Source organism: Sphaeramia orbicularis, chromosome 4, assembly GCF_902148855.1.
Source record: "Sphaeramia orbicularis chromosome 4, fSphaOr1.1, whole genome shotgun sequence".
Taxonomy (NCBI): Eukaryota; Metazoa; Chordata; class Actinopteri; order Kurtiformes; family Apogonidae; genus Sphaeramia; species Sphaeramia orbicularis.
This window is the reverse complement of record NC_043960.1, coordinates 31,233,869-31,362,910: the sequence shown is the minus strand read 5'-3', so window position 1 is coordinate 31,362,910 and position 129,042 is coordinate 31,233,869. Positions and strand designations below refer to the sequence as shown.

The following is a 129,042-nucleotide window of genomic DNA, read 5'->3' as shown; positions in this document are numbered from 1 at the left end:
CATGTGTAAAATTTAAATGTTTTCTTCAGTTTCAGCATAGTGTTACATACTTTTGCAACTGGTATTGGTGTTAGACAGCAGCCACTTCTCGCTACACACAAGATAAAGCAAACTGGACTGTGTTATTTATTTTATTCAATTATTTATTTATTATGTGTAGCTGTTAAACTAACAACAACCCTCCTGTTCTTTTCCTAACACAGTTGATGAACATGATCCACAAATTTAATATAGTGGTTATCATTTGTACATTACTTTGGGCACAAATATGATAATCCCACTCATTAGGATGACGCATTTGTTTGGCCGTTGACTCTTGTTTGCATGTAATAGATGATTAAGCATTACCCTCAAGAAGCTGTAATGCAGTTGGAGATAGAATTGTAGTTTTAATAAGGACTGTTTGTATCATAATTTGATTTCCTTATGTTTAGACTCGGCATTAGCAACCGTTGAATTGCCTTAGTGTAGCCCGCCCAGAGCTGAGATGAAGACCAGAAACACATATTTACCTCTGATAATAACCTCAGCATGGTGAAGACCTCACTTCAGCAAAGGCTACTTATTTGCCTTGGGCAGTATACATAAGTGGAACTTTTTATATCCCTTACTAAGCTGTTTTCTTTTTATTATATTTGCAATGTATGTGCCAAATATTTCACATATGTGCCCAGTTTTCTGTTACGTTTTCAGGCAACTTCTACTGTAAAATGGTTACGATTGTGTGTTATGATTCTTCACATGCGGTACAGTATTGTTGTAGTCAAGACCATGTCAAAAGAGACCAAGTAATGACCAAAACCAGTGTATTAAGACCTAGAAAACATGAAGACCAGACCAGATACACTGCAAGGGCATTATGGCAACAATAGTATAGACAACAATATGAGTGATTTAGTGTGATTTAGTGTTTATTTTCTTAATACTGAATAACAGTCATCATATCAGAGTTATGTGCAGTATTTCTACACTCCCATTTGCATTTACAACAAAGAATTCTCATGTTATGTCAAAGCAGAGAATTTATTCACAGATACTGGCCAACATGTCCCATTGAAAATATATGTGACCTCTAGAGGGAGTCGTGAGTGATTCTGCCTCTCCAATGGCCATGAAAACTAGCCCCAAGGATAAATTGAGGATCAGAACCAGTAAAAAAACACATCAGCGTGTCAAGGAGACCACAAAGTCAAAACTAATCTTTGTGCAGCTACTGACAACACAAACAGCAGGAAAAAGTGGAGGTGAGTTGTAGTTTTGCTGTGGCTGTTTTCTATCCAAAAACAGAGCTAAACTAACAGAGCTATAATGAAAACTATCTACCACCATTTTGTTTTATTTTTTTTTAGCTGTGAGTGACTTCCACCTGCAGTTTGAAATTTCAATACTACATATAACCCTTTTGAGATGATTTAATCATTGATTAGATGTATATTTACATATGAAGTATCTAATATGAGATTCAGTGTGTTTTTAAACTCTGTTGAAAATAACACTCAAGTATGTCATTGCCCACATCAGGGAGTTGTACCACAATGTGTAGTTTTCACTGATGTAGTGTATACACAATAGCTTTATGTAGCTAGGCTATCTCACACTCATATGTCATCACACTTTCTCACTGGCTCAATCTCCCAAAAACTAAATCAAGTAGGCTGTGCATTGAACAAGGCACCAAATAGTTGGCAAAGTAAATATATCTAGATGTCTACCATGAATAGCTATGTTTGCTTTGAGTGATGAGATTAGAGATTTTAAAGATTTTTGGTATATTCAACACATTCAATAGTTTGACAAGGCCCTAAATGTCTCAGTGACTGTTACCTTTATAGAAGTCAGACCCTGTGTTTCTTTCTTCTAGCTGCAGATCAAATCACTGTGGTATAGATGGCAAATTTTATTACAGAACATTTGAATAATGTCTCCTCCAGACAGACAAAGCATCCTTTCCACAAATTTCCAATGTAAAATAAGTTGGGTTTTTTTGTTTGTTTGTTTGTTTGTTTTTAAGAGGACATTTTACATCAAATCACAGTAATGATGTTAAGTAAATAAGACAATGTTCTGGCAGTGATGTCCCTGCAGTTGTGGTCTGGACTGGTCTTGAAGAGTCCTCTTTGAAATAAGGTGTAATAAATATATCAAGTAGAAGAGTGATTTCAAGCACTGCAACACTACAGTACAGTATAACGTGTGTGTTGGTGTGTATGTGTAGACCCCAAATGTTGGAAAAAGCTGTATAGTTTATATAATGCTGGTTATTGAGTACTGCAGTATTTAGCGAGTGCTGGGTTAATGCTGCGTTCACATTGTGGCAGTACGTCGTCAAAAATGTATGGTCTTTGTTACCAGTAGAAGAAACAGTAAATGCCTACTGTGCCTGCAGATAAACATGAATGAGAATGGATGCATCCACAAACATGGGTCCACCTGCTCGCTGCATGGCCACATCAGTAACAAAGCACTGACAGCTGTTCTACAGGCTGAAATTTTGTCTGTTTTGTTGGCAATGTAGCCATCTATTCTAGTAATCATGTGTGATAGTAAACACAAATTTTCTCTGCCACGTGGCATTTTGTTGGCCACAATGTGAATGCAAAACCATTGTTTTATTGTGTAGCATATTTGGTGATAAGTGCTTGCTTGTTGTTTGTCCATTTTTCTGTGCAGCCCAAATATTACAGTGTTCTTACTCCCTTCTGCCAACAGATGAAGGGGGTGCAATAAGGTATTCAGAGAGGTGCTATACTTTACAATAACTCTTGCATTTCCATGTTGGGATAAAAAAAAAAAAAAAAAGTTGTTAATGTCACGCATACAAACCTTTGGCCTCTTTGCAGACTTTATTCTTTCAGGATGCACAATTTGTAAGTTTGTATTCTGCCAAATGGGCCGTGACTGTTACGATTGTTCTGTCCAATAACTCATTCTTGTGTCACTCTCTATTATCAGGCAATAGTATCTAAAACACAAAGCATCCACAGATATGAGACAGCTTTTGCATCATTAAATCAGTATTTTTCTTTGAGTTACACGTAAATGATGAGGTCAAGAGTTATTGTGAACATGGCTCAAGATGGTTCCTGGAAGTTTATGATCTAATCACAGGCACTGCAGGTTGTGGTTGTATACTAAGGGTTGACAGATATGTTGGGTTTTTTTCCAGAAATATAACATATTAATTGCCATAAATCACAGACACAGATATTTGGATCTGATATACATTTGCAAACTAAAAACAAACCGCAGACTTTGTTGAAATGCCTTTGTGCTGACTTTAATGATTGAAGTCAATAATATTTCAGCCACATATTGTTCGTTTTCCCATTGAACTTAAGGCATCATAAACATGTACAATAAAATAAATCTGTTTTGTTTTCTCATTTCATTATTGATTGGCTATTACTTGTGACCTGTACGTTGTGACCAGAGACAGACTGGGGATAAAAACAATAAGCATTCATCAATGTAGAAATTCTTGGCCAATAACAATGGTTTAAATAACAATTTGATATCTATATTTATTTTGTTTTCATGTTGTTTTTCTAAAATGTCTAGCATGCTAACCATGAGCATGCTAACCACTAGCATGCTAACTGCTAGTGTACTAGTGGCTAGCAGGCTAATGCAGTTTACATCTGTGAACTTGACTTAAATTGATGATTATTTTGTGTCCACTCTTTTTTGCCATCAGTGATACACATAGTTGACATCACTTCCTTAGTAGCATATTGAACTCAGCACTACTAAACCTGATCTGAATGGACAATAGGACGCTGAGGCTTGGCTGGTGCAGATAAACATCAGCCAATGACATCCATGAATATCATGTTATTTGGAAATACCAGTAGATATCGTCTATAATACTGATGTTTGGCCAACTGATTGGTGCATCCCTGGGATATTAAGACTCTAATTGTGAAAAAACTGATTATCAGATCCAATAATCAGCTAAGCCTATTAATTGGTATTGTACTTAAATTATTCACATATGGCAAAGATCCAGTTTTAACTGGAACATTTTTAATGTTGTATTTGCACGTGTAGCTTAGCAAACCTTGAACATTTTTTTAATCATCTCCTGTGGTTTTTAGTCATCCTCTTGCTCAAGTGATGTGCTGTGACATCACTGCTGAGTGTAGATTAAAGTGCGAGAGAACACTTATAAACCACACTTGCCAAGACTAATAAGTTTGGTTCAGAGTTGAAACTGTCTGCCAGAGGAAATCCCTTCTACATAAAAAAGGTGCTTTGTGTACACTTCAGGGGGATCTTTTTGTGGAAGTGGCATGTAAAATTGATCATTTTGGTGTCCTACCCTGAAAAACATTATCTATAAATGAGATGTTTACATTAACATTGGGGATTGGTCACCTCCACAGTCAACCATGTTCCTGCAGGATCTCAAAATGAGTTTCTCTTCCTTTTCTTCAGCTTCAGTTGAATTTATTTATACAGTAAAAGACATTTCATCCAAAATGCAGCCCAGAGCAACATCAATAGAACACACACATGAAATACACTGTATAAAAAGGCACAACAGGGGAATAAAATAGAAAAATAAATAAATGAGAATTGATAAATACAAGCTCATCAAAGTTAAAAATGAGTAAAACAAGTCTAACAAATGAAAAAGTATCTTAATCAAAAGCCAGGCTTCAGAGATACAGTATGTCTTGAGGTTTCTTTTAATAATCTCCACAGAAGTGACTTCCCTCAGATCCCCAGGCAGAGACTAGGCGACAGAGCCTAAAAGCTGACTCCCCATATGTTTTAGTTAAAATTCTAGGAGGCCAGCAGTAGAGGATCTGAGGGATCTTATAACATGTCTAAAAGATACTGATACGAGGCCATTCAATGATTTTAAAACTACAAAAAGGATCTTGCAGTGAGTTTAAAATAGGAATTTCACAGCAACCATCACTGTGTTTGAGTGTGGACCAGTTAATATCCCCTTAACTACAGACCCAGAACAAACACTGGTACTAATGAGAGGCTCTTGCATTATTTTGTGTTTGTAGTGTCCATTGTTGACTCTCCAAGCCACTTGAAAAGGGGAGGGTGAGGTGAGGGGTGTGTTTGGTGTTTGGAAAATGCCACCTCGCTACCAGATGCCAGTGATTCCTCCTCAGTGCACCTTTAAATAGTCGACTAGCATGTAAGCCCTACTTCAGTCCAAAGATTCATGACAAAACAACACTGGGTGAGGATGTTTAAGCCTGTAGTGTTATAGATTTTGTATTTCTCTCAACTTTAATCTGTTGTAACTCGCCAAAATTGTTGCATTTTCATTGTATGTGTGGTTATCATGTAATGCCAACTCTTATATACAGGGCAGCTCTAGGAATACAGAAGAGAAATTTATATGTTGTTTTATCAATGCAAGAGATACAGCTGCAGCCGAGTGACTCTGCAATGTCCTCATTCATGTTTTAAGATCGTTGTTGCCAAACTCTATACAACCTTGTCTTGTTGTGTTGATTTAGATGTTTGAGCACTGATGATTGGCTTTTGCAAGTGACTACAAGTTTTCAGCTCATGTCTTCATGAATCTTTGGATTGAACTGGGTCTAACAAACTTAAGGGATTTACATTTTGTGATTCCAATGAGGCCTAAAATTTCCTGGCATGATGGTAGATTTGAACAAACTTACTTGAACATGATACAACACTTTTTAATTGGCTGCTGAATTAGTTTTAAAAAGTTCTCCTCCCTCCCTGTTGTATTTGACATTGCATCATATTTTTCCAACTGGACAGTCCACACTCACTGTCATCTCTCCAGACACTGGGAAAGCAGAGAGGGTAAACACTGGGATGGAGTAAGGCAGGGATTTGATCCCAGGCCAGCATGAGCATGTGTGAGGCTCCAGACTGAACTACTGAACCAGCTCTATGCAGCACGTCATCTGTGCTGAGGATCAGCAGGACTTATGCAGATGGGGCATCTGAGGGACTGAGCCAGTGACAGACATTTAGAAATGAAATATGTCTGACTGTCACTAGTCTGCTATGTAAACCCCTGCAAAAAGCTGTGTGTTTTTGTGATTGGAACGGTTAGTTACTTAAACTGCCAGAATTTAAGAGCATTAGTTAAGTTTCAGTGACACAAAGTACAACAAACACAACCCAAACATTGTATTGTGTCAAGTATTGTGGTGAACAAGCCAAAGAGATTTTTGTTTATTCTCAATACTTGGAAATCATTCTGTTTATTAGGCAGAGTTTCAGTTTCCATGTTTTCAGTGCAGTGCTGTGAAGTTTGTTTTTTGGATGTTATTGGACACTGAGTGAAAAAGAAAAAAAAAATGCCTAAAAGTGTTTTATGATGGACATGTCATTTGCAAGGTTATCCACTCTTGTGTTATTTGTGGTAGAAATCTCACTACGAACTGCAAAGTGTGCTGAAAATTATCTGGAGGAGTATCTCTATCGCTATGAAAGTGGATTTCTACCACAAGCTTTCATTCTGTGAGGTTTGCTACCTACAGTGTTTCAACAGTGGTGAATCATATTTTTGTTGACATGTATTAGCTCCTATCTAATCGTACTGCCTGTACGCAGAATACTGTACACTTTTTCTGCTTTGTGTTGACATATTTGTGGCTTCAGTGTGACATAATCATCTCATTACTCAGTGGTACCTTCAGTGAAAGTGTTGAGATTACAGCGTGGTGTCCTGTGAGTGGGGTTGTTTTGATAATATTGCTCGTTGGCTCCAACATTGTTCATCCATTTCTGATACCCATGCTATTTTCATACCTATGGTTCTTTTTATATCTAAAATGTGCATTACTACTAAGGATAATAAATTATAGAATAAAGTTTTTATCATAAATATCTACCAGTAAAATCCATTATGCCTTATGTGTTTTGTTTAAATGCATTAACTGACAAAACAGATTTATTGTACATCTCTGACCACCTTCTGAGTGTACGTTCAATGATATTATTGCCTCAGATGTTTGTATATAACTGGGGTTTTTTCCACAATAATTTGCAAATAATTAATACACATACTGACAAGCACAATGGGAGCTATTGAAGCTACTACATTTGTAAAATGTTTAAATCAGCAACAGACAAAAGATCCAGTCCCAGGAGAAGTTCTAACCTCAGCTGCAGGCAATTTCAGTTTTCCTGTGTAATTGTGAAAGTAAAAATGTCTCTGCCAACCTAAATGTCTGATCGCATCAGCGCAAAGTCCAACTTGCCAACAATTTGAAGAACTGCTCTTGGTTACAGCTGAAATATTTGATTAACGTGGTGCCCATACAGGTCACTTGATGGAAGTCAGCTGGACCAAAACGCTGAAATCAAATATAACATACATCTAAGGAACAAGGAGACATTGTGCAGAAGTTCTTCTCATGGCTCTAATAGTGTTCCTCTTACAAAAAACATGTCTCAGGAGGAAAAAACAGTCTTTTTCACTAGAGCAAATAGGACATGTTTCTGTCTTCAGATTCAATTGTACATGTCTGAAATCCAATAAGGCTTTTTAAACTGAAGGCTAACAGAATTGTGTGTCCCTTTGAGACAGTTTGGTTTTTCATCCACCAAAAATGATCCACGGAAATAAAATATAAACCTGATTATCAAAACTTAAGATGTTATCCTGATTTTGCTCTACTGTCTACAGAACCAAAACCCAAGATAAAAACATTAAAGTACTGGATATTTCAGAATATTACATTATGTGGAAGTTTTCATACGATGAATGTAAGAGTTCACCCTTGGTGAAACCTTTCCCTAAAGTGGCTCTTGTTCAGTCTTTGAACAATGAGAACAAGTGAAAGCCAAAGCTGTGTGCATATTAATAAACATTAGTATACTTATGACATGTATACATGTGTGAAGTGTTTTCATCCACATGTTAACTCCCCTGAGGTCCCTGAAAACTCAGAGGTAGATAGAGGAAAACTGTTTTCATGCTTGCACAAGTGCAGAGGGCGATAGAGTTTTAGTGTCCTGAACATCAGTGGCATGTGTACGACCTTCGTTTATCCTAACCCTGACTCAGACTCAGCGTTACTGTCTTTCAATCACAGACATGATCAGAACAAAACACCATTCCCCAGGTCTCAGCAGCACAAATGAACAGGATAAAAAAATAGACAATGGGCCAATAATAGATAAAATAGGTAAAAACAATCAAATACAATAAAAACTACTATAGACTACTAACATAAATATAAAATATTGCACAATATGCATTAGCAGTGACAGGTGGCGGTGCATGTACAGCAGCAACATGGGTAAGATGAAGTGGTAAAAGTGACTGTGGCTAGCAGTGTCATGATCTATTTAAAGTGCAAGGTGGACAGTATATGGGGCAGTATATTGGGGAGGGGCAGTTCAGCAGTCTGACTGCATCTGGGTAGAAGCTGTTTTTCAGTCTGGAAGTTTTTGATCAGACGCTGTGCGGCCTCCTGCTGGAGGCCAGGGGGGTGAACAGTTCGTGTGCAGGGTGGGTGGGGTCATGGAGGATGCAGGTGGCTCTCTCCCTGCATCTGGTGGTGTAGATGGCCCTGATGGGTGGTAAGCTGCACCCGATGGTCCTCTGTGCAGACTTTACCACCCACTGCCCCCCCACACACACACACACATACACACACACACACAGTGCAGCCACACAGTGAGGCAGGAGGTCACCAGTCCCCACCACACAGCTGTAGAAGGTCCTGAGGATGTCACCATCTTGCTCTCACTACCACTGAGAGCCACAGATGCCACTGCTCTGCTGCGCAATGCCATTTTTAGAGTGTTAACCATATTTACATCTACAGATTCCTGTAGATGAAAACTTCTGAAAACCTGATGTGTAGGATGTTATTTTTGAAAATGGAGGTGGTGAACTATCGGTTTCTATAAATACTCACCTACATGTACACATGGCCTCAGTCATTTAATGGGTGCCAATGATTAATGTCTGCTAACATTAGCATTTTACCCAACTAATGTTAGTTCCAACAACATCTACCAAACCAGACAGATATGATTTTCCCTAATTTAGGATAATGCTATTAGGTGTTTCACATCTTCAAACCTTGTGTTTCATTTGTCAGTAGTCAGATCCTGGTACAAATCATAGTATTTCACATGTATTCATACAGTCTGTACTACTACACAGATACCATTACATGCCAGCGCAGTCTGTAGTATTTATTACACACAGGCTAGTAGAGATCAGATGGGCTGGCTACCAAGGTAAGCACCCAACTGGTAAGAATGTATTAAAGAAGCAATATGTATTCACATCCTGATCAGTGGATTTCTAAAGATACTTCATATAGTTTATGTATGTAACAATATGCACCACACTAGTAAAGATTCTAAGTGTATTTGGAACACTGTATGGGAATTCCAATGGACTGATGAGGTTGATTAGACAGATAGCTCAGGTAACTGCCAGTGCAGCCACACTGAATGGGTTTCCAGGTCCTTTCATAGATCCACTCAGGAACTCCTGTGGCTGTGGAGTCATTAAAGGTCTGTCTCTGCCGAGCACATACCCACTATGATAAACCAAAACAAAAGTAGCCTTTCATTCATAGATCAGTATTGTGTCACTTTACTGCAAATTGTCAGTTGCTATAGTAAGTTTTGTTCCAGAAACAATGAAGTGTACCAATAGATTTGTACTTTTATAGCAGTTTGTAATGGAACTTTTCCAGAGGTAGTGTATGCAAATAATTCACAGTGACTTCTGCTCAAATCATAGCCCTAATGTGCTCAGCAACTTTTTAATGATCTCTGTGAATTAAGTTGTGACATCCTCTTGGTAACATTTTCATATCCATTAATCTCCATACATCAGTTCTAGTTTTCCCAAAGCGCCACTTACACAGAGTTCTGTTAAACGCTGAACAAGAGGTTGGCGAGGTCAGCACCAGTCAAGACAATGGTGTTCATGTCGGGGAAGAAGTAAATGTGTAATGAACGGTTTAGACAAAGGAATGGTTATCAGGCACAAATCCATCAAATATCTAGTTACAAATTACTTTCTGCTAAAATAAAAATAAATACAACTCACTAGTATTTAATGAAAATATGAGTAACTTGTATTTTGGAATTAGAAAAACACACTGTAATCAATGCCAGTTAATTAATGTCTTCTATCCTGTCCATATCAATGCAGATATTTTTCTAAAGTCTCACTGTTTTTAAAAAAATTCTTCCAATATGACAAAATACAAAATATTTTGGTCCACACGACAATTCAACCAACAACTAAGAAAGTAGTACAAACACTCAGAAACAGTGTTGTTTGTGTTGGACTCAAAACTATAGGAACTGTATAAAACTGAGCAAAGCAAACACCGAGGCTTTAATCTGTTGTGAAGATGAACAAGTTAAGTTCTAAACTTAGGTTAAGTTAAGTGTTCCGGGTTGTCAAAGTGTATTTTTTACATGATGTGGATTTGTCCATAATGTTGGACTGGACTGTCTCCCAGAGGTATCTGTGCTGACCTCCATCTACATCAGGTCATACACTGATTTGCACAGTGGTGGAAAAAGTTTTTGTTCACCTCATGCATTTGTGATATATTGCTTTAAGAATTACTCTTAACTCGTTGAACTCTGCCAAGTATTGTTCCATTCTCCAAACCCACATGCTCCCTTCTGCACATGCTCTGTTCCATCGAGGTCAAAGCTGGATGTTTCAACAAATGAGTGAAACACAGGGCATGACATGTTGAAACTGTTAAGAATTTAATTTTGTTATTTTTTTCTTTCGAACAATAAACATGAAATCATTTGCATTTGTTTATGTCTCTCTGACGCAGCCACACATTTTGAAACACAAAACAGGTTTTTCTGCAAATATTTCATTATAACATTTGAGATTGTGTAAAATGTTACACAAATCAAAAACACATGATGATAATAGACAAAACAGGGTGTGATGCCATCAGATACACACATACACTCACAGCCTGATTTACTAAAGGTTTGGCGTGTAAAAACGTGCACAAACTTGACTACGCACGCAAAAACACGTTGAATCTTATCTACTACCAGGGCACACTGAGGTTTGCGCCTCTCAAATGGGCAAAACAGCTCACGCAACCCACTTAGCGTGTTTGCCCTGATGAATATGCAATACGGGCGTTTCTGCCAGAACGTGCAAAATTATTGGGAGGAGTAAATGCAAATATTTATTTAGTGCGTGCAATGTGATTTACCAAACCTGAAACTGATTGTGGTGGCTGATTTTGCATCCTTATTTACTGCGTCTGAAAGGCAGGTTTTAACTGACACAGCTTCACGCAAATCTGGCTGCGGTTGTTATAGCGAGGAGGCGCATAGACACAACCAAAGGCAACACAGAAAACCAATCTGTTCTTTTCACATCAACATTTTTGGAATGACTTGAGAAAAAAATAATAATTTGAGAAATTTGGCCTCGCACTTTATGGGCCTGCCTCCCATGCCCGGTTCCACCAGTGGTACATCACCATTAGACCATGACTTGACGCCTGAGAGATGTCTCTTTCTCTCTCTCTCTCTCTCCCTCTCTGCAAGGGAGATTGAACGGGACAGGTTCTAGCACTGCACAACACACGCACACACATACACACCCACACACTCATGCACACACACACAAACAGTGCTGTCCACAGGATTATGACTGGACTCCTGAACTGGGTATATAAGTGGATGTTTTTTTTGTTTGTTTTGTTTTGTTTTTTAATCATGCTCATGGACTTAAAAGTTTTCATTCACCATACATTCACCATACAAAGCGACATAAAGAGAGAAGGTATTTATTTCACTAATAACACACTTCACCGCTGATAAACAGCAACAAAGAAATACCTATTTACCCCTCTGTGTGTAAAAAGAACAACTTCATATTTATGAGTGCTGGCATATCCCAGAGCAGTTTTTACAGCGCACTGTTTCCATGACGACAACCAGTACCGCACGCAAAATCCTCATTTAAATAAGGCGGTCTCCTAGACTTTGCGCTAGGGCTGTGCAATTAATCGAAATTCAATTACGATTTCGATTATTACACGCAACGATTACAAAAATTATGTAATCGAGAAAAAACGATTATTAATTTTGAGTTGTTTTAATTCACGCGCACGCAAGCTCCCATGAGCTGCTCTGCCCCGCCCCCTCTAAGCTACTGCTGCCAGCTAGCCGGCAGGTCCACCCCAAGAGGAAAGTTGGACCTAGCGGTCTGGAAAAACGGCAGGAGAATCACAGCAGAAGTGCTTGGTAAACAAAAAAGGCAAGTCAAATTCAATTGTATGGAATCACTTTGGGTTTGATGAAGAAGACGAAGAGCAAAAACACACCACGTGCAAAAAGTGTTTCGTAGTTGTGTCCGCACCGACCGGTAACACAACAAACCTTTTTAACCATCTAAAGTTTAACCACCGCCACCTTTATCATAATCTTTATCTTATGAAAAACTAAAACCCATAAAAACAACTTCGTCCGCAATGCAATCTTCAGTCTCCGAATCTCTTTACGCTGCAACTCCCGTATTAACCTAACCCTAACCCGTATAACCCTAATGTGCGTATTCTTCAGGGTGTCCCATAAGTCTCCATACATAGGAAAAATAAACGTTTCTTGACATAAACCATTTTTATTTATATATGCTCTATATGACTGCCGTTTTGTCGAGAACACATTTCAATGCGTGTCCTCCACTGCTGAAGAACTATAAAGAAGAAATATAAAGGAATACATGTTGGAACCATATGTATTATGTCTCCTATGTATGGAGACTTATGGGACACCCTGGAGATGGCTGACGTATACAGAAGGCCTGAACTGAAACCTCACAGCACGCCACTGAATTTACTATGTTTCATACTACATTGAACATACTTGAATTTATAATTTGCACTTTACGTGAGTTTTTTTTTTTTTATTGCTACAGTTCTATGGCAAGTCTATAGCAGTTTAATTACAGTGCACTATTTGTTTACAAAAGGAAACATACTTGAATTTACAGTACACTTATTTGATTTCAAAGATTTTTTTGTTTCGTACAAAAGTGAAAATACTTTGTTTTAGTGGTTAAAAGCTTTATTTATGTTTAAAGAGTATATTTTACGTTGTTTTGCAAGAAAAAAATAAACAACTTTAAGGTTAACAAATAATCGTTTTTAATAATCGTGATTTCAATTATTGCTAAAATAATCGGGATTTTTTTTTTTTCTATAATCGAGCAGCCCTACTTTGCGCCTGTTGTCATTTGCGCAGGACAATCTTAGTTGATCACCCCTGACACGTAAATCAATGGCACGTGCATATTTTAGCGCAAGCAAGTACATTTGCGCCCATTATTTGCGATCTTAGTAAATCCGGCCCTTTAAAGTATTCCATTGTATGAGTAATTTTCTTTACGAGCCTTGGCTGGTGAGTATTTTAGTCTTAAAATACGAGTGGAAATCAACAGTATACGAATGAGCGTCATACTAGCTGCTATGCTACTTAGCACTGAGCCTCTGCAAGCTCAGTTCATGTGTTCGTCTCATCGAGGGTGATCATAAGAGAAAACGTAGTTGTGTTTTCTCTCATGATCTCACGCAAGACAAAATGCCAGAAATCCTCTTTCGGAACAGTATTTCTCCACCTCCCAGCTCCACCATCTTCCTCCATAGATTGTCTCATCTTTAAGGTAAATAAGTTCATAATAACAGTTTATTTCTTTTGCATTCTCTGTCATTATGCTTTTATAATTGTTATTTTCTTTCTGACTGTTTTTGAGTTGTTTTTTCAGTTTTAAAAACCTTTAATAAAGGACTTTTGGGTGGTTTTGGGTGGCTGGAATGGATTAATTATATTTGAATTCATTTTACTGGGAAAATTGATTTGTAAGATGAATAAATTGTAAAACAAGCTCAGTCATGGAACAAATTAAACTCATACTGCAAGGTTCTACTGTAATGTGATCAGGTTATATATTATACAGTGTATCAGGATAATATCTTTTAATAACATTAAAGATATGAAAAATTAAAAAAATATTAACATAAATAGCTTCTTGTCGGGTTTACAAGAATATCACCATAGAGCTAAATCACATAACTCAGTGTTTCTCAAACTGTGGAGGCATGCCAAGGGAGGCATGGGTGTTTTTTTTCTCTTCAGGTCAGAACATGTTGCAGGTGGAACTAATGTTTATGCGCTGGAGCATCCTGGACTCATGTTAGGGACGTACAACAAACAAATCTACTGCCATGGTGATCTGTCACTAGACTAGACAAAGACTTTAGGTTTAGAGAATGGACAAGGATTGGACTGGAAAAGAAACGTGTTATGTTTCTGTTTTTGCACAGTTTGGACAGTTTGCAGTTTATTGTTCTGAGATGTTTAATGGAAACAGGCTCATTGCAGCCACTGATATTGTTAAAATGTTCATCTTTGTAACCAAAATTTGTTTGTTGTTCTAAAAAAAAGTAACTTTATTGTCATAGTTGTAAGTTTATTTATTTTTTATTTAATGTTTATTTTTTAGAGACATTGCATACAACATTGCCACCAAACAGAAATATGATGCATATGAGACATCTAGCTTCAGCTGTTTAGCAGTCTTTGTCCCTGATAATTGTGATAATTGTACATTTCCTATTTTTTTTTGGAAAAATATTATCTCAGGGAGCAGTCTTGTTGAGTTTATTTGTATTATTCAAGCAAAAATCTAAGTTATTTTAATTTTGCACAACAAATTATTCAAGGAAAAGCAAAACGTTTTGGTACAATATTGATGTTTCTTTCAATAAAAGTTAAAAATTGCATCACTTTTGCAGTGTTGTTGGGGTTGAGAGGGGCCTGGAGATTTTCTCCAAATGGCAGCCCGACAGAAAAAGATTGAGAACCACTGACGTTACTGAACATATGTAAAATAATGCTGACTAATGATGATTATTATTTGTTATTTCAATGGTTCTCATTTTGGGGTAATTATACATTGATGAAAACATACATGTAAATATTCCTTTTTGTTCCCATACTCCCTTACAAACTGAACCTTTAACAGTGTGAAAGGATAAATAGTTTCTGAAACTGTAACTGTTCTATGTAGACATAAAGGCAGAATATAATGAGAATATAATCCCAGCTAAACCATGTAACTGATATATCTGTAAAATAATGCTAAATGATGATGATAATTATGTGTTATTACAATATAAATGACACCATCCTCCTACTGTTAAATCTTCCAAACTTTAAAGTCATGTTAAGAAAGTACGTGTAGATTCTTATCTGCAGATACATGCAGTCTGTATATTTGTCCCCGTTCCAGTATTTCTGTCGGTCCTTTCTGTCAAACAAGCTTCCAGCCCGATCCTCAGCTGCTGCATTAAGGAGTGAGGAGGCGTTGCTGTTCTCTGGAGTGACTTCACATCGTATCCTTGGGCCCAGTCGGCTGGGAGCAGGTGTGGAGGAGGAGGGAAAGGCTGGAGGATGTAGACGTTCAGCCGCTGGAATAATCCCCTTCTTCCCAGTGCTGCTTTCTCACAGTCGATCTAATCACCCCACATTAGACTGGAGATGTGTGAACGGAAGCTCCCAGAAAACACAGTTCTCAGAAACCACAGAGCATGGTAATATTTCACGTGTAAACCCAGTATTTAGAATGTTTACTACTGTGTAATGCTTTGAACCAGTAACAGGTTTTATTTGTGATTCTCTAAACTGTAATTTTCTGCCAGATTAAAGTGGAGGAAACACAGCCTGACACTCTGTCCCACTGAGATGTCACATCATCAGGAGACATCTCTGCCCTCTCAGCAGGGTCCAAACTGCTCTGAGTTCTCCAAAATCAAAGAATAGTGTGAAAACTCCTTTTACATCTACATAAAACAGTTCTTCACATTTTTTTTTTTATCTGTGTGCAGACAAGAAGCTATTGATCCTTTTACACTAAGATACTAACTATGGAATGAAATGGAATATTCGCATGTTTATTTTCATCAATGTGTAATTACCCCAAAATGAGAATTATTGTTTTTGCTCCAGAGAAGAATGTGACTTGCATTACATTAACTAAAAATGAGTAATGTGTTGTTAAAAATTAGTAATTCTGACAACTAATATGTACGTCATAGACAGTGCTGTACATGCTTTTAAAAGGCTCCAGTTTTTCACTCCAGAGGGATTTTTTTTTTTTTCTTTCTTTTTTTTTTAAGGGTAATGGTCACATTTTCAACAATAGCTTAGAATGTACTTCTTCCTCACTATTTACTTATTTCTTGATTTTGTTTTACAGATGGTGCTATCCAGCATTAAGGTGCATTACCATCACATGCTATGTTTGAGTTAAAGCTGTAGAAGCCAAAATCAAGGGAGAAAAAACGCAGATCAAAACCCTAAGGTTTTACCCATACAGAGATCTAAGTATTGTATTGTTGTCATATCCCATCTGCACCTTATCCATACAGTTAGATGTTTTCATCCTCTTTGGACAGACCAGTCTTTTTTTTATATTTATGGCACAACTTTGTCATTATTGTCATATATTAGATTCAGTGGCGGCTGCCTGTCTTTCAGACAGGGGAAGCTCATTGTCGGTTTACATTAAAAAAAATTGTCAAGTTATTTAAACATAAATTCGGCCCTCCGTTCCTTTTTAAGAAAGTGGTCAGTGATCTTATCGTACCAAGTAGGTGTCTTTTCCAGGGACTTGACTGGTGTCCTCTCTATGTCCAGCAGAGCTAGGCTGCTTAGACAGCCTTGGCCCATTGTGTTGCGAGTGTAAGACTTCAGCCTTTTTAAACAAGAGATGCTCCTTTCACTCCGACCTAGCCGACAGTATGATTGATTTAACTATCTACAAAATGATATTAAACTCGAACAAGAAATTAGTAAATTATGTAACTGAAACAAGAAAACACTGAAATTATGTTAAGTTGAAACAAGGAAGTACAATGAGTGTGTTTTATTTACAGTGCAAGAAATGAACGAGTAATTTCGTAGTGGTTTCTCTGGATTTCACAGCAGAATGCGCGACAGTATTAAACTGAACTGTGTCAGTGAAGGAGTAGATCTAAAAATAGCTGTCAATCAAATGGGATTCAGCCTTTTGACTGATCATCCAATCAGCACGTGGGATTCTGGCATCCAGCCCGGCCAAGCTCCGCCCACAGCTCCATTCACCCCCAGCGTCCGGGGGCGGGACAACATCGTGGCATTTATCCAATTACCGTCCAGTTTTGAGGCAATGAAAAAAACTGTTCCACTCAGTCCCATTGAAGCCCATAGACGCCCGGGGTCTACAGACAAATGCACTGAGCAGAGATCGAATGAGAAAACAGCGCAACGGGAATGGATGAGAAGTGAACAACATCGAATCCGTTGATTTGTGATAAAGCTGATTCTGAACGAACTCATCTTTGAGATGAACGTGTTCTAACACATTTGTAGTCAATAAAATGTCAACACAACCATTTAACCATTTAATTTTCAAAATTTTAGGGGAAGCCAGGCTTCCCTTGCAGTCTATGAGAAATCACCACTTACTAGATTTTACACTATACTAGTGGCATTGTACCCGTGGTGCCATTGTAAGATAGCATGATCAGCAGAGCCGTCGGGATGACGTAGGCAAGGTAGGCAGCTGCCTAGGGCCTCCTTGCTGAAGAGGGCCCCTGATGGCCGCATGGTCATTTATCTGTACAACTTATTAAAAACCATCCATTGTAAACAAACCACCACAGTGAGGCAGCACTAACCCTCTCCTGTACTGTTTTGTGACTGGGGCCCCCCAGACTAGAGGGATTCCCCCTATGCAATGACAAACGCTATGAGGGTCAGTGACACCCCCCACTTGCCGTCAGTGGAGGAACAAACGGTCTGTCCACACTGAGCACGGCGGCGCGAGCATTTAAAAATAATATCAATGATGAAGCTCCTACCCTTCAGGGTTTGCAAAAAGACAAAAACCGAAAGAAGAAGAGGAAAAACGCCAACGACACAGCGGTAAGTATTAAGTAAACCACTGTTTTCTCCAAATAGGCTACAACTGTGTGATATGTTTGAAAGTGTGCGAACAAAAGCCCTCACATCAGTGACCAAACACACAGATAGATGTTAGCATGAGAGGGGGAGGATTCAGTTCAAGAACTAATCATATACACACAACACAACTGTGTTCTGTTGGAAGAATTTAAGGAGAGAAGAAACACAACTTCTCCATCGCCCTTTTCTACTGTTGTACAGCGTTCCAAAACTTCTTTACAGCTAAATAATTTGGATGTGGAGGACCGAAGTACGACAGCATTAACAGTATTTAGTCATGAAAAGCCAAAGCTAAGCCTACTGAAGTGTTTTCACTTACTCTGGACGGTTGTCTGCTCCTGCTGCGGTCACCAACACAACTTTATTCCAAACTAAATCGTCTGCTCCTATGAATCCCATCCAGTTTGGCCAAATAATCCATCCAGTTCAATGGACATTTTCGGTTAGCTAGCAATTTCCATTGGTGATCTGTCCATCCCATTAGGAGAAAAATGTCCCTTTTCCATTGCGTTTGTCCGTCTCATCAGTACATCTGTTCCTCCTGTGTCAGCTGGTTTAGGCACAGAAGAGGACTAAAGTAGGCCTGCAACACAAGTTTGTATTTTCAAGCCAACATTTGTTCAGTCCCTCACATCAGCTCTGTGCCCTCACTGCGGAACTGAGTTCTGTTCACGTTCAAGGAGGCACAAGTAAACTATACATGAGGCGTTCAGGGACAATTAGAATAATTAGGAAATTACAACACTTTTCAAAATCGTCAAATATTCAGAATATTCAAATACAACATCAAAAAAATGAATGGCGGTGTCTGTGAACCATGTCTGTGAACCATGTAATCACAATCCTACATTTTAAACTCTGTAATTATCTATATTTCCCACACTTGCCCATCAGCACATCACAACACTTTGCACCATGTGCTCAGGTAGTTTTGCCGATGAGGTCTGACGTTACATTTTGGTGCATTATGGGAAGTGAAGTTCATCTCCTGCAAAGTTACTATCAAATCCTCCACACTTTAATCATATACTTCTAGAATAAGGACAAAAGTAAGTCTACTCACCAAATGTCTTTTTTTTTTTTTTCTTTTCTAGGCGCTTTGCTTAAATTTCTGTCAGCGCCAACTGATAGTGACAATTTGTGTCAGTCCCATCAACAACACCTAATTGGAGACACTGTGTCCTTTACTACACTCTGGTGGATACTCTGTGTTGTGTAATACAGAGTAATTCATGACTCATTAAATGCACCAGAAAACAGGAAATCGCATCTGGATTTTATTTTTCTTCTTCGGTGATTTGACCACCACATCTTCGCGTATTAGGGGCCTCACTTTACTTTCTTGCCTAGGGCCCCCAGATATCTTGAAATGGCCCTGATGATAAGTAGAAGTTCTCTGCCAACACTATCCATTTGTAAAGTACCATTTAATCATGCATTGTGCAGGTAATAATTTGAGGCAACATGTGAGGCATGAAGGGAAGAGCATGTATTTGTTTGGCCTGTCAAGCATGATTAAATTCATACAGCGGTAGTGAACTGCAGCCTTCACATTGTAGCATCGTCTGGTAAGAGTAGAAATTTCATGAACGGCAGCATAACCACCAGTGTTGGGCAAATTACTTCTAAAAAGAAATTAGTTATAGTTAGTAATGACTTGTCCAAAAAAGTAATTGAATTAGTAACGGAATGACTGCTTCATAACTGTAATTAGTTACCAGGGAAAGTAATTATTGTGTGACTTTTTTGAAAAACCTTCAAATATGTAAAAGCAAACAGATTTTTGAGCGTGTTTCACGGCCCGTTGCATCGAGTAGAACAGCAGACAGGTACTGAATACCATAACTGTGGTGAGACTGGGGTCCACCAGGGCCTGGCTGGGGTCCACCAGGGCCCAGGTTTTCCACCACATGAATGCATATGTGCATTTATAGGAAGAAGATGCTCCTCCAGGTAATCCCACATATCCACTTTTTTCAGTCACTCCTCCTTGATACAGCAGTAAATGTCATCAGTCCAGTCAGTTAGACTGTCACTGATAACTCCTCCCCTAAATTAGCTGCGCACGTAGCTACATTCAAGTGAATGTGGTGTGCTGCGGACAACTCAAACTCGCAGATGTCATAGTCGTTCAGGTGAAGGCAGCGTGGACAATTCAGACTCTTGTGGTGCACAGGTGAAGCATGAAGGCAGTGTGGGCAATCTGAATATAAGAACGGCACGTAAACGAACGGCTCGCAATGAATCAGTTATCGTTCACTGAAAAGAGCCGTTCAAAAGTGTCGACTTGTCCGCGAACGTCACATCTCTTGTGCCTGGCTGAGCGAGCCAGGACGGATAAAGTCGCCCAGAATACCTGACAACATTTGAACACAGACATAAAACTGTGCGTAGTAGATAGTTGGGTAATGTTTCTATTCATTTGGCGAGTTTGGCAGTGATCGGGCCTGTGAAGGCTGAGGAAGACCCATACAAACGCCCTCCTGTGCTGCAACATCGGGACACGTGACACGCGTCGGACAGGCACCAGACACAGAACGTCCATTATACACAGAACATCCATTATAGTAGGATTATATTGTTTCTTTTTACTTTATTTTCTTAGATTTCTTTGGTTGTATAAAAATGCCTTTAAATTGCCCCTTGAGTACAAGTAAAGTTTTTTAATTGTATTGAATGAATGGTAACGCTGTCACAGAAATACATCAAAAACAAAGAAGAAGATAAGCAGCATGTGCTTAGACAAATACAAGAAGAAGAAGACGTGTGGTGGTGTGGGTTAAGGGAGGTGTGGGGCAATGGTGTCATCTTTTCAGAAACGATGACATATGTGTCATAAACGTAGAAATACAACGGTGGTGTTTTGAGATGTGTTCACTCCCGGACCTAGTTTCAAAAATGAGCATATTCAGGCTCCCAGAACACTAAAGCACTCATACGATAAGAAAAAAACAAAAAAAAACTTTGGCAGATATTCCTGACCTCATCTCCATGGTGACAGCCCATAAATATAAACACAGATGACTAGACATCTTGTCATACCATTATGAAGGACTGAAGCCACTTTTCATCCAAGTCTACATCTAACTGAGTCTGATCAGCTGTCAGTCACATATTTATTTCTCTTACCTGTCTGAACACACCTGTGACCAGCTCAAGTCTGCATCATGGGGTAGATTTCCTACAGCCTGAAAACACAGATCAGCAGTAGACGTTGAAGTCTCATGTTCCCTCAGACCTCTTCATTTCCATAACGCTGAAAGGTAATTATGGAATTTCACCCAATGACATAAAAAGCTATCAGGCGCTGCCGTTTAGGTATCCTCTTTAGGGACAAACTAAATATTAGCTCTGACAAGGCAATTTTTGTGTTTTTAACAATCAGTGTAGGACAAGGTGAGACTCTGTAATTTCACCAGTAGATGCCACTAAATATTCCACACTGAAACTATAAACGTGTAAGATTTGTGTGTGTTTGTGACATTAATATCAGAGTCTTTTGCCTGTGTTTTAAAAGCAAACGCCTCAAAGTTTGGTCAAAGCAGCTGATGAAAGTTGAACCTTGAATCACAACACTCACACCCAGAGTCTGTTTCATCATGCACACAACGCTTAGATAAGAAATCCAATTAAGCCGATGCTACGCAGTCTTATTTCCTATTTCTGCAATCATCCCGTACATGTCTATAAACAATACGCCATTGAAACTGTAATGCATTTTTGTCATAGATATGCAAATGCAGTATTATTAAAGGGTGGAGTGGTAACAAGGGGAGAGATTGATCAACTGTGATCACAACTGGAGTTCAAACAGGAACAGACACCGCAGATTTCACTCTATGAAACCTCTTGAAAAGGTTTTAGAAGAAAATAATAGGGCTTTGATGACGCCTGTAGGAATGGTTTGTACTGTGACAGATAATTAACACATGTAAGTCCAACACAGAAAATAGAGGACAGTGAGGTCACATCTGTGCCCTAGACTCTTCAAGTTGGGATTTACAAAGTGATCAAACGCATTATTTCTTTGTCTCGCGTATCAATGAAAGCTGCCTCTTCAGCATCTGGGTACCTGCAGCGTCCTGACCCTCAGTCACTACATGATGTGCTCATTCACTGCACCCAGAAGTTGCTAAGTTTTTAACAAATCACTGCTCCTGCAATGGAAGTTTTGACATTATTATGTCCTAATGGACATTGTGGACAGCATTAGTGACAGGAATGTCATTATAGGAGGAAGTTCCAGACAGAAAACAATATACAAATGACAAATATTCAACTTTTATTTCTTTAAATTCATTTTTTCAAAGGTTCAACATGTAAGAATCCATAACTACTTTTTTGTATATTATAAATCAAGTGGCCTAAGAGGACAGGAGACTTCTTCATCTACTCCAACTGTGATGCCCAGATTTGTGTCCTATCACAGGTGTTTTAAGACAGACAGGAGAGTTAACAGTCTGACATACTGCAATTATACTTCTTATGTAAATACAGTAGAACCTTGCAGTATGAGTTTAACTCGTTCCATGGCCGAGCTCATTTTGCATTTTACTTGTTTTACAAAAAAATTTTTGCTATTGAAATTTGTTTGAATTGGTTTTGTTTTCTTATAACCTGTTTCATTTGTAAAGACTAAGTAGGATTATTTTGTTTTGTTGCATATTCAAGCTAAACTAAACTAATCCAGACTAAAATAAAATAAAATAAAATAAAGTAAAAAACTAAACTAAAATTAATTGAAATATAGTCAATCCATTCCAGCCCCCCAAAACCACCCAAAAACCACCCAATATAATAATGATCATATATTTACCTCTGCCAAGGAGGTTATGTTTTTACCAGCATTGGTTTTTCTGTCTGTCTGTCTGTCTGTCTGTCTGTCTGTCTGTCTGTCTGTCTGTCTGTCTGTCTGTGTGCAAGACAACTCAAAAAGTTATGGACGGATTTGGATGAAAATTTCTGGAAATGTTGATACTGGCACAAGGAACAAATGATTAAATTTTGGTGGCAAGCGGGGTGGGGGGGGTGGGGGGGGGCACTGATCTGCCTTGGTGGAGGTCTGTGCTCTCTAGTGCTTTTCTAGTTTATTTATTTCTTTTATTTATTTAACCAGGTAAATTAGTTGAGGACTGATTCATATGTAATCTACATCATAATCCACTACATATGTGCAAAATATAGACCAATATATATATATACAATATATAATCTGCTACAATTTATACAACCTTCCTTATAATTTATACTATATATGATCTCAATTATGTTCTTATATAACCTATAAACTGTATTACTTTATATAAATATAATATATAAAATATATAGTATTTACATGTATTCCACTCCATATTAGCTAAGCTATACTACATTCTATCCCACCTTAAATGTGCTGCCCCAATATTCACCAGTATCATTAGAGTTAACGTCCACACTCTTTCATAAACATCTTCACCAAAAGTTTTTTGTAAATTTGAAAAAAAAAAAAAAAAAGTATTAATGTTTATACATTATTTCAACTCCTTCTCCAAACCCTTCCACAAATGTATTCCACATATTGTTATGTGAAGAACTCTAAAATGAAAAATCCAAGTTCTCGATCAAATACAATCAAATCTAAAGACCAAAAGCTCCAAAAGAACACAAGTGTAAGTATTGTAATCCTGCTGATGACCACTGAGAGGGGCTCCAAAAAACCACTGACTCCTATGGACTTCTCTCTAAAAATACAGTCAGTGATTTTTTTCTAGGACTCATATTGATCGCATCTGTTTTATTTGGACCTCATTCTAAGGGATCTGTTGGCACATCTTTAAAATTTTCCTCCATTAATCAGATCTCAGGACAAATAAAAGGCTGTTACATCTGCTGTGTTGAACTTTGATTACAGATCAGTTTAATAGCTCACACAATAACTGAGTCATGAGTTCCACTAACCAGACTATACAATTACTTTGTTACCAAATGATGGATGAAATTTACCATTTAATAACACTGAAAACTAGTGCTTAGTATTTGCTCACACCTGACCCCTCAGGCTCTGCCCATTTTTGTCCGAATTTGGTCACATCTGGCACCGAAAAGCTAACATGGTTACAGCCAAATCCCAAACTACTGGTATCAGAAGGGCATTTCACAAACCAGTGGGCGATGTCCCAGTTCCAATCTATAGGTCCACACTATTATTACAGATGTACATTCAACTACATGTCATACATTCCCATACATTCCTATGGAAATCCATTTTTGCCATATGACAATTATCAAAATAATCAATCAAAATAATGATAAAGTATATAAAAATGTTAATCTAATATCACAGCATAAGGTCATTTTCAGTTTGACTCATAGAGCTGTTTTGATTTTCTACTTCTCATCACAGTGGTAGAACTATGATTCCACATATTTCCTGCATCAAACTACTTTGATATAAACATTAACTTTAGCCTCAGAGTTAACATTAATCATATTAATTGATTTTGTTTTTTCTCTTTAGTAATGCTTGTCAATGGACAGAAAGTCTTTTAACAGTGGATGTGGAGAAATGGATGTTTGGTCAATTAGATCTGAAAGATTGGTATTTACGTGATTAAAAAGCAAATTAAAAAGCAATTGTCTACAATGTGAAAAAAAAAAAAAGCCAAATAACCCAATATATATTGGATGCTTGTAACAGAGCCTATATTGACTTTTTGAGATAACTCATTGTATCTGCTTAACAAAGTGTAAAGATTTATGGTGATAGATAATGGGTTCATCAAACACTTTTGGAGACAGACTGAGATAATAAGCTAAATGTAATTCACCTACTGAAATGTAATTGAACTGAACATAAAGCAGTGAGGCTTTAAGAGCTGAATGCCAGCAATCTACTGTTCTCAGAAGCATTTTGGAACAAATCCACAAAAAAAATCCGACTTCAATGGGGTTTGTCAATGAGATTGAATGCCTTTTCACAGCAACCAGCAGGATTACACCCTCCCATCACGATAGCAAAGCTGTGCAGAGCGTGGGACTGTTGCGCAGTAGTAATCATCTTGTTTCTTTTCACAAATGTCCGCCAGGAATGTTGAAAACCATCTGTAACTAAAGCAACACAGACATTAATTTACGCAGTGGTAGTGTCGATCTTCAGTCAGCCACGAGAACCTTGACACAAACACACCAAGACACTGGATGGATGACTAAGTTTATCTCTAAAACTGTGTTCAATGTGCCATTTAATGCCACCATGAGAAAAGAATGTGAGCAATCTGTGTGCCCTGTGTGTTTAAGCCAAAAATCACTGACTTAAGTGACTTAAGCCTTGAGTTTGAGTATTATTTCACAGCCAGACATTAAGATTTCTTATTTCTTTCCTGCCGATGAATGTTGAATCTTAACATTGGGTAAAAGGGCAATCATGTCTAGGAAATATGCTGGACATGCTCAAGACAATTCATATTTATGTGTTGACATATGCAGCAGAGCAGTCATGCCTGAAACAGTTGAATGATTCTGGTTTTATGCGCTTTAACAATCATGGAAGCGTGTCATTATAAATGTTTCATATAATCTCACTGATGTAAAGACATATTTCTCCATATGCCCTGTTTTTAATACACACACATATTGAACTTTAAGATTTATTGTGTTTCAGTGGTTACAGTTACCAACCTTTAATCCTCACTAGATGATGGTTGTCTCTAAAATGGCATTTTATAATACACTGTGTTTTTTACTTCTCAGATTCATTAAGAACAGACCTTTCATTAGGTCAGTGCTCAATATTAGAGTGATCAAAGAAAGAAATGTTTATTTGGGTCTGTATCACATTACTTTGTCTTGTAACAGAAAACTCAGTTTTTTTTTTTCTCAAAAGACTTTAAAGTGAATCCTCTTAAGCTCCTTCACTCCCCTTCTTAATTACAGAGGGTAGAACACATTTAATCCCTTCTTGATGAATAAGAGCATTAGTTGGATAGAAGAGACTCCTTAAAGGAAATCGAATGAATTTTCATTGAACCGATGTAATTAATTAGTTTATATGGTCAGAGGAATAAAAGCGCTCCTCTAAACTGCAGTTCAGCGTGTCAAACAATAGACACACTGCTGCTTCACCTGTTTGCATGGCAGCTCTGATTTGGTGAATATATACTACATGTATGTTATCTTATCATATATACATCAGAGGTGATTGCTTTGAGACAGCAAGGGAAGCTGAACTTCCCCTAACATTTCAGGAAATTAATGGGTAGAATTGCTCTGTTGAATTTACAATAAAGATATGAATTACATTTACATTAAAACTGCACAAGCTATGGCTGTGTCGTTCTGGTCAGCTTTGCTTTCTGACGCAAATTCCCCGATACATCCTCGTATCAGTAGCCTACCGTTGAATTCCCCATCGAGCATCAGTGGGTTGTGTATGAGGCAGCACTGAGCTGTTGTTTGCAGGGAAGCGTGGTGGTCACTGAATAAATGCATAAAATCACCCCACTCAAAACCCTCCCACGGACGTTCAGTGTCTCTGGGGGTGAATGGGTCAGTAGGCGGGCCAAGACGCTGGACTCTGGATGTTGGATTGGATAAACTGTTTGAAAGAGTAGGTATTGGTCCAAAAGGTTGAACCCGTTTTGACTGACAGCGATGATGAAACACACCGACATTGAAGCAGGTTGGAGCTCAGTCTCATGTGGATATCAGCAGAAGAGAGGTCGTTTGACAAAGTGCCGTGACTACATCAGCTGAAGAGAAAGGGGGTCAAGTCATACACCTGCAGGTGTGTGTTACTGTAGTTTTATGGTATAGATCTGGGATCACCAACCTTAATTTAGCAACATTTATTTACATAGCTAATTTTCATACATACACATATTTTGTATGATACTTTTGTAAGATTGTGTTTTTTATTTATTATTTTATTTATTTATATTTCTTTGTTTTAACATTTACAATACTTAAAAAGTGTTAATATGAAACTATTATTTTACTTTTATTAAGAAAATCAAAAGTAGAAAAAAAAACAAATACAAGCATTTGCATGCTGTATTCCTAAATATTTTAACACTGTCAAAAATTATGAAATGGAATGATCCCGCATATTTTTATAGAACTGTGTTGGTGATGAAGCATGAAGATGAAGCATGATAGCCTCAATTAAGCATCCCCTTTATTTTTAACTGCTTGCTATAATATGACAAGTTTTATGATGGAGCATAAGATGAGCTTCCCCTGTTTTAAAGACCAGCATGCACATCAACCACAGACTGTATAGAAGAAGCTGACAGAAGAACCATGACGTCACCTGTTATTTTGATGTCAGTAGGTTCTGGTTTGGCTGTCATCATATTGGATATTTGGCGCTGGAACTGATCATATTTGGACAAAAGGGGTGGAGCTGTAAGAGCACAAGGGAGGTTTCTGCTTGGACTCTTCATTAACGTGGATGCTTCAGTTTGTCAGAGCAGGAATGGGAAACCTTTGTGATTACTGACAGTGATTCTGCCAATTAGTGTCTCTTACACTCTTTTTCCAAAAAGCAACAGATATTTGGTGAAGCTGGTTTCAGTTATGTCGCCTGCGTTCCAATTATGTGCAGAGCCCAGAACAACTGTCACAGTGTAATCAGTAACACCTATGTTTTTTTTGTTGCAACAGCTCTACTGTGTAAAACTCCAACCAATCATGTCGGTTATGTGCATCAGTGACATTACACTGTCTGCTCCACCTGTCTCATTGTTGTTAAGTTGTCTGGATTTGATGAACCCTGTCATTTGGGAACCTGATCAGTTTGAGTCAGATAGCAAATCAGTGCTGAAGACAGACAACATGAACTGAGCTGCTTCAAATATAGCGGAGGTGAATTATGACATACACAGGGTAAGGTATGATTTTTTCCACAAATGGAGGAAAATTTTTGCCCTTTAATGTATGAAGCCATGAGACCATCAGATCCTGAGTACAAGCCTTCAGTATTTGCCAGTGGGACAGACTGTTGTCTTGAGCACAAGTTGTTTATTCAGGCCAACATGTGCCAAAGTGCAGAAACTGTCCATCCAACAACAGCAAGCACGGTTTAGACCCGGATCTGAAGCCCCTCTGTTCACATGCCCTTCTGTTCAAACTACTAATCAAGCATTTTTGAGGTAGCTTTAGGTTTAAGGGTTGATTTCTCCTTAAACTAATGTTTGTCTTTCCATATTAACCCATAAAGACCCAGTGGTACTTCTGTGGCAGCTCCTAAATGAATTTCTCTCTCTATTTAATGTTTCTTAAGTGCTTTATCCCCATTTATTATAATATTATCTTCTGTACTTTTGCATTTTTTCAGTGTAAATCAGGTATTTTCCTGTATGTAATTTACTGATCATGTAGATGTTCATTAAAGGTCAGAGTAAATTCAAAGGTTATTATATCAAAGCAGAGACAACTGTAGAAAAAGTGACTTTTCCAGCAAAAATATCTTTAACTGAACATAAACCCAGTGTGTCCATCCGCTGTCATTGATCAAACTCCATGGATTGTACTGGTGAATCAGTGTTGTAGAAGATGACTGTGTTTCCATAGTAACTACGGAGCCTCTGAACATCCAAATGGGTCATGTCTGATGACCACGAAAAGATGACAAACTGCATTTTACCTGAAATATTTCAACATATTGATAGGTTTAGTGGTTCAGAAGTTATTCAACATTTTTGATCAGTAGATGATTTTGGTCACCAGTAGTCTTTTGGGTCTTTATGGGTTAAAACTGCTGCAAATAACTGGGCTCATATGTGTGTATGTGGAAGAGAAAGGCATTATATTATTATATCATGATGATGTTGCAGGTTTCAATGATCAACTCGAACTTCTACCTCTCTATTAAATAATGCTGAATGGTCAAACAGCAGTGAAAGTTCCTCCCTTACTGCAGTTCTCTGTTTTATTAATAAAACCTGGTCTTGCTCGGAGTCGTCGCTTTCTGAAACAAGACTTGAATATTCAGTGCACTGTCTTTGGAGAAACACCTGGGTCAGTGACCACAATAAAAATGCTCAGTGATTTGTTTGTGGGACATATTTTACTGAATGCATGGCCAAACCTAACACCAGATAAGCGGCTCACAGCACTGCTGGATTAGCTCCAGCTCCAACAAAATGTCAGCAGTTATGCAAAGGAGCAAAGCAAACAAGGCAAAAGCTGGTCAGTAGGAGCCATCTTGATTTGTTTTTTACAGGCTTGAGTGCAGAGAGACCCTGACACTGTGCAAGGGAGCTGGATGAGCGTGTCTAAGATAACGATTAAAAAAGTTCACACAAACCTAACTCTTTTAGTCCAGAGTTTTAGACTTTTCATTTTGATCTGAATAAAAGTTTCAGGTATGTTACCTTTACTTTGTCCAACAAGGATTAGGGAAGCCTTATCTGAGAAACAGAGGTAATCTGGCCCTAATCAAACTGAAATTATTTTCATAGAGGGAAAAAAAACATTTTGGGCTGGTTTGGAATTTGGTACCAATTACATGGAGTTAAAGAGTGTTATTGTTTATTATTAAAAGAGAAAAAACTGAGAAAGGTCAAATGAGGCACTGTAACAAACAGTGAGAGGAGTGATTCAGTCTTCAAAAGAAATACGGTCTGACTAGTAAATGTTAACAAAGTCAAATCAATGAAACAAACACAAAGATGATTATACTTTTCCTGAGAGGATGAGAGACAGGGTGTTCTATTGAGTGCCGTGTTTGAAGTTGGTGATGTTGTTATTAGTGACATGATAATCTTGTTGCATAGGTTGAAGTTTGGTAGAAAGTTAGCTCAGTGTCAGGTGTAAACATAAGTTGTACTTTTAATTTGGCAGGCAGGGAGATCAAATGAGAAAGAATCACAGCAGGATAGCCATTGCTCTGCCAATGGCTCTCACTCAGGGTGCAACTTTACAAATTACAAAAATACAGAAAAAATAAACAAAAAGTCCAATAAGCATTGCCATACACATATTAAGTCAAAACTAGTACTAACACAATAACCCCGCTGAATTTTTGAGCATAAAAATAACACATTTACAACATAGTACCCACTACCCATAATGCACTGCGGCAAACATGCCACAATATGAAGGCGTTCACGCATTTTTCTCAATTCAAAAGGCTTACCACTGAATCCACAAAACTGTCATCAAACACATGCCCATTTACAATCAATAGCCCTGTTTTCAAAAACATATTTCCCTGGTGTTTAATATTATTCCTAGTAAGCACTAACACATGTCTGGTAGCATCAACAGGTAGGGTGGACTTAAGACCTAAGACCAAATAATCCCTCAGTCATTTTCAGTGGAAAACAGTGATATATTACTCAACTTGGACTCTATTACAGCATTTGTGATGACATTAAATGCTGTAGTACAGTGATTTTACAAAGCTTGATACTTACTTTGCAGGGGAGAAACCATGATCATGTAGGTGCTTCAACCAGGGCGAAGCTCGGCCGTTGTACTCTGGATGTGCTGAGCCCTGTGAATTCCCCAAATGTGGAAATGTTGGCTGTGTTATTTCTGGTGGTGGGGGCCTGTGGTCACATTCTGCCCTGATCTATGTATACTGTGACAAAATTCATCCTTTCCTTTTTCGTAGTCCTCATGGGGGTCACAGGGGGGTACCAGAGCCCATCCTGGCACCAACAGGTGAAGGTGTGGTTCACTCTGGACACATTAGCAATTCATTGCAGAGATAGGCTACAGCTACGTTCAGACTGCAGGCAAATGTGGCCCAAATGAGATATTGTTGTCCATATGTGACCAGTATCCGATCTGTTAAAGACAGTTTGAACAGCACAAATTCAATTTTTTCAAATCCTGCCCAGGCCACTTTCATATGTGGTCCTAAACCTGATATGTATCTGATATTTTGCAATGTGACTTCAGTCTGAACAGCCAGGTCACATTTATCTGACTTTTACATCACTGAAATGTGACAAACATCACAATTCTGCGCCCCAGGAGGAGAAGTGGCGGGAAACATATATTTACTTCTGTAAACACAGTGCGTGCCTGCGTGGTCACGTATTACGTCAGGACCTCTTTTGTGCATGCGGTGTAATGCTTTCAGCACAGACCCAGAACCCAAATGCAGAACGCAGAGACGGATGTAAAAGTTTACAGGGTTTATTGAATACAATTAGTATGATAATGATAAAGAACAGGATCTTGAGGACAGCGGGCAAGGAAGTCCTCGTCTGAACCGTCCACCGGGTTTCGGACACGAACCCACGGTTCGGCACCGGGTTTACTGCCGGATCGCCGACTAGGGGAAAGCAGAGGGAGGTCAGGGACGGAAACAGGTCATGCACAGGAAGGCAATCAGACAGGCGACAGGACATAGGGAAAAGGCAAAACTCACGTACTGAATAATCAGGCGAAGGCGTCAAAAAACCAGGAAGGCAGATAGAGGCTGACAACAACCGACAGGGAGCAGGCAAAAGACAGGCAAAACGGATGACAAAAAACAGGTCGAACACGGTAAGGCAAACGAACAAACAGGATCAGAACGCTGGTAAGTAATCTACAAGAGAGAACAAACTGGCGTCTGATCAGGGGAAAAGGCAGGGTATAAATACACAAAAGGGAGGGAAGACAACGAGACACAGGTGGAACAAATTAGGGCGGAGTCAGGAAATCAGGGTAAGGGTGAACACCAAACAGGAAGGGAAGTAAAGACAGCAGACAAGACACATGAGGAAAACTTAACAAAATAAAACAGGAAATGACAGACAAACATAGAAGACAGACAACCCCAGACTAACGTCCGGTAACCGGCTTCACATGCGGGTCACTTCAGGGTCACATTCAGTTCATACTCCAAACTGATAGAAGTTGTGTTTAATGTGTAATATGAACAAGTACACAAAAAAATCATATTTCACCAAAAATTCCAAATTGTGCATTAAGACCTACTGTCTGAACGTAGGCTATGTGGCCCACATCTGACATTTTTGCTTATATGTACCCAATATCTGATTATTTATAACAGTCTGAACAGCATTTTATCTGACTTTTACGTCACTGAAATGTAACAGACATCACAATTCTGCCCCTGGAGGAGGCGGGACCTGGACAGATCCATATTTACTTCCATAAACACAGTGTGCTTCATGTGACATTATGTCGTATTCTGAGCATACAGGTCGCTTCAGGACTGTGGAATGTTCATACGAGTCTGATGGCAATGTGAACAACCATGCAAAAACATCAGATTTCAGCAAAAAATCTGAATTGAGCAATAAGACCTGCAGAGCGAATGTAGTCATATACAGATGACCAACTGTTCACTCTCACCCCTACAGGTGATGTACAGTGACCAATGAAACTAAGAGTATGCCTTTTGGTCTGCACTGGAATTGAGTCCATGAAATTTTTGCTTTAAGGCAACAGTACTAACCACAGCACCACCATGCCACTCCTGTGACAAAGTAAAAAGAGTTATGCTATACGTTTTTGTTGAAGTGATGGAAATAATGGGCAAGTCTTTAAACCTGTACCAAATGCAGCAGTTTTTAAGCACACAGTATTAGAATGACTCCATTTGGTGCAGATAAACCACAATTAGCATTTGAGCCCCCAGTAAGGAATTACTCAAACTCTTGGAATGCATTAAATACATTAATGATGTATAACAATATAGAGTTGAGGGTGAAACCATTTTAATTAATTGGCTGCTAATTAATGCTGTGAACTGGAGCACAGCTCTGTAATGCGACACGGACAACACAAACAGATTAACAACTGTAACACCCTGGGAGTTCCACGGTTAAAGCTGTACTGCTCTTCTGGGTGCAGTGTTTTAAAGTGAAGCATTAGATGTACAGTTTACATACATCGATCTGTGCAGTCAGATTTTAGCTGGTTCAGAGGCCGACTCAATAAAGGCAACAACAGCACAAAAGTCAGATTTACTCTGTCGCTGACAATAAACTGAGCATGTGAAAGGACCTCACGCTCCTGCAGCCACAGAGAAAACACTGTCAAGTGAATTAAATGGAGAAATTCACTTACAGCACTGTACCGCCACTGTCACTGTTTATTTCTGTTGAGTTCCTGCTGAGTTCCAACGTTTTCCACCAGGGTGGTCCACAGTGATTAAAAAATGCATCGACCAAAGAAGATGGAGACCTCCAGAGGTTTAAAGACACATATCAAACATTATTTTCATAAAGCAAGAAAAATACACACCAAAGACCTCAAAGATAAATGAGCTGTCTATGAAAAAATATATAGCAAATTGGCATAACATCTATATTTATAAACTGGTAAAGAACACAAAAAACCATGAATGAAACATTTACATTACATACATGCATGTCATAAAATTACATCACAGCAATATCTACATTTGCTGAGTGTAATTTATGTTACTGTCTCATAACCAGTGGTACAGCTTGCCATTAGGCAAGGCAGGCAGCTGCTTGGGGCCCCTAAGCCAGCAGGGGCCCCCAAAGGACCAACAGACTCGACACAAATAGTCTAAAGAATAAGTTCACTACACAGCGGCAGTGAGAAGGTGCAGTAACAACTAGCTGCCTCAAATTCTCTGAAGGGGCCCCCTGAGTCCAAATTGCCCCTCCCCCACCTGTATGTATGTCTATATATTTATTTATTTATTTTTTGCTTGGGGCCCCAGGGGACCCTTTCTGCACCACTGCTCATAACCAACTGGAACTGAAAATTAGGATGAATTTCCAAAAAGAATTTTTCCACTTTTTTCTTTTACTTTTTGACCTTCAAGCCAAGTGTACATGTAAATGAAAACCCCACCAACAAAAATGTGTTCATGTTGAGATGATGTTAGTGCTTATTTTGAAACGCTTCAGAAAAGCCACTTAAAACTGAAGAAATTTAAATGCTACTTGTTTCATAAGAATACTGTACATTTACTAACAAAAATGGCCTTTCAAGCAATGAATGGGATGTTATAATCTTAACATCTGATTATTGAAATGCTGTGGTAAAAGGGCAAGACAGAATTTGTCAGTGTAGGCAAGCGTATTTAGACAAATAAAAATCAGGGAAAAAATATAAACTTTATATTTTAAGCAACCTTTGAGTATATATTTCTCATTTTTTAGGTGTGCTTGAATGCATCATGACCTCCCTGTCAGCTGGTGACTGTATGTGACTGACAGAATGCTGGGAAATAAGACTTGAATTTGGGGAAATTTATTCACATATTACAATGTCATTTTTGTCATTTCATTCAACCATAACTATCACTCCTTAGGCAACTCAAAGGGCAAGATTTTTCACATGGAAAACAAAAGGTTTCCAAATATAAATAATGGCAATCAGACAAAAGCAGATGATATCAACAAACATCACAAACTTTATTGTCAATGTCAGTTTCTGAGCAAATATCCTGTTCAGGTCGCTGGGCTGTTCAATAAATACTGGTAACAGAGTCACCTGGACAAGGTAAGAGGAGGTTGTCCATCCCATATGAGCATTTACATGATTACATCTCTACATTTAAATACGGTTAACTGAATTAAATCAATGAGTTTACGTGAGATCACTATGTACACAGTACAGGAAATAACATACCATGCATAAGTAATCTCTTGTATCATAATTAATTTATTCTTTTTTTATTTAAATGTTCAATTAGATTTGCCCATGTGCTACATAAAGTTTGTGTAGGAGTGTTATATGTTGTTTATTTGTTGATGTTAACTAACCACATCTCTAAGTTAACAATTACTGTGGTTACCTCAATGGGCTGAAATGGGCTTGAGTTCCAAAAACTACAGTCCCTTCAATGGCATTTTGAGGTGGTCACAAAAGTTAGTCATTCTCCACTGATCCCCATCTTACACGAGTACACAAAGTTTTTTTTCCATTTCTAGTAAATTTCCTCATCCATGACAACTGTTTGAGATTGAATTATGTATGGAGGTGAAGTCTCACCACTGTTTCTTGCTATTGACATCATTCATGTTTTATTCTACATTTAGGTCCTATGGGGATCATTGGAAGGGGCGGGACTTAGGCTCTCTATCAGGGCAATGGCTGTGCATAATTATGGGCGTGGCTGCGTTGAGTGACAGATATGTTGTGGGCTTTGATCGACAGCTAGCCTAACATGTTGATATTTTAAACCTTCTGTTAATTGAATAAAATATATTTTTCCATGACAGACAGATTTACTGCAGCTGTGTTTAAAAATGTAGACAAAGACTATTTGAGGAGTCTGTCATGAAATCATTACAATACCCTAAGCATAACTTAGCTACATTCACTAGCTGAGCTATATTCATAGACTCAGTACTATATTATATGGTTGGTAAGACACTCTGCTAATTAGGGCAGCTAATGCTAATAAGACTTGCAAAGTAACAATACTATATTACAATAGTGTAAGTGTTTTGTTCCTCGTCAGTGGCAGTAGTGTGCAGCACTAACCAAAATGAGCTTAGAAATACAGTTAGCTAACAAATGAGCCAAATGAGCCCAGAACAAAACAAACTCCAACATGAATTTCATGTGAGCACAGAAGCAAACCAAACAAGTGTGTTTGTTATTTTAGATTCAGCTACAGGGCATCTGACAAAAATTATATGACATTATAAAATCCCTTTCACTGGGTTTTAATGGTTCCTTTAACATTTTAACAGAAGTTAGGTAACCTGTGGGAGGCTAATTTGTCTAAAACAAATACATCAACAGCCTAAATGTCTCTAATTACAAATCAGTGTCAGACATGCCTAGAGGTTTTACTGCTGTTGTAAATGGACCACATGGATGTACACAATGATGAAAAGTCGGACATTAGGTTACACTTGTGATCATTTTTGCTGCATATACACATTGAAGCAGTAGCACCATGTACAGGACAAAGAAGAGGGCACTTTTTGTTTTATTCAATAAAGACACATTTCCTTCCCTTGGATTTGTTGAGGACAAAATGTTCAAGTTTTGAAAGAACTGGTAAAACTCAACAGTGCGACAAGGGACCAAGAACAGGCACACAACCATCACACTCTTATTGTCAGGTATTCCAGTTGCAGCCCTGTAATTTAGTTCCCTGCTGGTCTGCACTTTAGTCAAACGCACTTTAGTTTGAAATAATGTGACTGCTGTGCTTTCCATTGTGCCTGTAATCTGACGTGTCAGTCAGGTTACTTCTTAGCAGACGGTGAAGGAGCGGTCGGATGCACTCACACATACACACAGTCTCTTTGGCGCTGCACAGTAGCTGTGGGTTACATGTTCCATCCGAGTCCAATGTGGGTGGCCAGCAGGTAACACATGCCTATCATACAGGTCATGATCATCATGGGGAATCCTAGCCTGTGAGAGGAGGACAGAAGGCAAATGTTCATTGATCTTTTATTTTAGTGACAGATTTGTAAATCAGTGCTGATGAATTTAATGTCTATTCATATTATCCATTGCACAAGAACCAGTAACTATGAATAATGCATTTAAAAGCTCAAATAGTCTCTTTATGAGCCAGCATTTATGAAACCTTTCATTTATCACCATATTTAGTCAACAACCATTTTTTCAGTGATTTACAAATGTCGGCCTCATCAATACTTGGAGTTTAATGCAACAGCAGTGCCATAAAATACATAGAACTTTATGCAAGTTAAACAGGAAAAATAAGGAAAATCAATAAGTAATCAGTTAATATACAATTATTTGCTGAAAGTATTGGTTCTTTAACATTTCAGAAAAACTATGTAATGATGTTTAACATCTTATCAATCCATAGACTGGCAAATTGCAATACCAAATAAAAAGATCCATGAGCCACAAAATGATTGTATGAGTGACAGTTTGAGGAGTTGTGACCAGTGAGGTCTATGTACAACAGGCCAACCGTCTGTTATGGAACAAACACACATGCATCTTTACACTTCTTCTTTAAAATTTCAACCAAAAGTAAAAGTTCAACACATCAGCAGTTTCTCACATCACAGCTAAGAAATCCACTCCACAGAGCCACAAGGTTAACCAAGTGAACTGACACGATTAGTTCACAGTCACACATGTGATCGAAGATTCAGAACCCACTGAGACCACTGTCTGCAGATAAAATATTTTTTTCAGTCTAACAACTTTTGAATTACTGATCCTACCTATATGTTTTAAAAGTCAGAAAAAGTGGAGTTTCTTATTTTTTCCATAGGACTCAAATTTGTCTTATTTGGACATCCAGGGGCTCTGTTGTGATGTGTTTAAATCCTAACATGGCACATCATTGATTAATCATAATCAATTATTTTGAGTCGATAAATGGCTGAATGTTTGGCTTGAAAATCAATACCATCTTTGATCAGCTTTATCAGTTATGGAAAAACGAACTTCCTAAAGGTTCCGTCTGAGTTACACAGCAAAACACTGCATTTTTACAGCAGATTTTTCTTTATTTCTAGTAAATACATGCAATCTCAGAAAATGCAAAAGTAAAACTATGGCTTTAGTCGAGCCACATGAAGCCTGAGGTTCCCTTGAATGAAATGTTTAACACCTGCTGACTGATTCTAAAGGTTACAGAAAAATAAAAAAGGACATGTGCTACTAAAATTGTTGTTGCCATGGTTAGTCACAATAGTTTTGATTGTACACATATTACATGCTAACTTAACAACTTGACATGCAACATGCCAAATGTGAGCAGCAGATGTACACTACCAGTTGAATGATAATGTTGTAAACACATTATCACTACCAAGATAAAAACATAACTGAGCCATATGAAGTGTGTCTGAGGCTAAATCTGTGATGACAGCACTGATTTATTAGTTTATTCCAAAACCAGACACGTAATACTGTCCCAGAAGCTCAGATTAATGAAAGGTAAATCTGACAGCCTGACAACCCCTAAAATGACCCCCTTCCACTTTACAGTCTTGTTTATTCTCTACAATAGAGTTCATGCCCTGTCCCCTGATAAAGCATGTGTTCTGTTGTTCTGATATAATGGATACACTACTGTGTATACACAGCTTTCCTGGTGAATGAGTGACATTTTACTGGTCTTTTATGTTTCTGTCAGTTGTCCGGAGTGTTACTTACAGCACAGAGTACCTTCTGCAGTCAAGAAATGTGGAACTGCAAACCCATTTGTCCCTATTTGTCTGCATGAGACAAATGGAGCCACAGCCTGAAGCCACTTGGTCTTTATGCTGTTCATGAATAAATGTTTGATGAGGCTGTGGGGGCTTCAGTTAATACCACAGCTATAACTATTTAGCATCCATCCTTATTACAGTCCAAATGGTCAATGCAAAAGCACACGCTGCACCATAAAACTCAGTATGAGCAGTATAAGTACCTGATATGACTATTTACTGTATGATTAGCAACCTGGCATATTTTCTCTACATGTTCAAAAGGCAGAGTATGATAATTACTCTGGCTTTAAGAACAAAGGGTCATTATTGTTTTTTCAGTTCTTTTTGTGGATAACCTGCTAACCTTAAGAACAAACATTGAATCCTGAAGCAATTAGTTGTATGCACAAAGCTGCCTTTAATGAATGACTCTTTTTTTATACTACTGTCTTATTCAGAGCAGTTTTCTGTCAGGTCAATACTGTGAATCAGAGGAAAAGTACAGTGATGTGGGAAATACAAGGTCAACAAAGAAAACTTGAACACTTTTTATGTTTGTCCTTATTATAGCCATACACACACGCACACACACACATGTTTAGATATACGGTAATATTTTAGGGGGTTTGCAAAGGTTCAGTGAGGTCTTTCTTCTGTGTAAAGTCTTTTGTGCTATTTCCATCTGTCAAAAGTGACCATATTATGGACCTTGGTGGGTATTTCTCTTTTTCAGAAACTGCTAGAGCCCTATTGCACCTGGCGTGATTCAGTGTCGTGGCCTTCAGGTGAAGGTTTGTCCTTCTGCTAAGTCATTACATGGCCACTCAGAGGAATAGACAAAGATGAACCCAAGAAAATAAAAATGGTCCAACTTAGAAAGCGTCGGCTGGGACTTACTCACAGGGGATCGGTGTTCGTGTCCTGTTTCCAAATTAAGGTAAATGCTTTGTTTGTTGTTGTGATATTTGTAAAGGTTCTTATTACCATCCTTACTGCTATCTAAGTTTTTTGCACGTAAACCTGACCAAACCTTAGCCATGACAAGTGATGCAGTACCGTGGTACCTTAACTTATGCGTTCACCAACTTCAAAGTTTTCCGAGATACGAGCCGTCACTCAGTCGATTTTTTGCTTTGCGTTAAGAGCCAAAATCCGAGTTACGAGTGAGCTTCAGATACACTGCCGCTAGTTGGTGCTGCAAACGCCACAACATCCACCCAACATCGCGTGTCTCACTCATTCGCTTTGCTGTGGAAGCGACTCGGTTGTGTTGTGCTTACGTCTTGTGCTTTTTGTGCAGTTATTTTGCCAAATTTCTTTTTTCTAACCCTGGCTCTGGAGAAAGTGAGTGCAAAGGACAATGCTGAGAAGAAGAAGTGGATGATGTCCATGGAATTAAAGCATGAAATCATAGAAAAACCTGAGTGAGGCTTGTGTGTAGTTGACTTGGCGAGGCGGTACAGATGTGGTACTTCTATGATATGTACCAAAGCTACAGCACCAGCCAAGGGCATTGAAACAATTTCTAAGCTGCAGACTTCTGTCCATGAAAAGATGAAGAAGCTTCTGTTGGTGTGGTTGACAGGAGATACTGTGACGAAGGGTATCATCTACGAGAAAGCAAGAGCCATTTAGGCTGATTTGCTGTAGCAGACCCCAGGCACTTCAACAGACAAGGCATCGGAAGTGTAGTTCAAAGACAGTCAGGGCTGGTTTGCACCGAAAAAGCGCAAAACGAAACAAACTCCTCCAATCTCCTCTGCCTATTTCTTCCACCCTCTACCTCCACCAGTATTTTCCATTAGTCACAATCCTTATTTTCAATCACATTCCAACTCTCTGAGCATTGTATTAATGCATAATGTATAATAAATTGTGATTTATGTTTTGGACATCTTGGATTTGTAGTCAGACATCTTTTCTCAGCCACTATAGTGGTCATGAAGAAAAATAGCATATGACAGAAAAGGAAAAGTAACATCTACAAGAGTAACTAATCTGTAACCTACCACATCTCAGACTCAAAACTAAACACCGCACTGCAACTAAGTCCAAAGGTGGGCAGCTGTGACAGATCTGCTGTGAGGAAACTGTGATATAACCTGGCATTTGCAAAGGTCAGACCCATTCTCTTTTTGGTGACTAAAATTCAGTTTGTTTAATGATGATCATCCCTCCAAAAAATAGCAGTTTCTATGTGGAACTATATTAATCAGACCACAAGCTAGACTGCCCTCCCATTCTTCATTACTCCAATTTTAACACTGATTGTCCTTACATGACTGAAGTGCTGCACATGGTTGGATGTCTACCATGTCCTATATGGACACACGGTTACTCTGGAGGCTAGAGATAAATTTGCTGCCAGACCAAAACAGAAAAGAAGCTGCATGTATATTTATGTGATTCTTTTTTAAAGCAGGAAAGAAGTAATTAAAACAATAGTAATTCCACTACAATATTAAGAGAAGTCATATCGTTAAAACACCATTAAGAGCAGATGTTGCTTACAAAGAGATGGGACTCAGTGATGGACCCACTAAATAAGTCATGACCACATAAAGCAGAACATGACCATAAACCTTCTGCTGCTGTATGTCACATTCATGCTGCTACACATCAGTATGTATTAACAGTGATAATCTGTATATTGAGATTAATAGTGAAATTATAACAGCAAGTTACTGTTAATGCACAGCCAATTATTATGATTATGACGCATGATGACAATAAGGGAAGGTAATGAGCTGTGTGTGTGGTCTTTGGCCAGAATCACACAGAAACACAGCTTTATATTTCAGTTTGCCTCCAGTTGGGGGTCTTTTGTTTTAGCAGGAAACACTCTACTCACACAATAGGTGGATGTGTATATATATTGATGAAATAACTTGTTTGTAATCAAGTCAGAGAGAACCACACATAAAATTAGTGCAATGGACAAATCCTACAGCCACAGACTGTAGGATAGACTAAATTATTATTATCATTATTATTTTTTAATTCAGTTAGCACTGTTGGTGCACATAATTGTGATTGATTTGAGCTTCGCCATATGGACTTACTGTTTAATGAAATCAGTGTGTATCTTGTATGGAAGATAATTTCTCTTTTTTGTAAATCTGATTCTAGGTTAATATTGAAAGCACTGAAAGGAAAGTAACCTAGTTTAAAGTGAACATAATAGTGGAAAAAAAGGTGTGAATTACTGCACTGTAACCTGTGACTCAATAAAAATCTTTTGTTGTTAGAAAAAAAAACATAAAAACAAAGACTGTCCTGTTTTTTGACAGTCACTCAAAATGACATTATGTATGATTGTCTTCATGCGCTGTAACAGCTGATAGTTTACATTATAGCTCTGGCAACAGAAAAAACTGTAAAACCACAAGTCACTGATAATTTCCATACACTTTACATTGTCAGTAGCTGCAAGTAAAGATCCATCTTGACTTCTGCAAACAAAATCAAGCCAAACTCCCCCTCTTCAAAAAAAAAAAATGCTGTGATTTCAGCATCAAACTCCTTTCTTTTCATTTAGAACTGTGTCCAATTGTGAAAACAACAGTGCTTGTAGCTTTTATCCCTTTGTCACTGTCTTTGAATCAAAGTTGTTTCTTAATGGTTCTCATCCCATCTCATCACTTTCCAAAGCTACGGTCGAAGGCCTCCTGCTGTTAGTTTTCCTCACCATGGGAGACCAGAGTGACTCGCTACTCTCTCTAGTGGTCACATAGATCCCCTGGACTGTCAGTGTAAATGTATTCAGTTCATATCTCTACAATCCAATACACTAGCATCTACACCCTCATGGTAATTTTAAGTCATTTTAATACTTGAAAGTAGAAATACTATATGTAAGACAGCAAACCATTCATCCAGCTATTCATAAAAGCATACAAAACAGATATGAAAAGAAACATCATATCACAACTGTACAAAAGTCTCCATTACTTTAACAATCACACAACAAGATACATAAAAGATAAATGGGAGAAAGAGGGAGGCCTAATAATAACGGACGAAGAGTGGCAAAACATCTGCCGATTTCAATGGAAGAGTACAAAATCTCACTTATGGAAAGAATTCTGTTGGAAAAGGGTAAGTCATTTCTTTGTTACCCCTAGTCATAAGTCACACTATACAAATGAGATTCACAATGCTGGAGGAATTGTGGCTGCCACACTGCACATCATTTCCACATATTCTGGAAATGTCCAAAAATTAACAGTTATTGGAAAGAAATACATAAAGCCATAGAAATTATTCTTAATGCCCATCTACCCTTTGATTTCACAATCATATATTTGGGATACATTTCTCCAGAGGTCAAAAACATAAATAGATACTTATTCAGCATATTACTAGCTGCAGGGAAAAAAAGCAATAACTAAACAATGGACGACACAAGAGGAACTGATGATAAATAACTGGATAGATGTAACCATGGGAATTTATAAGATGGAAAGAATAACCTCAACTGTAAATTTGAAGATGGATTCTTTTGTGCAACACTTGGAAGGATGGGTGAGATATGTGAGGCCTTTAAGACCTGATTTTGCTGAGATGACTGCATGTATATGGACCCAAAATCCTCTAACTGAAGGAAATATGTTTGGGTTTTTTTATTATTTATTTTTTATTTATACATTGATTCTTTACTCTGAAGTCCTGTACACCAAGACAATAATGAGCTGCCGTAAATGTTTTTGTTTTTTATGCCTACTCTCTGGATGTATATAGTTTGTGTATCTGTCTTATTCAATGTTTGTAAAATTCTAAATTCTTTCAATAAAAAGAGAATTTTAAAAAAAGAAGAAAAAAAAAAGAAATACTATATGTAGCCCCTTTACATTTTTATGATACAGTAAATTAGGCAGTTTTTCTCCTTCACAGATGGTAGTCACAAAGTTTTAGTTAATGTTCTCAGTAACTTTGGTCCCACCTCAAAGCCCTGGTGTAAGCAACTCTTGGTTCTAACCAGTATGTAAGGGTTTGTTGCGAGAACTACGTCTTTGAGAGTCAAAACACAAATAACTGGTCTGAGATAAGGCACCATCTGTGGACCAGACCCAGAATAATTAAAGAACCAGAGCTAATGTGGTAGCATAGGCTCCTCAGTGACCTGCCAATCTTTTTATTAGACTCCATAAATGCTCAAGTGCCTTTGGCCCACTTCTACCTGTATTCTCCTGCCTGTTTCTTATGTCCTCAGCCTGCTCATTTCCTGGTTCATCAGCTTCACCAATCCAACATCCCGGTTCCAACCCTGTGAGCCTGTAACATCATCTACATCATACTTCCTGCCTCATCAGCCTGCCGCCCTCCATCCTCCATGTCTCTAGGACCAGCCAGCCCTCTTTGTCCTCTCTCTAAGGTCCTTCAACTGTCTGCCCTGCCAGACTTTTTGCTCTCTGCTCTAGATGCCCTGGCTCCTTGATTTCCTCCCAGTTTACTTCAAAATTTGTTTTAGAATCTTGTTTTGTTTCCTCCGTCAGTCCATACAAAAGCACATTATACTTAGTGATCTGTATAAACATTATTTCCATCATTTGAAAAGCTTTTAATGTCTATTTTGTTTCTATTCCTAAAAGTTACAACAATTACCTGCTTTTGGTCGGAACCTATTCTTTCTGTCTTGGCATATATATGGTCCTCTGAATCAGAAGGCATTGCAAAGCCCTATTTTAAGATAAGCTTTAAGAGGACACTTTCTATTGCATCTTTTGGCCCACAGAATTATATCTATATATATCTGCATGTATTCATGACTGACTGCATGTCTATAAATGTGTGTCAATGTATTACACTTCATTGCTACAACTATTACTTCACTCTGATAAAGAAAAAAAGATGCCTGTTTCCATTTAAAATGCATGTGGAAATGTCAAATTAGTACTTGAACTGAGGACTAATGAAGCTGGTCAAGCACTTAAGCTCATTAATGATGATTTCAATGCAGTGTGGTGGTGTATGTAATATGTGACCGAGTCAGAATTCTTAGCAGCAAGTTGAACTGAATTACAAAGGTCAGAATAATTATCACATATTTGTACGTCTGAGGTTTGAGTGGGGGAAACACCAACAAAAAAGAAAATAATGTCAGTTGGTCAAAGCAAACCTTTGCTGTGATTTCTCTCTTACCTGTCCTGGCATCTGTTCCAGCTGCTGATTATCAGATGTTTTTTTTTTTTTTTCAGCAGACTAGAGAGTGTTGCAGCAGAACAGAAAACTTCAGACGACTACACCTCAGTGCTCAGCCTCAGGCTAAAGAATCAATGCCAAACTCTGGAAAAATGCCGGATAGTAATGCCGCATTTGGCAGTGTATCAGATCAGTTCACTAGTTTATATATTGATCTGTTGTGAGAGAATACAGCTCACCCGATACAGGGATGCTTAGCTTATGATCCAGACTGTGTATGTATAAATATATCATATGAAAAAAGGGAACTCTCCCAGTCAAGTCCTTTAAAGCAACCTGCTATGACTGTATCTAGTATTTGAAATACTGCCTGGAATCTGTAGGATTTGATTAAAAGTCATTCTGTTTCATAATTGGTTTATAAACTACCTTAATAATTAGAAGGTAAGTTGTTTTTGCTAATAGCTATCAATGCATATTTATGTTAAGAAAGGTGCACCCCAAGGCTCTATTCTAGGACCACTGTTATTCACAATTCCCAAGAGATTTGTAAAAAAATACAAATCATCTTTATCCAGAGGATGCTGTTATGCAACAACACCTCTGTTTGCAAGGTGGGTAAAAACTTCAAATCAAAATACATTCTGTTGTTTGGAAAGCAGATCAATAATTCCACTGAATGAATATTACAGCTCATAGTGGGTCTGCTTCAGAATGAGTAACTTTATATAAATCCTTTGGTTTCTGAATTGGTGACAGGCTTGTATTCAATTGGTACATATATATTGATGAAAATTTGTACTTTCTGGACAAATAAAGCATGTTATTACACAGAATTACTGAAAACAAATTTTTCAGTCAACCAAATCAACCTCTGAAAAAAAAAATCCATTTTAGTTGAATTTACTGAATAATCTATGAACTATTAGAGTCAAACAAGCTCCGGTCACCTCTACACAGGTAAATCCTTTATTTTTCTGCTGAGTAATAACAATTTCCCCCATGACAGGCACAGCATGAAGGGACAGAGGGCAGATGCAAACATTGCCACAACGAAGCGCAGAGAGGAACAAGGTTCACCTTGTCAAAAAGTTGCCATCGTACCTTGTGATCTTGCACATTGATTTAATTGCATATGATGGAAGCTCTTTGAAAAGTCCTGATGCAATCTCAAAGCCTCTCTTTAGATAAACCCCTGTGACTGGGGAGGCTGTATGCTTGAAAGAAAACAGTGCTGCTCCCTATGACAATGCTTGACCTGCTCAATTCAATAAGTAGTATGACTTGCAAAAAGCACAACTGTATGTTGAACAGCAATGCAGAAAATCTTATTTCTGTTCCTGCTATCCCATATAAATCTACAGATATATTTTCTCTTTTTGTGTAGGCTTTTGTCTCTGACTGCTCTACATGAGAGGTTTCCTGCAAATGAATGTAGCACACCTGCACCATTGTCTGTAGCTTAGAATAATAATTATACCACATAATGCAAGACGAACACAGAACAAAGAAGGCAGAACAAGATGTGGAGACACTGAATAATGGTCTCCTTTCTGTAAATCAGCTTGCATTGGTTGATATGAGGTTTGGAACTTGTTTTACTGTCAGTCGTCTAATAAGATTCAATTGCAGAGCAGAAGCTGCACCATTCATTCAAAATCAAAAGCTGAAAAGTAGTTTAGGGCCCATAATGTTTGACCAGAAGCTTGTAATCATTTGTTTCATTACTGCCTGATCAATTTTTCAAGGCTGCAGCAAGTCATGCCAAGAAAATAACCCCAACTAACAGTGCTTTTGATTTGTCCAGTGTGTTTGTTTAATACACCATGACCTTTTTTCACTTTTACTTGAATAAAGAAGTTGAATTAGTATTTATACTCATACAAGTCTTTGTCTACATACTTCTGGGTGAGTGTGTACTTCTACCACCTCTGACAGTTTAATGACCCTTTAATATTGACAGAGAATGTTTGACAAAAAAAATTACAAATATTTAACTGTTTTACAAAGATGAATGAGAAATGTGAAATAAGAAATAGGCTCCTGACCAGATGAAGGTCTCTAACTAAAATCAAATTCTGTTTTTATTATTTTAATCTGTTCCTGAAAATATAAAACTATAGATGCTACAGATTGATAAAGCATGGTTTAGTTTTAATTTATTTGATTTAGTTCATAGTATTTCTATTTTTACTAAGAAACATACATGAACTGCACATAAATACAAACAACAGCCTAATTTCACACATGATCCATGATGAAGATTCAGTAAAATGTAAGTGCATGGCCAGAAGGGTACATTGTAATAAATATTTTGAAGATCCCCAAAATTTCATTAATCATGATTTGATGTTGTTTAGTTTACATAGTACAGTTGAACTTGTTTTAGGGGCATACAATTAACAAATCCACTGCCATGGTGATCTCTCATTTAAGTCAACAAAGGTTATAGTTTTGGACAAAGTATTTTACTGGGTTGAAAAGAAAAATATGCACAGCTTTTGCAGTTTGGACAGTTTTCACTTTATTGTTCTGAGAATACGTGCAATGCAAAACGGGCTCATTGCAACCTCTAATACTGTTAAAATATTCATCTGTTACCAAAAATATGTTGTTCTAAAAATAAATATAACTTTATCGTTACAGTTATAAAAACGTAATAGGATATTTCAAATTTTTACTTGGAAAAGTATTGTCTCAGGGAGCAGTCTAGTTAAATTTATTTGTATTGTTCCAGCAAAACATTAAGTTGTTTTTAATTTGCACATTAAATTATTCAAAGAAAAGCAAAAAGAATTGCGATAATATTGATGGGTTTTTCAAGAAAATTTATTTATTTTAAATATTGTTACAATTTTGCTGGAGTTGAGGGGGTCACTTGGAAAATTTTTCTTTCTCGAAATGGGAATAGTTTAGGAACCACTGATTTAAAGGAAAAGTAAAATATAACAAAAAAAGTGGTGCCAGACACAACAAACCCTGCCCCTCACACATATTGTAGCTTATTTTGGCATTGATCCAGCTGATGTCATCATGTCTATGCATGTGCTGATGTCAGCATATCAGTTGCCTCTGTATATGTGCCAAGTTTGAAGTAAATTGGAGGAAAATTGATGTTTTTGCAGACATTTGAAATTTCACCTATTATAAGTAAATGGGAGTAGAAAAACTAATTCAAAAATTTGAACTTTGACCAACTTTTCCCAAAATATAACTACATCTATTCTGGGTTGCTGGCAATCTATAAACCCAATTTGGTATTAATTCAACCAACAGTTTTGCTGCTACAGACGTTTGAAATTTCATCCATTATAAGTAAATGAGAAAAAAAAAAAGATTTTAAAAAAATTCATAAAAAATGTAAACTTTGACCTACATTTCCCAAAATGCAATGAGATCTGTTCTGGGTCACTGGCAATCTATAAACCCAATTTGGTATGAATTCAACCAATAGTTTTGCTTCTGGAGTGTTAACAAACAAACAAAGAAACAAACAAACCGAACCAAAAACAATACCCCTTGCCTCCCCTTTGGGGGGTGGGGTAATAAACAATGACTGAACTATAATGAAGTGGTCCCATTCTGTAAACTACTTTGTAACTGAAGTCATAAAACTTATGTCAGGTGTAGCTGGTGTTTTTGCTGTGGTCCTCAGGAAAATGTTCTGAGCAGAGAAGAAGACACATGAAGGAAACCACAGGGACCAGAGACACTGACAGCTGAACTCTTCACAGCCACTCATTCCCCTTTGTGATGGACTATCAAAAAGGCATACACACACTCCTTCCAGGCTCATCTGGGCCGTGGACTTAAGCAGCTGATACAGCACCAGTCAGTGCCAGATGCCTGGAGCTGCTCACAGACGTCGTTCCCACTTACCTGGCTCTGAGAGCAGCTGTGACCCCTACCACAGACATCCAATTACAGACAGAGCATCAGCCCAGAGTAATACTTCTACCCAGTAACTGTAAACACAGCTCCAGTGCCAACAAGGTGAAGGTCCACAGGTTCAACATTCTTATCCACTTCAATAAACTCTTGAGCACAAGCCTTTCCAACACACTCAATAATTTCTTAGTATATACAGAACTGTGCAAAAGTCTCAGGTTACTATTAAGTTTGTTGTTTTAGCAAAGCTCTAATGGCCACTCTCAGTTTCTGTATTAAGATACAACAAGGATATACAGGAAATATACACAACATTAAAAACAAATGTCTCAGGAAAGTGTTCAGTGTGACCTTCCTTTCCGCCTCACATGTCTGTAACCCTTATGTTCAGACAATCTAAGATTTACTGCTTTTATTTTCTACTGTTTTACACCTGGTCTCATTCAACACATTGCAGATGTCTCTTATTGTTTGGTCTACTTTTTGTTATGGGTCAATACTGACCTACACCTGTAGAAGTCTTTTCATTTTGATTGTCTGTGTGTCTTTAATAATGTGCACATATTTTTTCATATTTTCTTTTTATATCTGAAGAAAAGAGACGCTGAAAAAACAAGGAAACAGGTAAAGGTGACATGAGGCTTTTGCACAGTATTGTGACATAACTGATTTGAGGTGCTATTGTACTGAAAACACATTCCTCACTGCTAATCAATGTTACTTTAAATGCCACCAGTAATTTCAGCTGCCTCTAAATGCTAACACATAAGCTCAGTGTTGTACAGTAAAGTAATAATGATATTCAAGGTAGTGGATGGAAAAATGCAATGCCAAATTAATGCTCTCATTAGCTAATATAGTTATTAATGTTTTACTTAGATATGGTCATTAACTGACAGTAAACTTCATGAAGCACTGGTAAGTAGGATTACATTCGTTTTGTTGCATATTTGAAATAAATTGAACTGGACTGAAATATTCTTAACCATGATGTCTGTCAAGTGTCCATTATCCCTGTCAATCAACACAGTGCACATCAAAACCTCTACAAGCTCTAAAATATTAATAAGGGAGCAATTATTTACAAAAATACACTCATTATATGGTCTAAATAAAAATAAATAAGACCAGAATGACTCTTGAAAACAATACATAAATAAGATATCTAAAGAGAATTTATTTTTGCAATCGCTGTGTCTTCAATTTTCAATTACTTGCTGCAGAGTTAAAAGGAAATCAAAACTTCCAATGTACTTCTATTCTCTAAATTCTGCTTCATTTAAAGTCCACCTACAAAGTCGACTCACAATTTCAAGATTAAATAACCTCACAGTCTCATCTCTCATCTCATCCCACTTGTACTAAATAAAGTATAATTCATGCAATCACTATTTCCAAGTGGTTACATATTCAGCCTAATCAGTCTCATATGCAGCATCACTGTCTACATCCACTTCACTAATAAAGAAATAGTAATATATAGCCAAATATTACATGCAATTATATATATAATAAAAGCTAGAAGCACTGTTTTTCTTTTCTCCACTGGACACAGCTCTTACTGAAAAGAATGGAGTTTGATGCTGAAATCACAGAGTTTCTTCTACACAGGTGAGTTTGATTATTTGTCTTATGAAGATATAAGGTTATTAACTTTACTAAGCTCATCATTTGTTGATCCACGGTTCAGACTAAACTGTGACAGTTCTGACTTTGGTTTTCCAAATAATTCCATACAGATCTTTAGTGCCGTTATTGACTACACAAACCAGACAGAAAAGAGAGGTGATTTGTAGTTTTACTGTGGCTGTTTTCCATCTAAAACCAGAGCTAAACTAACAGAACTATAATGTAAACTATCAGCTGATGCTGCATGTGAAGATTATGTGATGCAGTGTTATTCTGACCAACTGTTAAAAGAATCGGCTCTAAGAAAACTTGATGATACCATAATACAGATGTACAGTATGTGAACCATTAGCTTTATACTTTATTCAGTGAATGATACAGTCTGTGGATACATAGTGTTGATTCACTGGTGGTGTTGGTGGTATTAAGTGTGTACTGGTACATGACTTACACTGCGTGGTGAGAGTTTGGCATATCAGTGCAGCATATAAACACATTAACGGGTGTTAATGGCCAGCAAGAAGCACCAACAAAAAGAAAGGGTGAAAACTGCAATCAGAACCATTGAAGCCTGGTTGTAATTTTTGCTTTATAGGAGTGCTATTTTGCTTTTTTAAACAGAATTATGCATTTTAAAACATTACCCTGTGGTCTATATGTTTATGTGTTTATGTTTATGTTTACGCATTTGGCAGACGCTTTTTTCCAAAGCGACTTACAGGGGAAAACCAATTAAATCACTCAATAAATATAAATATAAATATATATATAAACTGTAAATGCTATGCTTGGGTCTGAATTCTTCATTAATTCAATTCCACAGGTCCATCTTCAACCCTATTTCTGAGTAATGACACCAGAAAGGTCGTTTTGAGCGCTGGCCCTTTAAATGCAAATGAGTCACTTCACACTCCACCCCCTCTAGGTTGTTGCCTGTGCTGCTCTGTTCCATTCAACCACTTGTGTTCGTTAATACAACCAAAAACTGAAATCGGGTCAAAGTTTGGACATAATTTCCAGTATGGACTACAACCGCTGCTGTTGACAAACAATTATGTCGTACTCTGAGAAATGTTCGTCTGAAGTCTTGACCTTATATGTGCAAATGTCATGACGTAACTAGTTATGGACGCAACAAATAAAGAAGGATTGAAACGGGTTGTAGAAATCCACTCGATTTTTGCCAAAATGAATATAAAGATAGCTTTGCTGCACTTGGAGGGTTCAAATTCAAACTTTTTGACCTATTAGGGTCCCAGTATACAAATAAATGAACCAAAGACTGATAAAAGTGGGTTTAGCAAAATATGACCCCTTTAAGACTAAGACATACGTAAAGGCTGCTGGGAGTGCTGCATCAATTTTTAAATTGTTTGTAAAATGTTTATTCCATAAATAAATATGCCAGCATTGACAATTCTTGCTCAGTCCCTGAAGTAGGACTGTGATGAACAGGACTGTGACATTTGAAAGGATATGAATTTAATACAGCGCTTTGGGCTTTTCTTGTAAATGTTCTGAGGCAACTTGATACACAATGCTGGCACTCTGTGGTAACATACGATAGACATTAATATCTAAGTGGCCTCTGAGGCAGGGTAGCCTATACAGGATTCAGACAAATGTACGAGGCAGACATTCACCCACAAAGCAATGTTCTTTTGAAAATGTCCATGTGACATGTATTGGTGTTTACTGTGGTGTTAAGGAGAGAGTGTTTACCTGAAGAACTCCACAAAGGAGAAGCCGTAACCGTGTTGCTCAGCGATTCCTGCACATACAACGTTGGCTGAAGCTCCTATCAATGTGCCATTTCCTTAACAGACAAAAAATACATATCAATGGAAGCTGAAGCTTAGATTCTTCCCTGGTAGTAGTTCTCAGAAAAGAAAAATGTTTAATACAATATCAATATAATACCAGTTTGGAGAGCACAAAGTCAGCATATGACAATTCCTTCCATCCAGCGGTATCTCACTCAAGTTTGAGTTTAATATCACAATAATCACATAATTCACTGTGTGAAGAGCATGGGCTAATACACGATTATTTGATGTAGTGAGTATTTTAATTTATATATTTCTTAATATATGATCACAGTCATTATTGCATTTAATCATACAGCTTTGTTGATTTCTTGATTTTCACGTTCTATGGCCTGTTATTTTCTGTATAACATGGCCAAAAGTTTTGTCTCAGCATAAATATGATTTATCCACCTTATAAAATGCCTGTACTTGTTGTTCAGCGTACCTCTGAAACACACAGGAAAAAAACAAAATACGTGTCACTGAAAAAATGTTTGGGTAAGACTATATACGTAGTCAGTTCCAGCCACAGAATCTAAGTTTTAGCAAAAGCAATAAAACATTTTCAATCAGTCATTCAACCAAAGATTTGACTTTTTTGTATTATTGATTTCTTAAGCAAATAGACATGTAATAAACAGGATAACAGGAAAATACACCCCGTTCCTGGTGATTTAACCCTACATTATCCTGCAGGGTATAATTTTTTAATACTGACTGGTTCACTGTGTGTTATCTTGAAGTTATAAATGAAACATTTTAGTTTTCTGTGAGTACATTTGGGAGCTAAGTCAGAAATGCACATTGAATGTCATTTGGTGATTTATTTGATTTCTTTAGTTTGGCTGAGACATGAGTGTTGGCAGGGAGAGGAATGTACTGTTGTCCAATGAGACAGACAGTGGTGTCACTTGGAACTGATCAATCTGTTACAACCTGAAGTGGTTTATTGGCAGTACGAGGCCAAACATTACGATAATAAACATCTCCATTAATTAAATAGAAGGGCACTCTACTTTTGTCAAGGCTCCACCTGGACTTGTATTTCTGTAGAACAAGGACCCATGTGGACTTGGATGAAGACACCAGCCTTGGTTTGTAAAGCCACTCCTAACTCAACTAACTGTTAATTCTAAATTTATATGAATATTTATATAAATACCAAATTTCTTATTTTTCTCTTCATATTGTATTTTTCACTCCTTTGTTGTTTTTCTAACTGGCTTTCTCTAAATAAAGTCTTATCTTACCATCCCTTATCTTATCTTATCTTAGAACCTCCAGAGCTGTAGAAATGAAAGAGTGAAAACTTGATGAGATTAACCCCTCATTATACACCTCAGCTCCACCCTTCTGTCTAAATTTGAGCACTTCTGTTTCCAAAAACCAAGCTGGAGCCAACACTCCAAACTTGAGGCTTCAAAACAGCTACAGGATAACATCATGGAGGTTTCATCCACTATTAATTTAACCAAACCCCTATAAAAAAATTTTAAAAAAAAAATGTTTAAAGAATCCACCTATTTAACTCATAGTTTCATGTAGTTTTTATGGAATCCTGCTGACTACTAAAATAAACCACACCAAAAACAGGCCCTCCTTTATTAAAGTAATAATTGTGTCCTTCTCACATTTCTCAGTATTTTGATGGAATATAAAGTTTTATTGTTTTTAATCTACAGCAGGCAGCCTTTTGACAGTTCTGGTGCGTATCCCTTCTGCCGTTCGATACTGCTCACATCTCAAAAGGTGTCAGTGTGGGGACAGAGCTAGGCAGTGGCAACATCATCCTGCCAATCGATAAGGACCTGTCACAGCGCAGTTGATTAAACTGAAATACTATGACAGCTCTCTCACCTCTCTCTCCATGTCCTTCCCACACAAACAGAGACACAGTCTGTGTAAAGGCCTGTCTGTTGGACTGTTGAAGGGCCTGAATAAGACACTTAAAGAGCCTTGGACCCCATTCTCAAAAAGCACATCTGACCCCCCAGGGAGCGTCCCAGATGCACACAGTGTGGCTGTCACCTGGAGCAGATGATGTGTACTTCTGACAGAGGCCATCTAAAAAGATCCACACCTTTCAGGAATAAACTGTGACATCCCTGGTGTCTGTTAGGAACTCTAAAGGCTTCTTCTGGAGAAAAGAAAACCCCATAACCTGTTTTCACCACATGAATGGAGTGTGAAGGTGGAGGCTTTACTAGTGATATGACTCACCCCCCAGACACGCTCCCATCGCCAGGGCAAAGATGAGAGGTTTCACCGGTAGATTTACATCTGCATCCTGACTCAGGTTGATGAGAACTGGGATCTGGGAACACAGAGAACAAGAGTGATGATGTTAAAAAACAGAGCTCTCAGTGCAACTTTCTATTTTTTTATTCAAATGTCAAAGAATTCTTAGTTTAGGTTCCATCCTAATATAGTGCAAATTTTCAAAAAATGCATCTAACTTTGCAAGTTAAATTTATTTTTTATTTTGTACAATAAGAGATTAACTGAGCTGCTGATTGAGGAGCTGATACAGACATAAGAGGTATTTTAATGAAAAAAAAAAGAAAAAGAAAAAAAAAATTGGCTCAAGTTGGCTTTAGCTTTTTCCTCCTGAACCAAATCATGGGTTTAGATCATCTAACATTGTGTCAAAATCCTTCTGTTCACTAAATCTATTTCTATTGCCTTTATTCACATTTACATTTTACTGACATACAAACTTTATCTCAAAAGGAAAAACCTTGGTTTTATTTGTTTTAATGGCTGCAGCATTTGTTTTTCATTTATCATTCAGTTTTTTATTTCTTTTAAGGTTTTTCTCATCAGTGTTTCTTTTCATCTTAACTTGATTTTTTTTAATGAAATCTGGAAAATTTTTGGAGTGAAAATAGCCTAGATGGAAAAGTATCTACTGTGGACATGCTTTTATTTTCTATGATGTTTAAAGTACAAATAAAGGAATATACATACTTATAAATAGCAATCAATAGCATAGTTTATCTAGTATTATCAGTTTTGTGTAAAATATTGCAGGTATATGCAGCACAGACTGAAAAAGTTTGTTTTTCTCTGAATTTGGTAAGATTTGGCCTTTTCTGTCGTTGGAATAAGAATACTGTTGTTGCTATTTAGGTCTTTATAAACATTGAAAATTGTACTAAAATAAATTTTCGAGATGTTTTATATTCAATTTTAATTGTATTTTCTCATTTCAGCAGTTCTCCCCACAGGAGCTTCATACGTGCTGTATATATCTTTTAATGTGCTTTATATACAACATGCAGTGGCTGCTGATCTAGACCAGATCCCCCCATGATCTTTCTGAGCTTGAGTTTCCTGTGCAGCTTAGCAGAGAATATTTTCCTCACTTCCTGCTGTTATAACCAAATGCTGCAGGACTGAGTAATGTGCATGCTACTTTTACAAACTTTATCAGCAAAGGATATGTACACTGGATACAGCCTCAAAATTAAGTCAAAGTAAACCCTCACTGAGCATATAAAAGCTATGAACAAAGAACAAATACTGTATCCAAATGACTTGTATTTGCTTTGCTGCAATCTTTCAGTCTGCTGTGACAAACAGGACATGCTTTCTTTCTAGCTGTGGGCCGAATTGAAAATCGATGCGGTTTGATGTCCCTTTTTAGGCAGAACGGCACTTGCATGGGCCTGAAAATGTGGAAAACCTATCAGAGAAAAGCACATCTTGAAACCCCCTGGATACGCTGGCGGGAGGCCTGACTAGTCAAGAATCTGAGGGTTTGATTCAACAAGCAACATCTCATTTTGTCAGTAGGAAAAAGTCTTTTCCTTTTCTCACTGTCATTTTAATTAAGCTGACTGGCGCCCCTCGGAAACATTTATATCTCTGCCAATCTATTAATTTCCAGCAAAACAGACAGCTGACAACAGAAGTGGTGAGCAGGCAGCTGCTTTGATATCTGCAACAAAATTAATTGTAAAATATTGTATCCACGGTAGATATTGAAAGATGAGATATTCTTTTGCAACCAGCATACTGTAATGAAAATTACATTTGCCAATGATCTTATGTTTTAATTATAAATCAGACTTTCTCACTGACTTCAAAGCTGCTTCTTCTGAGAGTTTCCTCTGTTCCAATCTTAACATTTTTATTCTGACATCTATTTGTGAAAAATGAAGTGACCTTGTCAAAACTCTTCACAGTCAGGGAAACACAAGTCTAGGAGAACTGAATCATTTTTCATTGCTTTCACACCACATTCATTCAGTGGCCACATTTTCCACGAGGTACAAGCTCTTTCCTCTTTCATTTTCCACATACAGAACATTTCGAGATTCTTCAAACCTTCCAAATACTGACACACTATTCAAATATGTAGAAAATCTTAGCAGCAATTTTCAATAATATGAAATGTTTTGTAAAAAATTATTTCTATTTTTGTGTTTCTTGCTGAAAGCCTACACTGGTGTGTGTTTTTTTTTTTTTTTTTTTTTAACATGTGTTATTGAATGAAATGGAATTATTTTGTTGGGAAATTCAGATCAAGCAAGGCTGGTATTTAGAAAGAAGAGGGCACAAGAGAAAGGTTATGTATTTGTGGCAATAAAACTACTATATGTAAAGCTAAAAGAAGAAAAAATGGGATATTTAAGCAGATTTCTGCAGTTTTAACTGAAACAATGATACATCCTTGAAAAAATATATTTAAGTAAAAAATTGCTCATATAATGAAAAGTTGAGGTTGTCATTCTATATTGTTTCTTTTTATTAGATGCATACACATTTACTTTTTCATTCAGTTTCAGTTGTATCTTCAGATTGAGTCGATTGTTACGACTACATTCATTTTAGAGTAGATTTTAGTTTGTGAAGATGGGTATGCAGTAACGAATTTGTGCTTAGAGTTTTGGGAATTGAAGCATACATTTCAAATGTATCTTATCAGTTGCGTAAATGGTTAAGTTAATTGATGATGCATGGTTTATCAGACTGCTTTGTGAAAAGGTGTACTAAGTGTATTATCACAGATGTAGCCAAATGAGACAACCGTTATCTCATAAACAGAGGAAATGCCATTATTAGTCCCTCATCAGGGATATTCCATTTCTTCACTCAGGAACAGAGGTGTCAGAGTGAGCGGGCTGCCATGTGGTTAGGCATCCCCCAAGCAGTTGGGGGGGGGTTCTTGCTTGAGGGCACCTTGGCAATGCCCTAGCAGTGAACTGGCATCTCTCCAGTTCATATCTATTTAAACCTAAGTGTGAATGCACTACACTAAGTACTACAATCAGTTCCTGTTCAACTCTTTATTGTTTTTTAAGGTTTACTCTTTAAAACCGGATGTGTCATCGCTGACAGACCCTGGGCATATGCAGTTCAGATGGCTATAACTCTTTCACTGTTTGTGCAATTAGAAAAATTCCAACAGTTTCTGAAACCTGAGATGTTGCGCTTTATAGGCTTTATTAGGTCATTATGGTAATTTCACTCATGCCTGTATTAGAAGCTGGAGAAGAAGCCAGTTCAGCAATATTATAACATGCAGTAAACTGTAAATGATTGCTAGATTTTGAAAGATCTGGGGGAAAAAGTGCTCTGGAAAAATTGGCAAACGGACTTAGTCACAACATATTTTCTAACCTTTTTACCATTAAAATAAGAAAAAAAAAGTTCAGGCAGACCATTTTAAGCTTACGGTTTAATGGGTTAATGCAATGTAAGGTTTTGGTAGTAGGGTTAGATAATTAGAATTTAGTGTAACAATGCTTTCTAACAGCTGTAATAAAACAATTTAGTTTGAGTACTGAGTGCATCATGTTGATGGTTTCACTTCTTTAGTATACTGACCTATGTTTGTAGGCAATTTGAAAAAAGTAAAATTCAACCTGAATATTTTTGCTTTATCCTTTTTACATTGAGTCTTTTCTGACAACCCCAATCCCCTGACTCCAACCCTTCCTTTATCTTGGGTATAGGTTTACACAAAATAACTATGTACATTATCAGGTGTCAATTAAAAGGCAACATCTTCTAGTGTCTGTATTTATCATGTGACTAAAACACAATCTAAACTACATACCTTTAAATATAGCTCAAATCTAATTGAACTCTGAGACTAAATGGGGTGGCTGGTGATCTGGTGGATGTTAAGAGTTATTAAAAGTGGTGTCAGGATGAAGGCACGTCAACACAAGTTATACCCACTGTACAAATAGTATAAAACATAACATATTTTCATGTTGACAGGTTTGTTGGATTATTTTCAGAGACACATAATAGATGGAGATCCTCAGTTCATGCTAGTCTGTCTGTCTGAGTATGAATTAAGAGAATATAACATAAAGAATATTGCTGAAGCCTCTCACCATGGTGGCAGTGAAGGGGATGTTGTCAATAAGAGATGAAGCCAGAGCAGAAACCCACATCACCAAGATAATGGCTATGGCTAAACGCTGGTCTTCTGGCACAGCCTGAGAGAGGAGATAATAGAAGTGTTAGATAACTGCTGCTTTCATTGCCACTCACATGCACACACCCCCTTCAGCCCTACACTGATTTGTATCAAACACACCAATTACGTTCATTCCTTGGCGGGGAGACTCTCACTGGGAAGTGAGGATGAAGTTGTTTGAGTGTGTGACCACAGGTGGCGTTGTGTCTAAGCTTTATTTCTACTGTGCACAAAGTGTAGCCAATTCTTGTTGTGTCAAGCATGATGATGTCTGAGGCCCACTGTTATTCTTTCGGTATGCATGGCCAGGTTAAACGAGACGACAAAGCCCCTTCCACCTGTCCTCAGAGAAAGGTTGCTCCCAGCAGGCCGTCCATTGTTTGGGGACACTGAGCAGGTCAGAAACCATGAATAGCGCACTACCTGTCAAGTCTGATTATGAGACGTATAAAGGCACAGGGTCTAGACAAAAGCTGACGTACCTATTACTGTTGCAATTCTCCACTGAGAAACGCTTCGCTTGCATGATACACACAGGCAAGAATATGGGAGAAAATTACCTCAGACCCCTTCAACCACCGACAAGAGTCAGATGTAAACACAATAATTGAATTCAGAGCTGTGGACAATACAGGCTCAATATGCATGAAATCCAATATCATGTCACCTGTGCCGAATTATCATCTGTGCCGGTGGAATGGTGCCCTGAGAGGTGATATTTAACCCTCAAGGTACTGGACTGGAAACTGTTCTGAATTTACCTCAGCCTAACTGAGTCCTTGTCATTCGATTCATGTCACTTTCACATTCATGTGAAAATTTGTGTTTCGTTTACACAACTGGATGGAAAAAAGCACTGGATGCAACAATATTGTCTTTGCCATGGACTGTACAGTATATAAGAAATGGATGAAGTGTCATGGTGTCACCCATGGGTCTTCGAAGCCACTAGTTTGCATTTTGTGTGTCTGCATGTTAGCAGACGTGACTATATTTGAACCAAAGGGGCAGAGCTGTAGCAGCACAAGGGGTGAGAGTCATGTTGTGTAAGAGTCCGCTAACTAGGTGAGCTAATGCTACATGCTAGCTCACTGACTCAGTAAAACAGTATTCTTCATCAGGCTCTGTATAACAAAATCATTTTACAGTCTTCTTAGTGTAACTCAGGGGTTCTCAAACTTTTTCTGTCAAGCCCCCCTTTAGAGGAAGAAAGATTTCTTGGCCCCCAACGACAATGTAACAATGGTTCAAGTATAACTTTTATTGAAAGAAAAGTCAGTGTTATAACCATTATTTTTGCTTTTCTTTGAATAATTTGTTGTGCAAATTAAAAACAACTTAGTTTATTGCTTGAATAATAGAAATAAACTCAACCAAACTTCATGAGACGATATTTTTCCAAATAAAAATGAATAAAATTTTGTTACCAAAAATGAACAAATTTTTGGTAACAAAGATGAATATTTTAACAGTATCACTGGTTACAATGAGTCAGCTTTACATTGCACACATTCTGCAACAATAAACAATAAAGTGCAAACTGTACAAGCAGTGCAAAAACAGAACCGTCACACATTTTTCTTTTCGTCCCAATAAAATACTTGTCTGTTCCCCAAACAAACACTCTGGCTAGTGAATAAGACATCACCATGGCAGTGGATTTGTTTGCTGAACATCCCTAAGATGTTCATTAGTTCCATCTGCTACATGTTTTGACCTGAAGAAAAAAATACACCCAGGAGTGATCTCCCCCAGCCAGCGTCCACGCCTCCCCTGGGGGGCCCACCCCACAGTTTGAGAAACCCATCAGTCACAGCTGGGCAGATGAGTGAGCTGTCGTACAGACCCGTCAATCAGTGCAGACATTAAATCATTCTATTCAACAGATCTAATAACAAGAAAAATGTATACATGAACCTTTATTCAAGGGTACAAATAAAACTAATAAAACCAGAATGACTCCTGAAAAAAAATGTGTTTTTAGACAGAATTTCAATGCAAGTCCATGGGTGGCCTTCAACAGTGTTACAACTTTAAGATACCCATGGTCCTTGGTCCTGGAAGATGTGTTGGTGAGACATTTATGTGGAGAAGCAAGTCATTGTATTGAAATGTCTAAAGCCTCATACACAAAAAAGACACTGGCAACACTGTTCCATTTCAGAGTGTATCTGTAGGAGTGAGGACGACAATGAAAAGTTTCCTTCATTTCAATAACGGTTTTACTATTGAAAAACATGCTCCATCAATGGTTGAATTTTATGATAAAGGCAGTGTTGCCAAGACAAAACAATTTTTAGAAAGATAAGCATTCATAGTTCATTCATTCATTCATTCATTGCAAAAAATGTTTAGCGACAAATTGACATAAGATGAAAACTTCTGCATTGCTGTCATTATTTAGATGGAATAATACAGTAAGTGGAAAATGAACACATAAGAATAACATTGTTGTGATGTTATTATTGCCTTAAGTGAATAGAAAATTGTGAGAAACATTTGAACATTTTTCCACTTTTTTCTCTGTAAGGAAATTCAATGGGTAAAGTGGAGAATCCAAAGAAAAAAACTCACTTTTATAAGCAGGGCAGTCTGTTCTCCAATATAGTCGATTAGCTGTAGTTGGGCTAAAGCCTGAAAAATGAAGAAGGGAAGATTAATCCTGGGATTAAACCAAGGAAACAAAAGCAGTTTGATTTTCTTTTTTTTTTTTTAATCTAGGGACAATTAAAAAAGACAAGGAAACCATCTATCTTTGTTTTAACTATTGACATGAGTAAAACAAAAGGTAACATTCATCTGCAATAGATGGTTCCTTATGGGAGCTGCTTTACAACAGTGACTGTGAAAGATCTGATACATTCAACAAACAGTTTTCTATCAAACATCAATACAAAAGGCTCAGAGGCAGGACACAACAACGCAACCATTGTGCTGACATGATGTTTTCTTTCTTCTTTTTGGCAGAAAGCTCATGGGTAAACAAATGGATAATTACTTTTCAGACTTTAAACTCACTGACTGAAAGACTGAATTTGTGTCATGGCACAGTATCCTGTCAATCCATCTGAAGACAGATCCACTGCTTTTCTATAACTTGTAAAGACATTTGTCCCATGGGAGCCTGGCATTCATACAAATCTCTAACTACTCTGAAAAACAGACAGTCCAAAGCAAAAGTCTATAGTCAGTTCATAACCCAAAATATAAATAGGCTAATCCTCAAATACTAAAATAATAATAATAATTGAGTACCTCCATTAAAACAAAAAGGCCGGCAAAGAACAGTAATGTGGCCCACTCCACCCGATGCAAGATGATCTCGAAGTCCTGGATGTCAGCCAGAACCAGGAGCCACAGTGCACCCAGGATAGCAATCCAACCTGAGAGAGAGAAACACCAGAAACACCAGCTGACATCTGTCTCCCTTTATGGCCACAAAACACTTCCACACATAGAAACACTTCCTTCAGTCATTTATGAGGATAAAGGTATGCAGCACATGGGCATAATTAAGGGACTTTTCACAAAGAAAAAAAAACAAAAAACAAAAAAAACTGAGGAATTAATTCAAAAAGAAAAAAGAACAACTTCTTTAAAGTAAAACACAACTACCTACTAGGTCCACTCCCCTTCAGTTACAGAAAGTAAAAGTTCAACATTCATAATTCTTATTTGTGCATAACCCCCGGAATAATGTCAGAAAAAGATGGAATTTATGAATAAACCAAAGTGATTGTTCTGCCTTTCCAGGGCTTATGTAGCATTTATTAACTAAAAGTTAGTAATTATTATCAGCAAAATGTACTTAAGAACAAAAACTAGCATTCATTGTGCACTAAATGCAGATTCTTTTAATTTCTTCTTCAGACATCATTTGATTTACCAGCTTTAGAGGCAAAGTAACCAAAATAAATTGCAGTCAAAACCTGGTGTTTACTTGGTTATATTCACAATTTCTGTGAACATTTCATCTAATATTTCACAATATTACGAAGTCTTCACGATAAATAATTTAGAAAAAAGAGTACTATATAAAGTAGACAGAGAAAAGTACAATTAAAAAAAACACAAGATGACCCCAAACCATGTTAAGTTAAAAAAGTTAATTCATTTACTTTATGTATGTGTTTTCAGTTTTCATTCATTCATATATAGACATACCAGAATCACTCAGAGGGAGGGAGTGCAGTCCTTAGATATGTACCACCACCACATTTAGAATATTCAGGGAAATGAATGTAACTCACGAATGTATGTGTCAAATCATTCTGGTCTAAATAAAAAGGAATCTAGGCCTGGAAAAGTTTAAAAAAAAAAAAAAAAAGAAAAAAAAAAAGTATAAAAATATACTGTATTCATTTGCAGTGTTGTTACTTTTCTACATGACCCCAATACAATGTAATGAAAAGATTAAGTCCTACTTGTTGGAAATTATGAATACAGTACAGTGATCGATCTGCCTTTGTAGGGTTTATGAAGCATTTATTATCACAAAAAACGCAATTTCAACACGTTCTAGTCTGGAGGACAAAAGTTGGCACCAGCTTGCCGATATTTGCCATTAGAGACTGTTTTTGAAAGAGCGAAGAGTGTGCAACCACTTGGAGAAAATTTGATTAAACAGGTGAGCATCAGTAATTGCCTTGGCCGAGGCCTTTGGGGAAATAATTTCCCAACTGATGGGAATTAGTGAAGAAAGAAGAGCAATGGAAGGACACAAAAAGAGAATGATAGATGAAGAATGGAGGCAGGAGATGGGTGAGAAGGAAAACAGACTCAAAGCACTGTTGTAGCTGTGTAGCATGTTTGCATTTGTAGAAACCTGCTGAGCTGTTCCTGTTCATCTTGGCTAGAGTCCTGCACAGATCTGGCACTTTACAGCAGACATTGACTGATTAATCAGTCAGATCCTGCTGCGCCACAGTTTAAAAATGACAACAGGACAAAGGTAAAGCACCTGAAAAAAAGGTAACAACAAATCTGACTGTCAAAAATCAGAGTAAAAATCTATTCCATACCTCCATCATTGACCTCTTGCCTCATTAGTATATATTTTCTATTTGTCTTCTTTTTTTAAACAAGTACAGATTGTTAAAAAAAAGTGTGTCCAAGTTTGTTTTTAAAGCTTTGATAGAATTACAATTACAAATAGATTTAGAATTAAGAATCTTTATTTGTCAGTATATATTGTACTTGCAGACATGTAAACACAGAAGCTTTTAACCCATCAATAAATGAACATGCAGGAACACACTACACACTGCAGATTCAGAGCAGTGGGCTGCCATGCCAGGCAAACAGGGCTTTAAGTGCCTTGCTCAACGGCATACCATCCAACATTTTCCGGGGTCTGGGAAATCGAACCTATGACCCTTCAATCACAAGCTGGTTCTCCCACATTCCATTTAAAGTTACCCTATATTTTCCACTCCAGGATTTTTACATTGTTCTGAACATACTGCCCATTCTGCATGGCTGTCCACAGTCCAAACCCCCTGGAGGAACTAAAGATTACAGGGGTATGTGGGCTTTGTCTACTCTGTATTTGGGAGGTTTTCAACATTAGATTCATTAGATAAATTTATTCATTCATCTTTTGAACCCGCTTTATCCTCACTAGGGTCGCAGGGGGCGCTGGGGCCTATCCAGCTACTTATGGGCGAAGGCGAGGTACATTCTGGACGAGTCGCCAGTTCATTGCAGGAGTGACATATAGAGACGAACAACCCATCACTCTCACATTCACACCTACGGGCAATTTAGATTAACCAGTTAACCTATCAGTGCATGTCTTTGGATGGTGGGAGGAACCAGGAGAACCCGAAGAGAACCTACACAAACATGGGGAGAACATGCAAACTCCACACAGGAAGGAAAGGTGACAGTGTTATCCACTGCACCACCATGTCACTCTCTTTAGATAAATTATACTTGAAAATGTTATGCCAAAATATTTCAATAAAAAAGCTGGAGGGGTCTTGTTAGTGGAACCTATTACTTATAACTACAACTGAGCTGTGTATCAGGAAAAATGTGTTTTATTAGGTGAACTGAAACTCATACAGAGCTGTCAATCAAATCCTGACACAACAGACATAGAAGCTTCTTTTCGACCTGAAATCTGATTAATAGAGGAAACCTTTAAAGTTGGAGCAGCAGATCACTTATTATCAATGTTGTATAGTAACAAAGTAATAATATTTCATTATGGTACTCAAGTATGTTTTGGGAGAATTTGTACTGTATTAAGTATTTTTTATTTTGTTTACTTTCACTTCTACTTCACTACATTTCCTAATTCAATTGCATACTTCTGCTCCGGCACATTTTTAATGTATAGTATCGTTACTCGTGGAAAAAAATTAATTAAAGGAAATTTTGTGTTTTCACTGCTGAGATTATTGGTGACTGCAACAAAGTCAGGACGCTAATATGTCACTGGGTCTAATCGCGTAGCGTGCAAATGCAAACGACAGTCCATACTCAACCTGTTGTAATCTGATGATGTGAGGGACAGCTGAATAAAGCTGTGCCAAAAAACAAGTTGGTATTATGTAAATTGTTTAGACTTTGGATTTCTTGTTTACAAAGTGGAATGTCAGCTGCATGTTTTGAGGCGCCACATAAGCTTCATAGTTCTTGTTTTGTTTTTTTCAAAATTCTGACATTTCTAATACCAGCAGTAGCCTACTCCTGTTTAGGCTTTTGAATCCTAAACTTTAGAATATACCAAATTCTGACTGCTTTTGGTTGTTATTAACATTTACTTGTAATTTTACTTTCATTACTTGAGTACATTTAATTGTAGATTACTTGATATACTTAAATACAGTAAATACTAGATACCTAAAGACTTTAACTTGAGTAGCATATCAGTTGGTGACTTGAACTTCTACCAAAGTAATTTTTTGGTAGGGTACCTGTACTTTTACTCAAGTGTGACTTTCCAGTACTTTATACAATGCTGCTTATTAGAGACTAAAATGACTCCTGACTGAGTATTTTTTAGTGAGAAGCTCAGTGTAAGTCTATGAGGTTTTTGAACCAAACTCTGTAGCTGTCAGCAGTACTACAACTTCAAGATACTTTCACATTGGCTTCATTTTGGGAAGAAAGTACTATCTCTCTCCTATCTTGATATCATTTTTTCATGATAAGTTGTCATCAGAGGTGACTGGTGGAGTAGTTACTAAAGAAGTTGGGTGGGGTTGATCTATGAGTCGCTGGGGGCATGGGAGGGGTCTCGGCTTTTCTCACACAGAAGTAGGGCTCTAAAGAAACAAATGTTGGGAATCCAGAAAAATGATCCTCAAAGCATTAGCATGTCCCCTCAAAATCTCATGCACATAAAATAAATCTTTGAAAATAGTTCATCATATGCTTCTAAGAGCAAAGTCAACTCTGCTTGTGCCATTAAAACAGGAAAAAACTCCCATCAACCTTTGCAAAGTCCTACAACTCACTGAAGCCCCAGAGGACAAATAGTATATAAGGAGTCCTCTGATTTGCTACATCAGTGTCACTACATTGATATTCCCTGAGAGCAAGCAGTGCACAACAAACCTGAAGAGCTTTCCAATTAAAAAGAGCTTTTTGTCAAGTCTGAGCAGTTTAAGATAGACTCATCTATCATATACAAGACAACAGTGTCTGAGACAGGAAATGTGCTGTGAAGAATATCTGAGAGCAGCTGTCGGTAAATACACATACTGTAGAACAAAGTAAATAAACACCAGACCAAAGCCGCAAGATAAACAGATGCTCCGGCACGTTCTCTTGAACACATGCTAACACCACAAGATTGTTTATGCTTTCATGTGAATTCAGAGTCATTTAGATCAATAAGGTTGGATTTCTAGAACGAGAGGGAACAATACGGTTTATTTTTGGGGCATTTTCACCGTTATGTGATTGACTCAATAGAGACAGACAGGAAATGTGTGTGTGTGTGTATGTGTGTGGGGGGGTGAATCGACAAATCATAATTGAACCTCGGATGCTACAATAAGGCTTTGGAGGAAGTGAAATACTAAAAGACCTTTGACCTTTGACTTTCAATCAAAAAGATATATTTAAATGATTTTTCTATATAAAATAATGCCTTGTAAACACTAGTGGTGACATTTTGTAAAACATATTTTTCTGTATATTTGAGCGTCTTATCCACATGTAAACACCATTTTAGAGAAGAATTGGAAAAATGATGGCATCTCACCCCATTTTGTACATATCTGTTACTGCTTATATGACAAATCTGTGCCTGAAACATCAAATCCAGGTGTGTGAATCAGTGTGTGACCTGCAGTAGATTGAGGTCAGCACAAATACCTTCAGGAGACGGAGCAGCCCAGTGTTATGGACAAATCCACATAATGTAAAGAATATACTTCAACAACCTGAACCAACACTTGAGGTAATATTAGTTAATAAAAGTCTCTGCATCTGCTACATTCAATATTATCCAGTGTCATCCATGTTATGGATTAAAGTCAAAGGACATAAACTTGGCATCAGGGTCTATGCACCTTACATTTTTTATTCTTAACTTACATTAACTCCTTACTCTTTTTTTTTTTTTTAAGTGTTTTTTATTCGAGTCTTTTCTCATCATTTCTGATTCTTCTCATCTCCAAAAGCATTTTGTCAACATGGTTATACTTATTTTAATATCAATTACAAAATCACCATCAACTATTTAATTATTAATTTAATAATAATAAATGATTAAACGAAGGTACAGTACTCAAGATGTAAGAAGTGCAGTGCAATACAAATTAAATAAGGAGTTCAATCATAGGTGTATGAAAAGAGAAATGTTTTTAATTGTATTGACAATGATCCACATTTGGGGTTGTTTCATGTTGCAGCATAACAGATACATAATGCTTGTCCTTTATTATTGTCCTTGTAAATATATGCATTAGTTTTCTACTAAATACTGTGTGTCAATGTGTTATTGAACCACTGAACTGCGGGCAGGACCGTCTTTGCTCAAATCATGTTGTACCATTCATGATCGTATTGATCGGTAAAGGGACTCTCGCCAGAGGAAATTAGGACCAAGGATGGATCCTGGACTTTAGGAAAACAGAAACCTTATCAAAAGTGCAGCTTCTGAATGAGAAAAGCATCATTTGGAGACAAAGTGATGACGAACTTCACCCTACAGCAGTGTCTAAAGATGAACCATAGTTACAACAACCCCCTCCTCTTTAAAAACTAATAGATATTTTATAATAGCCCACCTCAAGCAACTGTAAACACTTCTGCAAAAGACTCTCTACTTCAAAATGAGCATAAATTGTCCAGTGTTGATGGAAATATGGCTGATAACACTTACTGACAACATTCACATTTTATGTGCTTTTATAGATATTCACAGAGTTGTATTGTTCTATGTATTTCCATTTTGTTAGGTTATAACATGTTATTACATGTAATTACATTTCCTAATCTAATTTAGCATTAACTTATTATTATTATTATTTTTTATTATTATTATTATTATTATTATTATTATTATTATTATTATTATTATTAGTGGTAGTAGTAGTAGTAGTAGTAGTAATGCCAGGTTTTCTTGTTTGTATTTATATCTAGAAAATCTCACCAATGATAAACTCTAAAATAAAGACTTTTTTTTTCTTTTTCATGTATTTCTCTTCCCACTGGGGACTTCTTTCAAAGAAAGTCTGGGGTTGAGGGAAAGATTTTTATGTGGGTAATTTTGGTGGAAATGCACAAAGGTTTTTCAAAATTAAAGAAAAAAATTAAGCAGATGATGGATGTTTGGGTCTTTGAGGGTTAAAATCTTTTAGAAGTGTCCGATAGGACCAGCTCCTTAAGCTTCAGGTTATTTTTTAAGTCAGTCTGAGCAGAGGGGACAGCAGATATAAAGGTATTGTCCCCCAGTTCAGTACAGACCTTTAGAACAGACAAAATGAACCCTGAGACTGAAGACTGTAACTACCTGTACATTTCGACTGTAGTACTTTTGAAGATATGATGGAAGCAGACCTGGTGTACTTTAACCTCCTAAGACCCAGCTATGGGTTTTCTGTCCACATTTGTGGACAACAGTTTCAAAACTTATACAAAAAAAAAAGAAAGAAAACTGTCCACCACAAAGGACATTCCATAAAAATTTTAAAAACTGCATCTCAAAAAACTGTTACATCATGATGTTTCCAATATAGGCACTTATTTAATAAAAAAACAAAAAAAGCTTGGCATTTCCTGGGTCTCAGGAGGTTAATGCAGTAGATGAGAACATGCCTGTGTGTGGACAAAGCAGACATAAACTTCTGACACAAGCTTCTCTGAGCCCTACTGCTTTCTAAATGAGCATTTTGCATTTGGGTGCTTCTATGAAACTGGGTTCATTTTGGTATCTGGCACTTTATCAACTTTTTAGTCCCAAAAATAAAAGAAAAATGTAGACATATTTCCTTCAGGATGTACCTAATGATGACCTCAGATAAATAAAATAAATTATACTCTTGCTGTGAGCCATCCCAAAATTAATGAATTTTTAATAAAATATTGGGGCCAAAAATAGGACCAAAATTGGGACATGAAAAGCTACCTAGGTATCAGTGCATTTGATCTGGAAAACATGGTTTGAAATGGTCTTATATACCGCTATAAATAAAGACACTGTGTTACATTTGATGATCCTAGTGGTTTTTCTAATCCAGACATGCGAGTTTTTCATGAATCGGCAGTTTCATTCCAAGTTTCACGTGTAACCCATCGTGTCCACTCACGTTACATACAGAACCTGCCCATTTAAACACAAATAAATTGTGAGTGATTTTGCAACAGCGGCCATTTTTGTGAAACACTGCCATGTATAATTAGTTCAATTCCCAAAATGTACCAGTGAGAGAGTAAAAAAATATTCCAAAAAATAGTATCGTGTAATTTTTATGTCTTTTTTACTCTGTTACACACATATTTTTGAATAGAACATTATATAAAAAAATATATAAAAGTCTGTTTAATCTGAAAAATAGTTTCTCTTTTATCTCAGTAAATATTCATTTTTAAAATAGACCCACAGTGCTTCCAAACTTTCTTCATAACATTAGCCTACATCTGGTTTGAATTTTTAGCCCCCATGTCCTGTTTTAGGGACCAGTTTCATAGAAGCACCTGTTTAGTTTATGTAAAAAAAAAAACCCACATGCTTATAATATATGTATTGGGACATATTCTATGCCTTTGTCAGCTTCTGCATGGGGATGACTAAAGTTTCCTCAAACCACAACTGTACCTCCAATAACCATTAGAGGGTTCAAATGATCAGGCAGTAATCAGACTCAAATTAAATCTTACCGCGTGAAGTTAATGAAATTTTAATGGGGCTCAATTTTTTAAACACGTGTGAGTGAATAGTTGGGGTTTGCTGCTATAGTCAACCCTGACTGAGACCTGCACGCATTAATGAGAGTCATGTTTGGACAGACGCCTATCTCCCCACGGGGACAGAAAACACACTGCTGTGGGGTCATTCCCATTTAATAAATGTCACTGTGAGGTAGCCTGAGCAGTGCCTGTAATTAACTGAGCATGTGTGGTGACTGAGTGGCCTCGGCAGTGAGAGGAGATACAACGACATCTGTATGAAGAAGGCCATCTTCATTTAGGGACAGTGTTAGCGTTAATGAGATACTATTAAGGTCATCCACTCAGTACACATGACATGCAAACACTGTCAGACGCATCAAAAAGACAAGATGTCACCTTCTCCTTATACCTCATGTCCATAGTTGCTAACACGGCGTAAATATAAAAGCAACGCAGATCCATCAGCTGACGGACAAGCAGAGATATTATAGTTCATTAATAGAAATATTTATTTAGTCTCACAGTTTGGGTGTTGATTGTAGCATAGTTTTAGTTTTTGAGTTTAGAAGTGATGAGTAGGATCAGTGCATAAAAAAAACTAGAATTAGAAGAAATAATGACATCAAGTATAATTTAGAAAACCAGTATTTACTCAAGGTGCTGGAGTCAAATGAAAATTAAAAAACAAACAAACTCATATTTGTGTATATTTCTTATCTGGTATTTTGTATTTTATTTTTTGCAAGATATCCTGACTTGCATTAGAATATATTTTATTTTATCTTAGCTCTGTTTAATTTTGTTCATCTTGCTGCGTTCGTCATAGTGTATTACACATCATCTTATTGCAAACTATGTTTATTCTTATTTCTGCCAACAAATTTATCCCTTTTATCACAGGAAGTTTTAGTGTCAGTCCTCATTTTGTTAAGTGTAAGAACCCTGCTAATAATATTTAATCATATTTGTACCGGTGAACAGTAGGACTCCCACTAAAACCACTTCACCATCCACTGTAAAGGTTTTACTCACAAGTAGCGCAAATCATAGCCATTTTTGTTTGTTTGTTTCACTTTGAAAGAAAAATCCTCTTTACTACTCATCTTATTTACTAGGTTTTGATGACTTTTACTTATCCTAAAATTAGTATTAATATTATAGTATATTATAGTATTACCTCCAGGTTCATCATCACCAAGTGAAGTAAATACCTAATTATAACAGACAATGACCAATGTTGGAATGGGTCTCTATGCTTTTACTCAATTTCTGTACAGTCACGGGGCAAAAATTCCCTATTTACCTTTCAGAAGACTGTAATTCAAGTGGACATGAGACTTCGGTATCTATTCCTTCCCTGTGTTTTCTGACTGGGCAGATTTTCTACAATTTTGTTGAATCACAGGTGTTCCCAGATATGTAGGAGGGTTAAATACCTGACTGACAGCTGTATTTACCAATCACTGATCAGATTCCATTAGCTTCAACCTGGACGTAACTATGTCTTCAACACAGCAGCACGAGAAAGAGCCTTCACTTTTGCATCTATCTTTAGATTTTTGATGAGGAGTGAGAAGAATGAATTTCAGGAGGAGTTTTGTTTTGGTCTTTTTTTATTGTTTCTTTGGTTTTCATCTCCTGTAGCTGTACAAATCTGAGGTACTTGGATCTTACTTGAGTATGTCCATTTTATACTTCATACTTTATCTCATAGTTTATGCTTCTACTCTATTATATCTCTAAAGCAAATGTTGCACATTATAGTTCACCACAAACATCTGACAGGTTTAGTTCATTTTCAGATACAGTTGTTCATCTCCTTCCTGTTCAATGAAAACCACATTTCTCCAAACGTGTTGTTTCGTTCCAGTAAACTGAAGGATGAAGTATTTCTTTATGGTTTAAAAAAAACATAAACACTCCTTCTCCAATATGGTCCTTCTCCTCCTTCTTCAGAAAATAAACTCTTAACACACTCTTGAATTCAGTGCAAAATGCCTTGCCGATAACTTCACATAAAGCTGATGTAGAGATACGTGACTCTTAGAGAACAGTGCATTGCTTTAGATTAAAATGGCAAGTAGAAAAGCACTCAGAGAGCGCAGACCTCCACCAAGGCAGATCAGTCGTCCCACCCCCCCCCCAATCACCACCAAAATTTTATCATTTGTTCCTTGTGCCAGTATCATAACTTCCTGAAAATTTCATCAAAATCTGTCCATAACTTTTGAGTTATCTTGCTAACAGACAGACAAACAAACAAACAAACAAACAAATAAACAAACAAACAAACCCTGATGAAAACATAACCTCTGCTGTCCTTGGTGGAGGTAATAATATATAACATAGTACAAAAAATGAGGACAACTTTAAATTGTAAGATGCAGTATAACGCAGCAGTAAAACTAGAAAAGCACTTGGACAGCGCAGACCTCCACCAAGGCAGATCAGCGCCCCCCCCCACCCCGATCACCACCAAAATGTAATCATTTGTTCCTTGTGCCAGTATCAACGTTTCCTGAAAATTTCATCATAATCCGTCCCTAACTTTTTGAGTTATCTTGCTAATAGACAAACAAACAGACAGACAGACATACCCCTATGAAAACATATCCTCCACAGTTCCTTGGCGGAGGTAATAAATATGTCATAATTAATAGTAAAACACTGACCATTTTATCGCACAATGAACACTTTTACTTGTCACACTGTAAGTACATGTTGTTGGGAATGCTTTGATACTTGTACTTAATTACAGTTTTGAATGCATTATTTTAGATCTAATTTAGTATTTCCAGTGTCATAATAACACTTTTATTTAAATAAAGGATCTGAATACTTCTTCCACCATTTTTTATGTAGTGTCAGGATTCTGTTATAGTTGGACCTTTTATGTGATTTATGTTAAAATCATTTTGTAATTTGTGCTTTGTTTTGTCTCTGTGTGACTTGGACAGTTTTTAAAGAAATATGATTCAAAACAAAGCATTTCCTCAAAGTTATTTTTGTTTATCTGAATAATATTCATGGTAGAAATTGCAGTACATGACCAGATGGGATGTGGGGGTCTAAATGCAGCCCAGCTCCCATGTAATTTGTTGGTTGAATTTGCTCGTCAGCCCATTATTTGTCCTCATTTCAGATGCAAGGTCAGAGGAAACTGCGGTTTATAATTACATGATGGAAACTATAACCATGCTGCAGTCTCTGTAAAAACAATACAATAATGAGACAGCGCTGCACTTACCCAGATCAAGATGAATGCTAGGAACGAAGGAGTTCAGGAAGAACATGAAGATCACCACAGAAAGGACAGATATGCACTTCACCAGGAGAACCTTGTCAGTTATTTTATGCTGCAAAAGAGAAAAAAATACACATTTTTTCTGAATGGAGGAAAAAACGATTTTTATCACACGATTGACAGTATTTGTCTTAAGTGAACTTTCAAAGACTCGGCCAACTTCATTATTGAGATAACATCACTGCACCACAGTCACAGTGGCTGAGAAATTTGTCTGAGGTGAAGTATGAAAGCCTACCTTCTTTTGCAATTCTTGAATGTTTTGCTCCCAGTTCTTATCCTCTTGAGATATTTGTCTGTCAGACAAGGACAAGGACTTAATAAACAGGAAACATCCACATTAAGTTCCACACTAATCACTGTCTTTAAAATATAATCTTGAAGCAGCTGCATAAATATGTGAAAAGGTAACACTTAGAATTAGAGTTCATTAATTAACAATGGTGCATTAATGCAGAAATAACAAAACTAATGTGTCTATTGATCCTTTACCAGTGGTGTTTATGTTAACTAATGTACAGGGTGTCCCATAACTCTCCATACATAGGAGACATAATACATTCCATGGTTCTAACATGTATTTCTTTATATTTCTTCTTTATAGTTCTTCAGCAGTGGAGGACACACATTGAAATGTGTTCCCGACAAAATGGCAGTCATATAGAGCATATTATATAAATAAAAATGGTTTATGTCAAGAAACGTTTATTTTTCCTATGTATGGAGACTTATGGGACACCCTGTATATGTTATTGCATTAATTAACAGCTGTTTCAATAATAAGCATAAATAACACAGTTTTGCGTTTTCAACCCTTTAGACAGTGACATGAGAGTAGAGTGTTTTTAACATTTTCCCTCTGGAAGGTGGTTTCACTTTTCTGCGTTTTCAACCCCCAAAAATGCTGTTGCTATCTAAACGAAAAGCACATCTGATAAAATATTTTGTCGTTTTCACCCGAGCACGTTTTGTCGTGTAAACTGGGCCTCAGTGTCTCAACACAGACACTAGAAAAATGGTTTCACTTTCCAAAAACCACATGAAATGACATCTATATTTGGAGTTTTGACTTGGACCAAGAGGAGAGAGTTGCTGAATGTTGTATTCTGGTGTTTTTCAGCCTTATATCAGCTCCTGCAGCTGTAACATCTATTACTGCATTAGTTAAGAGTTTAATGATGCTTATTGATCTCTGTTTGTCTTTCAATAACTTCATTGTAACGATACAGTTGACATGAACACATTAGGGAATTATTTCTTCACACTAGCTGTTAAATAACCGTTGGTAGTGCCAATTACTTTAGTAACTTATGCTGATTAATTTTAGTGTAGAGTATTATTTGTATATACATATGTTGTGTTGTTTTATGTTTACTGGATTGTCTTAGGGTTACAAAACTGACTTCATAGATTTTGGGTTATAATTCCCTTCTAGAACCCTGGGCAAGAAGCCAAAACAGAAATTACTTGACTTTCTATCCTGAATAATTTGTCCTACAACGATTCACACAATATACACTGATATGTTTTTATCTTACACAGAAGCGGCAGGGAATGTGAATTGCATTATGAAAGGCCAAACAGAAAATATGTTTCCGTGTGAAGTGATAAAAGTGTTCTTTACATTGACTGATATTTTCCTGTGTTCAGTGCCTTTTTTCTAACCTTTGGAAGGTTTTCATCATCTTGCGGAGCAGACTTTCCAGGTTGAGGACTTTTTGCATCAGGAGGCATTTCACAGCTGTCTCCTCTCGGCTGGCGGGGTTAATGCGCTGAGCCGTCTGCCTCCACACCAGGATCTCATGCTTGAGTTCTGGAGGAACAGGACAAATATACCAGAAGAGAGGGAAACCTGTTCACTGTATGTTCAACACATGATCTACACAACCAATTTAACCCTGTGTTTATGAATGTAGCATGGGGTTCTTAGCTCTGCTTTTAGACATAAAACAGCCACAGTAAAACCACAGATCACCCTCATTTTCTGTGCAGTTTGTGTTGTCAGTATAGCTGCACTAAAGATCTATTTGGAATCATCCAAACAAGGTCAGAACTGTCACAGTTCAGTCTGAACTGTGGATAAACAAACAGTAAACTTGGCAAGTATGAGAACATAACATTGTTAGTTTATACCTTCATGACCTCAATGATAAAACTCACCCATGTTGAAGAAACATCGCCATTTCAGTTTCAAACTCATACTCTTTTCTATCTACATTTCACATTTTTGCCACTGTCTTTGACTCTGAAAGTTGGTTCTTATTCTCCACCCAACCTTGGTGTTATTTTTCCTCAACAGTGGAGATCAGCAGAGTGACTCACTACTCCCCCTAGTGGTCAAATATCACAGCGACATGTGGCTGTGGATAAATTCTCCTCATATCTCTGTAATAAAAATACGACATCTTATATACTTTTATTTTTTGATCTGTTTAAGTAGAAATACTGCATATAGCTCAGTTAAAAGCCTGTGGGAGTTGTGATGTAAATTCTGATGATAAAATCTTTAATCCACGCTCACTAAAGCCTAGATATTGATAAAACAAAAAATACAAGATCCTTCAGAGATAAATGGCGTTCATATAATCTGGCCACTGGGCTGGATCGTGGCGAACAGCTCTGACATCTGGGGCTAACTCAGAGGATATTAAGTTGTTTGCAGTCAATATGTTGTGAGCCCACACACAGGGACTAATGCAGCCAGGCGATGGGTCCATTGACCGTCTCAGAAACCACCAGTGTGAAGGCAGAGAACCAGCCAGAGGGGGCTGGACGCCTGTGTAGATATCAGTAGGAGCCATCCTTTTCCAAGAAGGTTGCTAGGTGACCTTAATAGGATGTAACTGGTAAAGGAAAAAAAAACATTCCTGTGAGCAAATCTGTGCAATTAAAGTCGCGGCAGGGGCCTTGAGCTGATAGAGCTGCATGGGCTCCTCGGTGGGTCAGGTTTGTGGGAGAAGAGGAAACTCCACAGGGTGAGATTTACAGATGAGCTATCAGGCCGGCATTGAACAGTCGGTGTGATGATCAGCGGTGCCTTCCCTCAACTGCCTGGAGCTCAGTGTGGACATGCGACTCCTAACATTCGGTCTTCCTCGCTTTGTAAACTGGTACGCGTGTGGTGAGGACTGCACAGCCTGGTGGTCTCTGCTTTAATGATCCCCTGCTGCTGAGCTCTCAGAGGGGGGACACTGTTGTATTGTACGTAAACACTGATAAGAGGTGAATGTGTTTCGGGATGAACTGTAAATAATTTCCCACAAATAACCTCGTTTTCCATATTTATCTCCATTATCTACATCTCAGGGGTCTTATGTGCATCAGCGGAGTTGCACTAAATTGATTCTAGGATTAAAGACACTGTTACTATCAGACCCAAACAGACCACAGGATTTTTATTCTTCTAATAACACACTAGAAGACTCTGAAAAGATTGAATGACTACAATATATCACAAAAATAACGTATCATAAGCCAGAGGTTTTTTTTTTTTTTTTTAACAGACTGGGGTTAGCGAGGAAGAGTTTATTGTATTCATTTGAAATCTGGAGTCTCCAGCAAAGAAAGTGAAAACTACTTGCGATACGACTAGATATTTACATGACAAGGGGATGTCACAACTGTTTACATAAGCAAAGCTGACTGCCAGGGTGGAAAAATGATGCTAACAGTACCAAAACCTGCAGTTCCTCAAACTACCACTTGAGGCTGGATCTAAAAGCGAGTCCATCATCACTGATCTCCATGTTAAAACTATAGAGCTGAAATAAATATGTTCGCAGCCTACAGTATTCAAAGATTTTAGTCATGTGACCATACAGAGCACCTAGCAGAGCCTCTGAAAAAAAAAATTAAAGCAAAGATATGTGATAAGTTCTGGACACGTGATGGATATACAGCTCTCACAGCAGTCACTAAAAACAGCAAAACTGTGTTAATGCATAATTCATCTTTAATGCTGCTGCCAAGATGAAACTGAACAAAGTACAAACATATGTATTTTACATTTGGGTGGATTGTTGCTGCTGTTATTTGGTATTTGGTACTCTTCATTGCCAGAGTTAAGGTTGATAGCAATAGGTCATTAATTTTAGCTGCTATAGTAGTAATGGTTAGTTTAACACAATATCCTACAACATAAATCTAGACATGTTTACAGTGGCAAATCAATATTTAACTAAATAAACTCAATTAATAATTGGTGGTAAGTGGATGAAAGCCTGTTTTGTTATCCAGGTTGGCATTACTATGAGTATGTGATGCCATGTGATAACTCTGAATAGACTAAATTATTAATATATAACTAGTTTCCCCTTTCATCACATGTGTTTATGAAGAAAGTATTGTTTTGTTTTTTTTACTCATTGCTGAGTTAAAGTGAGTGATATTTATGATATTGCACTTCAGACAGAAAAGAGTGAACTAGATGAAATTACTAATAACTAATTTCCCATTTCATCATATGTTTATGACACCTGTACCTGTAGCTTAAATTTATATATTAGCATCTCCTAACCTATAATGTTGCTACACTAGCTAATGTTAGCATTCATTTAGTATTGTATCATATGGTAAGTGTAGTAGAATGGTAAAGACAGTGTATGTGTTAGCATTCTGTAGCTGAAATTAAAAGGTGTGGTCATCATAACAGCAAGACAGTAAAATTATATATTCCAGGCTTCAGCAGTCCACAAAATGCCAACTAGTAATGGCCGCTGTCTAATTGTTTTATATAGTGTATGTTTTTAAGTCAGTCTTTACAACCGTCATTACCTCTCTACAGACAGATCACAAATCAAACTGGTTTCTATTGCTTTGTCTCTGCTTAAACATCAAATCTGACATCAGGTCTTAAGTTCTAACAAGAGTTTCACTACCACCTTACACCAAACTGTCAACACAACTGGGTTTCACCTCAACTTTAGCACAACTCTCATTATCATGATTTACTCCAACACTGGAAGCAACAGTGAAATCAGTTCAGTCATTTGGTTGATAATGATTGACAACTTTTTTTTTTCTCTTGCATTGATAATTAACAGTGAAACACATAAAATGGAATGATGAAGAGTACAATTAGCTGAATCACTTGCATTATGTGTGTATATATATATATATATATATTTATTTATTTATTTTATTTTATTTTATTTTTTTAAATCTTTTGACAGAACAGTTTGGCCAAGTTGGGCATTGTGCTGATTTCAGGCTGTTATCTGGAGGGGTGGAGTCATTTGTCACTGCCAGCCCGTGAAAGCCAACAGCTGAACATCAGAGGAAAGGGCTTTTTCCCGGATGAGCCATGTGGTGTCTGGGACACTGGGTGAATCACCAGACTCTCATGGGAGTAGACTGAGTTAAAGAGGCAAAAGGTAAAAACGTTCAGCCCACTAAATGAGCCTGAACTCAGGTGAGAACTACTTCCCAGAGATCACTGCAACCCAGAAATATTACATCAGTGATGACAGGGCCATCCGATGAGTGCAGTATAAATCGGAAAGCTATAAATTATCTGTGATGGTTAAAAAAAACATCCTTCACCTCAGAGTATATATCATATATAGGAGTTAGAGGATTAAAGGTCATAACACTGAGATAATTACATTTCCGTGAGGTCGTTTGATGGAATGAGAAGGATCGTAACTAAAGTGTATGATAGTAAATAATAATAAAATGGCCTATGTTGACTTACTCAACATAACATTGATACTCACCAACTATTTCAATGGACTCTTTGTTATAGAGTTTTTTGTTCCAGTAGAGCATCCGCAAGAAAGGAAATGAGGTCAAAAGTACGAGGCATATTCCAAGGAACATGTAGCCTGTGAAACTGGCAAAATCAATCCCCTGTAAGACACACAATGAGAATCTGTTAGAAAACATTGGCCTCAGGACTGATCTATCACAAGAAAAATATTAAATTAACAAAAGCTAATTTTAAGAAAAGTAGAAGTTTCCTTCCTTTATGCAACCAGAACAGTGGGGTCTGCATTTGCATTTATTACAGTTCCTTCAACACCCAGGCTTTAAATACAACACAAAATGAACCACTGTCTGACAAAAAGTGCATTTAACTTACTGATTAATTAAGTGTTTTTTAGAACTGACATAGTATCACGAAATATAATACTGTGATACTGAAGCACATACATCTAACACCCCTAAAAGTATTTAGAAATTAAACATTAGAGACATAGCAGGTGCATTTAACACCAATATGTATTATATCACTCTAATGCATCAGAAGATTTACATAATTAATATAAAATAACTGATAATTTGGTTATTTCACACCAATGGGCATGAAATATGTAGGTGAGGGTTTTTCAGACAGTACTGTTACATCGTCCTTCCTACATGAGAAGAAAACAACAGCCTATGGACAGGATTATCCTCAAAACATAGAGCATCAGATAGTAGAAAACTGTACTGGAAGTGGTCTAATTGGACTCCTTATATTACGTCATCTTCATAACCCCTCAATTAAAAATTTGATTTTAATCTCATTTTGGTTTGTGACTTATTCATTCTGTCTACACATTTCATCTTCTTGCACAGGCTGATGAATTAAACTACACAAGCACTAATGCAGTGACAAAACTGGTTAATAGTGACCCCTACAGGATTTACCATTTAAAGATACAAATCTAGGGAGGAGGGGTGAAAAAATAAAGCTGCTGCAGGATAAACCAACACATGAATAGAGACAGACATCAGAAAATGTAATATCTGAGTTTAATTAAGATACTTTAGATACTACATGACCTGAAATATCTGACATTTGGTACAAGCATCTAATAAAATGTAATGCTTGTCTTCTACAAATAAGACAAGACATGAGTAATTCACTCCTCTCCATCTCCACTGAAATGCAAAATCATAAACATCACTCTCTTTAACTCAGTCAGAAAAACATTACTTTCTTGCTGCCATCTGCCATGAAAAAAAACAGATGAAGAACAAACTTCTCAGATCAGTCTGCATGCCCGTTCCTTATTCATTATTATTTCCATTACTTATTTCTCTAGTTTTGTTGTCATCATAAAAATATGCCAGAAAGAAAGTAAGGCAGCTTACTTGCAAATAGTTGATTTGCCAAAAAAATCTGAGCCAATCCATGACGCTTCAAGATGCATAGGCAACAGCGTCTTTTTTTAATCTACTTTACTTCTCCATCTGTCTTTACTCTTACTGTATAGTCTAATTAATATGAATAGTGACTGATATACTGCATGTACTTACTGTGTAAAAAGTGTTTCTTGAAAAGCTGTTCTATGCCAAAGAATACACTGATAGGATTTCACAGTTCACTATGAAATGTACCTGGTATCCTGTATCCCACAATGTATTACAGTCATCATATTCCTCTTTGGTTTAATGGCAGGTGGCAATTAATGTTTCATGTGCATTACCACCACCTGCTCTACTAGACTGTGGCCTGGACTGGGGTTTCCGATTTTCCTTGAATATTGATTGAAAGCTCAGGAAATGTGTGTATGCTGCAGGGGAGATGGCCAACTATAAGTATATACAACTATATACAAAAAATTACATAATAATGAAACTGTTTACTGTGATACATTTTTATACAAATGTTGATTTGCTGTTTAAAAAAAGTGCACTCTTGTGGTTTGACTTGTTGAAATGAGCAAACAGACCATCCTCCAGGTCTGTGAGGTGAGGCTAATGCAGAAGTATCAGAAGTAGAAGTCTGCAGTCAGATGAATATCCACTGAGGTCTGGCTCCAAATGAGAGCCAATCTCCACAGACAGCCATGTTTAAAAAGCCAATTTACAACTGAAATAAACATGTTTCAACAAATACATACACAACGGACCTGATCTAAAGGTTTCTTTATATCATACAGTTTAATTTGTTCTCTATGTTGCTATATACCTGCATCTCTACTGCATCTCTATCCATGTGTTGTGAACATCTGGACAGGCTTTAATGTGTCAGCATAAAACCTTCTGTTTAGTAAAATACAGTTTATCCAAGTCAAACAAATCTCTGTAACATATGTCCTGTTGTTGCTGTAATGATATTTTAAACCAATTTAGTAGCAAGACATATAACTGACCACAAAGAATCTAAGTTTATGTGTTTTGCTGTTGAAATGTGTCTCTGCTGCCAACACTGTGACCCTGGTGTGGTCATATTTTAGAGCCAAAGTCAAGGTCTCTTCTGATTGTTTGGAGGAGATTCATTTGGCATGGACAGTCAGAAGAGTTGCGCAATGAAATGATACCAAAAGGCAGAGATTTGTATGCGCCATGCTACCCACTCTGTGACAAATCAAATACAAGGACACTGGGATGAGGGTCAGAATCACCTTAACACACACTTCACAGCTGGGCTGTTCTTTCTATCTCTGGATTTCTCTCGAAAATCCCCTCGACACAAACAAACAAGCATGCAAACAAGCAAACAGGCAGGGAGCCCATGCATGCACACACAAGCTGTGCTTATCAGAGGCCAGACCTGACTGAATGAGCGCACCACTGTGTCCCTGTGGTTCCGTCACCTGGGAAACAGAGCCAAGACAAACTGGACGACGGGCCACGGGAGCCTTGTGTGGTCGGAGCTACTGTACGCTGAAGGAGACATTCTGCTGCACTACAAGGCCAAAATCAATGTCACACACAGATAAGTGATGCCTCAGGAAGAAACTGGAAAAATGTTAGGTCTACTGGAGATGCAGCATCACACCTCTCTGATTAGAAGAATGATTAAGAAAAGAACTGAAATTCATTGTTTTTAAACCAACACTGACCACTCAGTCAAAGACTGCTGTTGTCCAGGTGAGATGACCGTTCACCTTTTCCTCAAAGCATGAAACAAATACAGTTTGGAACATTTTCAGAGATGGAGACCTCATGCAAAGTCTTTGTGGAAGCCTCTTCACTTTCTTTGATAACACAGAAGATGTCATCAGGTCTAAGTGTTTAGAGTCCAATGTGTGTGATATTTAGGGGGATTTAAGATAATCTAATTACAGAAATGGAATATAACATGTTTTCATTAGTGTATAATCACATGACACTAGCTATTACTGTGTTTTTCAATTATATACAGTGAGAGTGGATCCTCTACAACAGTCTGCCATGTTGAGCAGTGATTTTTCAACAGCTACAGACTTCTTTTCACATTTTTTCTTAAGGGTGTAACCCAATGTTAAGGTTCTTATCTTCACTGACTGAAAGTGGAACAGAATTATCGTCCTCTTAACTAAAAAGCCCAGAATGGAAGAAGCAAACACTGACTCCAACAAGGAACATCATTTTTTGAAGGGTGAGGTAATTTCACTAGAAGTCAAAAATTCACACACGCTGAGTCTTAAAAGTCAATGTAATGTTTGATTGCTTGAATTACGTGATTACCCATCATGCCTAGTGTCTACATTACAAGCCTGTTGGGGCAGTGGTATGATCTGGGGTTACTTCAGTTGGTAAGGTAAAGGTTCAGCAATGGTAAGTGCCCAAACATTGCACAAAGCTTATCAAAAAATGCCATAGTGAATAAGGGCTGTAATCAATGCTAAAGGAGATCCGATAAAATGTGACAGTGTTGGACTTTTGTTTTGGCTGGGCTGTGTACATATTACTTTGAATGTGATCCACTCTCATGCTGGTGGGCGACAGACTTATGATCTAACCAACACTTCAACCAAGCATGATGTATGTCATACATCACTGGAATTGATGGGCTACATGGTTCCTCATGTTATTGCATCAGGGGTGACACTTGTCTCCTCCACTAGTTTAATCAGTGTGTAGTCCTCAAGAAAGGGTTCGTCTATGATTCTTGTACAATCCATCTTGTGGCCATGAACACTAGAGACACGAACAGAAGCTCCTCTCAGGGACAGGTGAGTATATTGCAGAAGAGGGACCCAAAAGAGATTAAACGTGCAAAAAACGTATTCCATGAGGAGCTATGCTGTTTCTAATGACCTCCACTTTTAATAGCAGTGACCAGAATGATTTGTGCACTTAAAATAAGAATGTGGAGGTACATTTAAAGAGCCAACTATTACAAATTCATGACCATAACCTGTTGGAGCAACAGTGTGTAAAATTGATCAGGTGCCTTGAAATGGGAAGGACTTACAGTTTCTTTTCGTACTGTTGTGGCATTTGTCATTTCCGTGATTTATGATAGCAGCAGAAAAAATATAAATTGCTTTCACTGCTACTAGATCTCCATTCATCACTCGTACATCAACATAAATAACAGTCAGGACTTAATTTGTCTAAATATAGTAACGTCGATGCAGTACTAAACAGATACTAATACATGTACAACCCAGCAAACACAGATAATTAAAATAACAGCTCAAACTTAAAATACTTATGCAAAATATCCATTGTATATACTATTTTAGGCTATAATATGAATACAAAGACCTCACTGACAGTAAATTCTCATCTTAAAGGACATAGAAGTGAATGAGAGTCGCTGCAGTCAAATATAGTAAACAATGAGAATCAGAATAACTTTCACATTACAAGGACAAAGGCTTTTTATCTGGTGTTGATATAAGTGTATTGTTTAATGATGCTTTAAAGTGGTCCTGCAGCTCCTATGTGTCAGTGTAAAGTTGCTAAGAATAATAACCATCAGCTAAACAAACTGGTGCCTGATATGGCGAGCCCACTGCTCCCAGTATGCATGCATGATCTAGTGATGGGTTAAAGCACAGGTGTCAAACATGCAGCCCGGGGGCCAAAACCGGCCCGCCAAAGGGTCCAATCTGGCCCCTAGGATGAATTTGTGAAATACAAAAATTACATTGAAGATATTAATAATCAAGGATGTGAAAATCATTTTTGGTCAGTTCAGTCTAAAGTGGATCAGACTAGTAAGATATTATCATAATAACCTATAAATTATGAACACTGCAAAACGGTTTAAGTATATAAAACGAGACATTCCAAAAAAAGTTACATTTACACATTTACAGACTATCCTTTTATATAAAATATAAATATCCTGAACAAATATGAACAATCTGAAATGTCTTAAGAGAAGTATGTGGAATTTCATACAATATTCTGCCTGTTACAAAATCTTTAAATTGTGATGCACATGTATAAATTATCAACTTAGGTGTAATATTGTTAACATTGCACTTTTTGTCTTAAGAATTTTCAGGTTGTTCATTTTTACCTCCGCCAAGGAGGTTATGTTTTTGCCAGGGTTTGTTTGTCTGTCTGTCTGTCTGTCTGTTTGTTTGTCTGTCCGTTAGTGTGCAACATAACTCAAAAAGTTATGGACAGATTTTGATGAAATTTTCAGGGCTTGTTGGAAATGGGATAAGGAAGAAATGATTAAATTTTGGTGGTGATCGGGGGTGGGGGGCCCACGGGGGGGGCCACTGATCAGCCTTGGCGGAGGTCTGCGCTCTCCGAGTGCTTCTAGTTGTTCATGTTATGTTCAATTACAGTTCGTAGATGTAAACATTCTCATCATGGAATTTTACTTTTTTCACTCAAAAACATAGAGAAAACTTTGGAGTTGACATTATTTATAAGTTATTATCCTTTTATTTATATAATTTTACTGGTCCGGCCCACTTTAGATCATATTAGGCTGTATGTGGCCCCTGAACTGAAATGAGTTTGATACCCCCGGGTTAAAGGCAGAGGACAAATTTTGGTGTGGTGTATGTTTACGTGTAGGAACCTACTGACAAAAAAAAGATTTTTCATTCTACATTTCTCGATGTGCATTCATTATTCCCATAGCGGTGATGCTGCGTTCATAATTGTTCAAACCTCTAGTCAACCCAGGAGAATTTCTGACAACCACACTCCCAGAACTGTTTATCTAGTCAGAGTAGGTAATAAGGAGGGTCACACCTGGTTGTTTCCTGTCAGTGATATTGGCTTCGTAAAATATTAGTTTTTCTACCATGAAATCCTTCACTACCTGGAGGGCAAAGAAACTAATCAATACAGTCAAAATTACTGATGAGAAAAAGGCTTGATAATTCATCTTTTGATCATGATGCTGAGCTTAATGTTTCCTCATTTCAGAACCATCAGATTCAACTTCTACTACTGCCTCATATTTACTATAACTATCACTCACAAGTGATATTTATGTGAACAAAACTATAACTGCAAATTATGCATGTAAAACTACAAAGAAGTACAGTAACCTCTCTCCCATTTTCTGTTTCCAGTATTTTGTTTGACTGTAAACACACAACTATTGAATATGTTTGTTCCAAAATGAAGCACATGGATATTTCTTCTTGGTGATGATCTCTATAAATTAACAAAAATGCTGTTACACATCTGCTGTAATACATCTGTCATCTTAAACTCACCATCTTTTTTTTGTTTGTTTGTTTGTTTTTTGGGATGTGTAGCTCTCCATGCAGATTCAGGCTTTTCCTTAACCTCATCAAAGTGCTTTTATGGTAAACTTTAACACATTACAGTCTGGACATGAAGCCAAACCTCTGGATCCATTACCCCACCAACCTGCTACCCCTGACTCCACTGGTGCTGTATGTAAGGAGTTGGTTTTTGACATATACAGACAGGGGCGCCACTACCAATAGTGGGCCCCATGAAAGGTAAACATTGGGGGCCTTTCACAAAATTCAGTATCTTGTCAATCTGTCGGAGCGGGGGGGGTGGGGGGTGTTCCATGACAGTAACGTAACTTACGCTGGCCTGAAACATGAAACTTAACGTGCTTTCAACATTCTATGCTTCTATTATACAGCAGATCTTACACGAAACTTTCACAACTTCTAACCTGTATCCACTGGACCCCCTCCACTGCTCTATGGGCCCCCCACAAATGCTCGGCCCCATGAATTTGTCATGTTTACCCCCCTTTACGGCACTCCAGTATACAGATGACAAACTTCTTTAAAGGTACTTTATCAAAACATAGACATGTTTATCATAATTCCCTTTATATTCTTTTTTTTTTTGTTATCTGGGAGCATCACTCTGAATTGAAATCTTTTTACAGATCTCTAACAGACTTTATGCATCTCTACTACTGTTGGCCATCTTGGCTTGATGATGTAAACCAACCAAAAAATACACTGTTGCCCATAAAGTTGGAGTAAAATTGGAGTTAAATTAGCTGTCCATGTAAGGTTAAGATTAAACTCACTCTATTATCCTTGTAGGGAAATTCAGTTTCTGGATTTTACCCACTGTAGTACGCACAGTACCTACACTCAAAAAAATTATTCTTGGCTCTAATAAACATGAAGTAATATTTTAAAGTAAAATGTAACTGAAAAATATGAAATTTAAAGTTTATTTATTCGAAAAAGTCAAACATAATGTGAATATGCTTAGTATAAAGTGAATCTAAACAAATAAAATAAACTTTATTTACTAGATCACATAAAAAGGCTGAGTGTCACAGTCAAACACAGTTCATGTAAAAGTTTGCATTAACTAAAGCAAATCTGACTGAAGGTATTTAATTTATTCATATTGACTCAATATGATAGAAAAAACATTGTAATAAATGCAACTCTTTACATTAAACTTATGTAATAAAATTACATGGAAAATTTACATGTAATTGAAATACATAAAGTCAACATTTTTGGCTTAATAACTTTTTTGAGTGTAGCATTAGCATTAGCAATTAGCTTAGCACATAGCACATTAGGAGCAGTGAGCTGTTACTGAAGGTTTTCAGGGATGAGGAGAGAACAGGCAAACTCAAAACAGAAAGGTTCCAAAGAGTTAAAAGATCAATACTCAAAAAATAAAAACTGGCCAAGTCACAGTCAAAGATCTCAGATTCTGGAATGACGGCTAGAAGAAATCTACTCTGCACTTAATTCTTATCTTTATAACTGATTGAATGAAAGTCTTCTCTCCTGTCAAAAAAAATGGTTCTTGTTTTTCTACCCAAAAGTAAATGAAAAGAACAAAGCAACTTTCTAGCAAAACCTGCTAAATTTTCATTCTAGTGGCAAATTAATTTTATTCCTTAGAAATTTGGTTGTAAAACAAATACCAAAGAAAAAAGTGACATCTACAGTTTGACAGATGTCTGATCTGAATCTGTTTCAGAATGAAGTCATGTCAGTGTCAGTGCTGAACCATCTGTATATACCCTTCATCGTATTTTTAACTGTACTACTGGTCTGATTCATGTGTCAAATTAAAGTGAATCGATCTGTTATATTAGTGCGACTTCATTCAGAGAACGGTGAAAGGGCCTACTTCTCTGCGTAGGTCCTGATTTGACACGATGATAACATTTGGTGGATCTCCGACAGCTGTGGCAGCCCCTCCAATGTTGGTGAAGATTACTTCTGCAATCAGGACATGTCTGGGGTCTAGATTAAGCACCTCACACAACCTGCAAAATCAGATAGAGACACAAAAGCCCTTTAGCCCAGATTAGATCACAACAGGTGGGAGAAATAAATATATGCATGGAAAAAAGGATATTAGATGACAAAGATTGGTCCTTTAACATCAGTGCTGCAAATCAGTGCACACTTTACTGTATTTACTTGTATTGGAGTATTTCCACAGTGTGGTATTAGTAATGCCAACAAAGACCTTAATGAAAAGAAAAGACGCAGGAGTGGGCGGTACACACGCCTAATTTGTAAACACTATACAACAGTAAATTGTAGCTCTCTACATTAGTTCTATTTTTAGGTCACAGATTTCCATTCTAAAATAAACAGTACTGTAAATTTAGCATTTTTTCAAGTGGAGATGAAGAATAAGTCCTTTAAAAATATCTTACAGGGTCCTGACATAGGAACCAATAAGAAAAGTTAAAATATTGATTAAATTACCGATTTTAAGACATAGAAATATATGTTCTTTCCTATTTCCTTTGTCTGAAAACATAAATTTGTGTCTCTTGTGTCTCAATATGTTTAGAGCGATGTAGAAGCAAGGATACTTTATAAGAAAAGGAATATTTTTATTTATCATGAAGCTGTAACACTGGTTTATGTTCTAACACATTTTTATACAACTGGCAAGTTTTATTTATTTATTTATTGAGGAAGGTACAGTCTGATCTAGACTTTGAGCACTGATTGTCCATAACTCATCACATCAGCAATGGTAGAACTGGTCACACAGGGAAGCCACCTGACTGGTTTCACAACACATTTACTGGGAGCAGTTTTCAGAAAGAAATGCAGTAAATTAATCGAAAAAGGCCCAATGGAATTATCACAGCTTATTAGAAATCAAGCAATAGTTAAGGCCCTTATAAGTTTGTATGAGTATTAACAATAGGATCATATACAGGTTTATTTATAAGTTAGAAGACATACATTAGTACTCCTAAAAGATATAAAAACACTCAAAAGTGTTCTATTTACAATTGATATTCACTACTATCAAACTCATTCCGTAAAGTGTGAAGATGATTGTTATAAACATCTGTATTATACTAGTGTATTGTCAAGTATTTCCTTCAGTCACAAGATCTGTCAAAATTACACTGTCTTATAATATCCACATACTACAATAGACCATAGTTTACATTAGTGTTACATTACTGTTAGATTAACTCTGCTAACAGACACAATAAAACTAAAACTACTCAGCTCCATTTTCTATGTGGTTGGTTTTTCCTCTTATGAATCATCCAAACAAGGTCAGAATTGTCATAGTTTAGTGTGGGACTGTGGATCAAAAAAGGTGAACTTTGCAAAGATAATAACATAACCTACAGTATTTAGAGTTTGCACCTTCATGAGAATTATAAACAAAGTCACCTCGGATTTTTTGATTCACTTCACTCAACTCATTACATGTACTGGAAATTCAGGGATTTGTGATGCTGTTTCTCTCTCACCTTGCATTTTAAATTCAATGCAATTTAAAAAAGTAAAACAGTATAGAATAGAAAAAATAGAAGAAGTGATAAAGTGGTATAAAACCTAAACTATGACAGAAAATAAAAGATCTAAATTTTTATTTATTTATTTTGAATATCAATATTTAAAACCAAACACAACAAGGAAAAACATTTTAAATAAGAAAAAAACATGTTCAAAAGGGAGCAAGATGAAGTTCAACTTATATACTCCCACCCCCTTACCCCATCTTTTTCTACTGACCATAAAGTCCCATGTCAGCTCCCCAAAGTAACTTAACAAATCTTACACATCAAAATAAATTCTGACCAAGCCTGCACAAAATGCAAAAGTGCTGTATGTATGCATATCAAAAATAAACTCTTTCCATTTCATTACAGTATAACACATGAAAAATAAACTCTGTGAACCTATTCACAGTAACAGCAGTAGTGCAATACAGTCACGGTGATGAAAGGTGAGGAGGTGTCTGATGGACCAACAGCAGATATGACAATAGTGCAATGTGTAATAAAGTGCAGAAGGCAGCAGCATATGTGTTAAATATTACAGACTGTCAGTCTGCTGAGTCTTTGTGTGCAAAAACAGTTGAGGTTGAGTCCTTGTGTAAATGTGGAGGTAGGTAAAAAAAAAAAAAAAAGGTGAAATTTCAATGTACCTTATAGTGACTGGAGTGAAAAGCATCATTGTGGTCACATTGTCCAGAAAGGCAGAGAGTATGGCAGCAATGAGACACAGGATGATGATCATGGGCCACACTCTTCCTCTGGATAAGTGGTAAGCCTGCAGAGAAAAGCAGTAGGATGGTGAGACACTGAGATATTAAATGTAACACAATCGAGGCACTTCTGATATGTTTCATACTTTCAAGCTGTAAAAATTGACCCTATAATTTTAAAGTAGTCTATGAATTATACAATATGAGGTGGCTGACCTGGAAAATCAGCCTCCAAATGCACCCATTGAATGTGGAATTACCCCCAGGTCTACTTCTGAAGCTGGGAGTCTAAATACTTACTTATACCAGGGATAAGCCCAGGAGAGTGGCTCAGCATTGCCACTTTTTGTATGTAACACTACAATATGTCGGGTTTCTAAGCTCTTCTCTGAGAAGCTATTTTAATTTGGAGTGTCTGCCCTTGTCCAACTCACATTTAAAATTCATGAGCCTGCATGATCCCTATGTACCCAGGTCTGAGTGGCCCTGTGGCTGAAGGACAAAGGTATTCACGCACCTTCACCATTTCTACACAATATTCAGAAGGAAACATGAGTGCATCCGAGCTGTTTTTCTGATGCCAGAAAACCCTGAACATGTACAAAGAAGATGATGGCATGTTTTACCGTAGAGTATCTCTTATGACTCACTGTGTCATCCTCTGTTAATTGTTGTATAGATGTAAAAGCACAATTAGACTGTAGTATAAAATTTAATGCATTATGCAAGATAACTTTTATCATTATTACTGCTGTATTTGACATGGACCGTCCTCATTAATCATCAGAAATATAAGAAACATTTCACAGGATTGTACTGACCTACTTTCCTGAACTTTCCCTTATAATAAAATGAATATGTCATTCTTGTCATCTGATTATAGCGGTGTATTTTGGGTAGAATGTAAAGATAGGCATCAATAGTTGTAAGGTCATCTTAAACTACAAAGTTTTCTCAATTTTTGATAATGCCAGATAGGTCAAAATAAACATTATGTTTTTTCCGTGTCATCAGAAGGTCTGTAAAGCTAATTTCAAAAATAGATCAAACACTGTCATCTCTGAGACAAGAGCAACTATTTTCATAGACCTAAATATTAAACAGCATGTCACTCAGTGTAAACACCCAAATGACAAAGAAATCTGTAATATCTACAATCACCAAAGCAGAAATTGTGCACTTTTTTAAAAACTGATTTGTAATTTGTTATTTAGAAAATTCACCTTAACAGCGCAATAATCAAAGAAGCCAGTTTCGGAAAAAATAGCGACCAACACCATCTGTAAGAAAAAGACCATATTACCAAAGAAAATTGAATAACCCTGCACAGTATAAGAACAATAGTCACAAACAGTAGTTACAGACAACAAAAATAATCATTTAAGATGCTTAAAGGGGAAAAATGGAATTAGGAGTAGTCAGTAAAAAAGATTTTTATGCAAGTTTCCTGATTATATTATGACTCTTATCCTAAAAAAGTGACATAACGACAGTCAAAGCTGCCCACTTTGACAACACTGATATGAACACAATGCAGCACACACACACACACACACACACACACACACACACACACACACACATCCATGGGCTTTATATTAAACTGTATCGCCTGTAAGTTTTAGAATCTTTTTGGAAAGTTATTCTGCTGTATTATAGAAAGAAATAAAAACGTCAGTGGCAGCTGTTGACAGTGGAAGATGTCCAAATGATGCTACCATCTGTGGTTCAGCATCAGCAGGAAAATCAGGTATCTCCAACATCGTTACATTATTTTTGTTTGTATGAACTCAATAACATGTTTCAGATGTGACCATTTAAGATGTTAACACAAGTTAATCTAAAGTGTTTTTTCTCTTCATATCACTTCAGTGGTGCTCATCTGATGTAAACACATCTTATTTCCCCACTTGAAGAGAACATTTATGTTACCACGGAGACAACATTTACATTGTCAGTATTCATTTGCATCCACAGCGACAGATGTTCTTGCTTTTAGACAGTATGTTAATGAACATGTCAAGGACATTCTCAAGATGCCTACCATGCCAAACAGAAGAGCCAGTGTCTCATAATCGATCCACTCCACTACAGTAACCAAACTGGGCCGCTGTGGGAAAAACAAAAATAAATACCTATACACAATGTACATACAGTTTGTTTTTTCTTCAATCCAACATGCATTTACAGTATCTCTAAACAAAGGTTTTATTCCATAACAGACATTTTCACTTAAATAAACAAATTACAGAGGAATAGGTCCACTGTGACATTCCACTATGATGTTTCACAGAGATGATGTGCAGTTATTATTAATGTAGGATACATGTGCTATTCTTCCACAAGTACAATCCTTGAAGCATTTTAAAGTTTATGGGTATTTTGTTTTGTTCAGGTTTTTTTTTTTTTTTTAAGCTCAATAAGTATATTTTTCCATGTAGCTGAGTGCTTCTAAGTCACAGACCATTTTAAAGAACATACCAAAATCTTATTGGCCCCTACCACTAAACTCACCTTTGAAAAAAATACTTTGCATACATTTTTAAAAATCATTTTACATAAATAAAAAATAACAAACATTTGACAGAAGACATAAGACTAAGACATATTCACATAATAATATTCTGAATATATAGACTTTTTTCTTTTTTACTGGAGTGCACAGCAATGAAGAAAAGAAGAAAATCAACTTACGTCACCAATGATAGCGAGTGCAGCTAAGGCTGCCAAAGAGCCCAACATGGCAGCAAGAGTCCGATGCACAATCTAAAGAGAAAAACGGATCACATTATTGTCTGGATTCAGTATTTTTTACAGTGTTCATTCAAAAGATTTAATTTTATTCTTCATTTTAATGCAGGTCTATCCTCTCACTGAAAGTATGTCTCATATTTGCTGTTGTGACCTCATGAGGCAGATTTCATATAATACCAGTATATCCCACTGTTTTATTTCAACCTCTCAATTTTAATTATTAAATATTAAACATTTAAAATTCATGTGTGCTAACAGATGCTTGTTTTTTATTGGGAGCAGATACTTTATTGACATTAGCTAACTCCCTTACTAAGCTAACAGCCGCCTCGGTTGTTTCCATTCATGATAGCAGCCTGTAACTGATTTCTACGTAGAGGACTCAGGCCAGTTGTACAGTGAAAACCTTGATGCTCAGTCCTGAGTACTTTAATGTGTCTTCTCTGATTCTCTGCAAACAGTGGCTTAGAATTTGAATAACATCAACAAACAACAGGTTCCCAGCACAACACAGACTGCAACACAAACTTCATGTTAGCACAAACTAATGTTATACATTGAAACTTATCTAATATAAACTGAAATTCTCAATTATCCAACAATTTTTGAGTAGAAAATAACATGAAGCATTAAGTCAAGTGATTCTATATTGTCTATCATTATCAAATGACAGAAACGTGTCATCCTCCATCACCACAGGCCTCCTCACACTCATGTATCCAACACATCATTTAAACATGAGGCCTTTGTAAATATGGGAGTGCAATCACAATGGAAAGGTGCTCTTTTGACTGTCATACTACTGCAGTAAATTGAAAGAAATTAGGCCACCTTCTACTACTGGAGTGGCTCCTGATGACAGATTGTAAAAGTGATTAAATCATGACAGTTTTGACTTCGAAATTAAAACCTATCCACTCCAATATTTGTCAACCATTACAAAAATAAGTTATTGATGATACCAGTCCACTATAAGAAGAACAGTGTCCTGAATGTATATGGATAAGAGGACTTAAGATGCATTTCTAGCATTCATAAAAATCTACATTCATTCAACTAAACAACAAGGATCACACATAAAGATGAATATATTCTCAAAGGAAAATCTTGTAATATGTTTAGATTGTTATCGACTAATTCAATATGGGAAAAATACATTTTGTTGCTAATTCACTTGTCAGTTTATAAAGACGACTATGTATGACAAGAGCAGCAATAACTGTCTTTAAAGCCTATTCACCTATCTGAACTGCTCAGCACTAAACTGGGTCTTGTCATTCAAGGTGAGGAACACATCAGACACTGCAGACTCTCAAACATTTGTTTGTCTGCCTGCATCTGTTCACATACAGGATGAAAGAGAACAAAAGCATCCATTTTCTCTGCCTCTGTCTTTGTCATTTACAAAAAGAAAACCTTAGTCATAGTCTCTGCCTTTGCTCCTCTGAAGGACACGTCTCTAAAGTGCCCATTAAAAATAAGAAAACTGGTGTCCAATTACCAACACTTTGAGAGATCCTTTCATGTGACCATCGATGTAGCCTATCCAGTACCTTAAATGTGAGTGAAAGTGTGTATTTGTTAAAAGGCATGTGCCACGTTCATGTCAGAATAAAGATTAATGGTGAAAAACAAATTGTCTCTGCAATAGAGTCACAAATGGAGACCTGACAGCTGAAGTAAGATGACATCCTGCTGATGTGTGAATGGCCATGCGCTGTATGCTCTTCTACTTTAGAGACAATCCCCACACTTTCAATTACAGCCTGTGTGAGTGGACCTGTCACTTACAGATATGACACGTGAGTGTGTGTGGACTTAAATGCACTGTCATGTCTCACGCCCTGCTGTTGACTTTTACATCGAAGTATTGGCCTCGACAGCACAGCTTAGTGAGTTCACACCATGTCGAGCTCAGGGAGATTAGCCTGTCTAATTAAAACCAAGCACTGACTGGAAACAAATGAAAATCACACATATTATAACAAGGAAACTAACATCAAAGGAAGCCCATGTAAAGTGCAAAGCTATTAATTTAAGCGATGCAAGTAAATAATAGCTTTTAATCTGTAATATTAATTAATATTTCACACTTAAGAGTCATTATTTGTACATCATTAGCATATATCATCGCTGCATATCGTTGCATACAATTAATGACTTGATAAAGTCATAAATACATGATTAGAAAATTAGCATTGAAATGACATAGTTACAGCCTTTTATAATTAACAATCTCAGCCAATATTAACATTTACTTGCAACAATACCACTTTCTGCCACTAGGGGGCTCTCAATCTAAACAGTCATATAAGAACATAGACTGTATGATATAGACTGAGGACCCATTGGTTTGTGAACTGCTGATGAAGCCAGTAGTTTGCATATTGGCCGTCACCTGTTTGCTTTTTGGAGCTGGAAGTGATCATATTTGGGTTACTGCTAAATGCTGAATGCTAGTCTCCTGACCTAGTAGAATGGTAAACTTCATCAAGCTCTGTGTAACAAGGTCTTAGAGTTAACAAATAAAACAAATCAGACTGGAGTGAGTCCTGGAAAAAAAGATAAGTAGTATTTTTAGGGAGATTTCAATGTACGAAACAATGGCTTTTTGGATCCCAGTGTCTGTCAGTGGTATCACAATTTTACTATACTTCTGCATTGGCCTTTTGGTGCGGAGGTACTTGCCCTTTGCACAAGACTGAGCAGTAGATGATGTGAAGAAACAAAAATTGTTTACAGATGTTTTATATTATTTAGAAATGACCCAAAATTTTCATTGGAGTGTTCAGAATAACCAGCTCTGAAGTTATACCAAAAATGCCAATGTATTGGATTGTAGAGATATGAATATATTCACACTAATGGTCCAGGGAAAATATGTGGCCACTAGAGGGACTAGTGAGTCACTCCACTGGTCTCTCATGGCAAATAAAACAAAGAGCCACCATGGGGTCTTTGATCAAAGCATCAGAACGAAATAAGATGGGATGTAAACCACGAAGAAACAACTTTTAAACATAAAGACAGTGACAAAGTGATAAAAGCTAGAGGCAGTACTGTTGTTTTCACCACTGGACACAGCTCTAAATGAAAAGAATGGAGTTTGATGATGAAATCACAGTGTTTCTTCGACATGGATGAGTTTGATTATGAGGCTTATGAAGGTATGAAGTTATTATATTGATACTTTGCCTGTTTGTTGATCCATGCTTCAAATTAAACTGTGACAGTTTTGACCTGGTTTGGACGATTCAAAACAGATCTTTGGTGCAGTTATTGACAACACAAGCTAAGGAAAATGACATGTAACTTGTGGTTTTACTGTGGCTGTAATGTAAACTATAAGCTGATGCAGCACATGAAGATTATATGACACAGTGTTATTTTGACCAACTTGTAAAATAACCAGCTGTGAGTTTATGTTTGAAGAAGAAAACTTGAGACCATAATACAGATGTATGTAAATAAGTATGACTTTTATGCTTCATTCAGTGAGTGATCCAGTCTGTGGATAGTTGATGATGCCGTTGGTAACGATGTGAAACCTAACAGATCATTTCAGTTTTTAGTTTCATGTGGAAATGTTGCATATTATATCTTTAAGCACAGCACATCCAACCAGTGCTTTCCTATCGATAATATACTGTTTTCTCCATTAAATTTGAATTGCAGTCTTTTATGATGGACAAAACATCTATCTGTTTTCCTTTCAGAGTCTCCCAAGTATGCCTCAGAAATTATCTCATTATCTAATTCTCTAAAATGAAACCCATTGTTTCAAAAATGGTTTTCCAGTAGTAAATTTACCCCTATCATTGTGTTGGAATGAAAGGCCTGGCAGGTAGAAGAGGAGCAGGGCTTAGTGAGAGGTCAGCTGTTTCAACAACGCACATGTGCAGAGAAACAACACTAACACCAGAGTAGGGACAATATCAGTCTATATCAGTGGACACACACCCTTTGCCCATTTTCTGTGATGCCGAACACGAAAATGATTTATCATCCAGTGAAGAGCAGTTAGCATTTACCTCAAAGATGATGAGAACATAGACTCCGGCCAGGATGATGCCGGCGATGGCCACCTGTGTCTCCACACTGACGTAGAGAGACTGGTGGGTCATGGATAAAGGCACCACCTCATTATCCTGCAGGAAGGCCTGGATGGTGATGATGATGGGGTCACTGTGGGGTAAAAGACACAACACAGCAACAGCAGTGATGTGAATGTTTAGTTTTCTCTGCATTTGAACCATTTTTCATTTAAAGAAGTTAACATTAAGCAGCAATAACCTTGGGATGTTTACGAAAATGGCTGATACCAGAGGATTTGACGGGTATTAATTAGGTAACCATGCATTTATCCCACATCACATGTTTACATACCTTTTACTTGGTAACAGGCTGTCTCTGTGGTGGACTATAATACCATTGTCATAAATTCCAAACCATGAACTGAAGCCATCCAAAACTCTAATGCATGTATTTAGTGCTTAAAATACCTGCTGAGCATCTCAAAGGTTTTTGTCAGCAGGATCTGGTCGCTCCGTTCTCCGTGTAGAGGAATGGTCCAGTTATGAATCACCTGTTCCCAAAGAGCAGATAATGAGTTAGTACCTCACAAGTCAACATCTAACTCAGTGTTTCTCAGTCCAATTAGGTTCATACTGCCTACTAGAACTTATACAAATGTCCTTTTCTTATTTGTCAGACAGATGGAAGAAAGAAAAAAAGAGTTAATTCTTTCACCTTGACATGGAGGCCATAGAAATCAGAAAGCGGGCCCCAAGGACCATGAACAGGGATGAGGGATCCTACACCTTATCCCACACCTGGGATGCTGTCCTCTGTGGGATGTCAGGCAGTAGGGGGCATAATCGCCCCCTGTTGCCTGGCAAACCAGGATAAAACAGCTGACAATGACACATCACAGGAACAACAAGTAAGCCTTCTGAGGAAGGCTACAGGTTGTAGCCAAAACATGTCAAGGTAAAAGAATGAACTCTTTTTTCCATCTGTCTGACTAATAAGAAAAGGAAATCTGTATCGGTGTTTCTCAAACTGTGGTGCAGGCCCCTAAGGGGAGGTGTGGAGGTTTATTGGGGGGTGCACAAGATCACTCCTGGGTGTTTTTTTTTTTTTTCTTTCTTCAGGTCAGAACATGTAACAGGCGGAACTAATGTTTTGGGGTTGGAGGGCCCTGAACTAATTTTAGGGACATACAATAAACAGATCCACTCCCATGGTAAACAGTGATTTATCGCCTGACTAGATGAATAGATTATGTTTGGAGAATGAAGAACTGAATGGTGAAAAGAAAAACGTCCAATATTTTCCATTTTTGCACAGTTTGCACTTTATTGTTCTGAGATGTGTGACGTAAACAGGCTCATTACAGCCACTGATACTGTTAAAATATTCATCTTTGTTACCAGAAATGTGTTCGTTGTTATTAAACAAATGTGATTTTATTGTTTCAGTTATAAGATATTTGCACATTTCCTATTTTCCTATCGAAAAATATTGTCTCAGGGAGCAGTCTTTTTGACTTTATTTGTATTGGTCAAGTAAAAATGTAGTTTAGTTTAGTTTAGTTTACTAGTTTATTATGTCATGGCCAATCCCAATTAATTTACTGTATCAATAACAGTAAAAAGGGCATCTTTGGCCAACATGGCTAGTATCCTGCTGTAGTCCCCGGCCTGTTGACAATAGGCACCCTAAAAAAACAATATATTACAGCACATTAATTAAAAAGGGAGCGTTTTAGTCAGCTATGAGACAAGATAAATTAATAAAGATAAGACAGAACAGTTAAACATCAGTACAATCATACAGAGACAACACATATAATCAAAACATACAAAAGCAGCACATACAGTATAATCACACACAATACATCAGCATATAATCACATTCAGTGATGCAGACAGACATCACGTATGGACAGACAGTATCCATGATCATGACACAAATAACGCACAGCCATATGTTAGTGTGTGGAGGTATAATTGCCGGCAAACCATGTTTTTAACTTGGATGTAAAAGTGGAGCATGTATGTATATCTGTGAGTGGGAAGTGAGTTCCAATTTTGTGTTGCTTTAACAGAAAATGATAACTGACCGAATGTGCTTTTTCTGAATGGGGCCGATAAGTCACCATGTGTGGTGCTTCTGCTTCCAGTCTAAGTTGTTTTTAAATTGCACAAGAAATTATTCAAAGAAAAACAAAAAGAATGATGATGATATTGATATTTCTTCCAGTAAAAATTATACTTGAACTATCATTACAATTTTGTCAGGGTTGAGGGGAGGGAATGGAAATTATTCTTCCTTCAAAGGGGGACACAAAACATTTGAGAACCACTGATCTAACTGTTCCTGTAAAGAAGAGAAGAGTGTTACGTTAGAGGCTCTCACTTGTTGAGTCCGTCTCCTGCGCTGGCCCGGCTGTTCGGTCTGCTCCACCTGGATCAGGATGTACTCTTGATTTGTGAGGTCGAACATCCCCCCTGTGAATGGCCCCCCCACCTGTAGCTTCAGCAAGGCATTGTCACGAAAATCTGTCAAGTTCATTGCTGCACAACGCAGACCGTCAAGAGAAAATGTGGATATGTAGAATTTTTCGAGTTTGTTTTTATCTATTTAAAAAATTTTTAACCATGAAATCCATTATTTCAAGGAGTCCTGGTTGAAATGGCACCAATTTAACACATAAAATACTAAAAATATGAGACAGACAGTAACAGAGAACTAAATAAAAGGAGAGAGGCATTCCTCTTATGTAAAGCAGCAACATGTTTCTTTCATAACAGCGCATAAAATACCTTAGAAAGTGTTGAAACAAAAGTGGTTCAAGTAGTGTTTTGTAATTCAATCCATGCCAGTGGTGTAAGATGATTAAATGTTCTGTTAGAACATGTAATCTCACATTACAGTGTTCAAATTGTAATAAGGAAAACAGGATCGTCCCTTTTTGCATATGATGCCAAGATTGAATTCCATAATGAAATATAAACATTACAGATTCATTTCTCTATCAGAACTGCTGCCACTCCTTCGTATCTATTTCCTCCTGCAACATTCAGTTATTCCAAAACCCAATGAAGAGTCTGTTGGATAAATACACTTGGAACACTTGGACGTTTACATATATTTCCTCTTGACTGTGTTACTTTGACTGTATTATTAAAGGCCTCTTGTTCACTGTTATACGTTTAATTACAGGAAATAACAAAAAAAACACAGATAGGATACAAAAACTCTCTGTTGATGACACCGCCAGCATCCTCCAGGGGTTGTCTCGGTCTGGATACATGCTGAAAAACAGCTGAAAGTAGAGTAAACACAATATGTCAACATTTATGCAGAAAAAAACTGTGAAAAGTAATACATGACAAGAAAAAAATATATAGGTAAAGACTGAGGAGGTTACTCTAAAGTATAAAATATAAAGTATACAGGGGTTGGACAAAATAATGGAAACACCTTCACCTCAAGATGATAATGCCCCAATCCATACAGCTAGAATTGTTAAAGAATGGCATGAGGAACATTCTAATGAAGTTGAGCATCTCGTATGGCCGGCACAGTCCCCAGACCTCAACATTATTGAGCATTTATGGTCAGTTTTAGAGATTCAAGTAAGACGTCGATTTCCACCGCCATCGTCTCTAAAAGAGTTGGAGGGTATTCTAACTGAAGAATGGCTTAAACTTCCTTTGGAAACAATTCACAAGTTGTATGAATCAATACCTCGGAGAATTGAGGCTGTAATTGCCGCAAAAGGCGGACCTACACCATATTAAATTATATTTTGTTGATTTTTTAAGGTGTTTCCATTATTTTGTCCAACCCCTGTAGTATAAGTGCATAAAAACCCAATATTACTTATATATTATCTTATTTAGCTGATTATTTAGCCTATTCACATGTACATGATGAGTGTACATATGTACTAGTGTTACAGTTGTTAAAGTTTGGACAGAAATACTAAAAACACTTGATGTTGATAAGAAAATAGACGTTGACTTTGTGTGGATTTAGGACAACGCCGGAATCAGGAGGTAATCACCCTAGTTTAGCATCAAGAAAGAAAGCAAGGAGATACAACTGGTTTGTCTGGAAGTTTGTGAGTGTGAGAAATCACTAAATACACTGTTGTCACACCTGCCTTTTGCATACAAACAAAGTAATGTGTTAACTGTTGTGGGTCACAGAAGAAGTGGTCAGGGTAGCTGAAGTTTAACCACTTTCAGTTTTTACACTAAACTTGTATCTAGATGGGGGTAAAAATGTGGTAAACTCTTATTTGTTGCATGAAGATAATGATCATATTAGAGAGTATTCTTACCAATTCTCCTGTCAGTGGTTGTAATGTTATGGCTTATTGGAGTAAACTATGCCTATGTGTTAACCCTGTATCAGCCAAGTGACAATTTTTGGTAATGTCTGCAAACATTAAATAAAGGTTTCAATCCCATGCCTCAGTGAGGTCAAGAAGCATGTCGGTTTTTATAACACTATACAGTAATTCAGACAGATTTTATAGAAAATTTGAAGTTGTTAGCAGTGAATATGAGGGATTTTTGTCACTTTATGACCTTATAACAGTTGTTTTATTGCATGTGTTTACTTTTTAGCAAGTGCTGCACAGATGTTGTATGGCAAGAGGAGGGAGACTGTTGTCAGGGTAACCGATGACAAAGTAGATGACAATGTCCATTAACACACCAAGGTTGAAATTTGGAATTTCAGAGTATTTCAATGAGTGCCCTATAAAGGGTTAATGAGTGTATGAAGTAGATCCACTTACACTGCAGAGTACTACAATTGTAAATATGCTGGCAATTTTGGAGACTTTGAAGCAGCATCTGAAAAGACAAAAAAGAGTCACTATTAGAAGGATGATCCTACCACTATAGTGTTGTGTGGACCAGTACTTCAAAACCAACAGGGCAATATACAGTAAGAAGGTCTTCTTTAACATACAGGGGTCACAAGCAAAAAGTGGTATATACAACATTCCACTTTGTTGAGATCTTCCACTGGCAACAGATAATATTGCCCTTCTTGGATGAAAAAAAGAGCCCCACCTCATACTACTGGTGAGTTTGAAGTTGAGGTTGAGGTGGTCTAGGGTGTCATTCTTGTCCGAGGAGCTGGAACGTGACAGAGACAGGTTGGTGACCTCACTGCCCAGACGATACCTCTTCTCCAGGTCCAGGGAGCTGCTGTCCCAGGGCTCGTCCCCGCCCACAAAGCTGGGGTCATGTAGAGTCAAGTAGGTTATACTAGGACAAAAAAATAAATCATACAAAACAGAGAAAAAACAATCATGTTAAGTCCTCTGGCATGGGCCATATAGTGTCACTGACGAATAAGACACCAGATGTGCATGTGAGCCTAAATGAAAAATGCACCTAATACTAAACATGTTGTACATCATTGTCAATTGAAACAAAGGATTGTAAAATGATTAAATTACACTGCAGTCCTTTTGACTCATGACTAACATGAGATGAAAACAGATAATCCCTTTTGCTCTAATGAAACATGATATCCCTGGTGGTTAGTACCAGGTAGCCAAAGTTTAATAGAGTTTAAGGAACTGAAATGGCAACATTAGAAGTCAAATACATGCACGTTTTTGCATGCATTACTCACCTGTCATCTTGAGAGAATCTCAGTAGAGGCGACCTCTCTGTTATGTTGGCTGAATTTGTTTTTCCTCTGAGAATATTAACCACACTGAAGTTGTGCCTGAGAGAAATTCAACAGAGATACCAATCAACAAACTCAAACTTGTGCATTTCAGAAGCTAAAAAAACTTGTGAATTTTGAGATAAAGACACTGTCAGCTGTCAGGTCACAGCCATCAGTCTTGTTATAGCATTTTGCCAGCCCAGTTGTAACCTACAGGTGACTCTAAGTGGGTGAGCAGCTGGTGATTTGACACCTTAGGAAATCATTAAAGTGACTTTTGTCACCTTGCTGCTGCATTGTATTCCTGAGGGCCGCCACCCTCAGGAGAGTCACAGCTGGGTCTCACATGAATGATCACATTCACATGCAGACGCTCAAACAAAGTCTGTTAAAGCTGCTACTGCTGGGGGTTTTAGTATTGAAATCATATAAAATACAGTAGCAGTAACACAATGCACTTAACTTCTCTGGGGTCAGTATAGAAAGGGCACATAAAATGATTTGTCAAATTAAATTGACTAGGTTCATACATAACATGTGGTCTGTTCAGAGGCTTGTCTGAAGTTTGTGTTTGAATCTGTGTTGAGTGTCACAGAGGAGTCACTGGTTTGATTCCCCAGACCAGTAGAGAAAATACTGGCTGATGTGCCTTTGAGCAAGATACTTCACCCACCGCCATTTTTTAATCATCCTGATAAACTAGATCCCCTCTCTACGACCCTAATATCTAGGGTCAACAGCATATGAAACACACCCTACACAGACCACTCCCCCTTGGTCATTAGCATATAATACACACCCTACACAGACCACTCCCCCTTGGTCATTAGCATATAAAACACACCCTACACAGACCACTCCCCCATGGTCATTAGCATATGAAACACACCCTACACAGACCACTCCCCCTTGGTCATTAGCATATGAAACACACCCAACACAGACCACTCCCTCTTAGTTATTAGCATATGAAACACACCCTACACAGACCACTCCCACATGGTCATTAGCATATGAAACACACCCTACACAGACCACTCCCCCTTGGTCATTAGCATATGAAACACACCCTACACAGACCACTCCCCCTCGGTCATTAGCATAGAAAACACACCCTACACAGACCACTCCCCCTCGGTCATTAGCATAGAAAACACACCCTACACAGACCACTCCCCCTTTCTACCAGCTGGTTCTGTGTAAAGTTGACTGAACCACGAATCATAACACAACTACTGAACCATTATTCCCTCATACAAAATAAAATCACAATGCACTACACTGAAAATGTGCAAACAAGTTTTCAGTGTCAGCAACAGAATTTTAATTAAATCTCCAGTCTCCTGTTCTTTTAATCCATTACATCATTATTATCTTATTTGTCAAGAATAATATGCACCAACTTTTTCATTACTTTATTATATTACTTTATTACTTTTGGGAACATGGTGAAGCATAAATAAAGATGATCCTTACACTAAAAAAGAGGTGGCAAACCAGCTCTAAGGGGTAGAAAGTAAATGGTAAAATGGGAATGAAGTCATATAATAATAATAATAATAATAATAATAATAATAATAATAATAATAATAATAATAATAATAATAATAAACATTCGCTACAGTGATTTTGCAAATGCCCACCTTTGGATGCGTCTGAGAGATCAGTGGTCACACAATATTCAACTTCGGCCTTTTATGCCTTTACACACATAAATCCCTCCAGATTCTTTAATGTTCCAAACCATCCCAACTCATTTATATTTTTTTTTGCTGTAAAATCCCAATTCACTGTCTTCTCTGCAATTACTCTGACAACAGTAGAGACGTCAGCAGTGTAGTTACATAACAGAAGACCGACGAACAGATCCAAAACTGTTGGAAATCTTTCTTAAAATTAGAGGTCCCCCTGGGATAATCTCCTAATCTTGAAGGGTTTTTATCCTCTGCCTGTCAAAAGGGTTGAACACTTTAACACAATCTGTCCTCTTTCTTACCACTGAGTGCTTTCTTATTTAGCTTTAATTCTGTATTTTTTATGTCTTTGTCATTTTATTGTTGTAGTAAACATAAAATCACATCAGATATTGCTGTGTAGAAGAGATAATCCAGTAATTCATCACTTGTGTTGTTCTTATTATCATATATGTGTGGCATACAGAGTGCAGACAGTTGGATGCTTTAAATCTATGGATGTGACAAGGGTGTTGGATAAAGGAGTAGATAACATTAGTGCAGTCTGCTGCATTAATCCTCTTCAATACTCTTATACAACTATAAAGAGATTTACTGGATGTCTACAAATGTTTTCTCCCCTCTTCCTTCCTCTCCACTACTCTGATCCTGTCCCTGAGATGTGACTTGGCAGGGGTATTGTACCGACACATAACCTACTGAGTCTAGACAGAAAAACTATAGCTGGAATTACACCGCAGACTTTCTAGGACATCTACAGTACATTTGTAATTACACTAATAGAAAGCAGATCATATATTACAATCCATGCTCATTCCATTAAATCATTTTATCCTGACTCATAATACCTCATAATATATTTAGATTAATAAAACTCAAAAGGGGGCAGCATTTTACCAGGAGGTTGTGGTGTAAGTATCGATTGTCAAACTGCTAAAGACATTATGTGTAGGTTCAGGTAATGAAATGAATAAACCACTTTCACTTGACCTGAAAATTATCACTAAATTCCATGCCTTTATCACAGCTGTATTTGACTTTTTCAGAAGTATTGTTTGTGGCACATAATCCAAAATCTCTAAATAAACTGCTGCTCATGCTTATCTTTTAGAACAGGGGTGCCAAAGTCATTTTAGTTCAGAGGCCACATTCAGCCCATTATGATGTCAAGTGGGCCAGACCAGTCAAACCGTAACATAATAACCGGTAAATAATGTCATCTCCAAACTTTACTCTTTGTTTTAGAGTGGAAAAGATTAACATTACATGAAGAAAATGTTTACATCTACAAACTCTCTTTTTAAAAAAATGTGAATAACATGAACTATGAGTGCAATTTCAACCATATTATGTCCGAGCATGTACCTTCCATTCACACATGTGCATTAAACCTCACAGATTATAGTGGATCTAAAAAGGCACCAAATATTTAGTAACAGGTTAAATATTGTTAAAATTCCACTTATTTTTCAACTTAAATTCTTCAACATATTTCAGGTTGTACACGATTGTTCACGTTATTCCCTTTTACATGTACAAACTTACATGTAGTTTGTACATGTAAATATTTTCATGTAATTATACTTTTGTTACACTAAAACAAGACCAAAATTTGGAGTTGTCATTATTTATTGGTTTTGTTATTATTTTACCGGTCTGGCCCATTTGAGATCGAACTGGACTGTAACTAAAATGACTTAGACGTCCTAATTTTTGCATTTCACAAATTCATCCCTCAGGCCAGATTGGACCCTCTGGCAGGCCGGTTTTAGCCATGTTTGACCCCCCTGCTTTAGAGCGCCCACTGACTTCCTGTCCCAAACACAACACAAGTGGGCAGACCACAACAAATGTCTCAATGTCGCACAGTCCCAAGAGACAGGAAAAATAAACAAAAACTGGAACCCAAACCAACTTTTATCAGGATAGCTGTAGCTATCTGTCATTGTCTTATATTGATGCAAAACAAGTGGCAAGGACCTCTCTTCCAAAATGAAGCCAATGCTGTATCTTAAAGTATCATAAAGTTGTGGTACCACAGACAGCCACTGGAGTTGGATCCAGAAGATCCTGGCTCCCATAGATTTACATAGGACTTCTCTCTAAAAATGATAAGCAGCTCAATCTATCTGGTACTTCTGACCACACCGTTGGTCCAACTTTTACATTTTTCATCTATTACTAACATTTCAGGTCCAACTGAAGCTTTGATTGACAGGTCTGTATGACGTCTCCCTTGCATGCTAATATTAAGTGCTAATACTAATGCTAGGTACTGTGTGTGAATTAGGACGGGAACAATAACCTCACCGGTGATCCTACTTTACATTTTTCATCCATTAGTAACATTTCAGGTCTAAATTAAGCTTTGTTTGCCATATGAATATATATCAATATCAATATTAAAGTGATATCTCAACCTCTTAGTCACTAAGTTTAATTGGAAAAATAAGTTCTAATCTTTAAATCTCTGAACTACCATACACCATAACCCCTTCAAAAACCCACATACAGTTACATAGAAAGTTAACAAAGACTTGTTTTCACCTTGTAAATACATAGTCATTATTTCTAACTACAGGGGCATAAAAGAAATTCATACACATTCTGCACTTCTTCAGTCACTTCATAATAATCCAGAGGAACTGAAGTGTGAACCGCCAATTCTCCATTATCGAATGTGTAAATCTAGTAATGTTCTTGAGCCTCCCAAATTAACTTCTCTATCGGTCACAGCAGTTGTTACGTTGTTTTTGTGTTCAACCTGCAGATATTTATTATTTCCTGTAACACAAAATGTCAAATACCTAACCTGATCTATCTCATGAGTATCAGCTGTAGTATACTCATCATGTGCAACACTGACTTTGTGCATGAAGCAAAAGGAAAAAAAGAGTTTAATCCCAATAACGTCACAACCACAGGCTTGAGATTAGCACCCCTCTGAGTGACTGAGACACACACACACACACGTACTCTGAAGTCTGTGTGTGAACATTCATAATCACAAGCAAAATCCTTGTGATGTCCACATATGTTCGTACATATCCTATAAGATTTACCCAACAGAGTATGTGAAACGTGATCTACACATTCCTCAGACTCTTGGTATGTCTTTATTCCTGAAAGTCCAATCAGATGGGAAAATGTATCTCTTTCTAAACTAAAGCAGCCCTGTAGTGTATACCACCTCCTAATTAAATACTCCTTAATGACAGTTAAAGAAAAACATTGCATCTGTGGGCTATGCTGAGGATCTTTTTTATACCTTCTTTAAATGAGCACATAATCTGGAGTTATCTTACAAACACAAATATGCAGTACGCAATGAAGGATGCACTATACTCTTAGATACAGCATGTGTAGAAGGAAAAATGCAGTGGTAAACAGGCACCTGATGTCAGCTGATGTGTCTCAAACCACACATGAACAACAAAGCTGCAGCCAAGGCTACGTCACAAACACAGCACGAGAAAGCAGACCTCAACAAATGAATACTGTTCTTGTAAGTTTTTTTTCCAAATGTCATGCAGTTCCAAGAAACAGGAAAAAATATTTCAAAATGGAGCCTATAAACCACTTTTATCAGGATAGTTGTGGCTATATGCTGTCGTCTTCTATTGATACAAAACAAGTGGCAAGGACCTCAGCTCCAAAATGAAGCCAGTGCAGAAGTATCTGAAAGTAGTGATACCACTTACAGCCACTGGGGTGGAATCCAAAAGGTCCTGGCTCCCATAGACTTACATTGGACTTCTCTCTAAAAATAATAAACAGATAATGCTATCCAGGACTTCTGACCACACCGTTGGTCCAACTTTACATTTTTCATCCATTAAAAACATTTCAGGTCAAATTGAAGCTTTGATTGACAGGTCTGTATGACAGCTCCCTTGCATGCTGTAGGGATAATACTAAGTGCTGATGGTAATGCTAATGCTAGCTACTGTTTGTTTGTATTAGGATGGGGATAATAAAGGGATTTAGCCTTTTAACCTTTTAAAGGAAGTGGACAAGCCCAGTGTAATATTACCAAATTTCCAGCCTACCATTTGGAAGTATTGCAAGATGAACATCACCATATTGCTGTTTTTGGAGCAAGAAGCAATCATAGCTTGCAAATACAGTGGAGCAGAAGAAGAGCAAGAGTGAAACCAAACTAATGCTAGCAGTTACCCACTGGGCTACTGCTGTCTAGGAGATATTATATTAAATGCAGCCTAATAATTTTAGCTTCTTGCTACTGTCCATCAGCCTAATGTATAAATGTCAATCAATCAATCAATCAAATTTTATTTATATTGCACCAAATCATAAAAAAAGTTATGTCATGACACTTGACATGTCGAGTTGGTCGAAACCAGACTCTATATGAGGAAATTAGTGTGTTTGTTTTATTTCCACTGTTATGGTGTACCTTTTGCACTTGTCCTGTAGAGGTCACATTTATTTATTAATTTATTTATTTACTTATTTACTTACTTACTTACTTACTTACTTACTTACTTACTTACTACCTGTCCATCCACTCTAAATTTGGAATTTCAGAGTTTCTGGTTACTGAATAAAACATTTTTCTTGCAAGTCTAATATAGTTGTGATAGCATTTTTTCAGTATAATTTTACATATATTTCACTTATAATTATATCTCAGAGTTACACAACACATTTACAGTACATATATTAACATAAATTGATTCAATAAGTAATGTTTCCTGTCACTCAAAGTCCAAAAGGCAGATTAACAATGAAGGATTCTTAATTGATTTGATAATGATTCATACAACAAAGACTATTAAACTTATTAGAGACTCTAAATAAAACAAATAACACAAGAATCCTGGAGAAAAAAATAATTATTAGAATGAATGAAACTGTCTTCAAGCTCCGCCCCCTTTGAGGAGGTGTAGATAAATAACCAAACAAGTCCAGAGAGCTAGAAAATACAAGCTCTAAACTCAGGATCTGAAGTAGGAACTAAGAGATTGAGACACATATTCAGGTTAACTCGACCAACCAAAGCCTCCACAGAAGCTGACCCACTCTGAAACAGAAACACTTAGAGCAGACATACCCATCCTCCTGTCGAACAGGGACAAAGCCCTCGGTTTGGATGACACACTGTCCTGAGGGCAGGACTGCAGACTGCTGCAGCTTCTGAGTATCCCTCCTCTCTGAGATGCCCTGCAGGAGACGCAGTTCGCCGAAGTTCCCTGCGACAGACTCAGGTGTCCTGAGGCTGCTCCGACCCTGATGACCCGGAGCTGACGTCTGGGACATCTCAATCTCCAAGTTACTTTTGTTCTCTAGGTACATGGTGCGATCACTGGAGGGAAGAAGGAGGCAGAGTTAAGTCACAGAGGAAATGATTTTAGTCAGTTCAAGAGTGACTTCAGTCGCCAAGTCACCTGCACCATACAGTCAGTTTTACTTTTATTATATTTTTTCTTCTTATGTACTTAAGAATATGACTATGACCTCTTGACTTCACGTCTATAAAAGTGCTTGTGGGTGTACAAGAAGAACCTCTACCTATGACCACCATGGTGTCACATCTTTTAAAGTTCTTGTGGGTGTACCAGAGGAACACAGCTCATTGTTCTTTACATCATGAACTTTCCTCTCATCCTTGTTCAGCTAAATGGAACAAGGATGTCTGTTATACAGGACGCCTCTTCTCAGCTCTTTTTTCGTTGGAATAACATCAACGAAACATTCAACATCAACATAGCACTGGTCAAAATGGATCATAGCCCCATGATGGTCAACATGTCCAGGGTGTACCCCACCTTTGCCCTGGGGGCAGTGATAGGCTCTATCATCTCCACAACCCTATCAAGGATTATAAGTGGTTCAGAAAATGAATGAATGAGAAATGGATCATAATGGTTCTATGAACTACATGAAGCATAAGAGGTCAGTGGATGAGGTCATCTTGCAGCAGACATGTGGTTCTCATCAACACAAAGGCGGCATGAATTCGATGGGATTACAGCTCACATGAAAGGCCAGAGGAACTCATGTGTGACGCTGGAGCTCTGTACAATAATTCCACTTTGCAGAGTAACACTACAGTCCTGTCAAGGAGCAGGAATGGGTCAAAGATCTGAGCTAAGAACAATTTAGAGCAATGAAATCTTTTCTCAAGGCAAAAAGGAACAATGAGAACTTATTTAATAAAGGATGTGAAGAGAAAACAGTTGTATTTTTTACTTATTTTGTCTTGTTTAAACTCCAAAAACCAATGAATACTTGCTTGTAGAGTTGTAATGGTCCTGCTTGAGTGGTCTTGAGTATAATATTATGCATGATTATGTAGGAATACGTTTTTTGTTGTTTTTTTTAAGATATTTTGCACATAAGGCCAATAATAATCATAACATAATGAGATAGCATAATGCACATAATGTCCATAACATTCTGTATTTTCTCCTTTTCATTTCTTATTTACAAGCACAAAAAGCCACTCTTACATAGGAAACAACACACATCTAATTCTAAAACTCCTATGCATTTCCGAAGCTTCATTTATTTCCATTACGCTTCACTTAATATCCTCATCCAATGTTTGTGATGTGTCTTATCAGAGAGAAGAATGACTGGTTTTGTTTGACATCCTGCCTGTGGGCTGTGTGTGATGGCCAAGACTATCTGCTTTCTTTAGATTTTCACCCTCATTCACAGCCATCACAGTTAAAGAAAAACGACTTTCAACAAGTGCATAAAGAAAATAACAGATAAAGAATGACTATACCTGAAAGCACCAGTGTGTCAGGTGTTTGCTTTGTATGAGAAAATACATCACATAATTAAAAAAAAAAAAAAAAAACAGTGTCGAAGGCAGAGTGGATGGGGTATTTTAAGTAAATCACATTATATTCAGTGGAATGAGAGGGATTTTTACAAAGCTGAGCATGAGTTTGGCATTGTACGGCAGCATTAGGACTTAACCCCCTAAAACAAAGCCCACTAGTGTAATGCAATGGCGGTAAATCCACTCTGCACACAAAGGAGATGAAGAAGTAAAAAATTAAATACAACTGCAAAGTGAAAACACTTACCTTTAGAGATGTTTTTATATGAAGTCAGTAATGATGATGATGATGAAATGATAAAGATGAGGATGTTGAATATAAAGTTTGTGATGCAAAATTAACATCCAACAACTCGCTTTAACAGTGAAAAAAATGTATTTCCTGTTCAAAAAAAAAGGTAGAGGTGCTGCAGATACTGGGCCTGTTTCTCTTGTTTGCTCTGTTTTTCTTGGTGTTATTGGAGCACAGTGATGGAACTATAGAAGAGGAGAGGCTGAGGTGATTCTTCTCTTCCCCTGTGCTCCTCAGCAAAGGAGGGAGAAGTTGCTGAGCAGTTTGGGTCTGGAGGAGCTGCTGAGGGGAGGGAGTGGCACAATCTGCACTAATAACAGCTAACAGAAAGCTTTTCCACTCAGTCCCACAGTCAAACCTCCACCCTCCCTCTACAACAATGGTTCTTCTGCTTCATGACAGTTTATCAACAAAATGTAGTGACTTTGTGGTAATAGTAGCACAGGTTGCATTGTTTTCAGTTGTTTAATATACTATAATAATAATATAATAATTGTTATTTATTAGATATTAGAACAATAAGTGCAACAACTAATAAACCAAACAGTAATGAACAAATCATAGATAAACTGGGATGGAACTATCACAAAAGAAACAATATATGCAAATACATTTTAATGGAAATTATAATGGAAATAATGACTTGGACAATAAATGAAAGAAAATTAAACAAAAAAAAAATAAAAATCTGTAAAGTCAACATCCAATCCCAATGCAAAAAGAAGGGCAAAAAGAAAAAATCGCATTGTAAAATTGTGAAAGTGGTTACCCATTCATCCAGTTAAAGTTTTTTTGTCCGCTTTCAGAAAGTGCAGCATTTCTGTTTTTTTAAATGTTCACTACAACGAACATTTGTAAGAAAATAAATCAAAATGTATCTGAAAATTGCGGCGTCATGCTGTTTTCACTTATGACACTTTTTTAATGCAAAAAAGCAGAAACTTGTACTTTCCTAGGTCTCGGAAGGATACAGGTTACAGATTACCAGTTACCATGATTAAAATATTGGTAATGTAACTCTCATTTGTGCTTTTCCTGCACAAATGGCAACTTGCAAAACTTTTGTTATGTTGTGTTGTTGCACATATTTTATGTGCATTTGTGAAGTTACTGTTGGAATTCTTGGTGGTTCTTCTCGGTTCAACTGGACTATTTTAGCTCTATTGAAAACGTTTCATCTCTCATCCAAGACTTCTTCAGTTCAGTTCAGTCTCTTCGATGAGAGATGAAACGTTTTAAAAAGAGCTAAACCAGCCCAGTTGAATCGAGAAGAACTACCAAGAAGAACAATGACAAATGAGAACCTACACAGACATTTAGTGTTGGAATCTATTTGGTCCTGGAACTCACTCATTTGTTGATGCTACCTAAGCTAATGCTAATTCCTCATTTCTAAGCTAATGGCACTTGTACAGATTGTTTGCTGCAAAGAAGCGAAAGTAAAGAACTTGGGAATTGAACTTAAGGATTTTCAAGAAAAATGGCCCGTATTATCTCAGAAATATGAGTGTTGAGACTGTAATCATGGATGCAGTCATTTGAGACAGTCATTAGCTTAGTACTGGTGGCTAAGTGGCTGATGCTAACAAACAACCGGGCCCCTGAAAAACTTAAACATAACATGGTTTTTCTATTACACAAAAATATTTTATTTCAAACTGAACCTTGATTACAATGGACACAACTGATGGTCATCAATTTACAAAACAATTTTATGAGCCAAGAAAGTTTCAGCTTGTGGTAAAGTAAAAGAAAAATAGGGTTTTGTGTGACAAAGTTCAATGGACGGCATCTCTGGTTGCATGTAATAAGCATCACAAATGGCAAAACAGCTGTTAACTCTGTCACATCGTTCTTAAAGAAGCAGGTGAAAAAGTAACAAGAAGCAAATAACTACAATGCTGAGGTAGCTAAAATGTTTTCAGCAACTCAGAAAAAAATTGTGAGGAAAGTCAGTGACAATGTCAATACAAGGTCATGCTGTAGTCACTACTTTCAGGTGTGTCATTATTTTTATGCAATTTCAGCAGTTTTACCACAATCTGCACCTTTTTTGACTTGTATAATTATCCTTTAAACTGTCAAACATCATACGTGTTAATGACGGCATAATTCATGAACAAAAAACTGAAAGAGCAACATTCACTAAGTAAGTTGTGCAAATATACAACTGTCAGAAACAAGTCAGAGGCACTGACTAAAATAAAGTCCTCTCTTACCTACTGGGATTCCATCATTGTAGGTACTAAAGGTCTTTCGCCTACACAGAGTCTTTGTCAGGGCGTTGAGGACGTGTCCCTGTAGGTAACAAAGAACTTTTATTTCTGTATCAGAATGACTGACTGGTTTCAGGCTGTTTCGTCTTTTGTACTGCTTACCTTTGGAATATTGATTATAGATTCTATACAACAGTCTTTTTTGCTCTGTTTTTCGTCCATCCTGCACTTGTCTGTGCATCGAACACATCTACTTTATGTACATCTACATTTTGTGTTTGTCACGAGAGGCCCTTTAGGCAGTAAATCATACTTGTTTTCACATGTAACATCATACTCTCATACATGCACAATCATGCTCTATCACACACTCCTATACTCTCACACACACACACACACACACACACACACACTATTATACTTTCACACACTAGCTAATATACTCTTATAAATGCACAATCATACTCTCTTTTATTTACTATTATCGTCATACCACATTATATCACATCATACTACAGAATGATAGGATGTGTGAATGACTAGAGTTGTTTGTGTGTGAGTTTGATTGAAATGGAAGTGGGTTTGATTTAGATGGAAATAAAACTAAATTCTCTCTTCCTGATTGGCTCAGCAATAGCACTTTATTTACACACAGCAACCGCAGCGAACACACACAGCTAACACTGAACACAACTAACACTACTAGCCACCAGCAAAACATGGTGCAACAAGCCAACCTCTAAGGACGATGGGAAATGTAGTCAATTGTGTTTATTATACATACTGTTAAATTAGTTTTGTTAATATTACAGTTCCAGGTTACCTGTGGTATCAGTGGGGTACAATAGCTGCAGATGTGACAAGTTTGTAAATTCCTGGTAAAACTCCCATAGCTTCTGTGCTGGTAGGCCGTGTTGCACAGCTTTCTCATGTTTCGATTAAGCTAGCGGTTCTTAATAACAGCAGCAGTGCTAAGAAGCATGATAAGATTGTGATGTAGCTGTTCCCTTTGAGCAAATATAATCTTCTCTACAGTTAAATTGCCTCAAAACGATTCCCTGTTGGTTAACTTGGTAAATTTAAAATGTATCATAGGCTACCACAGGCATCCAGCACCTGTGATGTTAACAGTTGTAGCACTGAGTTTCTCATCTCAACCTTTTTAGAGCTATGTTTGTCCTGCTTCAGTTCATTCTGTTTCATCTTGTTTAGACATGGACCAGGAGCTGGAGTCCTTTCTCATCTCCAGAAATGTTGGTGAAGACATAAGCAGGATGAAAATGGACGGGGTTGTTTATCTGTTTCACATAGAGACATGCACACACACATGCACACACCACCACCACCACCACCACTTTTCAGTAGGCCAACTTTTTGGTAGATGTCTATGCACAGTTTAATGATGGATGGCCAAATTAAATTCTAAACATAGGCTATGAGTTAAAACACTATCTAACCCAGTAGCATTTGTTAATCATGTTAAAACATGTACATTTTTGTTAGATTTGTTAGTTTTTCAATGTGCTGCTATCTAGGAAATACCATATGTGACAAAATAGCGGTGGACCGCTGGAGAGCCAATGAGCAAAAATACCTGCAGATCACCGGCTTGGCCTCCAGTGGACCACTGGCGGACCACCAGCCTCTTGTTATCAGTGCCTTTGCTGATTGGAGGGGGGTTTAGGTCAATAAGTTTGTTTGTTTGTTTGTTTGTTTGTTTGTAATTGCAGATTGACAGAGCTTTCTTAAATATTATGACAGATGAAGAGATGGCCAAATACATCCCTTCTTCTGGCAGACAAGAACATAAAAACGTTTGTCACTATGAGAATAAAGCCGTAATATTTCGAGAATAATATAATATAATGACAATAAAGTCATAGTTTAAAAAACTCAATATTTAATGAAAATAATGTCGTACTTTCATGAGATTAAAGTCGTAATATTTCGAGAATAAAGACATAATATTACGAGAATATAAACAGGTGGTATCATAATAATAATAAAGTCATAAAGTCGTATCCACTCATTGCATAATGGAGAACTTGGAACATTTTGTAAGGTTATACTTTCATTTGGGGTTCGTCTGGTCCAACAGAAGTGAAAGTTGCTGCTTGTAACCGGAAACTGTCAAATTTATTTTTCAGAATATTGAAACCAAGCATGATTTACTGTCTAAGGGGCCTCTCATAGTTTTGGTCCCAGTGAAGCACCGACTATTAATTCGTTCCTTGGCTCAACAAATTATTTGTTTTGAAGCAGTGGGACTTTGGCTCTTTATTACTTCTATATTGCAATGTAATTATGTGTAATAGACTAAAGTGTGGCAGTAAAATTTACTTTCATCATTAGATCAAGTTTTATTATATTATTACTACTCTCTTTTTCAGTAATTTGTGACATCATTTGGTACTGATGTTTTTTTTTTGCCACATTTTCTTAAGAGGTGACATGTAAATCACTGAGGATAATTTGTTTTAACAGGGTGAGTCAACTCCACAGATTTAAGGTGTAGAGAGGTCAGACAGATCAGAAACCCCAAAATCCCAGGCTGAATTTTAAGTGAAGAATGTTCAGTGTTGCATAAGCCACCCAGTTTCAGTTGAATCTTGTTTATTTCTTTTTGCCCTTCATGGAACGGACAATAAAATGAACCTCATAGTGGTATGTGTTTTCTAGGTTTAAAGACTGTTATTTATAAGCAGATAATCACATAATATTACAGTTTGCATGTGTGTGTGTGTGTGTGTGTGTGTGGGGGGGGGGGGGGGGGGGGGGGGGGTTCCTAAAGACAGACAATCTTTGGGAAATAGAGGAGTTGGGAAGCAGGTTCAGCCAGATTTAGCAAAAAAGGTCAAGGGATCAGAAGGGAATGATTAAACCAACTTGCAAAAATCCCTAATTAAACTTGCAGCCAAGATGCATAGGTTAAATAAGGTTAATACGATATAAGGTTTCAAAATTTGAGAAAGTTACTCATCAACTACTAACTAACATCAAATGGTGAACAGATTGTAACCAGCAACATAGAGTTAAACTCTAAAACCTCATCACATTTAAGTAATTTTAAGTGATAACCTTTATTCATCTGAAGCATTTGCACCATAAATGTTTAATTTCCTTGAATTCGTCGTATAGGTAAATCACCAGTCTTCAATGTCAGCAAAACTGAAAATGCCATCCCTAATTACAGTGTGTGGTGTTGCAAAAAAAAAAAAAAAAAAGGTAATTTCAAGGTAAATTTGGGGAATCAGGGGAGGTGCTGTTGATTTATTACATTTCATTTAATCTATTAATACATTTCCCTTTGACCCAACACAGCTGAGCAGATTAGAATTTTAACATCCTTCCATCCATGAGTAAAAGCAAGTGAACCAGACTAACAGGACCAAAGTAATTAGAAAGTCCCACCACGAAAACCTTCTGCTATGAAAATTATCTGTCTGCTGAGGTGAATCAAATCAGCAACCCAAACTCTCAACTCTCTTTCCTGAAGGGATCTTTACAGGGGTGTGATCACTCTATGCGGAATTCCAGCATCTTCTTTCTTTCTTAGAAATCGGCAAAGACAAAGTTGCCCATTGAGCGGAGTCACCTGGTCCGGACCGAGCGTTGCCTGTGACACCAGACGATGAAAGCCACGCTCAGAAGACGACCAGGGGGAAGACTGCACTCTGGTCTTGTGGGCTGATGTAAGATAGAATAGCAGGAACAGAGCATCACATGGACAAGAATGAGTGCAGGGTTATTGTCACTACTACTCTGAGCGGTGGATGAATGAGTTACTCACAGCAAACTCACAGTTCACAGAAACAAAGTCATGTGATGTACAGTGACATAGGAGAGGGATCTGTCAGAAGTCTGCGGCCAATCCAGAGGAATCATGTAATACCACTAATAGCAAATGGATACAAAAAAATTAACTTTTCTTTAGAAATTCTAAGATTGAATGTTTTTTATTATGGTTTAATGGCTGACACACAGTTTATTGTAACCTGCTACTTGGGTAAAACAGTTTTGGATGTGTAAATTCATCTGCTTCAGCTTTTTTTTTTTTCAAATTGCATATGCTATAAATCCATTCCTGCAGAGCTATATACATGTTTGTGTATTTAGAGCTTTATATATGTATATCTTTTTTCTTTCTGTTGTATTGGTAATTTCTTTTCTGCTACTTTTTATTATACTTGAATGGAGTGACTGTAACACCCAATAATTTTCCCCCTTGGATTAAGGAAGTATTCTGATTCTGATGTGCAAAATCTTCTGCTAACAGCAACAGAATATTAATAAAAGCATTGTTTGATAAATCCCTTATTGTTCTCCGCCATATTAAAAAGTTCAAAGGTTATTTTCATCTTGGCAGCTCGTATCAAAATTTTTTAGCAGTTCTCCAGTGGAAAATACAACGTGAGGGGGCGTTCATGTGCAGTTTTAGAGTTTGCAACTATTTACAATAATTTCCATAGCACATGAAGTATGGATTTTTTTTAATTTTTTTTTTTTTTGGGCCCTCTACTGGCAGTCGTCTTAAAAACCATTGGTTTGTCTTGGTCACTGCTGAGGTTCATGAATATTTTCTCACTGACAGAATAAACTACAGGCCTATGTAAAGATCCATAGATTTGTTCACAATTTTATTCTGTAAATCAGCAGTTTCATTGTCTCTTCTCATGGATTTACACCTCCTCAACTCCTTGATTATCCATTGTGATCTGAAAATCACTCCCCTGTGCGCTTTTTGGGGGAAAAAAAAACAGATAAACTCCACTTTACCTGACAATGTAATGTACATTTTTAGACTATTAGAGGTTCAGCAGTTATTTTACAGTAAAGATTAGATTAGATTAGATTAGATTAGATTAGATTAGATTAGATTAGATTAGATTAGATTAGATTAGATCAGTGGTTCTTAACCTGGGTTCGATCGAACCCTAGGGGTTCGGTGAGTCAGTCTCAGGGGTTCGGCGGAGGTCAAGACACACACTCGACTCATTAGTCGGGTGTGTGTGTCGGGCTAGGTCTGTGTATGTAAACAAACGGCTTCGGAGACTCTTTCTCTGATTGACATCCAATATACGCGGTGTATTGTTGTTTCTTATAACACTACAACACATCCGGAAGTGTTTATAATCTCTTCGACTCGTCTGACGATGAATTATTTTCCACATCGTTGTTATGACTTTTGCTACTTCCTGTTAACCACGGAGGCAGCCATGTGTGGCGTTTGTTTACATTTTCAGTCACCGCACTGGTCAGTTACAATCATGTGACAACCGACGCACCGTCGCGGATGGAGAAAGAGAGTGGCACTTGCCAAGGTGAAGCCACGCATTTCTGAACTGGTCTGTCAAAGGCAACAGCAGAAGTCACACTGATTTGCAGTAAATATTCATTATTATTGTAGCCTGATGGAAATTAGGTGATGGGTGTGTGTTAAAATGTTAAAATGATAAATAGCATAAATACAATAAGTTCATTATTGGAATACATAAGGTTAAAAATTAAAACCATTTCAGTGTGGTAGTATTACAAAAGGTCATGTCTTTGTGAAAAGGTATGGAATTTGTTGTGAGTTCATGTACTGTATTGGTTTTGTTCTTTGAACACAGTGATGTTAATGCACAGTTCATTTTGTGCACCAGTAAAACATATACCTGTGTCTTGAATTTGAAAAAAATAAAATTATATTTTTTAATAAAGAAGGGTTCGGTGAATGCACATATGAAACTGGTGGGGTTCAGTACCGCCAACAAGGTTAAGAACCACTGGATTAGATTATTGATTATTGATCCCGCAATGGGGAAATTCAATGGTCAATGCAGCAACAGAATAAAGTGCTCGAAAAAAAGAAAGGAAAATATGGCATATAGAGCAGGTCTGCTGTGTGTATGTACAGGTGCTTAATCCAGTCACAGCTCAACCTGTACAATGTGGTGATGTCACAAACTACAGATTTTACTATCTATTTTGGTGGTGTTTAGACACCTTTGTGTTATAAAAACTGATAACGGTTGTAGGTATCAATTTTGCAGGTGTATCTTGTATCATTGAGAACTGTGAGATAATGTTGTTTTGGCCACAGGGGATTTTTTACATTTCAGTGCCATGAGTGGCATTGGCATCAACTCTGAGAACTGGTCTGTTTTCCAGTTGATGACAATGACATGCATCAAAGGTCACCTGGATCAAACCAAGGACTTAACCTTCATGTTTGGTGCCATTTTACAACTTGGCCATGGACCACACCATATAAAGAGGTGCTGTACAGTCCTCTGAAGTCTTCAGAAGCTGATATATCCTCACAAACACATTTCTGTGAGGATTACTGTGTGTAGAGGGTCAATAGTTTAAGGTTCCTTACCAGGTCTTGATAAGTAAGTAATCCATGGAGACATGAAGTGTTTATGTGTCTTCATGAGTTTCATTATAAGGAGTATGAAAACAGCATATTTAGTTTTTTTCTGGGCAGCTTCATTTGATTTGTAGATCCATACCTGATATGCAGGCTGCAACACATTCAAGAAAAGGTGTCCTGTGATGCACCATTAATGCTGAAAACTGCATTGAGATTTTGGAAGAACATTTGCTGGCTTCAAGAAGAATCCCATGAATATTTCAACAAGACAATGTAAAACCACAGTGTGCAGCTGTTATTCTTATTTGCAGGATGTACTCTGCTTAGATAAGGGGGAGTTTCTCAGTGCCTGGTGGACTCTGTTAGGGCTTTCACACCAGAAAAAAATGGTTCGGAACCTGAAAAGTCGGTTCTCAGCTGAAACCAAAAACAAATGATTCTCCTTTGTGAACTGTGACATCATCAGTGGGTGTGTCATGTTCTAGGTTACGAAGACAAGTAGAGGAAGACAATGGAGACAATTGGTGTGAACGCCGGCTGATTCACCCAGAAGCACCAGGGGTCTGAGACAAATTGTGTCTGTACGAAAGCATTATGTTACTACTTTGATGTGAAATAACAACTGTACTAAAAAATGGCAATATTTTCTTGGGTTTTATCCTCATCTCCATTGATGAAGACCTTGTGTTTTTCTGTAACATTTTTCTCCAAGTCTGATAATGACATAAAAATACAACATTAACCTGCAGGAATAAAGCTGAAAAGTAAGTCCTGCAGAGAGATGGAGCCAGGAGGGGAGAGCTGCTGGTTGGTGCAACGATACTAAGGGGCCGCTGCACTTTTAAGCCGGTACACTTTATCTTTATCTGATGCTAATGAGCTGAAGCACATTTAAACAAACATTCACAGGGGTAGCTATGGATAAATAAATAAGATATAAGATATTTAACATAAATGCAGGGTTACAACAAGGGTGTGAGATCATAGCACAGGTCTGTTGATTTACAGCTTTTCACAATTGACACATTTTTCCAAAGCTGCACCCCTTTTCTCAAAACTAAACACAAAACCCAGAATTCAAACTACATTCATAAAATCCATCTCTCTTCTTGCAAAAGCAAACAGTTGCCTCAAAACCGTTTTACTTGCACTCAAAAGTAAACACTGCTTTCAGGTCACACACACAACCAGGCAACATGTAAACACTACAGAGCAGTCACTACACACTACACAGCCAAATGGAAAAGACTGCATCCAGCACATGCACAACATAATGTTTACTACATATTGTAATTGTAAATGTATTTAGCATTTCTTAAAAAACCGAAGAAAACTGTAAAAGAAAAGCACATTACTATAAAACACTCAAAAAACTTATACATCTTCAAATCAAACTGATGACAGATTCCTTCTGCCTCAGCATCATGTTTTTGAGGACTTCATCCATATCACAGCCAATATTGTCCCTTTCTAAGCCATGGGGTAAAAACCCTCTGGTGTCAGATCCAGCCTTAACGACACTCCACACTTACGTCACCACAGACCATCTCCATTGCTTCAAACAGATTTTCCCTGCTATATGGGTTCAGTCATAGACCTTCCACTGCCGTGCACAGAAACATTCTCTTACTGGGTTCAGGAAAAGGCTGTGTGGAGGAAGGCAAACATTTATGAAACTCTGATTGATAATGAACCACTCCTGTATCTGGGCATTGTCCCAAACCACAACATAGACAGAATCCTCTGCCTCGTAGTAGATTGATTATGTTCATTTTGTCATTTTCTTATATTAGAATAGCAATTCATCTTTGCGTCAAAGTTAGCACAGGTGATCTAGATGAAACATGTCAGTAAGGTGAAACACTCACCCTTTTCTAATTTGAATTGCTAATTTAAAATCCTCTGCCTCTCAGGTTGTTTCCATCCATCCATTCCATCTTGTTGGTGTGTGGTGCTCTCTGAACTGGCTTATATCATGTGTAGTTGGTTTGATCACATCATTTGAACTAAGTGTGTTCAGTTTTGAGTGGTTGTGTCTACTTGTTGACAACTGTGCTGTATCTGTGTTTAATGTTTGCCTCCTGTGTTCACCATTTTGCAGGTCATGTGCACCACAGTGAGAATGTGTGTAGAGTTGTGCAAAAAGTGTGCTACAGGTGTGAAAGTATGAGAATCAGCTTAAGGTTGTGCCAAAAGACTGATTCAAAAACTACAGGGTGTCCCATAAGTCTCCATACATAGGAGACATACTATATTCCATACATATATGGTTCTAACATGTATTTCTTTATATTTCTTCTTTATAGTTCTTCAGCAGTGGAGGACACGCATTGAAATGTGTTCCCAACAAAATGGCAGTCATATAGAACATATTATATAAATAAAAATGGTTTATGTCAAGAAACGTTTATTTTTCCTATGTATGGAGACTTATGGGACACCCTGTATATTTAGGCCAATGAGAATTTGGTTCAGAGAATGGGCTTTAGTGTTTTAGCAACTGAGAAAAACCGTATGAAACTCTGGTTGATATTGAACCGCTCCTGAATCTGGACATTGTCCCAAACCACAACATAGACAGAACCCTCTGCCTCTGTGGTTGTTTCCATCTGTTGTTGGCTCTCTGAACTGGCTTGTATCATGTGTAGTTGGTTTGATCACATCATTTGAACTAAGTGTGTTCAGGTTTGAGTGGTTGTGTCTACGTGTTGACAACTGTGCTGTATTTGTGTTTAACGTTTGACTCCTGTTTTCACCATTTTGTAGCTCATGTGCATCACAGTGAGAAATGTGTTTTAAAGAGTGAGAATGTGTGTAGAGTTGTGCAAAAAGTGTGTTACAGGTGTGAAAACTGTGTCTTTTTACCTCCGCCAGAAGGTATTGGGATCACTTTGCTTTGTGTGTTTGCGTGCATGTTTGCGTACGTGTTTGTTTGTTAGCAAGCTAACTCAAAAAGTTATGGACAGATTTTCATGAAATTTTCAGGAAATGTTGATATGGGCACAAGGAAGAAATTATTAAATTTTGGTGGCGATCGGGGGGGTGGCGGCACACACATATCTGTCTTGGTGGAGGTCTGCGCTTTCCTAGTGGTTTTCTTGTTTTTGTTTTTGTTTTACTTGTCTTGTCCAGCATCATAACAGCAGGATGGTGGTCTGGCTGCCTTTTTGTGCTGAACAAATGTGCTTTGCCAAGGGAAACTGTATAAAGTATGGGGGGGTAGCCATGGCCCAGAGGGCTGGAGAATCGGCTTGTGACCAAAGGGTTGTAAGTTTGATTCCACGGACTGGCAGAAAAAGTTGTTGGCTGATGTGCCCTTGAGCAAGATACTTAACCTCCCCAGGCGCCTGCCATGGCAAACCCACTGCTCCTAGTTTGCAGTGTGTGGTGTGTTCCTGCATGTTCTAGAGGTGGGTTAAAAGCAGAGGCTGAATTTCAGTGTGTGCTGCATGTACTATATACTGACGATAAAGGATCTTAATATGAGGCTCCCCTTGAAATTCTACTGTCTTTATTTTGAGAATTGTGTCTAAGTATGAAAATCAGCTTAAGGTTGTACCAAAAGAGTGACTGATTTGATAAATGAGTTTGTGCAACTGAGTAGTTGTGTCAGAGAATGGGGTTCAGTGTTTTAGCTTCAGAAAACTGTAAAGGAGGATATAATCTAGATTCACACTATGTAGAGCTGTTTAATAATATGATATTAGGGGCTGATGATGGTGCTCGGTCTGCGATGATTTCACCATATAGTCGGACAGAAACAGAACAGAGTCAGAGTAGGAGTCCGCTGTGTGCGTCTGCTGCAGCATGTGACTGCATGTGGGAGGTAGACCACAGAGCATGATGGTCCTGTGCCTGCAACTCCCAAGAAACCTCTCCAAGTCTTTCTATTCATCTTGCCCTGTTGCTTCTCTGCGCTGTAAGTAACTAACTACCGTCTACTGTTTCTAAATAAACCTGTCTGTCATGTCTGCTGTCTCGGTGTCAGACCGTTGTCTCAGTCCTCAGACAGACTGAGGAAGACTCCAGTCCCTCAGGGCATACGGCGTTTCAACAGCTCCCCGGTGATGAGGAGAAACTGACTTTCAGGCCTGGTTTTATTTTTGGATTTGTCTTCTGATGCGGTGGGGCAGTAGATAGCACTCGAGCCCCACAGCAAGAAGGTCCTGGGTTCGATTCCAACACCAGTCGACGGGGGTTGGAACCTTCTGTGTGGAGTTTGCATGTTCTCCCCGTGTCTGCGTGGGTTCTCTCCGGGTTTTCCAGCTTCCTCCCACCATCCAAAGACATGCACTGACAGGTTAATTGGTTAATCTAAATTGCCCATAGGTGTGAATGTGAGTGTGATTGTTTGTCTCTATATGTTCAGCCCTGTTAAATGTCCAGGGTGTACCCCGCCTTCACCCATAAGTGGCTGGGATAGGCTCCAAGTGACCCCTGTGACCTTAGTGAGGATAAAGCAGGTTCAGATAATGAATGAATGAATTGTCTTCTGGAGGCTGTTTGTTTAAATATGTATCCATCTACCTAGTACTAGTTTTCAAATGGCTCATGTGTCCACTTCCATGAAAGAATAACTTTAAATTAAGGAGGGATATTATTTACTGTTCATTTTTACAACTGACGCTCAGGTTTAGTTACGATGTGTTGATAAAAATGCATTGAAGCCTCTGAAGCCCAGTTGACCCCGGTACCTGAGGCAGCCACAGTTCCATCTGTGTTACCATGGTAACACTGCACGACGCTTGTAGTAATATACACATTCTACACAGAACCAGAACCAGAAGAATATCAGCTAAAAACTTAACAAAACTGATTGCCAGACAACAAAACACAACCCAAACAAGAATTTAAATTAGGAAATATCTAAAACAGTCTAACAGTCAGAGACCAGCATATGTCCTAAATAATTAATAAAACGAAAGACGAATTAGAACACTAAGTAGATCCAACAGTACTATATACAGTAATATATCTCTACTAATAAAACTCACTCAACAAGACAAAGAAGAGCAAAATTAAAGGTCACATTATGAAGCTAAGATCACATATTTTGTTTTTAACCTTTGCTTCTTTCAGATCATAACTTGGTTTTATATGAATGAAGCTTCTGCTAACAGCTAATAATAATTGTTTTGTGTTACAATGAAATGATTCCCACTGGGAACATACAGCCCACGGTTTAACAGGTTTTGAACCCTGAGAGAATCACTCCAAAGTGCAGACAAACTTCACTACAGTGCACAGAACTCCTGGTCAAAGTAGTTCAGTGAACCGTGTAAAACGAGTATTAATTCCTGAGAAGGTAAAGAATTAGGAGAGTGAGTTTAGAGGGGGGCAGAGAGAAAACACACTGATTAAGTCTTAAACCTCATAGGAGACGGTTTATTCATGATTATTTGTTGTCTTAAGCTGTCACTCAGTTTGTTTTGAGCTGGAATGTGTTCGAGACATGAAACTTGGACCAGTATCTGTAAGTGAACTGCCAAGGAGTCCAACTGGACAAACTGTGGTTCTGTCATCAAGGTCCAATAACACAGTCCAGAAGAACCACACAACACACACTGTTTGTGCTAACTTTTTTGATGCAGAATGTATCACCAAAGTCGGCAAATAGATCTAAAGGTTCACTGTGTACGATTTATAGGGATTTATTTGCAAAAATGGAGTATTGATTTTTTTTTTTTTTTGGAATGAATAAATGAATCATGTATTTTCCACTAAGTTCCAGAAAAGTATTTTGTGTGTGTGTGTGTGTGTGTGTGTGTGTGTGTCCACCGTCAGCAAAGATTGCTCAAAACTAAACACTTCACTACAGATCATTTCCTATTTCAGTGTCACATGAGTCTCCATCTATTTTAGAGACTAGTGTCACGTGATTTTTGCATTACCAAACTCACTTTAGTAAATATTGGACTTGTTGTTCACAAACATCTATGTCTACACGCTTAAATGCTTTGAGCTGCTGTATGTGATCGGTTCATTAGATATCTGAGTTAGTGTGTAGTTGAACAGATATACCTAATAAAGTGGCCAGTGAGTGCAGAAATACATAGATTTACATTATAAAAATAGTTTTCTCAATACGTCTCCAAAAAGTGAAATGACCATAAAATTCCCGGTCACTGGTAAAGGTTTGGAGGTAATGTGCTGCCCAGTTTACATAACTGACTATATGACAGATGAAGGCGCAGCTCATTCCTCCTCTCCAGTCTGCACTGAGAAGCACCTGACTCCCAGCAGCATAATGTACTATGTGATTATTACTGAGAAACAGCACTAAGTCTGTGAAGAATGCAAATGATTTTTAAGCCCAATCAAGCTCTCATAAAATGGAGGGTTTTTTTTCTTCTTCCTATTTTGAATAACACAGAAGTATGCATGATAGTGTAGTGAGTGAACACACAAGAACACTCTAGAACGGGGGGGGGCAATTAATTTTCTCTTGGGGCCACATGAGAAACTTTGACAGTTGTTAAGGGCCAGACCAATACACCATATATATCTGTATAAAAATAATAAATGAAACAATACAATGAAAATGTGGAGCACAGAATACAACAATTGAATGAATATTCACAGAAATATTTTTGAAAATGTACAAAACCAGCTCCACATTAACTTAACATGAAAAACTAGAAAAGCACTGGAGAGCACAGACCTCTGCCAAGGCAGATCAGCCCCCCCGCCCAATCATCACCAAAATTGAATCATTTGTTCCTTGTGCCAGTATCAACTTTTCCTGAAAATAATATGAAAATCCATCCATAACATTTTGAGTTATCTTGCTAACGGACAAACTGACTGACAGACAGACACCCTGATGAAAACAGAACCTCCGTCCGTACACTTGGCGGAGGTAACAATAAATGCATCCAGCTTTGTTTGTTAGCATATCCGAGTTCTTTTTCTTTTCTTCACCTCTGTCTTCAGTTAAGAAACAGTTTGAAGTCTATGTATTGTTAACCCTTTATCAGGCAAGTGACTGTTTTTGGTAATTTCCACAAACATTACAAGACAGTGACAGCATCAGTTCCAGTGAGGATAGTGAGTCAACAATCTCAGGTCCAATGTGGTCTACAGGGTCTGTAAGGTCCACCTCTGCATGAACAGTGAGTGTACCTGCTTTATTAGGTACTATGAAGTAATGGTACTAATGTAAGGAATGATGTTCAAAGGGAGAATGTGGATGTGGACAGGGGTCTGGATCAGCACTTATGTTGGTCTAATGTTCTAAAAGTCATGTTCTTTTCACCTTACATGTGTTTTTCTTAATTTTTTTATATATACTTCTTAGATTTTTTTTTGCCACTTACGGGTAAGGAACCAAATACGGTAACTTCAATGAGCTTGATTTTTTTACATGAAATTTCACGAAAGTAATAAATTCTTGTTTTTCCTGCAATAACACACTATGGTTAAAATTTAGAATTTCAGAGTATTTCTACAAGTGCCCTACAGAGGGTTAAAAACCCTGCATTCTTTTTTTTTTATTATTGGAAAGTGGGTTCAGATCAACATATGTCTGTCACTGCAGACAAGAAATATAAACATACACACATACATGTGCCAAGACATGAACCAAGACATAAATCACAGAGATAACAACAAATAAATAAATAAATAAATAACAACAGATACACACACGTACTCACACATACACATGCATAAGTGCATCATTACAATGTACAATTGGCAGACATGAATCATAACTAAACCAATAAAAGATAAAAGAACTAGAAGCACTCGGAGAGCGCAGACCTCCGCCAAGGCTGATCAGTGGCCCCCCCCGTGGGCCCCCCCACCCCTGATCACCACCAAAATTTAATCATTTCTTCCTTATCCCATTTCCAACAAACCCTGAAAATTTCATCCAAATCTGTCCATAACTTTTTGAGTTATGTTGCACACTAACGATCAGTGGCCCTCCCTCGTGGGCCCCCCCACCCCCGATCACCACCAAAATTTAATCATTTCTTCCTCATCCCATTTCCAACAAACCCTGAAAATTTCATCCAAATCTGTCCATAACTTTTTGAGTTATGTTGCACACTAACGGACAGACAAACAAACAGACAGACAAACAAACAAACAAACAAACCCTGGCAAAAACATAACCTCCTTGGCGGAGGTAAAAATAACACAGAACACCTGCATATGTTATAGCCCCTGAACCCTAACCAACTCCATCCCACAGATCTTTCTCTAAATTTCACGACATGCTGGATATTTCAAATAAATACATAAAAATAAAAAATAATAATAAAGAGTTAAATCATAGCTTGAGCTACATTGAGTGCCTCCTTCCTAGTAAACTCTGCATTCTGAATCAGTCTTTCTTCTTTGGCGTTGGCTGACATATTCATGGGCTGAAACTAACCAACAAACCAATCAGTGCATAAGCCTAAGTACGGAGAGTATGTGTGAAAAAAGGTTAATTTTAACAAATCCTTCAAAATGCAAAAGCAGTGCCATTGTATTTGTTGCATCTATTATGATGATATATATTTGCAGTGACTTTTAATTTGCCAGTGAGCTCATGTGGGCCAGTCAGGATCAGCTATCAGGCCCAGGTCTGCTCTAGAGCATTTACTACAGTCAAAGACACCATGAGGAATGTGTGTGAGGAGGGGTGGGGGTCTCAGACAGGAGACCGGCCCCTTAGATCTCTGTATCACCCTTTTTCCCAGCACGTGAAAGAGCTGCAACCCCTCATGATGCTCAAGTGCTGATGACAACAGCAAAGACAGGTAATTATGGGAGATTTCTTTAATCCCCCAGAGCCACATTAGGACAACACTCCTCAACTCCTCCCACCACAACCTTTGTTCCATTATAATAAAAAGGACTCTTAAAAGGAGGGAAAAAAGAAAATCTGATTTCATTTGGGCTAAAGCGCCATCTGAGAGAAAATGAACCTCTGACCCAGTTTGGAAATTTCAATACAGTGGTTTCATTAGGGAAGCGGCCTCTCACTTCTGTCCAAAAGCATTGTGTTATACATAAATAATGACCTTAATCCACACGCCGATGTCTGATAAAGACTTACAGAGGGAAAAAAACAGGAAATGCATGTCATTTTATAAATTACTACAATCATGTCTTGTATCAATTTGTGCAGCATTGTTTTTCTAAAACCTCCCAGGTTCAGCCAAATACTAAATCAGAATTTTAACATGGAAAAAAAAGGACTGCTGACTTATCATGGTTGTTTTCCTCTGTAGCCACTCAACTTGTATTTTCCATCCACATCTGTCAGTCTCATGTAATAAACAAGACTTTGAAGGAAGTCAGTAATAGGAGTATTATGTGTATAAAAGAAAAAAAACTAGTAGCGGGTGCTTTTTTGAACTGGGTCAAAAACACAAAATGTAGAAATAGAATCAGGACAGAGGTAGAGTGCATGAAAAACCATAATAATCAGTGTTTAGAAAATAAGCATAAAGATAATTGCAGTTAAAACAGTGAGAAAATTCACATTAGAAGTGCTCATTTCTACTATAGAATAGAATAGAATAGAATAGAATAGAATAGAATAGAATAGAATAGAATAGAATAGAATAGGCGACCGTTGAACCCCAAACTCTAATCCACGTGGATGTTTGGGTCAGTGTCAGTTAAGAGGTGCTTTATCCCACATGTTTGGGATTGACCTAAACTGAAAACTGACTCAGAGACGGTGAAAAACTGTGCACTTCCAACAATAGAGTCTAAGAAAAGTATGTTGGGGAAAAAACTTGGTACATGCATGATATTAGACCACACACCTGACTGGACCTACGCTGCCTTTGACATACTTAGAGTGGAATTTAATACCCCCATTAAAAGTCTAAATCCACCCATTGTATGTTTCTGGAAACTACTACGAAGTCAGAAAGTGCTGAATGTGTGACCCGAGTAGTTCAGGGACATCCGGATAACTGAGAATCACAAAACACACAACAATACAAGGCTCTGAAAGGGTTAATTTGAGTTTTTCTTCTGGTTTTAGTGCTTAATAACACACCCTCTTAAAATCAATA

At 37.4% G+C, this 129,042-nt stretch overlaps 1 protein-coding gene and 1 non-coding gene across 2 annotated transcripts; one reads left to right on the top strand and one right to left on the bottom strand.

The window, feature by feature from the left end:
* Nucleotides 1-30,378: 30,378 nt before the first annotated feature.
* LOC115418738 (U1 spliceosomal RNA) lies at nt 30,379-30,542 on the top strand. Its single transcript, XR_003935360.1, has one exon. It is a non-coding gene; the product is annotated as a U1 spliceosomal RNA (small nuclear RNA).
* Nucleotides 30,543-34,867: 4,325 nt separating this feature from the next.
* oca2 (oculocutaneous albinism II) lies at nt 34,868-110,728 on the bottom strand. Its single transcript, XM_030132948.1, has 24 exons — nt 110,402-110,728; nt 108,415-108,666; nt 101,608-101,703; nt 101,037-101,234; nt 100,757-100,814; nt 99,199-99,271; nt 98,362-98,519; nt 96,444-96,526; nt 95,973-96,126; nt 91,882-91,953; nt 91,232-91,297; nt 90,411-90,467; nt 89,128-89,252; nt 86,839-86,977; nt 78,336-78,468; nt 74,287-74,434; nt 72,860-72,917; nt 72,565-72,673; nt 61,221-61,348; nt 60,540-60,599; nt 57,880-57,984; nt 53,750-53,843; nt 51,444-51,537; nt 34,868-36,291 (listed from the first exon to the last, which is right to left on the bottom strand). The coding sequence occupies exons 2-24, from the start codon at nt 108,654-108,656 to the stop codon at nt 36,204-36,206; spliced, it is 2,538 nt and encodes an 845-aa protein (XP_029988808.1). The 5' UTR covers nt 108,657-108,666; nt 110,402-110,728; the 3' UTR covers nt 34,868-36,203.
* Between the last annotated feature and the right edge of the window lie 18,314 nt (nt 110,729-129,042).

Excerpts from the sequence above, each read along its gene's own strand:
- oca2 (XM_030132948.1), bottom strand. The coding sequence starts at position 108,656 with ATGTACCTAGAGAACAAAAGTAACTTGGAGATTGAGATGTCCCAGACG. Across the intron at positions 89,253-90,410 it reads TTGATTATTGCGCTGTTAAG|GCTTACCACTTATCCAGAGG; the intron begins GTGAATTTTCTA and ends TTTTCTCTGCAG. Across the intron at positions 53,844-57,879 it reads TCCCCTTCACTGCCACCATG|ATCCCAGTTCTCATCAACCT; the intron begins GTGAGAGGCTTC and ends CTGTGTTCCCAG.